Source organism: Thrips palmi, unplaced genomic scaffold, assembly GCF_012932325.1.
Source record: "Thrips palmi isolate BJ-2018 unplaced genomic scaffold, TpBJ-2018v1 HiC_scaffold_18, whole genome shotgun sequence".
Taxonomy (NCBI): domain Eukaryota; kingdom Metazoa; phylum Arthropoda; class Insecta; order Thysanoptera; family Thripidae; genus Thrips; species Thrips palmi.
The window spans coordinates 3742250-3843431 of record NW_023144627.1 but is presented as its reverse complement, the minus strand read 5'-3'; the positions used below and the strand labels follow the sequence as shown (position 1 = coordinate 3843431).

The 101182-nt window shown below is 44.3% G+C and overlaps 6 protein-coding genes across 23 annotated transcripts; 2 read left to right on the top strand and 4 right to left on the bottom strand.

The window, feature by feature from the left end:
* Window positions 1-1300: 1300 nt before the first annotated feature.
* On the bottom strand, window positions 1301-16328 carry LOC117644934 (myrosinase 1-like). 2 transcript variants are annotated; one of them, XM_034384717.1, is made up of 11 exons: window positions 16171-16328; window positions 11732-11854; window positions 9464-9594; window positions 8869-9003; window positions 8475-8600; window positions 7969-8152; window positions 5246-5482; window positions 4308-4465; window positions 3048-3185; window positions 2249-2358; window positions 1301-1593 (listed from the first exon to the last, which is right to left on the bottom strand). In XM_034384717.1, the coding sequence occupies exons 1-11, from the start codon at window positions 16250-16252 to the stop codon at window positions 1377-1379; spliced, it is 1641 nt and encodes a 546-aa protein (XP_034240608.1). In that variant the 5' UTR covers window positions 16253-16328; the 3' UTR covers window positions 1301-1376. The 2 variants fall into 2 exon arrangements, 1 of the variants encoding a protein (XP_034240608.1); XR_004587683.1 differs by having other exon boundaries at window positions 1455-1593; window positions 3064-3185.
* A 1623-nt stretch (window positions 16329-17951) lies between these two features.
* On the bottom strand, window positions 17952-36167 carry LOC117644968 (alpha-tocopherol transfer protein-like). 8 transcript variants are annotated; one of them, XM_034384822.1, is made up of 7 exons: window positions 36013-36167; window positions 25131-25287; window positions 24465-24570; window positions 23405-23551; window positions 20791-20901; window positions 19544-19652; window positions 17952-18283 (listed from the first exon to the last, which is right to left on the bottom strand). In XM_034384822.1, the coding sequence occupies exons 1-7, from the start codon at window positions 36050-36052 to the stop codon at window positions 18210-18212; spliced, it is 744 nt and encodes a 247-aa protein (XP_034240713.1). In that variant the 5' UTR covers window positions 36053-36167; the 3' UTR covers window positions 17952-18209. The 8 variants fall into 8 exon arrangements, with proteins under 8 accessions (XP_034240713.1, XP_034240710.1, XP_034240717.1 ...); XM_034384819.1 differs by lacking the exon at window positions 36013-36167 and adding an exon at window positions 33047-33144; XM_034384826.1 differs by lacking the exon at window positions 36013-36167 and adding an exon at window positions 32729-32756.
* On the top strand, window positions 29313-51926 carry LOC117644926 (tyrosine-protein kinase receptor Tie-1-like). Of its 2 annotated transcripts, none has more exons than XM_034384666.1 (22): window positions 29313-29465; window positions 30083-30176; window positions 30513-30717; window positions 31188-31326; window positions 31660-31689; window positions 32767-32882; window positions 33294-33348; window positions 33610-33696; window positions 35208-35252; window positions 38432-38518; window positions 40631-40777; window positions 41966-42103; window positions 44394-44521; window positions 45206-45395; window positions 45810-45901; window positions 46224-46395; window positions 46879-47014; window positions 47089-47252; window positions 48007-48140; window positions 48950-49115; window positions 49846-49961; window positions 51200-51926. In XM_034384666.1, exons 2-22 carry the CDS (start codon window positions 30154-30156, stop codon window positions 51410-51412), a joined length of 2583 nt encoding a protein of 860 aa, XP_034240557.1. In that variant the 5' UTR covers window positions 29313-29465; window positions 30083-30153; the 3' UTR covers window positions 51413-51926. The 2 variants fall into 2 exon arrangements, with proteins under 2 accessions (XP_034240557.1, XP_034240558.1); XM_034384667.1 differs by having other exon boundaries at window positions 29320-29458.
* Window positions 51927-51953: 27 nt separating this feature from the next.
* Window positions 51954-58797, bottom strand: LOC117644955 (F-box/LRR-repeat protein 20-like). The gene is made up of 6 exons (XM_034384782.1): window positions 58724-58797; window positions 58141-58413; window positions 57594-57891; window positions 56830-56948; window positions 55547-55780; window positions 51954-52499 (listed from the first exon to the last, which is right to left on the bottom strand). The coding sequence occupies exons 1-6, from the start codon at window positions 58745-58747 to the stop codon at window positions 52236-52238; spliced, it is 1212 nt and encodes a 403-aa protein (XP_034240673.1). The 5' UTR covers window positions 58748-58797; the 3' UTR covers window positions 51954-52235.
* A 12001-nt stretch (window positions 58798-70798) lies between these two features.
* On the bottom strand, window positions 70799-82573 carry LOC117644933. 9 transcript variants are annotated; one of them, XM_034384708.1, is made up of 4 exons: window positions 82510-82573; window positions 81481-81556; window positions 75068-75128; window positions 70799-72534 (listed from the first exon to the last, which is right to left on the bottom strand). In XM_034384708.1, the coding sequence occupies exons 3-4, from the start codon at window positions 75077-75079 to the stop codon at window positions 71146-71148; spliced, it is 1401 nt and encodes a 466-aa protein (XP_034240599.1). In that variant the 5' UTR covers window positions 75080-75128; window positions 81481-81556; window positions 82510-82573; the 3' UTR covers window positions 70799-71145. The 9 variants fall into 9 exon arrangements, with proteins under 9 accessions (XP_034240599.1, XP_034240600.1, XP_034240598.1 ...); XM_034384709.1 differs by lacking the exon at window positions 82510-82573 and adding an exon at window positions 82268-82315; XM_034384707.1 differs by lacking the exon at window positions 82510-82573 and adding an exon at window positions 81969-82126.
* LOC117644929 lies at window positions 82352-97094 on the top strand. Its single transcript, XM_034384671.1, has 14 exons — window positions 82352-82368; window positions 82441-82486; window positions 82709-82805; window positions 83439-83560; window positions 84378-84518; window positions 85674-85845; window positions 87654-87787; window positions 88882-89073; window positions 89489-89605; window positions 90039-90225; window positions 92140-92300; window positions 93680-93845; window positions 94596-94747; window positions 96548-97094. The coding sequence occupies exons 2-14, from the start codon at window positions 82445-82447 to the stop codon at window positions 96635-96637; spliced, it is 1773 nt and encodes a 590-aa protein (XP_034240562.1). The 5' UTR covers window positions 82352-82368; window positions 82441-82444; the 3' UTR covers window positions 96638-97094.
* The last annotated feature ends 4088 nt before the right edge of the window (window positions 97095-101182 follow it).

Genomic DNA, 101182 nt, shown 5'->3' with positions numbered 1-101182 from the left:
ACCACATAAACTAGCGCGATGCTTTTGGTTTTTATGTCCGTTTACGCTCTAAATCGACTTGGACGATCAAACCCAGAGAAATAAGCCTACACTTTGAGATCAGGCGTCTTTTTCCCGCGAACGATCAGATAAGATATTTTCCTAGGAGACTGTAAGATAAGATCTCTTTGTGCAGTACTAGACGTCATTCTACCTGACGCTTTTCTTACGTTTAGTACAGTATCCAACGACTATTAACAGCTGCATCTTACTATACTGATCACTGTACTGTAAGGAGTATTAAGCAACTCTACAAACCCAAAAGCGTACAACACTCCAAGTCTTACAGTGAAACTTGACCTATGTTATTCGTATGTTACAGTGAATTCGGTGCAAGCATAATACGAAGCAATATTCCTTCGTAATACGAATCTTTTTAGCTTTTTCATTGTAAGATACGAAGAAAAACCTTCGTAATATGAAGAAAAACCACCTTCGTATTATGCTTGCGCCATTTCCTTCGTATTATGGGAAATTTCTTCGTAAGACATTTAGAGTGTATCTGGAGCATGCCTAAGCACGCCCTAGCTAGCGCATGCCTGCCAAGTATGCACTTACTTGTGGATAAATGGTAGGTAAGCTTACACGCTAACTGAAGCACACATCTAGTGCATAAGGATGGGGAGTTGTCTGCATCAGGAAGCGTGTACATGGCATGCATGCGCTAGTTAGTGCATGCTTGACAGGCATGCGCTAGCTAGGCGTGCTTGCAGGAATGCTCCAGGTAGCGCGTACAATCACTCTCGATGTCTAACGAAGAAATTTCCCATAATACGAAGGAAATGGCGCAAGCATAATACGAAGGTGGTTTTTCTTCGTATTACGAAGGTTTTTCTTTGTATCTTACAATGAAAAAGCTAGAAAGATTCGTATTACGAAGGAATATTGCTTCGTATTATGCTTGCGCCGAATTCACTGTAACTTACGAATAACATAGGTCAAATTTCATTGTAAGACATTTAGAGTGTAGAGCATACAATGTACGCTTTTGGATTCGTAGAGAAAGAACTGCCTTAGCAACTCAAAACGACAAAAAACAGGTTTAAGTAACACAACTAGAAAGCAGACGACGGAAGTTGTCTCTTCTAATCGAGAGGGGAAACAGTACTTCGTGTACAGCAAATAAACTCTTCAATAAACGGAAAATTATGGTGTTCAGTTATTTTCCAAGAGTGTTGACGATGGCAAGTATCAGCTCCGACTGTAAGTTTCGGTACGATGCTATCGTTTCTAAGATTCCTTCCATATGAAAACGGCTGTCTTCAAACATAGATTAGATTATTTTATTCAGCATTATTTGTTACTACTACTAAAAGATCAATCATATGCTCAGGTACTCAAAAATAGGGGAATCTAGAATTAACCACCAAAAAACTAATGGACAACATCAACCAGGAGCAAACATGTTGAACCCCAGATGCTGAGTTTAGGGGTGGCGCAATGTACGGGACTCTGCCGGTGTTGCCAATTTCGACGAAAAATTGAGATGAGTCTTTCAGCGTCCTCTTTAATGAGGCATCCTTGTAATCAACTTGAATCAGTCCAAAAGGGCGCCTGAAAACAAGAAGAAATATGAATTAGCTACTGCAGTTACTAGTTCTAAAAGACGGACGCGGGCCGTCGCACAGTGGGCCAGAAGACAGGTAAAGGTGGCCAAAACTCCAGACGCGGTTTGAGCTCCAGAGTCGCAGAATGGGACTCTATCCGAACGTGCCACACGTTTGCTTTTGACCGCCTCTACCGGTTTTCTGGCCCAATGGCATTGGGAGGTGTCCACTCCAGAGCACTGTGACCCATTTTCATGATTTATAGATCCATAGCATTCCACTCCACTGCATTACAGGCGTTAGGCGTCTATTACCCTTGGAATTCACTGGATTTACGCCAAATTTCTAGCAATACGGATTACTATCCATTTATTGATAGCTAACCAAGTCGTTCTACTCGAGATGTCCACATTTTAATGTACAGCAATATGTCAAGGTCATGGAACTTTTGAGCATGCCAGGAACAAACCAATCAATCAATCATCAATAAAAAAATGCTCCACCCGAGGGGAAAACAAATCAAAATTTTTGACTGTTTGAAATTTTTCAAAATTTGTAATATTTTTTTTTTGCATTTGTCATGAGAATCGTTTCCTTCTGGATTTCTTGTGAAGTGCAATATTTTGCTGCGCGAATCAGTTGACATGAAAACCGATACTCACTCATCGTATCCCGCAGAGAACTCAAAGACGTCGAGAAGTGCCCATACATAATAAGCAATCACTTTCACGTCAAACTGCTTCATAGTCTGAAGGAGTGATCGAAGATTCGACTGAAAATGAAACATTTCATTAGTAAACGTCTTGAAAAACTATAAGGTGGTGTAAGAGGTTAACTACGTAAAATCACAAGATTATCGAGATATCACAGGGATATAAGGAGTTGAACTTTTCATACAATTTTCTGCTAAATTTCTACGGACTTTTTGTCCATAACAGTTACTATTACTATACAATTTCATAATTACTTAAGCAGAACATGAAAATTTTGTCCTATGTATATACATAGTTTCGGTTTCCACAAATATGGCAATAGGTGTTATGGACAATAAAAGTACATAAAAACTTAGTGTGCACCACACGGGTAAAACTAAAGCGTTATTACCCTCTGTTTTCAAGCGTAATCAGTCCAAGATTCCCCCTATCTAAATGCATGGGGGAATTTCAAGTATACGCTTCATTTCAAGCGTAACGTCTTCAAGCACAGTAAATGTCTTACGGTGAAAGGCTGCACCAACTTAATATGGTGGAGATTTTTTTCCATAATACCAACGAAATTCGTCAAACTCTCTATAAGGTACAGTGAATTCTCAATGGTATGTTACGAAGTCAGCTGCACCTCCATAATATGGAACATTTTCACCATAATATGGAGAATCTTCACTGTCGACATTTAGAGTGAGCTTAACTCTATGCTTGAGTCAAGCATAGAGTCACGCTTTAGTTTTACCAGTGTACTTACGCTGTGGTATACAGACCGGGCGCTGTCTCGAAGGCCCACACCGGTCATGTCGCCAAAGCCGTTCTCCGCGATGACGATGGGCACGTGGTAAGCATTCCAAGCCCACAGAAGTGTCGTACGCATCATGGAGGCATCAGTCTGCAGCACAAAAGAACACACTAAATTAGTAGTTTTTTTTTCCCCACTGAGAATCCAAATGCTAAAGCGTCAATGGGCACAATGCGTTCCAAGACGTTGCACCAATTACACCAATTGGTGGAATGCTTTGGCATTGCATATGAAAAGCAATGCTTTCCCATGCTTTCTCAATTGGCAAGCGAGGGCATTGTCAGGGCGCATTTGACGTAGGCGCAATGTGGGTACACTCAGACAAGGTGGTGCCCTGAAACTGACCGACTAAGTCGCCCGCCCCAGTTTTTAGGGCGACTTGAGTCGCCTACTTTCTGGACGACACAGTCGCCTAGTTTTAGGGCATCTTGGTCGCAAATACAGAGCTTACTTATCTATGCTGGCCCAAGGCATTGCACACAAGTTTGCCTGCACATGGATAAACTCAATGATTTCACATTTGGGTGGCGTCAGAGATGCCCCGAATCTAGGCGCAATAGGTGCCCCGAATCTGGGCAGGAGTGGTTTACATGTCGGACCAACCCCAAAGGTGCTCAGGTTGAGGGCGCCTTGGGCCAGCATTCATAAGTAAGCTCTGTATTTACGACCAAGATGCCCTAAAACTAGGCGACTGTGTCGCCCAGAAACTAGGCGACTGTGTCGCCCAGAAAGTAGGCGACTCAAGTCGCCCTAAAAACTGGGGCGGGCGACTTAGTCGGTCAGTTTCAGGGCACCACCTTGTCTCAGTGTATGGATAGCCACATTGCCCCTGGGTCCCAGACACATGGGTGCAATGTAGTGCAATGTCTAAAAGTCATGTTCAGCGTTTGGATTCTCAGTACTATATGTGAGGGGTGAATCACTGGTGTATACTCATGTGGTGTACAAATTAGCCTGTACTCAGTGTACTCACAAGTTTAAACTAAGCAAAAATTTGCTAGTTTGAAGGAAGATTTGGTGTTGCGTATTGTGTAAAACACGAAATAAAGCCTTTAAAACTTTAAAATTGTGAAATTAATGAGTTTTCTAAGGTGTGTTCACCCGTGTACTCATGTGTCCACCAGAACGCGAAGTGATTCAGCTCTCGATTATATGGGTATTTTGTCGATGGTATGCAGCCTTCCACCGTAAGACATTGAGACTGTAACTCACCGTGTTGAAGCTCGCCATTCCACCGGACAGCTTGAGGAACGCCATGTCGTCCATGATGGGCCCAAGAAGGGCGGGCGTTACTTCGCCGCCTGAACCGTCCAGGTCATACGCTGCAACGAAGCTGCTGTAAACGTTGAGTGCGATGAAGTCCGTGGTTCCTGCAACCAACACCATAGAGCTGAGTGAGCACTTTGAAGAGCAATCAGTTAGGGAAACGCTTAAACTCTCCTTGACCCTCTCTGAACACACTTTTTAAAATCCTACAGGAAACGTCCTTTGTAGTACAAAGAATATAAAGAAAACGGCAGCTTCGCAGCCTACGACCGATACAAACAATTCTGTTTGTAATACAAAGAGAAATTCCTTCGCAGGCTGCGGAGTTCTTCTTAGGCTAGGAGGGATATTTCCCTTTGCAAAACCAACTCGTTTACTTTGTAAAGAACGTCGTTTGTGGGAATTTATTGGTGAACATGCTAATGTTGTGAGGGTTCTTACACATCTCTGGAGTAGTCGAATGCGGACTAACAATATCCTGAGAAACATAAATGGCTGAGCTGTACTTAATTTTAATTTTCTGAAGTGAAACATGGTTTGGGGAATTTCACGCGGGGAGTTTCATTCTAGGGCTATCAATTTTATGCTTCCGCGTAAAATTGCCCAAGGACTGTCATTTAATGTAAGGAGGCAAAAAGTGCCAGAAGACCCGACCGGTGGAGGCGGTCAAAATTCAAGATGAGTTTTGAGCTCCAGAGTCGCTAAATGGGCCTCGAACCGAACGTGTGACTCCACCAACGGATTGCTCTCCGACGAGGAATCCATTGGTGGGGTCACAGGCTCGGTTCGAGTCCTATTCAGCGACTCTGGAACGCGTCTGGAGTTTTGGCCGTCGCCGCCGGTCTTCTGGCCCACTGCGCTCTATGGATCCGCCACTGACTCACCAACCAGCTGCTCCTTTTCCTCTGGGGTGAATTCCGGGAGACGAGACTCGGCGAGCCCCAACGCCTTGGACCGGCTGTCGACGATGTAGCGCGTGAGCGGAGGATAGTCGCCGTACACCAGCGGGTGGAGCACGGTCCCGGCGAAGACTGTGTTGAAGGTGTCGGCGGCCACGACGTCCTCGGCGCTGGTGGTCGCGGGAATGGACGGCCACAGCAGCGCGGAGGTGCCCACGAAGCCTGCTCAGGGGAAAGAAACAACTTTGTGTAGCCACTGGAAGCCAACGAATGTGACGTCATATTCGTTGCTGTGTGAATTTTGTCACGTTCGTTTGAATATGACGTCACATTCGTTTGACCGCACACTAAAGTACTATGTAGGTTTTTCTGCGCGCCAATGCACGAAATTAAACATGCACTTTGTACGTAACGCACGAATTTGTGCGCGACAATGCACGATTTTCTGCACGAAATCGTGCATTGTCGCGCACAAATTCGCGCGTTACGAAGTGCATGTTTAATTTCGTGCATTGGCGCGCAGAAAAACCTACTTAGTGCGTGACTCGGCCGTTTAAGTAGGGTGTCACATTCGTCTGAACGTGAATCAACATTCAAACCAATGTGACATCATATTCAAACGAACGTGACAAAATTCACATTCGAGCGAATACGACGTCACATTCGTCGGCTACCAGTGGGGTCATCAAAATCAAAATCGCTGAAATGTCTCTTCGCTTCAGCACACTTAAAACCCTACAAAGAACAAAGCCTTTCGTAGCCTACGAAGAAAACCGTTCGACAGAGCAGTGACCCGTATGGAAAAAATCGTCTGCGAATGCATTGCTTTTTGTCGGCTTAATCGGGTCGTTTGCGGACCGTTCTCAGCTAGACGGCAGACAAATCGCGATCAAGACGCAGTCAACTCTAAGACAGGACGCCAACAGGGGCCACACGGCAAAAGTACCGCCTGGGATTCCCAGGCGCATCATGGGAAAAAGGGCCTATTTTCCAGGCACCGCCTGGGAATCCCAGGCGGTACTTTTGCCGTGCAGACAGGATTCGGACTTGGGCCCGCAGTGCATGCGCAGGCAAATGTTAGGCCGAAAGTAGCGTGTTCGCAGACACGGCGCAGCCCATCCGCCGACCGTCCGCAGACAAAAATGTACCTCAATCGGTCTGCGGAACGTCTGCGGACTGTGGGTGGGGTGTCGGAGCTCGGCTCGGCAAAGCTACGTCACAGCTCGTCTTCAGGTCGTCTACGGAACGTTTGCGGAAGGTGTGGTGAACGTCTGCGAACTAGTGTTCTAAAGGGTAGGAATATTCCCGGGAATTAAGGGAATTCCCGGGAACGTTCCCGGGCACAATCAGACCCAAAAAATGGGAAATTCCCGGGAATTTTTAAAACATGGCTAAAAATAGCTAGTTTTTGCACGAAAAATGTTGATAGTGCAAGGGAACCAATTAATAATTATGAATCACTCTAGTGTATTTGCATTTTTCTTTCAGAAGAGAGCAAGAAAAAATGTTTCGTAATACTAATAAAAAAAATTCGTAAGAAAAAGTTTAATTTTTATCACATGAGATGGGTTTCATTTGAAGCAATGTTCCCGGCCAAATGGGAATATTCCCGGGAATTCCCGGGAAGTCTCGGGAATATTCCCCTGAATGATTGTTCCCGGGAATTTTCGAACACTACTGCGAACCGTCTGCGTTTCGTCGGGAATCAAACATCAACACAAACAAAAACAAGAGCGTGAGTCGCGGCCTGGGCGACTCGAACCCGCAGCCTTTGGCCTGCTGTTCAGAGACGCTACCCACTTGGCCAGAGTGGGAAGTCTGAGAGGAGCGTCGCGAGGCTGCGTCAAGTTCCGCGCAGCCGCCCCGACTTCGGTTACCGGACTCGCAAAACAATGTGAACGATCTACAAATCAAAGTGTTTACTTGTGCGCTGTAACTGGAGCGTACTTGTCTGATGTCCGCTTCAAATATAGTGTACGTACTACGTACTTGCCAAGTACGCTCTAGTTGCAGCGTACATAGACAAGTACGCTCCAGTTACAGCGCACAAGTAAACACTTTGATTTGTAGATCGTTCACATTGTTTTGCAAGTCCGGTAACCGAAGTCGGGGCGGCTGCGCGGAACTTGACGCAGCCTCGCGACGCTCCTCTCAGACTTCCCACTCTGGCCAAGTGGGTAGCGTCTCTGATCAGCAGCCCAAAGGCTGCGGGTTCGAGTCGCCCAGGCCGCGACTCACGCTCTTGTTTTTGTTTGTGTTGATGTTTGATTCCCGACGAAACGCAGACGGTTCGCAGACGTTCACCACACCTTCCGCAAACGTTCCGTAGACGATCTGAAGACGAGCTGTGACGTAGCTTTGCCGAGCCGAGCTCCGACACCCCACAGTCCGCAGACGTTCCGCAGAGCGATTGAGGTACATTTTTGTCTGCGGACGGTCGGCGGATGGGCCGCGCCGTGTCTGCGAACACGCTACTTTCGGCCTAACATTTGCCTGCGCATGCACTGCGGGCCCAAGTCCGAATCCTGTCTGGCCCCTGTTTGCGTCCTGTCTTAGAGTTGACTGCGTCTTGATCGCGATTTGTCTGCCGTCTAGCTGAGAACGGTCCGCAAACGATCCGATTAAGCCGACAAAAAGCAATGCATTCGCAGACGATTTTTTCCATACGGGCGACATACTCTACTCAACGTACTTATGTCGTGCCTTACCTTGCTGGTCCTTGTAGTACTTCTCCTTATACAAGCGGTACGTTTTCATGTGCGCAATGACCATATTGTGCATACACTTGTAAATATTCATATCATCCTTCGGTGCCAGCCCCGACAAGTTCATGACGGTGGGGAAGTAGTTGCAGTACATGTTGGGCTCGTTGACTGTGGTCCAGTATTTCACCTACAGATAGAATCATTTTGAGGGAGTAGGCATCAAGAAAGAAAGGACACAGCTGCCCCCAACACGGTAAAAGCGTCTCCTGGAAATAAACCGATATTCCTGGGAATCCCAGGAAATTTTTCAGGGAATTGACCGATATTTCTGGGAATTCCAGGAGATTTTTCTGGAAATAGACCGATATTCCTGGGAATCCCAGGAGATTTTTCAGGGAATTGACCGATATTCCTGGGAATCCCGGGAGATGGTTTTACCGTGTACCTTCTGATCGCACACAATGACGAGATACTGTCAGTTATGGTTCCGTCTCCCAATTCGGACTTACCTTGCTGCCAAACTCGGCAAAGAGAAAACCGGCGTACTCGACGTATTTATCCACCATCGCTGGCTTGGTCCAACCTCCCGTCTCCACTTCCAGTGTGTACGGCTGATCGAAGTGCAGCATCGTCACCTGAAAATTTAATTGTTGAGGTTTGAAAGACTTTGAACAGCGGCCAGCCGAAAAAAGAAAGCTGACTTTTCTAATTGTTATTCACAAGGTGCTCTCTCTATCTTAGTGATCTATTGTTGTAACGCATTTTTCAGGGGTGAGAAGATGTTCCCTCATTCCTATTTTTTCGCTTAAAAGTGCGTGACAAGGGGATTCATTCGCAAACGCTTCGACTTGGTAAGATTTTGTGCTTTCAACAGAATTGAATTAAGATACCTATTCAACTTACCATTGGCTCCATGCCTAAGCGCTTGATCTCGTCAATGTAGTCATGGTAGAAACGGACACCTTCCTGGTTGACGTGGCTGGTATCTCCCTTGGGAAGCACGCGAGACCAGGAGATGGAGAAACGGTGTGATGTGAACTAGACATAAAATTGAAACAGTCACATTCTGGCAGTTCAGGCAAAATTCCTATGGTCGTCATTGCCCTATTTGAACATATGTAAGTTATGCACAAATTCGTACATGAATTCGGTACTATTTCATAATAAGGAAAAATATGTCCCAAATTTATGTACGCATTAAATTGTACTTAACTTCCGTATGTACAAATATGGCTATAGTTATGGAAAATAAAAGTCCATACACATTTAGTGAGTACGAAGAACGCAATCGGGTCAAGACACTATCCCACTCAGGGACTCAGGGCCATAAATGTTTTCCCTGAAAAGTGATCCCTCCTATACAATATTTTAAAACATAAAACCCATGTCTTAAAAGTAACCTTTTCACCAATGAAACGTGACGGATTTATCTCAAAATTTCAAATAAGAATGAAGTGACGGAAGTTGCAGTTAATATCAAAATAAAATTAGCATTTACCTTCATGTCCTTTGCCATCGCCAAGTCTTCCTTGTAGCGGTGATAATGATTAGACGATACATCAGGGCTACTGTGGAAAACCGGATTGTTCTTGACGTGGGCCATACGATCTAAGACGCTCTCAGCCTTACCTGCAGAATCAAAGCAAAGAATGACCTTCAATCATGGGCCCTTTTTCTGATACACTAAAATACGTTCGCGGACAGGCCAGGCCCAAGAAACAAACACGCTAAAACTTTTATCGAACCTTCGAAGGAATACCGCCGAAAATACGGCATGAATCGCGACAGGGGTTTGCCGTCGAAGCACGGTGCGAGGCGCACGTCACGGCTGACTTAACCTAGCTCTGTTTTGCATATCCGCTTGGAACTGGAACATTGGACAATTTACACAACTGACCCTAAAATAAGATTCTACGTGAAATTTGACGTTGCCTTGCTAGTATATTCCGTGCCCTGTTACATAAAATCCCAATTAGATTTGATTGACGAAGGAGCGTTGAACATGGACGGCAAGCCGTTCGGCGGAAGGCCGCCGAAGCACAACGGGGCCTCATGGGCCCGGGCACTCCCACCGATCGGTGGGAAGCTCGAGCTTCGGCGGACGTCGCGTCGGCGTTCGGCGGCGTTCGGCGGGTGATTCCACCGTGAGAGAAGGGCGCCCTGGAGAAGAAGCGAGAAGCCGCTCGGACGCCGCTCTGGCCAATGGGGGACCAGCTGGAGGGCGCAAATAAAGTGCCACGAACTTGGTACTAGTCTCGTTCGATGCGCAATGAAATTTTCTATGGAATGATACCTGTCGCAAGGCTGTGGACCCAACCGTTTCCGAGCGCGAGCCTCAGAAGACCGCGAAAAAAGCCGCGGCGCACGCGTCAACATGGCCCCATGTTAAAGGATAGGCCGCCGGACGCAAGATTCTGCCGCTTTTGCAGCTTTACATGAACGCCAGAGCCATACTAATAGAGATATCTTAACGCGGTAAAGTTCAGAGCGTAGCTTATACTTCAAACTAAAATTTTGCAAAGTATGGGCAATGCGGTGAGGCTTGCTGGCGGCCTGTCGTCCCGCATGTGTCCATGTTGACGCGTCCGCCGCAGTACGTTTCGCGGCTTTTCGCGGCTTTTCGCGGTCTTCTGAGGCTCGTGCTCGGAAACGGTTGGGTCCACAGCCTTCCGACAAGTATCATTCCATAGAAAATTTCATTGCGCATCGAACGAGACTAGTACCAAGTTCGTGGCACTTAATTTGCGCCCTCCAGCTGGTCCCCCATTGGCCAGAGCGGCGTCCGAGCGGCTTCTCGCTTCTTCTCCAGGGCGCCCTTCTCTCATGATTCCACCGAACTTACACGCGGCGCGACAGTGTCCGCCGAAGAAGGCTATTTACGCCGAATTTTCGGCGGGGCTTTTCGATAAAAGTTTTGGCGTGAACACGTTACTGGAATCAGTGCAAAATGATAGATGCAATGAGACAACACTCAAAAAAATTTCAATACAAAATTCTGTAACGTGGTAACGCAGTAATTTCCATTACAAAGAATTTTGTATCAGCGCTGATACAAAATTTTGTATCACACGTTACGGTAAACTGTTTCCCGGTTACAGAATTCTGCAATGCTAAAATCATAAAAATTTGTCGTTTTAAAAACAAAATTAGAACCTCAACGATCGTTCGTTCCTACCCATTCGCTCCGTCGCTCCTGTCCTCCCGAACACCCAGAGAAATCGAACCGCGTTCTCCGGAACCGAACCCCGGTCTCCCGGATTGCCAGCTCAGCATGCTACCGCTTGCGATGCTGATTTCCAACAATGATTCCGAAGAGGTTTCGGTTACTCTACACCCTAAAAGTCTTTGATGAACATTGTCCATGGTGAAGAGTCCCTATTAAGGTGGTGCAGCTGACTTTGCAATAAATTGGTCCGAGGCAAGCCTCGGAAAACTCATTGCACCTCAAAGTTATTTTGTTGAATTTCTGTTATATTGTCGAGAAAATCTGCACTGAATGTCGATACAGCCTTAACGCAAAACATTTTGTGCGTTAGGTTATGAACTTTCGTTTGTTCAATAAAATAGTTTTCTGGATGCAAGAACAAACACTCTAACCACCTTACGAACGAATTATGCCTCAACAAGTGAAGTTGCTTGATATAACAAACTATTTGGAGCATACTTAAGCTCACAAAGAAAATACTCCGTCATGTACGAACTATTTCTTCGTATTACAAACCAAGTAGTTTGCACTGTACGTACGCTTTAAGCGTCAACAACTTACCGTCCGCGTCCCACGCCCCTTCAGCTTGGCACGCCGACACTCCGGCACCCAGAAGAAATCCTTGTGGAATGGAATAGAGATCTTCATCCTGCAGCGCGGCCCCAACCTTGTCCGATGCGCGACCTCAGTGAAAAGTACAGACACAAACTAAACTTTCTGCTACACTGGTAAAACAAAGGCATAAAAATTACGCCCTTAAAGGCATAAATACTCTTTTACGCCCTTGCAAGGGCATAAATCGTTTATGCCCTTGGCAAGGGCGTAAATGGTATAGGAATTTCAAGCAAAATTTTAATGTCCTTCCCGAAGGCATTAACGATTTATGCTCTTTAAGGGAGTAAATCGTTTACGCCCTTAAAGGACATAATTTTAATGCCTTTGTTTCACCAGTGTACAGTGCATTAAGGGGGGACCCTGGTGAAACTTTCAAGTAGGCTTTAAAATAATCCCAGAAAGTTGAAACTTTGCTTGATTATTAGGTTCATTATGGTGAGTTCATAAAACAAAATTCAATCCAAAATGTTGAACGGTCTCTGAGAAAAGTGGCTTTTTAGTGTTTTTTAGAGCGTTGGGGAAAAATCTTCCTGCGTCTTTCATTGGAACGGAAAGTCTTGAAAATTTTTTTGGGTTATCCTTAAGATGTATAGAAGAGATTTTAGTGACGGAATTTTCAATTTCAACTTCTGTCCTGAGATATCAATTTTCAAATTTTAACATTTAAAAAAAGTGAATTTTTTGCCTTTTTTTGAAACTTTTAGGTGTGTGTTAAAAAAAGTAGGGCTGATATCAAGATTCCGTCACTAAAATTTGTCGATAAGTCATCAATGAATAGAGTCCATGCAATACGACTCATGTAGGTGTCAACCAGGAACGCAAAAAGTCTTTCTACGACAAAATTTTTTGTCGACTGAGCAAAGCTGTGAAGTTGAGCGTATAAGCCAACGACAACTGATCTCAATGTTATTTCTTTCCAAATGATGAAGGAACTACCCACATAGTTTAAAGGTGTTCAACCTGTTGAATCTGAAACCTTCTATGCACATTTTTATCTTTGAACTTTGAAAATACTATTTTTGGCAATTTTGGTCATTTTTTCACCAGGGTCCCCCCTTAAGAGCAAGTGTCTAGAGTCCCTACCAATCGAAGTTTCCCACGAAGGTCACACCTTTTGGTGGCGAGACATGTCTGAGCAATTTTTGACCAGACTTTAAGGTCTAACCAAAACTTGGAAAAAGTTTTTGTTTCGCCACATTTTGGCGCAGTCTTTTCCTTCTGTTTTCAGGGGTACTCGAGTCGAGATCCTCTCTAGATTCCGACGGAGTAAACACTGACGCACTGTTTTACGCGTGGAACACGTAAAGGTACCCGTACGAAAATGTTGGAGTCCGAAAAGCAGCCAAAAACAACCGTTTGCGGACCGTCCGAAACGGCTCCAAAAGTCGGACCGGGACAGTTCCTAAATCCGCCCTCGGACAGTTCCCAAAAACATTGAAAAAGACCAAAGTCAGAAAGATTCCGGACTTGTCCTGAGTACCAACGCTAGTCGAAAAACGGACAGTCCGAACAAATGCACCAGCCTGCTGCCCCTCGCCCCTCCCTTTCCCCCTTCCCCTTTCCCTTCGGACGCAGGTTGCTTGGGCCGGCCGGCCGGCCGGCCGGGGATTTTCCGCGGGAGCGCGCCCTAGCGCCGGCTGGGCTCACCCTACCTGGCTCGGCTGAACGGCCACTACTGCCGTGGCGGCTCGGCTCGACTCGGCTCGGGGCACGGTGGCCGGTCAGACACGGCAAGGGACGCGATTTACAGCCTCTAGTGGAGTATTACACACAAATTTTGATCATGCACTAACTGTAGCATACCTGCAAGTACATGCCTGCACAAGCGAACTCGTTGAAGCTGTTTGCAAATGATGGGAACACTTGGGGACGAGGGTGAAAGAGGAGAGGCGAATAAAATAATACACCTCCCACCCTCTCACCGCCCGTCCTTCAAGTTTGAGACACACACACACTTGCGGTAGCCAGCAGCCAGCGGATAGTTGTTTGTTTGGGACACTTAGTACAGCAACGCACTCAAATTCGATCAATGTTTAGGAAAACGCCGTACAGGACACCTCACCAAAAATTACTTCTAGAACAGTCGCGAATCGCCTGAACATCGCTCCGAGAAAGTAACGAGTGAAAAGTAGGTGTGACTTGTGCGCGTTCCTCTATGTTCACTGATCACAGATGCGCTGCTGTGCGATGTGACTCGCTCAACAGCGCGCCGAAAACTGGCGAAAACTGCATCTCTGCCCGCGTCCGTCAGGCAACCTCGGCGACCCTTCGGGCTTCGGGCCTTCGGCTTGCTTCGGCACGCCGGCGAGCGGCGTTTTCCGCGTACCCAGTTGCCGGGACGTCCGGGCGCCCCGGCTCGGCCCGGGCCCGGGCCAGCTGCACCTAGGCAGGACTCTTTCGGACAGTCCTTGACTTTGAGTGGTTCAGAAACCAAGAAACGGAACTGTCCGGTCCGGACTCCTATTCGGCCCGGACTCGATTCGGGCCAAACCAGAGGGGAAGCGGAACTGTCCGGGGCTGGTGGACAAGTTTGGAATAGTCCTTGGCTAGGTTTCGGAACTCTTCGCTATTGTAAGGGTACTTTTGGGGTACATGTTTAATACTACCGCATTACAACGTAACACCAAGATTCCAAACACTATGAGTATAGCACGTATGGTGTGATATCGCACCATACGTGCAATGCGATAGCCATATCGCACCTTACGTGCGATGCGTCCCGTATGCCCTTATGCTAATGCATGGGAATGGGGAGACATCGCACTTCATGTGCGATGCTTTTGTATCGCACCAATTGACGCTATACTCATCGCGTTTGGATTCTCAGTGAGCACCCAGGAGTCTTTACGCGTTGCCGTCGAAGTGTTCACCCCCCTTCCTGGGAAAAAGATTTTGCGGAAATATCGCAAGTTTCTGTGAGATAGAGCGCGAATTTAAAGAGAACGCGATTCTGCCCGATTCTGATGAACTTTCACTTGACTTCGCCAGATTTCAACAGATTTCAGAGTGTCGCTTGGTTTCAACTGATTTAGGCCTCTTCAATGCAAACGGGATATACTGGAAATACTCCCCAGCATGCCAAAATTTGGCAAGCTTAACCTGGAAATAGCCCCCAGCTTGCCAAAATTTGGCAAGCTTTTGAAGATTTCCGACCATAGCTTGCCAAATTTTGGCATTCAAAACGGCTTGCCAAATTTGTGGCAAGTAAACTTACCACAGGCTTTGCAGTGTTGTTATCAAACGTAATCAACGGTTCGACCCCATCCCCCCCAACGTATGTTTACTTAATCCGCAAAATTTTTAAAAAAATGAGAGGAATCCAGATCCAGCGGTTATGTATGTTCCCAAACACGGTACAAGTGACAAAAAAAAAATTAAGCCTAAACGTTATCGCGAAAAGACGGATGAATTGTCGTGTCACGTTACCGAGAAAGATACGAATCGATTGCCATAGGAAGATAAAGGCTGCTTCGGCGTTGGGAGGAGTGAATCACGTCTTCGGATGAAAGCGTAAAGTAATTAAATTTGGAAAGAAAAACTCTGTGGACTTCGGACGTAACACCGCATGTCATATGGAAACACAGTGTCAGATGACCACCGAAATGCCACCGAAATGTGGCCCGTCATAGCGAGAGTTTGTTCCGCCTTGGAAAAGTGTTCACTGGCAAGTTTAGTAGACTTGCGAATACCTTTGTGGGAGCGGAATTCTACGGACGTTGGAACGTGCACACGTGGAACTCATTTGTCCAGTAATAAGATCGCATTATGTGCTTTTTTAAAAATATGCTGACAATCTAAGAGTCATACTCAGGACTTAAATTTTGGGTGAGTCATTCTTACCCACCCAAATTTCGGTGAGAATAGTTTTCTCGACCATATTTGAATGATCTAGCTATATTGATAGCTGGTACACCCTTTATCGACCAAATTTGGGTAAGGAAGCTTTTTTCAGGAGCATTTTTTTAAAGCATGCAAAGCCATAAGGCATGTCTAATATTATGCATCACTGTGTACATTTTATGTAGGAAGATGCATAAAATGTACACAGTGATGCATAGTATTATAAATATCTAATAAACGTATCTGTGCATGCAAAACTACGGAAAAAAATTGCATAATTATGCATTTAAAAAGTCCATAAGAATTTAGTGTGATGAAGGCATACACTGAGATTCCAAACGCTATGGGTATAGCACGTATGGTATGATATCGCACCATACGTGCAATGCGATAGCCATATCGCACCTTACGAGCGATGCGTCCCGAAAATGCCCTATGCTAATGCATGGGAATGGGGAGGCATCGCACACTTCATGTGCGATGCTTTTGTATCGCACCAATGGACGCTACTCATCGCGTTTGGATTCTCAGTGTACAGCGCTTACCTGGTTCCCCGAGGGTCAGGCCATCGGCCTGTCTCCCCGACGCCAGCACGGCGAGGCAAGTGACCACCACAACCGCCAGCATCTTGGCCTTCCAACTGACTGCGCTGTGCTGCCTACGGCAGTAGCGCTTGTGAGATTGGGCAAGACTGCACTTGAGGAGCGCCCCCACCTGCAGGCTGCTTCCGAGCACTCCTTTCTGTCTCTCTCACACTCATACACTCTCAGACTTATAAGTATTGCCTTTGTTCTCTCCGTTATTGACTTTTTGTTCTTTGCTTACGTAGTTTTTTAAGCAGCAATAATAGTATTTCCTTCGTAACCATGTACAATATTGTTCACTATAAGGACTAAACTGTCCATCAATTATTGATTTTTTTAAAAGTCCATTGCGTATTGACTCTTTGTCAATAGCAAATTGACTTTGAGTCAATATAACGAACGAAATCTGACATAGATATTGAGGAAATATTACCTTTTATTGCTGTGTAAAATACTCTTTAAACAAAGGACAAAAAGTGAATAACAGTCTGAGAGTGTAGGGTGCTCCGCATGGGTGTGGTGGGGGGAGACAGCAACGAAAGCAGTGCCCGGCATTGGTCTGCTGGGGACACTTGAGAGGCTAGTTCACACCTGTTACATGTGGCTTCTCCACAGTATGAACCGCGCAATCCAAACATTCCCTTTGATTAGATACGTATCGTACGTAACGAGACTTAAAGTGAAGGCTCCATATATGCTCTGCAAACTCAAGTGTGTGCCAGGCACACACTTCCTGGTGCATGCCTGCAGGCACACACTTCCTGGTGCATGCCTGGCAGGCACACACTTCTTTTCTGCATGCCTGGCAGGCACACACTTCTTTTCTGCATGCCTGGCAGGCACACACTTCCTGGTGCATGCCTCAGGCACACACTTGCCGTCGCTTCAAGCAAGTGTGTGCCTGAGGCATGCACCAGGAAGTGTGTGCCTGCCAGGCATGCAGAAAAGAAGTGTGTGCCTGCCAGGCATGCACCAGGAAGTGTGTGCCTGCAGGCATGCACCAGGAAGTGTGTGCCTGGCACACACTTGAGTTTGCAGAGTGAGTCTTTCGTAAAATTGTTGTAATCCTAATTTTGACTTCTTTTTTCACTTAAATTGTTAATTTTTAAACACTAACAGTATAAATCGCACAATTTTGCTAGGATCGAGATGCTGCGTGTTTTGTCCTGTTCTGAAGCCTTCTACACAGTCAAAATTTAATTGGATCAGAAATTCTGACGAAGTGTCGGAGATATATCTCCGACACTTAACGTTGAGTAGTGATTTGAAACAGTTTGAAACCTCTTCGCCTTTATTAGGGGAGGGGCGGGGGCTTAAAATGAAATTTCTCGGTTTGTTATGCGTTTTTAGCCTCGTATTCTGTCCCACGTGTAACACTGACTACACAGTTAACATCGTCATTGGATTTTCTGCACCTCTGTGTTACCCCTTTAACATCTATGGATGCATGTTAGATGGTATTTATAAAGTTTTGGCAAATTTTTAAGTTTGGGTCTTAATTTTTGTGCGGTCTTGTGGTTTCTAAGCCAACTATTGTTACCATCAGGCGAGGTTACAGCCTCTTTATATGGTCAAAATATTAAAAAACACAATTTTAGGAGTAATTTAGGAGCTTCTGCTTTCAGAATGCACAAGCGGACGAGGCCCTCCTTGTTAGAGAGCATTTGCATTGCTGTCCTTTGAAACCTTGTTGATTTTGCGGGGAAAGACAGGGATCGTTACAAAATAAGAACATTACACAATTATGATGTAAAAACAGTGTCGTTGAAATTTATTGTACAAATGATCGATATCGATGGTTGTCATGATATGTGAAATAAAAATAAATCATCCGCACAAAAATTAGAGAGATCATAGGTTTTTTTTCTGAGTTGCACGAGTCAACAGCACGTTGTTAAGTGTTTCTATCGGCCAGCAGAATTCAATTTTGTTTCATGAAACTACTGCCTAATCTAATATTCTTTCAGTAGTGTTGCTGCGCGTTATCCCAGCTTTTCTCTTCATTCCGTTTTGACCCCTGGCGAATGCTTCTGGAAGACTTCTTTAAAATCTATTAGTCGTTGAACAGTCAGCTCTGCAAGCAAACACAGCATTTCGAAATAAACACAGGAAAAAGTCCACGAAGCAGCGCTTCGTAAGACATAGAAAACGAAGGCATTGTAAATTCTGCAAAGAATTGCTTCGTATTGCGAAGCCAAATCCCTCGTATTACGAGGCGAAATCCTTCGCAATATATGAAACATTTACTACTGATACAAGCACTGAGCACACACTCAGCCACTCTCACGTGCACTGCTAAAATAATAGCACAATTTTGAAGCCCTTTGGGTGGTACGTGTGAGCATTCTGTCACTCAAAGACGTTTCAGGCCCGTGGTGCATTTAGAGGAAAGAAAGTTGATCATGAATGCGCATGAAGGTTGCGCACTCTGCAAACTCAAGTGTGTGCCAGGCACACACTTCCTGGTGCATGCCTGCAGGCACACACTTCCTGGTGCATGCCTGGCAGGCACACACTTCTTTTCTGCATGCCTGGCAGGCACACACTTCCTGGTGCATGCCTCAGGCACACACTTGCTTGAAGCGACGGCAAGTGTGTGCCTGAGGCATGCACCAGGAAGTGTGTGCCTGCCAGGCATGCAGAAAAGAAGTGTGTGCCTGCCAGGCATGCAGAAAAGAAGTGTGTGCCTGCCAGGCATGCACCAGGAAGTGTGTGCCTGCAGGCATGCACCAGGAAGTGTGTGCCTGGCACACACTTGAGTTTGCAGAGCACTCTAATAAACAAAGTAGTTTTTTGTGCATATTGTGCACAAGCACTGATTTTCTAAGTGCAATAATGAACTTATTTTAAAAGCAATAACATTTTCATTGCATCAGTAGCGCCATCAAAAAAGTTATTGCATTATAAGTGCAATAATTATTGTATTGCATTGGCGCTTTTATCGCATTATTAGAGTAGTTATCATTTTATCACACCAAAACTGTGATAATCTGGGCCCAGACCGGCCAAAACCTAAAGGGACTTATTGCATTTTTAATGTGATGATTTTTTCATTGCTGCCACAGATGCGATAATTTGAAGGAATCACACTAGCCTTTTTATCGCAGCAAATTGTATTAAACTTATTACAATAGAAATACCAGTGAGCTGTGCACAAAAAAACTACGGAGCAATTTAGTGTGTGCTTAGGGCGGATCTTGGCAATAAGTCTGAAGTTCCCCGTTTGGCTGATGAGCAACCTACAAACTCGTCGAGGTGCTCAAAATTGCCCAAATAAGCGGGGCGGTTCTCAGGTTCACCGAAGGAGACTATATCAAGTCAAGAGAACACTTACCGTGGAGTTCTTCTAACGGAGGCAGGTTCCCTCCAACATCACTCGGCAAGCAATCTTTAGGCACAAACTTGTACAATTCAGAATAGTCATCGCCACTGTAAGATTGCATCTGCCGACAAAAACAAAATGATTTAAACAATAATTTATTTGCAATGTGGTTCCAGCCACGCTTATTTAGCACACAGAAAATGATATCACAAGTGGAAAGAGTGGAAATGACCATGAGCGCGCTGGAAGTGGACACGTTTCGGTCAAAATAGGGAACTGCTGTTTTCGACATTTCGTGCACTTCCGGCGTGATCATGGCCATTTTCGGTTCCACTCTGGTCACCTCCTGAGTAGATTGGATGCAAAATGACATTTCAGAATTGGTCTTGAGAGACGGATCGAGTGGGACGTCTTAAACGGCATAACACAATGCACAGTTAAACGGCATAACACAATGCACAGGATGGCGAAAGACATCAAAGTACATGAAAAACGACGATTTTCACGCCGTTTTTGACGAAAACGGCCTCCGCCCGGGCCAAAGACCCTGTCCGACAGCTCTCCGAAAAATTCACAGCATTCGGACATATATTCCGCACCAAAAGCGAGATAGAGCATGTCAAAATTGTACCTGGTCCCAATGTAATGGTCGTAAAAGTGCCAATTTTGACGTTTAGACCCATTTTTGAGGCCTCTGATGGGCAAGAAGGGGGCGGCCCCGGCCAAAACTGTTTTGGCACTGGCCTTACAGTATCCTGAACGACCCACTTCTGTGAAAGAATTTTTGATTTTAGACCCATCGCTCCACCCTAATGCCTATTGCGGGCCTGACCGACCACAACTACTGTATATGTTTTCTTGTGCATACGCAACGTACAAAATTCAACCTGGAATACTTTGCGCATGTGTCCGTTATCCAAATAGGAGCGATGAATTATAGACTGCCCAAAATTAAATCACCACTGAATTGTCACCCAAAACTGGGCGACGGTAAAGAGGGCAATGGTGGTGACTCTTTTATTGTCAGTGCGTGCACAAAACCGTGCATTTTCGCGATCAAATTTGTGCGTTAGAAGGGCAGGTTGTATTTTGTGCGAAGACGGGCATTAAGTCCTGCATGGTAATTCAGCGTGACAGCTATGTCATTAACTTGATGACATGCCATCAGGATAGATAGCCACGAAATTGTCATCAACTGACAACCAAAATTTTCACATTTCACCCATTTTACCAACCTAGAAAAGGCCCCTTCGACTTACCCTGTCCCGGTCTTCTTTTCTTATCATCCGGCCCATGAACTTCAAACCTTTATCGACAATACCAGGGCAGTTGATTAGGTGGACTTTTTCCCGTTTCAAAGGAACCCCGTCCTGGAAATAAACACCAAAAGAACGTAAATACAAACAATAACTCCAATTCATTTAAAACATAGTGAGGTTATCAGAGAGGATGGTTTTAAGGAGAACATTTAGAAGGACCGTGTAATGACTGATACTTTGAGTGTAATGGTATCTGTGGCAGCACAAATGCAAACACCGAAGTCGCACGGTACAGTACACTGTCAATGTCTTACGAAGAAATTTCGCATTATACGGAGAAAATGACGCAAGCTTAGTACGAAGGTAGCTTTTTAGGAGCACGCTGCTACTGGTATTTCTAATGTGATAAGTTTCATACAATTTGCTGCGATAAAAGGCTAGTGCAATTCCTTCAATTTATCGCATCTGTGGCAGCAATAAAAAAATCATCACATTAAAAATGCAATAAGTCCCTTATGTTTAGGCCGGTCTGGGCCCAGATTATCACAGTTTTGGTGCGATAAAATGATAACTACGCTAATAATGCGATAAATGCGCTAATGCAATACAATAATTATTGCACTTATAATGCAATAACTTTTTCGTGGCACTACTAAAGCAATAAAAATGTTATTGCTTTTTAAAAGAGTTCATTATTACACTTAGAAAATCAGTGTGTAGACCACGCCAGCCAGCGCACAAGGCCAGTGTCACTGGAATTCATCGTCCAATGCCTCAGAATGGAAAGCCGGCCGGGGCCGGCAAAATCACACAAGTTTTAAACTAAAGAAAAATTGCCTGTCTGAATATCTCCAGAACAGTCGTTCGAAAAAATATGGGGCTGTGATTTTTTGGATTCAACGGACCTTTCTGTGCCAAAATAACACCGGTGTCGAAAAAAAATCTTAAATTGGAAAATCCCAAGATTTAGGACTCCTTGGGAAATTGTTATCGCGAAAAAATTAATTTCTGTACGAAAAAAATCTGACGCACGATCGTGTTTCCCGTTCACACTACAAAATCAAATGTGTGCTTAGTACACAGCTGTGGGACTACCGTAGAACGGGGTAATATGAGACAAATTTCGAGGTTTTATTGTGAATTTCCCCCTTTTTATTTCAATTTGAGGTACTGAGGTGTTCATCACTTGTTCATTGACCCTTTGGCTACACTCCCACCAAATTTCAGATTTTTGGGTGCAGCAGGGACCTTGCAATAAGCCTCGGAATGCCGTCCCATATTTCCCTGCAATGTGGGGTAATATGAGACAAAAGAAAGAAATGTTAAAGAAGTATGGAGAATTTAATCATTTAGGCGGGTTTGGAGCTTTTTAAGTTCTTTTCATTCTTTTTAAAGATGATTGGAAACTATGTGGGGACGATATCAAATCTGGAGGGGAGAAAAATGGGTGCCACTAAAGAGAGATGAAAAATGTGTAAGAAGTCATGAGTTGTGCCTGTCACATTAAAATACTAAACGAAGAGCATAGATGCCGGTCAGATAGTAAAACAAATTTGTGTTAAAATCATTGTTACTTGAAATTATTAACAGTGGAGTATGTTTGGCCTCATGTTTCAAGCGAAAAGAGGTGTCTCTATTTTCCCTGCAAGGTAACAAAATAGTATTCCATCGGGAACAGGCAGCCCGGGAGTAGACATAACGGAACCAAATTTTGTCCTGATTATGTTGACATAATTGCCTACTGATTAAAACCTCGTTCGAACGAGAACCCGAGTTCTAACCGAGGTTTCTGGGGAGGTTTTTACTAACTTCATAAAACTTGTTAGAATTTAGAGGTTTTTCCTTTGGTTCTAAATAATCCTGGTGAGTCTCTGATAGCCTTCGTGCGTTTCTTGTGAGCTGCCACGGCCTCCTAGATCACGAAAAAAAAAATCACGGTGGTCTTCTGAACAACCGCTAGATAGCAACACGACAAAAACCGAAAAAAGTGCGCTTTGTCTCGATTTTCCTTCATGTCTCATATTACCCCGTTCTACGGTATGCTTGGAAGCATACATCTAGAGGAGTGGGCTTGTCAAGCATACGTCTATAGAAGTGTACTTGGGCAAGCATGCATCTATGGCTGTGTACTTGGGCAAGCATGCATCTATGGCTGTGTGCTTTTAAATGGGTGATGAATGCATGCTTCTGCAAGTACACAGCTATAGATGCATGCTTGCCCAAGTACACATCTATAGATGTATGCTTGTCAAGCACACTTCTATAGATGTATGCTTACCCAAGCATACTCCTATAGCTGTGTGCTTACAAGTAACTTACAATTTTGAAGTTAGAAACTTAATCTGAACCCAAACTGACAAAAAGTACTTGAACCATAAGAAATACCCAAATACACAAATAAAATACTTAACATCCCCACATCTCCCAGAGTATTTGGAGCTATAAAATTTTGCCCATGAGCTCCCACTTTAGAGGACTACTAACTATCAAAAAATCAGCGAAATCCAAAGGGGTCATTGTAAGGTCCTGTTTTTCTTACATAAACCTGCTATGAACGTGGCGTCAAATTCGTTAAAAGACTCGTGTTCTAACGTAGATTGGCAGCATTTCTTACCTCAAAATAGACTTGGATTTTTCTCGGCAGCGACCAAACGTACTTGACGAAGTGGCTGAAAGTTGCCTTCTCCAAATCTTGAATTATCACAATACCACTGACTGTAGGCTCCGTCAGGAAAATGGACTCAACCACCATGAGTGTCACCTGAAAGTCAAGTTTCGCTTGTGAATTCTTTAACACCTGACCCACTTGGACGTAAATGGCGCTGGATTCAGATGAAACCTCTTCGAACAAAAAAGGGGGAGGGGGCGCACTGGTAAGACTAAAGCGTAACTCTATGCCTGAGTCAAGCACAAAGTTACGTTTTAAGACGTTACGCTTGAAATGAAGCAGACTAGAGATTTCCCCATGCATTTAGATAGGAGGAATCTTGACAGATCAGCCTGTTGCGCTTGATTTCAAGAGTAATCTTACTATGCCTGAAAACAGAGGGTAATACTGCGCTTTAGTTTTACCAGTGCGTAGGTTCAATATAGCTCACTTTCAGCAGAAGAAAGATAATGAATCTAAAAGGGTCTAGAAGTGCACGTTTTTTTTTCGCAATCCACAGGACAGCGTGAACCCATATCTGCTGTATCGGTTACAACCGAGGGGCAATTAACTTCGTCAAAATTCGAACACCGTTATTTCAATTTTACGTTATTTCATTCTTATTTCAACGGTATTTCACGTTAATTCCGCGTTATTTCAACGTTATTTCACCGTTATTTCACGTTATTTCAAATGAAATGGACACACTCTCAAAACCTTGCGAAGAATGTGTTCGCATTACAAACAATTTGGTTTGCAGCTTGGGAAGAGTTTGGCTTGATTTTTTTACGAACTGATAGTCCGCAATTTTGCGAACAGTGTTTTTGCCAAGGGTTCGCAATACAAACAGGTTGTTCGCAAATTGCGAAGCAGTTGTTCGCAAGCTGCGAACTACTAATTTGCAATACGGATGCGTTCTTTGCATTGCGAACAAGTCAGGTTCTTCGCAAGCTTACAAACACATCGGTTCGCAAGGTTTTAAAAGTGCACCAAAATTCAAGTTTTTTGCCCCTCGGTTGTAACGTACCTTGGTTATGTCGACAATCACGTAATTCGTTGTGTCCGAAGTCTTTAGAGAGTTGAATATCACGCGGAAGTTGTCTGGGGTCCGCCTGGGCATGATGGCATACGTTCTACAACAGCAAAACAGACAATTCATTGTAAAAGAACATACGTACGCGCGTTCTTTCGATATCTTTCTCCCACGGCAGGGGATTGTGTTCCTCTCAGCGTTGTGCGTTGGGTCACTTGGGGTAATTGAAGGACTCGGGGTAAAAATGGGACAGCTGTTTCCTTGTCAAAATTTGACATTTTTCCTACGATATTTCCACATCACATCACATTTGCTATGGCATGAGGCCTAAAATGTCAAATCTTGACCAAGAAAAAGCTGTGTGAGTTTTATCCCGTGTCCCAAAATCACCCACTTCCCATTTGTCTTACACATTAAATTACTGCGTTTTTTGTGCACAGCCTACACTGAATTAAGCTTGGGACGAGTTCATGCTCTGCAGCGCAAAAATTCGTGCATTTAAACTCATGCACAATTTGGAGCAAAAGCTTATGCACATAAAACTACACTGTAACTTAGCGTGTCACAACGAAATGGGATCACTGTATGTTCTCGTGTGCTTAATGTTTCGACATTGAAATTGTCAAATGTCTCGAGATACCACATAACCGTAATACATACACTGTGTCAAAAACGCTTTGGAAATGGGGTAAAGTTGCGTCCCACCCGGAGAATAACTCCGGAACCGCGTCTCGGGACCAGTAGAAATCCTTGGCACACTTCTTCGCTTTCTCGAGATCATATTCACAGCTGTGGACGAATTTGACGAGGTCAGGGTCTGTGACAGAAACAGATAGGTTCAGGCGCGTATTTGGAAGAGGTCACGAAGATTATGACGTATTTCCGGTGGGCTGCCTTGACATGACGTCACGTACACGTGTGTGTGTCTGTGTGCACACACACACACGAGTGCACCTAGACGAGTTCATACACACGCACACGTGCGCACATACACGCACTAACACACGCACACACACCTACACACACTGCGGCGCCACGGACAAGGCCACGCGCGCGTCCACCAAGGCCATCGATAAGATACGGCTGACTGCATGCAGGCTGAACGGGTCATTCGGCTTCTCTAGACGAATATTTCGGCAGAAACGAGATAAGGAACGCTGAGAGTAGAGTCTAGGTTAGGGCTGCGAATTCGGACGACAAGTCGCAGGACAAAGGTTCGACACCAATGCAAGGTGTTTCTACTTTTCACAGAGTAAACAGTACGTGAGATAACAGATCCCAGGAAAGTGGAAGTGTAGGCCAGGGAATCCTGGATTCTGATTTTGCTGCGTTCACTATAACGAAATTAACTTTGCATGAACACAATGGACTGTCTTTGGCGCAACTCCAATGAGATAGTGAACGCGGAGTGTACGACTTGTCACAACCAGGTGTTCGAAACGAAACCTTCCGAAATATTTAGAGCATGATCGTACAAATAAATTGCGTTGAGCTCTTTAGGCAGCAAGTGGATGAATCCAAAAATTAATTGTCAAGGATTTTCTTTGCAAGTCTGTAACATGGTCAAGGTCAAAGGTTATTGTAAACGGAAAAAACAAAACAAATGCGACTTTTTCCCAAGGCTATTTGAGTCACGATGACACGAAGAACAAGTGCCGTCGAGCTGCGCTGTCGTGGCGTCTCTACACCGTAATGTCACGTCCACGTTTCGAACGGTCTGGCCTTAAAAGAGGGCAAAAAAGTTGCTGTAAACACACCAGTTCGCGGCGGGTCGTACGTCGTCCTGCCCACTAAGTAGCCAAGTTGGCACGTCACTCACTGCAGTCGAGAAGCTGCATCGCAGGCACGAAGCCCGCCTCACATCGGTGCATTTTTAGAGTTTTTGTTTTACCTAATTCTCTGGCAACACTGATCCACACAGTAGGCCTAAGTGACAGTAGCTTTTTTGTGCACACCATTTACACGAAAATGAGCAATGCACTTCTTAACACCTGTGACCCGACTGTTACGCTACTACGCTCTATTACACTCTCATTCCAGGAACGTGACATCACGTTGAAACGAACGTGGCAAACTGTCACGTTCGGTTGAGCATTGTGTCATCGTTTGGTGTGAATTGGCCGAAAACCAGCTCGTTCACATTCAAACGAACGTAACACAATGCTCAAACGAACGTGACACTTTGTCACGTTCGTTTCAACGTGACGTCACGTTCCTGGAATGAGAGTGTACACCACAAAATTGTAGGGATTTGGCTCCAAACAGCTCAAAACAACCCGAAAATCGGTCAAATACGGAGAATTTCGGGTAGTACGTCACTATGACTCATACTATTAAGCATGCTATTACGGACGAAGTGGTCTACTAATTACGCGAGCGCATAGCTGGTTTGTCTCGGCAACACCAAAAAAAGCCTACAAAGCTTTTGCTTCATAACTACGAAGAAACTGAAGGCATTGTAGAACTGCTTCTTACTGAAGAAATGCTTCATATTACGAAGGACTATGCTCCGCAAAACGAAGAAATTCTTCGTCGAATTTATAATGCCTTCGTTTTCTCCGTTTTACGAAACGAACCCGGAGTCTCGGGCAGGCCCTCGGATCGCACCCACTCCGCAAACTCCTGGAGGAGTGCCGCCCTGGAGCCCGTCAGCTCCAGGTCCCAGCGTGGAGCGAAGTCAGCGCCCGGCACGGCGGGCAGGTCCCAGTCGGCGCGGGCATCGACGGGTGCTGCCATGGCCGCGGCGCGGGGTGGACTGGCGTGGCTACGGACACTGAAGCAACAACAACGCAGCGCGACTCGCCTGGGAGGAGTACCGAGGGTAGGGAGAGACAGAGAAGGAGAGAGAGCGAGAGAGGGAGAGAGAGACAGACAGGAGACAGAGAGAAAGGGGGGAGGGAGAGGGAAAGAGAGAGCGACAAAGACACTGAGCGACAGAGAGAGAGAGAGAGAGAGAGAGAGCAGAGAGAGAGAGAGAGCGACAGACACGAGAGAGAGAGAGAGCGACAGACACGAGAGAGAGAGAGCGACAAAGACACTGAGCAAAGAGAGAGAGAGAGAGAGGAAGAGAAGAGCGACAGACTCAGAGAGAGAGAGAGGGAGAGAGAGAGAGAGAGAAGGAGAGAGAAAGGGAGAGACAGAAGGATAGCTCCATCCACATGTAGTGTGTTTGATTACTTCGGACACAGATCTCGTGTTCTTAGCCGAAATCATACCTAGCACTCATATTATTGATATCGTCGAAACTGAAGTCGTGGCGTGACACACGGGCGTGAAAAAAAGGCATTTTCTCGGGGACTGATGCTCGCGGACTTTGCACTTTGAGACTATCAGTCCACAAAATAATGTCTTGAGGGACTATGTTAAAAAAGCGTTTCAAAACTGATCAAAACTAGATAGTACTCCAGAGACATATTTTTCGGTCCAAAACCACTTAAATCTCATATTTTACACACCGTAAGAGATAGAGCAAAACTTCATGAGAACAACGTGTCAGGAATCATATTTTGAACAAAATTGTCCTTATGCAAATTGCTGTCACACGCACTGATCAATGAGATCTCATTGGATTGAACATTCAGCAGGTGTCAATGTTGCGAGCACTGCGGCGAGCAAACCATACCCATACCCTCGGTAACTCGATCCGCTTGTTTTTACGTAGTTGTCTGAGGAATGATTTCCCGCCTAAGACGGGTCCAGTTTGGATTCCGGGACAGGTAGAAAATAATTGAAGGTTGTAAAACACTAAACAAAGTTTTTTCTTTTTACTGCGAGTGCATTTTTGTCAACGACGCACTGGTCTGGGGTCGGTTCTGCGTGCAGATACGGATTCACCACTCAATTTTACGTTTGGTTACCAACTTTCATACCTCAGGACCGAAAAGAAAAGAATTCCGGAGCATTTCAGGAAAAAAAGTGCAATTTGGTCAAAAACGACTAAAGCAAAATAGCCAAAAACTTTGATAGCTCACAGTTCCCATTTAAGTTGACCTAGAGGGCTGCAATTTTGTGGGGTAGTTGACCTATGGGTAGGTAAAAAATCGTCAAATTTCGACCACTGTCAATCGGCTCTGGAATGCGCCCGTGTAAGTGTTCGGGACTTTCTTTTTGCCTCACGTATGATGCAACTTGAAGCTCGTCCGTCGGGGACAACTCTTTGTCGACCAAGTGGTATAACTTGTCAGATTTCGTTCGATTTGCTAAGTCATTGGACAATCTGATGGAAACTAATCTGCAGATTGGATAACCAACGGTTTTGCTTGACATTGCTTCATTTATGGGACACAAAATTCCCCACTGAGAATCCAAACGCTATGAGTATAGCGTCAATTGGTGCAATGGAAAAGCATTGCACATGAAGTGCAATGCCTCCCCATTCCCATGCATAAGCATAGGGCCTTTTCGGGATGCATTGCACGTAAGGTGCAATATGGCTATCGCATTGCACGTATGGTGCGATGTCTCAGCTGCATTGCACCATACGTGCTATACTCATAGCGTTTGGAATCTCAGTGTCATGACATTAAGTTTGCAGGTAGGCTTCCGTTTAAAGCAAATGATACAACGGAACGAACGGGCCGTGATGCGTCGTGAACAGCACGGAACGTTAAATTTTCCATCAATAATATTATCCTTGAAGCTCTTGGAAGAAGCGAGGGAAGAAGTCATTATCCGGGGAGGTGGGGAAGAGACTCGTATTTTTGCTCTCTGAAAACAGGCAACTTTTGCCAGTCCCCCCGTGCCTCCGCCCGTCCCTAGTCGGCCCCTGGCTGCTAGCATCGGTCGGCGGGAGGGGAGCGCTGCCAGTGTGATAGCAGCTTGCGTCTGCGGCCACGATACGCAGCATCGCAGTCTGGAGAAAGCCGCGTGCCTGCGACGGCAAGGTCCATGCTCACGAAGATAAACAGGCTCTGTACAGTGGCCAGTGTGGTGAGGATTGTTGGTGTGTTTGGCACGCACACGCGTCGCCTGGAGGTTGATGTCAATTGGTGATTGGTGAGTGCTCAATGTCATCACTTGCATTCAAGGAACGTGACATCACATTGAAACGAATGTGGCAATAAGCTTACCCTCATTCAAGCGAATGTAACACAACGTTGACATTTTGTCACATTCGTTTCAACATATGATGTACGTTCCTGGGATGAGAGTAATTGGACTTACTATGTCCTATGGACCACGCAACTTGAAGCACATCCGGTGGTGATGCAATTTTGTGATCGGCAGGCAGGACAAATTGTCAGATGAAAGTACACTTGGGAGTAGGCGTTGGACTATTTGTGTCAATAGGCGGCATCGAAATTGTATCACTGTCGGATGTGCTTAAATTTGCATGACTCCTAGGTCAAAAAATGTCCCTTGACTTTTTGTGTGGGAAATAAAAAAAAAATCCGTTTCGGCCCGTTGTGTTCCTTTTCTAAAGCACCGGAAGAAGCGCGGTAAACAAAGACAATGTCTTGTTTGGATTAACATTGAACTTCCTCGAGCCGCTTGGGCCTGATGAAGTATGAGCTTTGCTCTGTCTTTCATCAAGTAAGGAAAGGCTATGATTGTGACCTGGTATTGCCTCCTGCTTCAAAGGTTTTCACATATATAGACTGTTTGTTTTACAGGATCGTTTATACGCATATGAAATATCTCACCGCAGAAGGGCCCTAGCTGCGATTCACTGGCCGTTGTTACGATGGGTTCGGTACAGTTCTTAAGGTAAAAGCAACATGTTCTCTGATTGTCTCTCGAAGAACGTGTCAAGCGCGGTTTTTTTTAGAAAAAAGTTTTGTTTTTAATCAAAATGGATAACTGTAAAAATGTGATCAAAACATTGAAACGGAAATTGAGAATAAATCAAGAAGACCGAAGTATGCGAAATTTATGAGGTCGTTTTGCGCCTTCCGCAGAGCTGCATTCTCATACTTCGTCTCGCTTTTGTTTTTCTAGATTTCTTATCAACCTTCGTCCCAGCTCTTCTCCAAAGCGCCCTGGTTTTGAAATAAACAAAACAAAATCTGATGATTGATGTTCAATTATTTTATTTATTTACAGATGCAGCTGTTTGTTAGCCCTCTTGACCAGCTTGTGGACGCTAGCACACACCGAATGCATTCTCCTGTATGAACACGTTGCGTTTTCTGGGAACGGGGGAGATTTGTGCTGGCAGAGGCATCAATGCAAAACTGTGCCTGACAACTGGAGGGGAAAGATCAGTTCAGTTAACACATTAGGACATATAGTGCATGCCTTCAAATCGGTGAGACTTCACGAAATTACTGCAACCGTATGAACGAAATTGTGCTTTAAGCCGGGTTCCCCTCACAACTTCAGTAAAATTTGCAACATTGAAACAGAGAGAGGGTTAAAGACGCTATCAGAAAATCGATGTGAACGGGACTCATTTCGAGTTCCAGCAGAGGCTTAGGACACTTTCTTAGAATTATCCGCTTTTCTAAAATTCCTAGCTGTGTACGAACTTGACGACCTTCACACTTAAATTTGAGTTTTTGCGCGTTAGTAGGTGGCAGCACGGAACAAATATTAAAGTGGAAGTTGTTAGCTGCCGTCGCCAGCTTCTGGTCAAATAAGAGGAACTGGTCGCCAACATACTCTCTTGTCTCAACTTATCAGTTATACTATAACTTATATACTCTGGTTTAAAGCACCGTTTCGTTCCCCAGCTTTGACTAATTTTGATTATTGGAGTGCTTATTTTTGTTATTTTAGGACGATTGCACGGGTGGAGACTTGATAATGGGGTTGAAAACTGATGGCTACGAAAAGATGATCAGGATGCCAGATTATTTCAACGACGCCATTGCCTCTTTCGCATTTTCTACCGACGATACATTTGCCATCGCGACAAGTTCGTACGAATCTTCATTATTCTAGTACGTGGGATGAGGCTAGCAGCAACTTCGTGTGAGAAATCAATGATGTGCTGTAGAGAAATATGAGATAGAGCTTAAAGTGGAGACTCAGTCAGAGTTTTCACTATCCAATGAACATCACAAAACAAGTTCACAATTAAGGTATTTTTTGTAGATATCGCTTGCTCTCATGCATCTAAAAAATCTTCGCTGCTGGCCTGAACCTCAATGGGCGCAAAGTTGTTCTAAAGCTGAAGTAAAACGGGGGCAGCATTGATATATTGCCAAGGGATGCAAAGATTAACAGATCTCCCCTTGTTTTGCGCCAGGTGGAGCCCCTGGCCCTCCCGGTCCACCAGGTAAGTACAGAACTTAATGTAAATTGTTTGCATTTCAGTTCAGGTCAGTTGGGAGGAAACCGGTTAAATATGGTGCAGCTTTTTCTTGGTCAAGAATTTACATTTTTTCCGCATGTGAACAACATATGGTAAGGTTTAGCGCGGTTCTAAATTGTCAAATCTTATTGACGAAAACGCTGTTTTATTTTTTGGCTGAGCGATAGCGAAGCCTGTTACTCCAGTGGGATTGAAAAGTTTTGTCTGTCTGTCTGTGTGTCCGCACTACTCCTCCTGAACGGCTCGGCCGATCTCGGTGAGATTTTGCACACTTCTTGGGTATGTCCTTGGCTCGGCACACGCGAAATTTCACCATCCTAGCTCAACTGGTTCAGTTTTTATAGGCGAAAAACACCTAAAAAACGGCGAAAAATAGAGATTTCTGCAGATAGACCACTTCTGTCTTGGAGAGAGGGGGGTCTGGGGGGCGGAGCCCCCCAGCTACGACAAGTTGAAAAGTGACAAGGGTCAAGATCGTGTTATTTGTAGATAAAACAACTCTATTTAGAATGCAGGGGGGTCTGGGGGGCGGAGCCCCCCAGCATTCAACAAGTTAAAAAATAACCGACAACGGACAAGCCATTGCCTGCCGCAGGCAGGCTAGCGCCGCAGGCCAAGGTAGGTACGCCAGGCGTGGATTGGAGGAGCAGGCAGCGAGACATCGCGAAGCCTGTTACGACAAGACGCGGTCTGGCGTAAACCTACCTTGTACCACGTATCCCAAAACTACACCAACTGACTCTAAAAGAAGCACCGAAGACCTTCCACTAGCAAAGGGCTACGTAGTTTGCAAACCAGGTTGAAGAATGTGTCACCTGTTTGTCAACCTCTTAACTGCCAAGAACTCCAGGGACGTCCCTTTTCGGCGCAGGCCCTTAATTGAATGGTTCACGCGCTCAAGGATAAAAATAGGTTATCTTCCGGTCAGTGGAGTTCAATGCCCAGCGAAAACAAAGAAACGCGGATATCTTCGCTCTGATTTCATCAGCTCAAGTCACGGTACCGTTGTTTAACATCACTTTCTTTACATCATTCTCTTAGGACCGAAAGGGCCTGCTGGAGCTCAGGGTCCACAGGGCCCCCCCGGTATCAGAGGACAGCCAGGCCCGCCAGGTGTTCAGGGTGCAGACGGACCCCCGGGCACTCAAGGCCCTCAGGTAATACGCTTTCATGCCGTGTCACTGCCACTACAACGCCGGTAGCAAGTTTGCTTGGCAAAACATTGGCATCACCCACCACGGTAAAAGCTGTTCCTGGTTTTCCCAGGAACTCACTGGAAATCGCCTGCACGCACTTAAGGCCATGTCTGCACTTAGCATACAGTTAAGTTTTCGGTGAAGCAGCCAGCTGGCCCCGAAATACTTCCCACATCCCAGCTTGCCTAAATGTGGCATCGGCGGCCAAAGCGCCGAACATTGGCAAGCTGACGAAAACTTCAGGGCAAGGCCTGCGATTTTCTGGCATCCGAAATGGCTTGCCTGTTTTGTGACAAGCAAACTTGCCACCGGATTTGCGACGATTGTCCTCACGCTCGAAAGTGTTGACTTCTCATGAGATTGTCATTGTAGGGTCCACCTTATCCAGAGGTGCATATTGAGAAGATGATACTAACGAAACAAGAAGGTACGTCTATCCTCCACTCGCGTCAGCGGTACTTCCCGATAAAAAGTCGAAATTCAAAGAAAACCTTGAAGTAACTTTGTAATTCAAATCAAAATTCGTCCGTGGAAATCTGAAACGTGTACTCTGACTTCCAAAGATATTTCCCCTTGGGTCAGACTCTGAGAAAAATTATATGGACGTGTCAATTTCATGCATTTTCTTGATGTGGTGGCAAACACGAATGATTCGTGTTCCGTTCTTAATTTTTTCGTGACGTTTCAGAACTCATGCCAGCGTTCCGCGCTCGTCTGCTCGATCCTCCAGGGCCCAAGCCGCCTCCTGGAACTCCCTTTCATTCCGTAACGAAGCGTAAGTGAAACGACTCGCACAGCGAAAAGTCAACGAACCCGGGTGGAAAAATCTGTAATTTTTTCTGTACTTGTAAAGTGCAACTTAACTCAGTTTAAGACTGCAGGACAACTATTGAACGTCTCGAGATAAAGTGAAGTAAATCTATTCTTTCTAAGTTTAAACTGTTTGCAAAACAATGGTAGTCAGACTGCAGATGGATCAATGCAGTTTCAGTGCAGTTAAACTACAGTAAACTACACTTAGAGTGTAGTTTTTTTTTAGTGAAACTACAGTTTGACTGCAGTTTGAATACAGATATTCTGGTAGTATTTTCGAACACTGCAGTTTCGGTTGCAGTTTCGACCCTAATTAAAAGTAGGGTCGCAAGTGTATGCGACAATTATAATGGTAGCTGTAGTTGCGAGTATAGTGTTCAAATTTCAATCGCAAAATTAAAAAAATATTTTTTTTCCTTTTTTGGGAAGCTTTTTTGAACCCCGTCGCCTACATTAAACGAAGAAAACGAAGGCATTGTAAAGTTCTTCGTACTATGAAGCAAAATCGTCCGTAATATGAAGCAATTCTACAATGCCTGCATTTCAGCTTCGTAGTTAGGAAGCAACTACATCCTAGACTTTTCTGAGTGCACGCACCACTGGCACTGATGTGTTGTTCGTATTCATCGGCGTATGCACCCAGAAAAACGTCTTACTAGCCAAATAAAAAAGATAAACAAAAGTAAAAACTTGCACCACAGGTGTAAATGGGATCAGGATTTTCTGATCACCTAGCGCTGATCACTTTCTGGATCAGAAAATTGAAGATCAGGAAAAAACCTGATGCTTTTTCGAACACCTTTTCTGATGTTTTTTTTCCTGATTCCTGATCACGTTTCTGATCAGCGTGGCTCTGATCACCTCGGGTCTGATCACCACTGGAGTAGAATCAGAAATTGTATTATCAGAAATGTAACGATATCTGACTCAGGATATTTTCACGGTCATGAAAGGTACGGAGATGAGGCAAACGGCTCTAGGGGGTCGAAACTGAGTCCGATCCAATTCTGCAATCCGTTTCACGCTAGCTCGCCATCAGCTCTCAAAATGCCAGAAGATATGGTCTAAATTTCATGACCTTGAAAATGCCCTAGCCAAATGTCGCGAACATACCGCTCACCAAATTTGAAACCAAAATTACGAAAACTTTATGTTTTACAGGCATCTAGATTTTTGAGACATCACGATTTTCTGATAGTTTTGCATGTTATCAGAATGTCTATGTTTTCTGATGACTCTATTCTGATCACTGTCTGATCACTTTTCGGATCAGAAATTTTCCCTGATCAATAATTAGCGATCAGACTTTTTCTCTGATCATTTCACAGTTATCAGAAATTCTTGCAATTCTGATGCCAATTTTTCTGATAGTACGCCAATGATCAGAAAATCCCAAATTTTATCAGAAAAATGGGTAAATGATCAGAAAATCCTGATCCCATTTACACCTGTGACGCTTTTGTCTTGTTTCAGAAAACGCATGGCAGCCCACGGTCATCGACGTCAACGCGGCTGATGGTAAAAAAAAAAAATGGTAGCAAACCTGTCTGACAACCAAAACTTTGGCGTTCTTGCAAACTAAGGGGTATTGAAATGCACGATTTTTTGAATTCCATACCGGCACACCCGGAAAAGGGTTCATTCCTACCTAAAACCACCGCAAACCAAATTTGAGACCGATCGAAAAATATTTAGGGGTCGCTACAATGGCTGAAAGTTGTAAATTTGACGTAATTTGAAACAAAAAACAACTTCGGAGTATTTGAAGCCCTGCGCAACCGGTGTTGGTCCTAGCTTGTTGCCCCCGGGGACTTTTTTTTCTCGGGATCCAGGCCGACGGAAAGAATCCTACGGGATGCGTTTTTAGCGAATAGTAACGGAACTGGGTCCATTCTACGCTGAAAAAAGCGTTTTTTTCTCCGCTTTTAGTGTTTCAGAGGCCTGCCAAAGTTTTGCCTTGTGTCACAAAAAATCTAAACCCATGTATTTTGATAGAAAAAAGGTTGCTCTTTCAAATGGCGGTCACGGAAACAGTCTACGATTTTTGGTTTAGGCTCCAGAGCCGTTTTAAGTTACAAAATGGATTTTATTTTTGTGAAAATGAGAGCAAATGTTCACCCTTAGTCACGTGCGACGTATGGTTTGGCCACAAGTGCTACCCAGCGAAGTGCAGGCGGTGCGCTGTGGTGGGAGAAGTTTCCCGGGTAGAAATGGACGGCTTTTATACGGCTGCTTAATATTTTGTGACCAAAGTAACGCGCTGGCGTTCGAAAAATACCTGGATTATGATTAGACTGTGTCAGCCTCTTTGCTCCCATTCGTTCACAGCAGGTCGCAGCAGCTCCACGCTATGGACTAGCTGTTATTGCCGCGCGTGATCAACAGAGTTCGCTGGATCGTGACATCATAGGCTTGACATGGGGCAGGGACCGGCTGAGTCCACACGGTCGTGGATACGTAGACGGACCGCTCAGCTGCAATTGTTTTTCAGCGATGACGCTCTGGCCCAGCGCCCAGCAGATCCGCTCTTGTCTCGCAAGCGGCAGGTTTGTGGATCGACGCCAGTGGTCTCTCTTTTGCTGCTGCGGCCAGCGATGCGGCAGCTCTTTGCCGATATTTTGTCTTTGCCGATATTTTGTCTTTGCCTTCTGGGCATCTTTTTAAAGTCGTTTAAAACGACGTCGGCTGGCCAGAGACTGGCAAAACGTCCACAAAATATCCGAATATTTTGTCGACATCTTGCTGACACAGTCCAAACATAATCCAGGTATTTTTCAAACGCCTGCGCGTTACTTCGGTCACAAAATATTTAGCAGCTGTATAAAAGCTGTCCATTTCTACCCGGACAGCTTCTCCCATCACAGCGCACCGCCTGCACTTCGCCGGGTAGCGCTAGTAGCCAAACCATACGTCGCACGTGACTAAGGGTAAACATTTGCTCTCATTTTCACTAAAATAAAATCCATTTTTCAACTTAAAACGGCTCTGGAGCCTAAACCAAAAATCGTAGACTGTTTCCGTGACCGCCATTTGAAAGAGCAACTTATTTTCTATCAAAATACATGGGTTTAGATTTTTTGTGACGCAAGGCAAAAGTTTGGCAGGCCTCTAAAACACTAAAAGCGGAGAAAAAAACACTTTTTTGAGCGTAGAATGGACCCAGTTCCGTTACCATTCGCTAAAAACGCATCCCGTAGGGTTCTTTCGGTCGGCCTGGATCCCGAGAAAAAAAAAGGCTCCGGGGGCAACAAGCTAGGACCAACACCGGATGCGCAGGGCTTCAAATACTCCGAAGTTGTATTTTGTTTCAAATTACGCCAAATTTACAACATTCAGCCATTGTAGCGACCCCTAAATATTTTTCGATCGGTCTCAAATTTGGTTTGCGGTGGTTTTAGGTAGGAATGAACCCTTTTCCGGGTGTGCCGGTATGGAATTAAAAAAAAACGTGCATTTCAATACCCCTTATTGCAAACAAATACCAACGCCTTCTTCGCGGCAAAAACGGTCCCTGGTTTTCCCGGGTAGCCCACAAGAAAAGCAAAGGCCATTTCCAGGCAGTTCCTGGGAAAACCAGACAGCGTTTCTGCTGGATTAGACGAGTACGACCAAAACAAGGGTGCACTAGGTGGACATAAGGGAGAGTGGGGTAATTCCGGACGCTTTTTTTCTTTTTGGTCTTTGAGCTTGAATATGCTTCTTGGGTCAAGGAGAGGTCTTACAGGAGATTAAAGTATGGACCTTTACCTTCAAAATGATATACATGAAAGCCAAATCTCAGCAACGGTTAGGGAGATATAGGCGCCAAGCCCTGCACGTGTCCGGAATTGCCCCAGCCTGGGGTAATTCCGGACGACCTGTGGGGCAATTCCGGACGACCTTAAAATTTGACACTACTCGAGCTTACTTTCGCTTGTTTTGGTGTGAGGCATGCTTTTAGAAGGCGTACAAGGACATTTGCTGCGAATTGAAGTGTTTTATTATTACTCAAAGCATATTATAAGGAATAGTTTCTATCAAACCCCTAAATTGACAACACTGTCTTGAACATAGCTGCAATGCTATTTTTCGTTCTTTCTTTATCCTTCTTAACGGTGGAGATGCATGTCCACAATTTTGAACCCACTACCTAAACATTATACGGGAAATTGAAGAAAATAACCCTTCTTGTCCGGATTTACCCCACAGGTAGTGAAAACCTTTGATGTTCAATTGGAAGAAAATGGCGAGCCATACGAGCACTCCCGAAACGCCAAAGTAAAGCCCAATGACCATATAATATGATAAAATTTTAGTCATGGGACTGAACTTGACGGTAAGGTACGATAAGTACATCGAAATACGAGGGAAAGATGCAGCTTTTGCCTATTTTTGATGGTACTCAAATTTCGTGAAGCGACCACAGCCAAACGGTTTGACCTCCGACCTTAGCGATTTGGAATTATCATTTTTAACTGATTATCTTCCTCTGTTAGGCGGGCTTTTGAGTTATCTTCACTCAAACCCAGTGAAAATCGAAGTGTCCGGAATTACCCCGTGTCCGGAATTACCCCACTCTCCCTTACGTGTTTGGAGTTTGATCTTGTTTCGAAAAGAGAGCCGAAACATGTTTGAAGTCTTTCGTGCATTAACCATTTACGTCGTCATACTTCACAATTTAATATGCAGGCCGTAGTTTTTATTTTTCTTGTATTCAGCAACACCCACATGCGTGAATGGAGGTTTGCCTGTCAACGGAGTATGCATCTGTAGACCAGGGTTCAGCGGCCAGTCTTGTGAAATCGGTAGGTTTTTGACGGCACATACCACTGTAATTCAAAGGGTGAGACATCTCACCAATATTCGGCAATACAGAATGTATCACCGAAAAAAAGGTCGTACACAAATGTATCACCGAAATAAAGGTGAGACATCAGCGAGATTGGCCCTAGTTTTCCTGGGGAAGTATCACCCTTTTTTCGAATACATTTGTGTACGACCTTTTTTCCGGTGATACATTCGTGTACGACCTTTTTTTCGGTGGTACATGCGTGTACGACCATTTTTTTTTCGATGATACATTTTAGTATCACCCCCCGTGTAAAAACGAATTGTTCCGAAATCCTGCCGCCAGCCGTCCGAAAGAGCCCCCGCCACCTCGGGCTGTCCCCAGAAGCGTCCGAATGCCTTCGGACGATTCCGTGGTTAGTCCGCGAAGGGGCCGCTGTTCGGACGGGCCAGACCGATATGTGTCCGGGACTCGCTGGAAAGTCCGGGTCGGTCCGCCGGGAGTCCGGGACAGCGAACTTACCCGGAATACGTCCGAGGAAAGTCTCCCCTCCGGACTGTTTTCGGAACTCTGTACCGTTTCCCCCTCGCTTTAGGACTTAGACAAATATTCCTCTAGCAAAGCTACAGTTGAGGTGTGTCCAAGTGATTCCGCAATGTTCAATCTCAAACATTCGCCTTTCGTAAGGAAATTTAGAATAAAAAATTTATTTGAAATACAGCAATTGTTTGTCGTTACTGAGTATGTGCCGAAACAAATACCACAAAACGTGGTTTAAATTGCAAGAATGCATTCAGTCAATTAATTTAAAGTGCTTCGTACAACCGGAGAAACATGAAACTTTAAATACAGGTATGCATAAGAAAACGTGTAGGACGTAAAATATTTTAAATTCGAGGTCCCCTTGAGAAATCCCCACTCTTCTATCTTGAAAATCGCGCCTCCTAGCGCCCAGAGGAAGAAGCGGAGCGGAGAGCGCAGTGCAGAGTCAGTGAAGACGCTCACCGGAGCCCCCAGTCCTCATCTGTCGGGTTAGCTCAGTTGGCTCCGACGTCAGCACTGGTGTGCAAAGGAAGGTAAGAAGTGAGGGTTCGAATACGGCTTGCCTCTGGCTCAGCGCCGTCGGATTTTTTTCGGAACCGAGACTCGGACAGTCCGAAACCAGCCCGCATTTCGGTTCTCGGACACATCCGTAAAGTTGCCGATTTGGGAACATTCTGGAGCTTCGTCGGACTAGCCCGACGGACCTCTTTCGGGCTGGAACCCCGCTCGGACAGATCTCGGAGCAAATAATTTTTATAAGGGCTTTTTTCAGTGAGACTGTTATGTCTCACTCCTCAGAGAGTGAGATGTATCACTATTTGATTTTCAATGTGTTAAAAGACGCGGTAACATTTTGGCTGAAACGCCGGTTTTAGCTTAAGCAATGAAAATGAGCATGGGTTCGTTCAGATATTACGTACTTCTGTTTCTCTGGCGCTCAATGGTGGTCTATTAGAAGCAACAAAGACAGCGCTATGGAAAATCGTTACGAAAGAAGTGGACGAGCCCTAAATACGAAGCAGACGCTAAAACGGTCCACTTAGAAACTAACTAAGTTCCGGATGCAGTATACTATCAGACTCATATTTAATTTTTATCTCATGCCAAAATGTTTTTTGTGCAAGCGTAACATGGACTATTTCCTCTTAAGCTTTGCACTTTTTGTTCATTTTGTTGTCAAGATGGGATTCTCAAGGAAGTGAGCGAGTCAAGACGCAAACGTGAACTGCTTTATTCTGTGTTCGGTTGGTACAAAGAAGGCTCTGGTTACATGGCTGCCAACATGACTATGACTACTCAACACATTTTATAGGGTATTAAGTCCCTTAAACCATACTTTCTGTCAATTGCAATGTATCTTTTGATTTCTACATGATCTATTGACTATTTTATCTCAAAAACGATCAAAATGTCTGAAAATTTCGAGTTCTTTTTAACAGTGTATGCATAGTTAAAGAGAAAATAAGTACAATTTTACGTGTGCTAAAAACAGAAAAACTTTATAGGCAAGAGAATAAAAATTCCACATGAGACTGAGAGTGAAACTAGCGCTGTGCGCGCTGAGGGAATGCCATCCGTTTTCCAGCGTGTGGGCCTGGCCTCTACGGGGAGGCTTGCACTCAGCGCTGTTCCGACTTGAAGGGATCGAGTCATGACTGCAGTCGCGTCATGTTCTGCAATGGCGGCGTGTGTTCGTGCGCGGCAGGGCTGCGAGGGCAGCATTGCGATCAAGGTGAGGATCCGTGGACAACACTGAATTTTCCACGAATTAAACTCAAAACAAATTGTCTTCAGCACATCATTAAGATGCATTTTCGAAAAGTAGATATACTATGTGGAGATGATCACCACAAGATCAAATACATGCTTATAAGCACACCTGTGGGAGTGTACTTAGAAGCACACATCTGTAGTTTTGAGCTTTCGAATGAGATAACACTGCGAGAAAAGATCACGGTAAATCCTGTACTGATTACTCCAGACTTCACCGTACTTTTTTTAACAGGCAATGCCGTCGTTTTTTTTTACAGGCAATACCGTACTTTTTTTACAGGAAACGCCGTACTTTTTTACAGGGAATCCCGTACATTTTCCCCCGGCAATCCCGTACTTTTAATACCTATCAAAAACTGCTATAATTTTGTTCAGTCGATTGACCCTCTTTTTCCAAGTTCCTGATGTACGCAACTGCTGAAGTCGGACTCCTGGACCCCTCTTCCGACCACTAGTTGGAAAGGTCTTGACGAGACCTATTGAAAGGTGCAATAAAATTTTTCAGTCGGTCGACCCTCTTTTTTTAAGATCCTGATGTGGACACTTCTTGGAAGCGGCCTTTGTTGGGACCAGATCTGGTCTTTCCTACGGCATGGACTGTACGGAAGAACGGTAACTACTGTTAAAAGACTACGGAATATTTTGTAAAACAAGTACGGTAAATACTGTAGACTGTACGGAGGATACTGGTTTTTGAAGTACGGTAAAGTTTGGCAAAAAAATTATCCAGGATTTACTGTTATTTTTTCTCAGAGTGAAATGTGTGCTTGAGAAAGCACACTCACTCCTATTGAGGCGCTTGTCTAGACACACTCCCACAGCGGCGTAGTGAGCATACACTTTTGATCGTGTAGTGTCATGGAGAGCTTACTACTTGTAATTTTTGTAATTAGCAAAAATCTACGAAATATTATAAATCTGTGAAAATTAAACTACTTCTATGAGAGTTTGAACGCAAACTTGAGCCAGTTTTAATGTGTTCAGCTCTCACACAAGTCCATGCCACTAAAACTGTGGGCTGTAAAGCGGGAGACAATAATATTCACCGACATTCATACAAGAACCAAGTTCATACGGTACATTTTTATCTCATTCTTTCCACGTCAGTCTGTTAGTTCGTGTTTCAGTCGGCATTGTAACTTTGCAGTGTGCGCACCGCGTCGCTACGGCGCTGGTTGCAATGTCGAGTGTGGACAGTGCGGTGGCTCTGGTGACTGCGACCCTTACACGGGACACTGCTACAGCGGCTGTCAAAGTGGGTATAATGGTCCAACATGTCATCAGGGTAAGTTGCTATCAACATGTAAAGCAGAAGGATAAGTATACAGTATCATCCGTATGGATGGATAAGTTCTTAATTATGACAAGCAGTGAATAACTGTACGAAAAATGTCTGCGAATCTTCATCGGGATGGCACAATTAGAAAATGCACACTTGAATTTTGGCGAACAAACACATTTGAAAAGTTGTGAAGCATGTAACTGAAAGAGTTCATTTTGCGAAGAATCAGATCATGTTACTGACTAATTCTTTGCACTTCTTTGTGAGTTTTGTGAACTGCTGGCTAGCATGATGAAAAATACAGTTCGCAATTTTGACCTTATTCAGCCCCAAGATCCTATTGAGCTTTTTCTTTGTAATTCGAACCAAAAACCTAAGAATTATGAGAGCGCAGCGAAAGGTAGTGAACAATGGTGAAGAATTCTCAGTAACTTGTGACCACTTTCTTATTATTATCTCGGCATTATGTTAAATTTGAATTGTTGGCTGAGCGATAGCGAAGCCTGTTACTCCAGTGCGGTTGAAAAGTTTTGTCTGTCTGTCTGTGTGTGTGTCTGTGTGTGTGTGTGTGTGTGTACACTACTCCTCCTGAACGGCTCGGCCGATCTGGCTGAGATTTTGCAGGGTTATTAGGTATGTTCTTGGCTCGGCACACGCGAAATTTCACCATCCTAGCTCAACTGGTTCAGTTTTTATAGCCGAAAAACACCTAAAAAACGGCGAAAAATCGGTTTTCTGTAGGTAGACTTCTCCTGTCCGGTTGAAAGGGGGGTGTGGGGGGCGGAGCCCCCCAGCCTCGACAAGTTGAAAAGTTACGAGGGTCAAGATCGTGTAATTTGTAGATGAAGCACCTCTACCTAGAATGAAGGGGGGTCTGGGGGGCGGAGCCCCCCAGTATGCAACAGTTTAGAAGTAACTGATGATGGACAAGCATTGTCTGCCGAAGGCAGCCTAGCGCCGCAGGCCAAGGTAGGTACGCCAGGCGCGGATTGGAGGAACAGGCAGCGAGACATCGCGAAGCCTGTTACGACAAGACGCGGTCTGGCGTAAACCTACCTTGTAATGTACTGAGAAGTATCCGAGCTCAGCATTTTTCATCAGGAAATTGAGAGTGTTGTTCGCAAAGCTCCTATCACCTAGTGCAGCACATTATTAAGAAGCTCCAAACTTTAACGGAATTAGGGGTAGGTTGGGTAAGAAAAGTACATCTGGAGGCTCGGGTAAGAAAAGTACACCCGTTATATCTCCGAACTGAAACTACACTGAACCATCCACGTTAGTGGTTTTAGAAAGATTGGTCATCCCACTGACAAAAAATAAAGTTAGCCCAGTTCTACATATAATATTTAGAATCAAACTGCACATTTGAAAAACACATTAAAAATAACTATGAAAATCTTTTTTTTTAAATGTTTGTACTTTGAAGTACAGCTTCCTGCGGAATCAGCCGACAGTCCAATGTAAGGTACCACCTTATAGCTTAGACCATCATCTTTGAAAAACAGTACCGTTCGATGCTCTTAGGCTTCAACACATTTTTTGATAAGTGTAAAAATGAAATGGGGAAGAAAAGTACAGTCGGCTGGGGAAGAAAAGTACAGGCATTGGGGAAGAAAAAAACACCCTCTAAGAAACTAAAAGCGGGATGAAAATTGAATTGATCACGGAAATAGATTTGATTAGGCGAGACAAGCAAAAAATGTCAACACAAGTTATAGAATTAGACTAGAAATAAACAAGTTATTGGGCATTTACGTGAAAAGGGGAAGAAAAGCACAAAAATGCTGTACCCACTTATCTCTGAGAAAAGGCTTTTTGGACCGTCTGTGATGAGTCCATGTAGAATCAGAACCAATTGACCGATTTTGACGAAACTTGAACTAATGGCAAGTGAAAGCTCTCCACTTTATGGGTAAACGTGTATTGAGCCATGATTGGCGGTCTCCTGGTTCGAAATCGCAATTCTTTTCGTTGTACTTTTCTTTCCCGATGGTGTACTTTTCTTACCCTTTTCGAGGAGTTCCGAAATCACATACATTTTGGCATGTTGTACGTAATGTAGGGAACTATAATCAATGAACAGTGATCCATTTCATTAGGAAGGCATTGGATTACAAGTTCACGAGAGCAGAATAGTTGAATCCTCATTTGAAACTTCTGTACAGTGCAAAGTACGCGTTTTGTACTTTTCTTCCCCAACCTACCCCTAAAAGAGTTTCAAGTCGTTAAGGCGTTGAACCTACGGACTTTCTGTACCAATATGGCCAACTGACACTTTTTCTCGCAATTTTAGAACTGACGCATTTGATAGAGGCACCCGACGTCATTGTAGGGGCAAATCGTTCTCTCATTGGGACAGTGAAACTTGCTGGCAACACTGCGGGTAGCGGAGACGTGCAGTACATCAACATTCAACATCGGGTGAGAAGACAGTTGGCATGACCTCATGGTTTAAATTATCGGACAACATAAGCAGTTCCTGAACTAAGAGTGCCCTGTGGCTCAAGAACGAGGGGGCAACCACCTTGGATGGTTGGGGACATAAGATTTCTTTAGGCTAAAGATTTCGTCGGATTTTGCAAGATTTTAACCGTTATTCCGCCCAAAATTAGCCTATTTTTGGCCTTTCGAGGGGCAAGATTTCAGATTTCCAAGAGATTTCTAGCGCTAAGGGGACACAAGATTTTCAGAGTGGTTGCCCCCTCGCACACTAAATGCTTATGGACTTTATGTCCCTTTATGTCCATAACTATGGCCGTATTTGTGCATACTGAAGTTATGTACAAATTTGTACATAAATTAGGTACAATGTTTTACATACTTAAGCACAATATGGAAATATTGTTCCTAATTTATGTACAAATTTGTACATAAGTTCTGTATGTACAAAAACGGCCATAGCTATGGACAATAAACTACATAAGACATTTAGTGTGCGCTCAAGAATCGTTCTGCGTAACATTTTGGAACCTGGATTGGTTTGAAGAATTTGCGCGAAGGGCTCTTTGGTTTGTTACCTCTTGATAGACAGAAACCGTTTTAAAAAAAGCCTTCTTTGGAGTGATGCGTTATGCGTAATCAAAACTTGACGCATTGTCCGCACAGGCAGCCCTGCCCGGAAACGAGTGGTTCTCGGCTTCAACGCTGGTTTTGGATGAGAAGGCCGAGAACCTCACCTTCAGAGTGGATGGCTTGCCGGCCGACACCGAGGTGGATGTACGAGCGGTTTTGATCGACGGAGCCCAAAACGCACTGCAGAGCGTGGCACAGACTCGTGTGCGCACGCCCGGCACGCGTGAGTATCAATTTTCCTGACAAAAAATGTTACTTACTGAAGAAAAAAAATTCTACAAACGCTCATGATGCAAACTGTTAGAAGTGTGTGCCCAGGGGCACTTTACAGCAGCGTGCCTGAACAAGATTGCATGCGTCGTAGGCAAAAACAGTTAACTTAGTTAACGGAAAATGAGACAAATTTCATTTTTTTTTGTGAGTTTCCTCCTTTTAATTTTAATTTGAGGTGCTCAGGTGATCATCACTTGCTCATTAACCCTGCTCAATCTTAAGATTACTGACTTTTTTTTATCCATTGAAGTAATAAAAACCAACAGAGTCGCGTAACCGTGCAGTAGTCTTCCGGAGTCTGTAATTTTGTCAGCAATGAGGAACTATTCTCGGTTATGTCCATATGCTCGTACACATGTTGCAGGTCTTCTCACAAGTGTGACCGCTGAGAGTTTGAGTCCAACCAACCTCCGATTATCTTGGGTCAATGTGCTTGACGTCACGGTGGGGTACTTGGTACGAATTCTGAATTCTAAACTAACCTTCTGAAACTCACTTGAGCAAGGTGGGCTAGAAGACCAGTGGAGGTGACCGAAACTCCAGACACGATTTGAGCTCCAGAGTCGTTAACCAGGACTCGAACGGAACGTCTGTCCCTGTCAGTCGATTGCTCTCCGAACGAGGAACCCACTGGTGGGGTCACATGTTCTGTTAGAGTCCTGTTTAGAGACTCTGGAGCTCAAAACGCGTCTCGAGTTTTGGCCGCCTCCGCCGGTCTTCTGGCCCACTGTGTGTTGATAACTGCAATTAATTGACGAGTATTGTGTTCAATTTGCAGTGCGTCTCGCTGCTGGACTGCTCGGTACCCTGTGGCAACTCGGCCAAGGTGTTGCGCGTGAGTAGGAGCAGCAGCGTGGACATTGAGGACCTGGAACCAGGGGCGCTGTACCGTCTCACCGTCTGGACCGAAGACGAGGCCGAAACCGTCATGGCCGTGACCGACCAAAGCGGTGAGCACTGACTGAGCATTCGGAGGGAAAGTGTGCTAATGCCTATGTACCTTTTAAGGTACATTCCGACCTAAACACAGTTGCCACATTATGGAAACCTTAATGGTACAGTAACAGTATACTTATTGCAAAGTGGAGAAAGAGGTTAAGTTTAGTTGAACTGTCCCTTCCGCACCGACAGTAACTTACCCAGATCTTATCATCGAAAAAAAAAATTCATCATGTAAGACGGCCTGTCTCTCAGAAAAAAATGCTTTAGATCGAGTTTGCACGTACGTATCTGAACTCGAGTAACAAATTGGAACTTGAGGGTCCCTTGCAGCGTAAAACTCGTAAAGCTTAGCATTTATGAAAAATGCCTTTCATGATTAATGAAAGGCTTTTAAGGCTTCTGCTTCGAAAAATATGTTGTCACATGCAAGTAGGCACCTATGATTTCTCTGTTAACTCGGTTAAGAATCTGTTAGTTCCTGGTTGCTACAGCTGCGGACATAACAGTGAATTTCCTGGAGCCTTCTGTTAGCAACATCTCCGCAATCGTACAGTGGCGTCAGGCTGACAACTGTCAGAATCTTCATGGATTTTTCAAGTTTTATCAGTGGAAACTCGAAAAACCAGAGTAAGCAAACAAGGCACCCGATACATTGACATTGCTGCAACGTTTCAACGTTTAAGACATTTTTACTCCTCCAGGAACGTCGTGTTGAGTGCAGGGAGCACAACTTTAACCAGGCTGACCTTGAACGATCTGGAGCCCGGCCAGGAGTACCAATTTAGCGTTGGCGTCGTTAATACAGCCTGGACAGAGGCGAAACCAATTATCTGGTCACATCTCATCATCACAACACTTAATTCAGGTACTAGAAAAGGGCCTACATTTCGAAACCCTCAATATTTGCGATGGAAATTTCAGATGTGTGAGCGAGCTTCCTTCCGGCCAATGTTTCATACTGTAGGAAATGAAGAGGGGTTGGCGACGGTAAAAAAATATTCCGAAGGTCCCTTTGGGAATTAATGAAGATTCATCGTAAATTTGCGAAGAATCTGCGTGAGTTCACAAAGTTTCTTCGAGAATTCACGAAAAAATCTTCGAGAATTAAGCATGAATCTTAGTAAATTACCAAGATTCGTCGTGGATTTACGAAGGTTCCTTCGACATCATTTCCAGAGGAACCGTCGTAAATTCTGGTAATTTATTTCTACAGTGAAAATTGAGGGTTTTTTTTCGCAGTACAGGGTCTTTAAAAACCCATGCACTACGGAAAGTGGGACAATGTGTTACATGCTGCCTGTCCCACAGTGTCTCAAACTTGGATTTGCAGTGCCTTCACACTCATTCCAGGAACGTGGCACCACGTTGAAACGAACGTGACAAAATGTCACGTTCGTTTGACCGTTGTGTCACATTCGTTTGGGTGTGAATTGGCCAAGAATCAGCTTGTTCACATTCAAACGAACGTGACACAATGCTCAAACGAACGTGACACGTTCGTTTCAACGTGATGTCACGTTCCTGGAATGAGAGTGTTTTCAATGAATGACAAACTTTCGTGTAGCTTCTTGCTTCCACGTCATTGCTTTCATTTGTTCCGTTTCCTCGTATTCCGGAAGCACCCTCCGCTCCCCTGGATTTGACGGCATACCGTTGGAACGCCACTTCGTTGTGGCTGCGCTGGTGTCCGCCAGCGGTACCGGGAGGCACTCTGGACCACTACACTGTACGCGTCGACAACCTAAACCCTCTGGTAAGGGTAAGAGAAGTAAACACTGTGCTTTGAAACAAAATAAGCCACTATCTTTAAGATGCATGGCAGAATGGCACTCCTCCAAATCTTTCTTTGAGGAGTGCCACTTCTTGTGTTTCAGTGAGTTTATTTCAGTTGAATAACAACATCAAGTAACCAATGCCCAGATTTGTTTATCATACGAATAATTTTGCGAAGATGCCAAAATGACTAACTTGACCACTTGGTTCCACCGCAAATTCTTGAAAAAAAAAACTCATTATTTGCATTGTTGAAGGGGTGTTCCTCGCATAATATTGGAATAACAAATACAGCGTCACCTAAAGATGGACACTGGTTAAAAGGCGCAGTTTTACGTCTTGCGTGACGAGTACAGTCTGCACTGCAGAAAATAACCACAACAAAAGTACACAAATTTCTGGCAAATTTTTTATCAGGGATTTAGTGTACTTTTCAAGTACAACAATTGTTGTACAAAGTACAATGGAACCGGCATGACGAGTGCTGGGCAGTCTAGGGCTGGTTGTGGTTTGTACAATTCTCGTTGTACTTTCTACAATCCCTGTTGTACTTTTATTGTACAGTTTTTGTTGTACTTTTGTTGTACTTTTCACACTTTTTCTTGCAGTGTGTACGCCCTTTCCTGCCAAGAGCTCGTGCCCTCCGCTCCTGCTATCTAAACGCATGGGGGCATGACCTTGAAGCGTATTTCTCAGCGTATTTCTTCGCTTCAGTTTTACCAGTGGAGCTGACTTCCAGAAACAACAGCGCCTATCCACGGAACCGAATTCCGGCCTGTCGTTTTCCAGATCGTGAAGGCGAACGACACCTGTCCGCTGTGGCCTGACCACATGTGTTGCGTCGTCCATCGACTGAGAATTTCCGCAACGCGCGCTGTGCGCATCAGTGCCACCAACTTGGAGAGGGATGAGCGCGGAGAGGAAGTACTGGCGACCATCAGCACTGAAGACGGGCGTAAGCATCTTGTAACCATTCATACTAAATGTTTATGTACAATTGTGTGTGTGATGCATAATTTTAAACCTGTGTACCGTCGTGCACAAAACTCTGCGTGAATTTGCATAAATTTAGGCATCTTTACGCATGATACACTGGTAGAAAAAAGTACGGGAAAAGTACGGAACGTGTCTGATCAATTTTTTACCTGGACCGTCCGTACCTTGCCAACGACGGAAGTTCTGTGTATGTTTTCCGTACCAGTTTACATGAGATCATTATAAGTTTACATGAGATCATTATAGAGACCACAGAGAACCAGTACGGAAGGTCCGTACCTTTTCTGTACCCCATTTTCCGTACATTTTCCGTACCAAACCACGCATTTTTCGCAGTGTATGATGCAAATTCCACGTATGCACAAAATCGTTCAAGTTTCACGTACAAAACTCTACCTAAACATTCAGTGTGTTGGGCAATCCATGCATTGTGCAGAGGCGGGGAGGGGTCTACTACTGACCAATATAAAGTGCACTGCAAAGTTCATAGCTTATTGATTCTTCGCAATCCGAACAAAACGAGTTACTAACGAAAATAGTTTGCGCCATATGCTCGAAACACTTCGTAAGGGTATATGCATGCATTCATTGCCAATTTCGCTGCGCTGTTTAAATACTAGGCTCTTTATTCGTATTACGAAAAAAAGCTCTGTAAGATCCTGGGAGTATAAGAGAAATTCCCTCTTCAGCTCCGGAAGAGGTGGCGAACCTGCATGCAGAACCTGGACCGCACGCAGTGCTGATTCGCTGGCAACTGCCGAGCCTCCTCCACGGCGACCTGCTGGGCTTCATGGTGACGGCCAAGGTGTGAACTCGTCCAAGAATGAATCTGCAGATGTTTACTGGCGAGGGGGAAATCACTCTTAAAAACTGTGACCCGACTACTCCCTATTACGTTCTATTACGCTATTACAGAAGGCTTATTACGCTCGAAATTATCCATATTTGGGCTAAAATCAGACCTTAAATAGGGAAAATTTTAAAAAATTTGGCTATTACGCTATTACTATTACGCGTAATACTAGGAATCGGTGACCCGACTATTACGCGAGTGATTTCCCCCTCGTTTACTGGTGTACTGAGCTGTCTGCATCTGAAGATGTGTACCCGGCCAAGTATTAATCCATTAGATGTGTACTCAGTCAAGTGTGCATCTGTAGCTGTGTACTCAGCTAAGTCTGCATCTGAAGACGTGTACTCAACCATTTATGCATCTGTAAATGTTTACTGAGCCAACTGCATACAGCAAACACTGCATAGCCAGTGGTAAGTTTGCTTGCCACAAAATTGGCAAGGCGTTTCGAATGCAAACAATAGACACTTCTGGCCAGGCCTCAAGTGAAGAACAAGAAGAAGATCATAAGCCGGAAGTAGCTGGCAGGCGTATTTATTGATGACGAGTGTTTATTCTCAATCCAAAAATTCAAGAAAGCTGAATTTAAAAATAGAATGTGATTTAAACCTGCCAAAACCCCCGTAAACGGCCGAATTCTTCTTGTACTGTTTCCGGTCTATGTTCTGCCTCTTGTTCTTCACTTCAGACCCTGCTAGAAGTGTCTATTGGCAAGCTAGGCCCGGAAATACTCCCTAGCTTGCCAAAATTTGGCAAGCTTGAGAAGATGTCCGATGAAAGCTTGCCAAATTTTGGCATTCAAAACGGCTTGCCAACTTTGTGGCGAGCAAACTTACCACCGGCTTTGACGCGAGGTTTCCATCTGTAGATGTGTAATCAGCTTAGTCTGCAGCTAAAGAAGTGTACTCTGCCAACGAAGTATGCATCTATAGTTGCAGTGGCGCCCACAGAATTTCATTTAGGGGGAGCGACTGATATCCAGCCCCCTACAACCCCCTTTTTTCCCTTCTCTTCTTTTTCCTCTCCTTCTTTCCTTTTCTTCTCCTCCTTTCCTTTTTCTCCCCTTTCCCTTTCTCTTTTCCCCTTCCCCCACCCACCACAGCAACCACCCACCCACCCCAAATCACCCTGCACCCACGTGTTGGCGCCACTGTATTGTTGTGTACTCAGGCAAGTATATGCCTCTGCAGGTGGTCCGCGACTCTGCAAGCGAGAGCGGGGAGCAGCTCCACGTCCCGGACCCCTTGGGGCACTCCCTGCCGACGAGGGAGGAGCGGCCCCACTACGAGGTGACCCTCGCCGACCTGCACCCGTCCACCACGTACAACGTGTCGGTGCGTTGCCTCGGCAGTGGCGGCCCGGGCAGCTCCGTGCCCATACTCGCCACAACCCTGGGGGAATGACCAAAAACTTCCAATTGTCGTGTCCAAGTCCAAATTGATCATTTCCGGAGGAATTTCGGGTGGATTTTAAAATCAATTGCAGCCCAATTTACATGAATTTTGATAAGTTCCTCTGGGTTTTTTTAGGTTTTTTTTTTTAGAATTTCTTTGAATTTTGACCTTACTTCATGAATTTTGTAGCACGGTAAACACGGTTCCTGGTTTTCCAAGGAACTTACTGGAAATCACCTATGTCTCTACCATGGGCTTCCTGGGAAAAACTGCTACCGTTTTTACCGTGAGAAATTTGCAGTCTTCGTGTTGCGAAGCATTTCATCGCAGATTTTAAAATGCCTTCGATTTATTCGTACTACGAAGCGACGCTTCGTAGACTTTTTTTGTATACTCAAATGAGAATGAGAACACGTAAGTGGGAGTGTACTCGTAATTACATGCCGAAGAGAGTGTTCTGAGTACATTGCTGAGTATGTCGAACAATGAAGTGTCCTGCGTTTTCTGTTGTTTTAGATGAAATAAACTCATTAAAATGAACAAATCATCATTATCGCTTTTGTTACCTACCACTTTCTTTACTTGTTACCACGGGTCGGGGCAATGCGAAACAGTTACACACTTCTCCGGCTCGGGGCAGTGAGTATTACACACTGTGTCACATCATCGTGTAACAAATGCAGCGTTACGGACATTCAACTCTTACGCTATACAATAAGATCTGTCCATGACTCTGCTCAAGACCACACATTTTTTGATATGAGAGTTCACAGTCTTCGGTAAAACATATTTGGATCGAATACAGGGATCCTTAATTTAACATAACACTTAACTAACACTGCTTGCTGGTGGTGAAGGTCAGCTCGGCGATGGAGGGCATGACGGACAACACGGCCTCCTCGACGGCTTTGTTTGGCTCGCTGAAGATGTTCAACCGCGTCCTAGCCGTGCCGGCGGCCTCCAGCAGGTTTCGCAGCCTTCCGAGGGTGACCTGGACGTCCTGGGCGATGTACACGAAACCCTCGATATCCAGGTCCAGGGACTGCAGTCGTGGGCAGAGCCTCATGAGCGCGGTGGCGTAGTCGGCGTCCTCCCACTGGTGAATCAAAGGTAAAAAATTATCATTTAATGATGCCCTATGAATGCGTAAACTATTAACGCCCCTGAAGCGTCTGTGATGCCAATTAGGGCGAAGATTTTGGCCCATCCCGTCCCAGCCCTGGTCCGTTCGTCGGTCCGTCCGTTCGCGGACTTCCGATGGTGTGATCTTCGCCTAATTTGGTATGCAGCCTCCTATGGTGATCCTCAGAACCGCCCGGTGCAGCAAATTGGTCCACGGGTCAAGAAGGATTTCGGCAACCGATACAGCTAGGAGGGCATGAAGGGTAGGGTGGTCCACTTTTTTTAAAAGTTTCAAAAATTGAGGAGCGCCGTCCAGATTCTGCAAGTAGGTGTAAAATCATGAACTTTGATACAAATATGATAAGATTTGGACCATTCTTAGGGGTCCATCAACGCGCCTGAACTTTAAAGAAAAATTGAAAATGTACCGGTTTACTAAAATCGATGCTGTAACGAGAGTCCTTGTCCGATTTTCAATTGCAAAACGGCAATCTTTTCAGAAAAGTGCGCTCTACTTGACGATGTACATAACACGACGATCCGACGCATTGCCTACTTTCCAGGGGCTTATAATCTCGTTTTTAGCCCTTAAATCCAACATGTTCCTGCGTTTCGAAGGTGTTTGAGTCGTCCGATCGGATTTTTTGGGTCGTCATTCGACGCGCCTGATCGAAACCTTTCGAAATATGTCTCAGGCGTCAAAATCGGTTGGTTTGCCTACTGTACAGGAGCAAAAAACCATTGAAATTCGCTTAAGGGGAGGTTCTGGTGAAAATGCTATTTTCTCCTAAATAGGTCCCACTGTGAAAATTTGTTAAAAATTTGATGTCTTATCAAGTATTTATTAAAAATTTTCATTGGGGAGGCACATTCCATGCCCTGAACCCAGTCACAGAGCCTTTTTCTCCCATTTAGGCTATAACTTTAAAAATCTTCTTGCGCATACTATTTTGTCGTAAAAGGTTGGCTTAGACATTTTTCACTTCTTCGATTCATTTTTTAAAAATGCCGGCATGCACATCTCAAAGTGTCAATTGCATTTTTATTCGCAAGCTTTCTTACCAAGCATTTCACTATAATTGATCAAAAATGTACAAAATAGTCAAATTTTAGGGACTTTTCAGCTTTAAAAGCTAATAACTAATAATATAATGGAAGTTTTGAGCTCTGCATGCCGGTATCTTCTGAAAATGAGTCGAAGAAGTGAAAAATGTCAAGGTCAACCTTTTACGACAAAATAGTATGCGCAAGGAGATTTTTTAAGATACAGCCAAAATAGGCTCAAAAAGACTCTTCGACTGGGTTTACAGCCTGGCATGTGCCTTCAAAAGTCAAATTTTAGTCTCCTCAATGAAAAATTTTATATTCCAAACAAATTATGACTGTAGGATCCATTTGGAAAATGGCAAGATTTTCACCAGAACCTCCCCTTAAAAATTGCTTTTTCGGGATACAAAATATCTTGTTTGGCATCGGGTCGGATTTCTTGTGGTGCCATTTGACGCGCCTGGTCGAAAACTTTCGATTACCGTCCTGGGTGTATAATTTCGGTGGGTTGCCGACCCTACAAGCAAAAAAATGTCGAATGTCGAAAAATTCGTCTGTAGGATACGCAACCCTCCGGATTCGGGCGCCCGAAACGGTAATCGAAAGTTTTTGACCAGGCTCGTCAAATGGCACCGCAAGAAATTCAACCCGATGCCAAACAAGATATTTTGTATCCCAAAAAATAAATTTTTAAGCGAATTTCAATGGTTTTTTGCTCCTGTACAGTAGGCAAACCAACCGATTTTGACGCCTGAGACATTTTTCGAAAGGTTTCGATCAGGCGCGTCGAATGGCGACCCAAAAAATCCGATCGGACGACTCAAACACCTTCGAAACGCAGGAACATGTTGGATTTAAGGGCTAAAAACGGGATTATAAGCCCCTGGAAAATAGGCAATGCGTCGGATCGTCATGTTATGTACATCATCCAGTAGAGCGCACTTTTCTGAAAAGATTGCCGTTTTGCAATTGAAAATCGGACAAAGACTCTTGTTACAGCATCGATTTTAGTAAACCGGTACATTTTCAATTTTTCTTTAAAGTTCAGGCGCGTTGATGGACCCCTAAGAATGGTCCAAATCTTATCATATTTGTATCAAAATTCATGATTTTACACCTACTTGCAGAATCTGGACGGCGCTCCTCAATTTTTGAAACTTTTAAAAAAAGTGGACCACCCTAATGAAGGGGCATTTTTGGAATCGAGGCGACTGGACTAAGCCAACAGTGCTTGTTCCGAGCAAATCAGAGGAGTGTGGACCCGGGTTCAAATCCCGGTGGGTACCATATTTGTTATTCCAAGTTTGCATTGCTTGACATCTTTTTGAGGGTGTTGATGGATGACGAAATTAACATCTATTTTGACCCAAAACTACACGAAATATGCGGATTTTAAACCACACGGAACGGGCCGATTGATTTCGCCACACTCTAAATGTTCTACAGTTAAGATTCTCCATGTAATGGTGATAACGTTCCATATTATGGTGGTGCAGCTGACCTCATAACATACCATTTGACCATAATATACCATACCATAACATACCATTGACGAATTTCGTTGGTATTATGGCGAAAATCTACACCATATGTTTGGTGCAGCCTATCACAGTAAGACATTTCAAGTGCACTTTCCCTTGTTGCTATAACAACTCTCAGTCTCCTATTGACTTTTTATCTCTTGCCATAAAGGTTTTTGTGCAAACGTAATGTGTACTATTTTCCCTTTGGCTATGCACGATTTTGTTCACTTTATGATATATTTAGTCCATTAAACCTGACTTTTTGTCATTTGCTATGTACTTTTCAATTTCTACATGATCTATTGACAATTTTATCTTCACAACGATCAAAATTGTGCATAGTTAAAGAGAAAATAGTACATTTTATGTTTGCTCAAAAAACGTCATAAGCAAGAGAGAAAATAGTCTATATAGGTCTGAGAGGTCTGAGAGGCATATGCCTTTGATTTACCTGGTACGCCACGTAGTATAATTGCAGGGCCAGGTGCTCCACTCGTGCTAAGGGTACGGCGTCCCCTACGCCGAGGCGCACCACCTGCTGCAAGTCCTCGATGTACTCCCTGGTCGCCGTCTGCTCCGACGACACCAGCCGCAGACTGCGCAGGCGCGGCAGGCACTGGATGAGACGGTTAGCGTAGCGGAATTCAGCCCCCAGCGACTCGAGCAGCACACATTTCCTCACCACCTGCAGGTGTACCAGAAAAAGATGAAAAAAGGTCTCAAACAGCTGCAAATTCATATTCCCACAAGGAACGTTATTTGTAGCTACAAAGAAAACGGTGACTTCGCAGTATAAGGAAGGCACTGTAGTTTGAAAGATTGTAACGATTTGTTGGAAAAGCGAAGGCAAAATCATTCGTAGTCTACATAGAACTTCTTCGCAGCCTGTCAAGAACTTTCTTAGTACTAGATGATAATTTTACAGCACTCTAAATGTCTGATAAATTCGTGTGACCAACTGGAAACAATTAGTGCATTCAAACACAGACTTGTCAATAGCGAGTTACGATTGCGTCACCTTTTGGTAATGTACACATACTTGTTTCGAGATGGTGACGAAAATATCCCGAGAGATTAAGTGTGACGTGAGCAGATACATTCACTCTCAGCACGTTTCTGAATTTTCCTCATTATGTACGTATTCGTTGAAGCAATGACAATGCGTAGTATTTTTAAGTAAGTGTGACTAATTCCTTTGTAAAATTGTTTACAAAAACAGTCAGTACACAGTTTAATAATTCAAAGGTAGTTCCTTGAGAAACGAAAAGCACGCATTGCACAAATTACTCGCACTGTCATATATAGTGTAGCACAGTAGTATAGCAGTAAATATGTTGCTAATTTTCTGACGAAAGTTGTTGATGGCTTACGTCGTTCGTCAACAAGATGTTTGTAAACCAGTAGACAGCCTTAAGAGCATCAATTTTGATTGCCGATTGAGTCAGAGACCTAGTTGAGTCCCGGTGACCCGCAGTAGTCACTAGTTGGATTATCCGGACTGTTTGTACGCAGCAAAAGATTGTTTTAGAACAGCACAAGTCAATAAAATAATTAGCAACAAATTCGTAGCTTTTAAACAAGGAAATTTGTTCATGAGCAACAGCGTTGTCACCGGTTGTTAATTGTGCTGTTGTCATTTTTAACAAACTTTTTTAACAGTGCATAACTGACTGACAAGTTCAACAAAGTTCAATAACGTGCTGGAAGTGTTGTGACAGAAACTGTGACCCTTGCCTCGTCCAGCACGTCGTCCTCGATGCCCCAGAAGCTGGCGGGCAGATTGAGGCTGCGCAGTGTGCTCCCCGTGGCCCCGACGAACTCCCGGACCACCTCGCTGGGCTCGACTGTGCTATCTGACGAGTAAAGTCAGTCTTAACGACTCTTCTCAAACAGCTCTACGAAGCATCTGTATAGTACGAAGGGAATGATGACATTCACTGCAAAGCCAGTGGTAAGTTTGCTTGCCACAAATTTGGCAAGCCGTTTTGAATGCCAAAATTTGGCAAGCTTTGTTTGGCAATCTTCATTAGCTTGCCACATTTTGGCAAGCTGGGGAGTATTTCCGGGCCAAACTTGCCAATTTTTGGCATTCAAAATGGCTTGCCAAATTTGTGGCAAGTTAACTTACCATTGGCATTGCAGTGTTGTAGAACACGTTCATTTTGAAGTCCCAGAACAATCTCTACGTTTTGATTCCACACAAATGAGCTTTGGATAATCGTTCTCTAATAGGTTCGAAACCTGCAAACTATTACTTGAGTTGGATGTCTGTTGCGAGAATCACAAGATAAAGCGGTGAATGCAGAAACGGCCGAAATGGAGATCGGTCTTTGTTCGAGCGACCCGAAGGATATCGACTTTTGTTCGACCGACGCAAAAGACATCGATCCTTGTTCATAGGACCCATCGTGGTATTTTGTTTGTAAGCTTATGTATGCTCAAAATACTTTGTTCTAACAAACTGCATTGAAATAGTTTGCAAGGTGTTCTCAGTGTACCATCTTGCTCCGCGTACTCGCACATCCTTTCCAAGTCCAGGTCCTCGATGGCTCCGCAGGTCTGGACAGCCGCCCTCAGCGCCGACACGGTGACCGACTCGCGAAGAGGGCTGACGATTTTGAGCTTGCGGAGACGCCGCGCCGCCGCCAGGGCGTGGAGTATCTCCGCGTCCAACGCCCCCAACTCGAGTGTCTCTACGGTCGGGGAGTAGCGACGCAGCAAGGCCAGCGCGGAGTCGTAGTGGGGTGACTCATCGTCCTTCAAACCGACACGGAGCGCGCGTACCGTGTCGCACACCTAAAAGAAGGAGGCAATGCACTGCAAGAAAATGTGTTATGTGAATAGTATAACGAAAGTACAACCAAAAAAATGTACAGTAAAAGAACAACAGAGACTGTATGAAGTACAACGAGATTCGTGCAAACCACAACAACGACCGGACTGCACGGCACTCGTCATGCCGGTTCCATTGTAACTTTGTACAACAACTGTTGTACTTCGAAAGTACAATTTTCTGGTAAACAAAATTGCGGACTTTCTCCTAACCATCGATCCAGGCTCCAAGGGTTCAATGTCCGAGAAACCCGGTACACTATTTTCTTCAACCGTGATGCTGGCCAGTTCAGGGGCGTTCTTCATGATCTTCAGGAAGAGGAAACCGTCCTCGGCACAGTCGAGATCTACGTGACGGTGCCTCCAGAGCGACGCGCACCGCGAAAGATCTCGCCACTTTCGGCAGACGTCCGCCACCGCGCAGAGGTTCGTCATGTCCAGGAACGAGAAGACATGCTGCAGCAACTCCGGGGGCAGCGTGGCCACCTAGAACCGTCCGTAACAGGGGCGTCTTTGGCGTCGTCGAGATGACGTGGCTTGCGCACGTACGACCGGTGGAGGCGACCAAAACTTTAGACGCGTTTTGAGCTCCAGTGTCAGGGCTCGAACCGAACGTGTGACGCCACCAGACTGCTCTCCGAAAGAGAAATCCATTGGTCGGGCCACACGTTCGGTTCGAGTTCCATGTGGCGACTCTGGAGCTCAAAAGGCGTTCGGGATTTTGGCCGCCTCCACCGGTCTTCTGGCCCACTGTGCGTCGTCGAGATGACTCCCGTCGCGGGCCTGGTGGACTCACAGGAGAGTCCTCTTCGTCCTCCATGTCGCGAGGCCGTCGAGCACCGACTAGCCGCGCGGGTCTACCTCAACTCGATCGTCCGCGATTCGCGGTTTCAGGACGCCAGTCAGATAAACGAAACGCCGTCATGGAAATAATCTTATCAGTTCCGCCCGCTATCGTCCGGGAAAATATTGGAAGTTTCATGTGCATTACCTTTTTGCACAAAATTGTACATGCGTTTTTAAAATACACGAATTAGTTCGTAAATAACGTAAGCACGAAAGAGCCGAGGGGGCCGCGACTCCCGCAATCATGTGTTCACCGAGTCGCAATCAGGCCGCAATCCTTGCAATCTTCCGAAATCCATACAATCATCAGAAATCTTTGAAATCCTCTGCAATCTGCCGCAATCCCGCGAAATCCTCTGCAATCTCGCGAAATCCTTCCAAAATCTTCCGCAATCCTGCGCAATCTTAGCGAAAACATTGTAATCTTGCAATAGACCCTTTCAGTCATCGCCTGGAGAAGGACAAAAGTAATCAAAAAGACAGGAACCAGTAGCGCGCCACCTAGCGGCCGTTACTGTGCACTGTCAAAAGCTGAACCCTCATTGGTCACAAGCGTAAGTCTGGACGAAGTCCGTAGCAGTGGCCGCTAGGTGGCGCGCATCTGGTTCCTAATTTTTGATTACTTATGTTCTTCACTGACGACTGACAGGGTCTATCGGCCAATAATTCCTCCTCACTCGCTCCTTTCCTTCGTTATTAGTTGGCCCGTGCTGACCTCACTGAATAGCCGCCCCTGCCCCACTCAAACGGTTTCCGCTTGCAGGCGCGGGGACATCGGACAGGATATTAGGTCAAAAAAAAAAGCAAACAATAAATACGTAAGAAACGGAGCGGTCTCGCAATAATTTTAAGGTTACTGTAAAGTGAAAAAATCTGAAATATCATTATTCAAAATAATTGTGGCATCATGTTTGTGTTTTGGTTTCTAGTTGCTTACTATAAGATGGACTTAAACCCAAAGTTGAGGCACCCAACTCCCATAAGTTTCTGAGTTATTGAAGTTTACGTAACAAATTTGGTCTTTCTCCCAAATTCCCATTGCGAAGAATCAAAAGTTGTCGAGACTTCATTTTTGTTTTACAAGTTGTTTATTTATTTGCCTATCGCGAGGCAAAGCCGAATTTCCAAATTTCCAACATATAACAGGAATTTTTCTCAAAAAAAAATCCAAATTTTTTTCAATTTTCGTAAAATAAGGAAAAAAAACATTTTTCAAAATAAGATTCCGGCTGCCCTTTGCATATACAGTCAAATCTGACCTTGCTAGTCTGTTTGCACGTCTATTGGGCTCTAATTTTAAAAATTACACTTCCGTAAACTTTTTGGTTCATCGCAAGGAGAATTTTTAACAAACGACTAAATTAACACTAAAACCCTCATAACTTTGGAACTAATAGGAGTTGGGAGTTCAGCCTGTGGCTGGCTGTCAAAGTTTTTCATAGTAAGCAACTAAATCACCAAACACCAAAGCACTGCCACCTATACTTTAAAAGACCCCCTGTCTGTAAAAAATAAAAGAAAATAGACACAATGACAACCCACGAAAATAAACGGTATTTCTCGCGTGTTCCAACAGAATTATCTTGCATTCAGCGCTAGTGCAATCTTGTGAAATCCATCGCAATCTTATTGCAATCTTGTGAAATCCATCGCAATCTTATGAAATCCGACCACAATCATTGAAATCGCCTGTAATCTAAAGACATCCGGCGCAATCTACGCAATCCTTGAAATCCGGCGCAATCCTGCGAAATCCATGAAATCCCACGAAATCCCGCCTCTTTGCAATCATGTGTTCACCAAAAGGGGAAGTTATTCCCCCCTCGGAAAGAGCACTCTCAGACCTAAATGGATTTTTTTCTCTCTTGCTTACAAAGTTTATTAAGCATACGTAAAATGCACTATTTTCTCTTTAACTATGCACAATTTTGATCATTTAAAGGATAAAATTGTCAATAGATCATGTAGAAATTGAAAAGTACATTGCAAATGACAAAAAGTCAGGTTTAATGGACTAAATACATTATACAATGATCAAAATAGTGCATATCTAAAGAGAAAATAGTACATATTACGTTTGCACAAAGAACTTTGTAGCAAGAGATAAAGAGTCAATACGAGACTGTGTGTGTGTGTGTGTGTGTGTGTGCTGTTGAGTATGAATTCGTGTGTTTCAGGTGCATGCTTTATTATGCACAAAAAAACTATGTAGTAATTTAGTGTAAAGCTTATCATGGAACGAGAAATGCTACATAAAATACCGGAACAACTGTATGAGAGACTTGGTGCGCCTTGGCCGACATTTGTACTTCTAACCCGTAGTTCTTGATATCTCCATCAGTTGGGCCGATCACTCGAATATCCGTTTTTGTTTAGTTTGTAAACAACATTCGTGAAGTTATCAGTTACGTAAATGTTTGCATGTAATTTTAACCCAGCTGAGATACGAAAAAATGTCTTGTGTGTTTTGTGGTATGTTAGTTTGTCTCGGAGAAACGTTACACTGAGCGCGGATTTTAACAGAGAAGAAAACCTGTGGGTGGATTAGTTCAAAATTTTCAAACAGTTTAATTTCACGGGACGGGCCAGTGTTCATTCTCATTCCAGGAACGTGACATCACGTTGAAACGAACAAGACAACATGTCACGTTCGTTTGAGCATTGTGTCACATTCGTTTGGGTGTGAATTGGCCAAAAACCAGCTTGTTTACATTCAAAGGAATGTGAAAGGGGGAAGAAAAGTACAAAAATGCTGTGCCCACTTATCTCTGAGAAAAGGCTTCTTGGACCTTTTATAATGAGTCCATGTAGAAAGAGAACCAATGGACCGATTTTGACGAAACTTGAACTAGTGGCAAGTGAAAACTCTCCACTTTAGGGGTAAACCTGTAGAGCCAAGATTGGGGGTCTTCTGGTTCGACATCGCAATTCTTTTCGTTGTACTTTTCTTTCCCGGTGGTGTACTTTTCTTACCCTTTTCGAGAAGTGCCCAAATCACATATATTTTGGCATCTTGTACGTAATGTGAGGAACTACAAGCATTGAATAGTGATCCATTTCATCAGGAAGGGACTGGATTATAAGTTCACGAGAGCAGAATAGTTGAATCGTCATTTGGAACTGCTGTACAGTGCAAAGTACACGTTTTGTACTTTTCTTCCCCGACCTACCCCTACTGCCACTTGTTCTCTCATTTTTACACACTAACTTACTATGTATATAGTGTTTTACTAAAAGACTATACGTAGTAATTTAGCGTATTACTGCTTCCGAGCTAAGTTTGTTCTAGAACAGCCCGGACCAGTGCGTTAGGCTCGACTAACTAAGCGACCACATAAGCCGATGCCTATCTTCATTCATTGTGCTGTCATCCTGTTTCGTGTATGCGTCCGTAACCTCCGCACCGTGCTTTCACAGTGATTCCACAGTAATTTAGCTTGTTGACGCTCACTCTGACTCCGCACGACTGTTTCACCAGTGAGTTCGCTGCTAACATTTCTTCTCTGCAAAGTAAACAGAGTACACTCTCGTAAGCCCTTACTCACGAATACACTCCCAATGAAGAGTGTGTGCTGAGATGAGTGCGCACCTTCAGCTGCATGTAATGCTACACTCCCACTGAGCTTTTTCTTCGATACGAACAAAAAGCTTGGTGTTATGACGGCACAGCAAAGGAAGTAACATATGGTGATGGAACTAACGATCAATTTCTTTACATTACGAACAAATTTCTCTGCATATTGATAAATTTGTGTCGTAGACAGCTGAGAATTTGCTTTGTTGGCTGAGCTACAGCGAAGCCGGTTCACTCTTTACTTACAAAGATATTTCCCATAATACGAAGGAAATGGCGCAAGCATAAAATGAAGGTGATTTTTCTTCGTATTACGAAAGTTTTTCTTTGTGTCTTACAATAATAACGCTACAAAGATTCGTATTACAAAGGTATATTGCTTCGTATTATGCTTGCGCTGGATTCACTGCAACATACGAATGACATAAGTCAAATTTCATTGTCAGACATTTAGAGTGTTACTAGGGTGGGGTTGAAAAGTATTGTATGTGTGTCCGCACTTCTCCTCCTGAAGGTAGATTGGGAGTGTAGGTGTGCTGTACTCATCGGAGTCACACTGAGTAACTCCACCCCAAGGTGGACCGAAATCTGGGATTGGGTCACGGATTCGGTTCAAACTTTGTGGGTTCAATAGGTACCACTAGGACCTATCAACCCTAAAAGGAAAGTTGGCTAGCTCAAATAGAACCTGAGATATTTGCATTTTTCTAAATTTGACTAATGTAGCGTAAAAATGTCGCTTTCTGATTTTTTCATGGTAAAAGTTGTTCGCTTAGTTCTGGCTTGCATTTCTTCTTTCTAGTCATAAAAAAAGGAGAAAAATGGTGGTAGGCCAAGTTTTGTACGTTGCTTGGTTTGGCCTACTCGAGCAATTTTGTCGAATTCATCGAAACTCTCATACCCAAAATACTCCACCTTGGATTTGACCCTGGTACGTCTCATTTCACTTCTTTTACTCTAATAAACAATTGCTATATAGTCCCTAGCACCAACAATTCCATATAAGCCAGAAAAATCCAAAACACAATTTTTCAATTTTCTACTTATTTTCTACCTATTTTGGGCGCTTTTGTCAAGATTAGGGCTTCTACATGATCTTGGGTGGCAGGAAAGATCCTTCCTGCCCTCAATTTAGATAGTATCAACACAAACAAAGAGACCCAAACTCAAGGTGCACTAAAAATTTATAAGGAAACTGTTTTGAGCAAATTTTGCAAGTTTACGAGGGGTGTGAGGAATTTAAATCGGAGGAAAATGTAATGCTTCAGCCAAAAGTGGATTTGTGGTTCATTAGTAAGCTTTCTCAAGTAGGTTTGGTGCTCTTTTAACCCTGAGAATGTTCCTCCTTGATAATCAGTGTTAAAACCCTGTTTTGGTATAGGGTTGTTGGACTTACAATTTCAACGCATTAACAAAGTAATGATCCATTTATTTAGGTTGTTTGCAACGTGTAAGCTGAACCCCTTAGTCTTAAGTCATCTGGCTGGTCTAAAAAATTTCCAAACCAAATGAAACCAGTCTCAGTCATTGAGACTAAGCGGTTGAACTTATACGTTGCAAACAACCTAAATAAATGGATCATTACTTTGTCAATGCGTTGAAATCGTAAGTCCAACAACCCTATACCAAAACAGGGTTTTAACACTGATTACAGTGCTCCCTCCCTCCAACCTGAGGATTCGGGGGACAAGTCCAGGTTGGAGAGAACAGAAGAAACAGTTGAACACGTGTTGCAAGGGACGGCGAGGGTCGAGCTCGCGCACCGAGAGGCCAATAAAAGCGATCGCGTTGAGGCCCGATGCCGACCACGCATTCTGCCGGGCTCGCCGTGCTACCTGCTTCCTATTGTGGAGGCACCTTTCGGTCCATACCATGGTCCGACGTTTTGGCGACCGTCCGGGTTTATGGCTGCACTCGTCAGACCCCTGTCAGACGGCGAGCTCGCCGAGGGTCGAGGGTACACAGCGAAAATAAAAAAATCAGGCTGGAGGGAGGCAGCTTACAAGGAGGGAGCACTGTATCAAGGAGGAACATTCTCAGGGTTAAAAGGGCACCAAACCTACTTGAGAAAGCTTACTAATGAACCACAAATCCACTTTTGGCTGAAGCATTACATTTTCCTCCGATTTAAATTCCTCACACCCCTCGTAAACTTGCAAAATTTGCTCAAAACAGTTTCCTTATAAATTTTTAGTGCACCTTGAGTTTGGGTCTCTTTGTTTGTGTTGATACTATCTAAATTGAGGGCAGGAAGGATCTTTCCTGCCACCCAAGATCATGTAGAAGCCCTAATCTTGACAAAAGCGCCCAAAATAGGTAGAAAATAAGTAGAAAATTGAAAAATTGTGTTTTGGATTTTTCTGGCTTATATGGAATTGTTGGTGCTAGGGACTATATAGCAATTGTTTATTAGAGTAAAAGAAGTGAAATGAGACGTACCAGGGTCAAATCCAAGGTGGAGTATTTTGGGTATGAGAGTTTCGATGAATTCGACAAAATTGCTCGAGTAGGCCAAACCAAGCAACGTACAAAACTTGGCCTACCACCATTTTTCTCCTTTTTTTATGACTAGAAAGAAGAAATGCAAGCCAGAACTAAGCGAACAACTTTTACCATGAAAAAATCAGAAAGCGACATTTTTACGCTACATTAGTCAAATTTAGAAAAATGCAAATATCTCAGGTTCTATTTGAGCTAGCCAACTTTCCTTTTAGGGTTGATAGGTCCTAGTGGTACCTATTGAACCCACAAAGTTTGAACCGAATCCGTGACCCAATCCCAGATTTCGGTCCACCTTGGGGTGGAGTTACTCCACTGCTAATCTAAGTGTCGGAGTGTACTTGCGAGTACATGTCGATTAGGTAGAGTGTACTGCGTAAGTTTGCAGAGTCTCGCAAAGTTATCTCGTGCGGCAATTACACGTAAGGACTACAATCTAAACGTCTTACAATGAAATTTGACCTATGCTATTTGTATGTTGCAGTGAATTCGGCGCAAGCATAATACGAAGCAATATACCTTCGTTATGCGAATCTTTTTAGCTTTTTCATTAACATACAAAGAAAAACCTTCGTAATACGTAGAAAAACCACCTTCGTATTATGCTTGCGCCATTTCCTTCGTATTATGGGAAATTTCTGCGTAAGACATTTGGAGTGTAGCAGCAGGGACTGAATGTTCCACCGTATTTTTTAAGACCTAAACCTGCCCCCAATGTTAGAAGACCGATGGAGGCAGCAAAAATTCATGACGCGTTTTGAGCTCCAGAGCCGCTAATCAGAACTCGAACCGAGCGTGTGACCCCACCAATGCATTCATTGCTGGGGTCACAAGCCCAGTTCGAGTCCTGTTTACCGACTCAGCTGGACACACGTGTAGAGTATTGGCCGCCTCCACCGGTCTTCTGACCCACTGGGCAATCCTAGAAATTACACTTGTCAGAAACTCCGCTCTTGATGACCATACTGTATCTTGCTTCCTTGACCGCAGTGTGGATCATGCGGATTCCGCCCAGCCTCCTCGCGGCCGTTCTGCTTGGGTCCTCCGATGGGCAGCTGTTAGCGGTGAGGACGACGACAAGGTCGAAAAGTACACCGTGCCAGTGCACCGTGTACACTCTCAGACTGTTATTGACTTTTTATCTTTAGTTAAAGAGTGTTTTACACGGCAATAAAAAGTACTATTCCCTGAATTTTTATGTAAGATTTTGTTCGTTAAATTGAGACTTAAAGTCAGTTTGCTATTGACAAAAATAGTTGACAATTTAGTCTTTATAGTGAACAGTATTGCACATGGTTACAAAGGAAATACTACATATTGCTGCTTTAAAAACTACGTGAGCAAAGGATAAAAAGTGAATAATGGAGAGAAAAAAGTCAAACGAGTCTGAGAGTGAACAGTGTTCTGGTGTGCCACACAGTAGGCGAGGCGGCCTAGTAGTTCTTATCAAATACCCGCATACCAAACCCACTTGTTTCCCCAAATCTAGACAGTGTGTCCCAAAATACTATAACATGTTATTTTACACAACATTTTGGACTAATGAGCACCGTGTCTATTGCTGGAGCAGTAGAGCAGCCAGGTCAACTCTTTTTTACTGAATCAAGTTTACTTTTTTACTACTCGTGAAGGATGAATTGTTTTTATCAAAACAGACAGGAGCTTTCACCCTGAGAAAACCTTACAAACTATTTTGGGCCTTACAAAGAAAAGCAGTTTGTATAACAAAGTATTTTGAGCATACGTAAGCTTACAAAGAAAATACTTTGTAATTTACGAACTATTTCTTCGTATAACAAAGTATTTTAGTTTGTTATACGTATGCTCAAATTACTTCGTAAGGTTTTAAGAGTGCAGTGACAAATAGGGAAATCAATAAAGAACTTTCAAAAAAATATTCAGGTCTCGACAACTTTTGATTCTTTACAAGGGGAATATAGGCCAACGACTTAATTTGTTACATAAACATCAATTACTCAAAAACTACAGGGAGTTGGGTGTCTTACCTTTGGGCTTAAATTCGTCTTATAGTAAGCAACTAGAATACAAAATACAATCATGATGCTACAATTATTTTAGAAAATTATATTTCACATGTTTTTTACTATACGGTAACCTTAAATGGCCTGTCATGATATTTTGGGACACACTGTAAATTTGGGAAACCAAATAGTGTACTTGGTACGCAAGGAGGTTCACAAAGTATAGTATCTTCAGTTTGACTCTGAGGAGAAGCCAGGAGTCCTAAAGGCCCTAAAGGGGCGAACCGCGTCTTGACTTCTGACCGATTTCGGTGCTCATACTAACGACCAAAATGTCCGCCATGCGCTTCCGCTTTCGGCTTGCGTTTTTAAGATTCGTCAGGCAGAGCTTGAAAACGTCTAAACAGTTTGCATCTGACGTTCAAGAACTTTTCAGTTGACTATTTTAGAGAAATGAGGAGCTTTTTAAGGCCTGTTCCAAGCGCCATCAAGTCCCTTGACCTCAAGATGCCCCAAGCAGACGACACAACATCAAAACAAAGCGTCGCTGACGAACAAAATGTCTGCCATGCGTTTTCGCTTCCGGCGTGGCTTTCTAAAATTCTGCAATGAGCTTAGAAACGTCTAAACTGTATACATGCGACATTGAAGCGATCTTCAATCAACTATCATAGAGAACCGAAAAGGTTTATAGAACTTGTTCGAAGTGCTACCAGCGCTCTAGGCTTAACGAGGCCTTCAGCAGACGACACAAAATGAAAACAAACTATGAGGAATTACGCATAAGCATGTGTGTACCAAGTACTAGTCGGTGGTGTCATGGTGGTGTCCACAACGTGAAAGAAATCCAAGCCTTAAAATAATTGGTGTGTGTGCAGGGACCGTACGTTATCGACGTAGAACACGCGGAACCATGCCCGTCCAAGTTGCTTGACCGTCCATTTCCGTTGACAGTAGGTGTCACCAGGTATCGCCACAACCCCCTCGAGAAATATTTTGGCGGAGACTTCACTACGAGTGACACTTTCGACGACAGCGTAAATGTGAGTCTCTGCGCCCTCGCTAACGCTATTTTCCCTGCATTTCTTCCCTCGCCCAGAAACAAGTCTGAATAGGAGGAAAGCGAAGGCACATAGATATAAAGTCAACAACTGCCTGAGAGTGTAGTAAGCATTTCTTCATGAAAATGCGCAATGTTGAGCAGCTCCTTGAGTGTTGTCGCGCACAATTCATTCAATTCCGTGCAATGTCAAGCAAAAAGAAAGAAGTGTGTTCTCTTGCTTCTTCGCAGGGCTCCATGGAGCTCGCGTCCTGGAGCTCTCGCGGGGGCTGGAAGGAAAATGCCTTGGTGATGAAGTTCAAACGGGTGTGCGCGTCGTTCAACACCTACCTCCCGGACGTATGGAACCATGTTCGCAGCCACCTGTATGGGCCCAGCGGCCTCGTTACAGACTGCCCCATACCACCGGTGAGAAAAACAAACCAGCACAGCAGAATGGGCCCTGTTTGGGTTTTTAATCAGGGAATAGAACTGAAAGAACGTCAGAAAAATCTGTGCCCACTCTAAATGTTGTACAGTAAAGATTCTCCATATTATGGTGAAAATGTTCCATATTACGTTTAAAAGAATGTGACAAAATGTCACGTTCGTTTGAGTATTGTGTCACATTCGTTTGGGGTGTGAAGTGGCCAAAAGTCAGCTTGTTCACATTTAAACGGACGTGAGACAATGCTCAAACGAACGTGACATTTTGTCACGTTCGTTTCAACGCGATGTCACGTTCCTGGAATGAGAGTGAACTTCTGTACATGCAAAATACCAGAAAATTTTACACTCAGGGGAAAGGTCTGTATCTGAAATTGTAGGCCGGGCGGGCGCATCAGCGTGTACTATCTGGATCGATCTGGATGATCAACATGTCACCGCGATGTTTGCGCGAGAAAGTAAACATCCTATACGATCCAAATATTTTAAAGCAGCACGAGAACAAAAGTTTACGTTGGTTGTCTGTTGAATTTGAATGTTTAGCTAGTAAGATGATGCTAAATGTTAAAAATTATTTCAATGTGTATTATCCGCTCGCACGTTACGTGTAACAGAACCTTTTCAAAAAAGCGCTACTTCATAGTTTTCCTGCAAATTTTGGTGATAAAGGGCTGACATTCTAAATTTTCTTCATAAGAATATTTGAAGGCTATTAGGTTGTACAGATCAAACAACCTACACTGCAAGAAAAAAACACAACAGAAGTACACAAAATCCTCGCAAAATTTTTATCGGGTATTGATTGTACTTTCAAAGTACAATAATGGTTGTACAAAGTACAATGTACAATGGAATCGGCATGACGAGTGCTCTGCAGTCTAGACCTCGTTGTACTTCCTACAGTCCCTGTACTTTTGTTGTAGTATTCACACTTTTTCTTGCAGTGAACGCGGCAAAGACGGTCCTTGCGTTTTGCCAGGATCTCCCTGGAAATCACCTGTGTGTTCACTTCACCGTAGGATATACGGGAGAACGAGGAAACGTTTCAGGTGTGGGGCCGAACCCGAGACAGTTTAAAGCGTCATGGTATGCACGGCAAAAAAGCTTCCTGCTTTTCCCATGATCTCCCTGGAAAGCGTCTGTCTTTACGAGGGGCTATCTGGGAAAACCAGGAACAGTCTTTGCTGTGAGTGCATGCAACACCATCTTTCCTCAGCGCAGATTGTCGTACTTTTGCAGGGCTCGTACAGCCTTCATAACCTGTCGACCAGTATGCAGTCTATGCCGATCCCAGCGCTGTTCTACGGGCGATGGCGCTTGGATGCTAGAGCCTTCCACAAAGATAAATGCTTCATGTGTGTGCGTGCCATTGGACGAGTCAACCCCAAAGTACCTCCTAGCTCCCAGGGCTAAGCAAGCGTGCTACTGGCAGCCATTGAATCACACTAAATTACTATGTAGGCGTGCCAATGCATGAAATTACACATGCACTTCGTAACGCACAAATTCGTGCGTTCCGAAGTGCATGCTTAATTTCATGCATTAGCGCGCAGAAAAACCTACAAAGTAATTTAGTGTGAATGCGACGGCGAAGTTAGTTTGAGAGTGACAAACGGTGAAAATTTACATTCAAACACCGCACCGCTTTGTCGAATTACTTAGGGTGTGACAAGCAATCAGCAGGCGAACTGCACTCTCAGACTCGTATTGTCTTTTCTCTCTCTATTATTGACATTTAGTCCTTTGCTTACGTAGTTTTTTAAGCACCAATAATATGTAGTATTTCCTTTGTAACCATGTACAATATTGTCCACTATAAAGACTAAATTGTCATCAGTTATTGACTATTTTTTAAGTCAATTGCGTATTTGACTCTTTGTCAATAGCAAATTGACTTTATGTCAATATAACGAACGAAATCCTACATATATATTGAGGAAATAGTACTTTTTATTGCTGTGTAAAATACTCTTTAACAAAGGACAAAAAGTCAATAACAGTCTGAGAGTGTCACATTAAAACGAATGTGACACAGGTACCGATCGTCATATTTCGTGTCACATCCAAGCGAATGGACACCCATGTACTGCCACGCCACATTCCTTTGAATGTGACGTGCCCAATTTGTCACGTTCGCTTAAATGAGATACGCCAAGATATTCAGATTGAGGGGTGTTACGTTCTTTTTAATGTGACAATTCGGCCGTCCTGTTTAGCGACTCTGGAGCTCAATACGCCTGAGATTCTGGCCGCCTCCACTGGTCTTCATGCCCACTGTACGTACAGAGCCACCTTATAAGTTAAAGCTCCTGTGGGTGGAAAAGCAGCACCTGGGGCCTCCGGTAATACGAATTTCACAATAAAACGTGGTCTTTGTATTGTTATAGTTCCAATCCACACCCTTTGTCTATGACTTAGCGCAACGTTTTTCATATTTAACTTCAATCTGTAACGTTACAAGATAAAAATAAAAGGCGGCATGAGTAGAACAAGGTATTAGTTTTTATTTACTTCAGCACATAGTTTTGAATCGTGAAATCCTTACAATAAAGCGCATCACATAGATCTCACACGACAAAAAACGTTTGATTCTGCATTCATGATGTAGACACAAATTAAAGGCAATTTCCCTCTAAAAATCGTTAGACACACACAAGAGAAGTTTAATCCTAATACCGTAAATCACAATCAGAACAAATTCAGACTACGTAACAACGTTGCGAGGGACAGTGCATAATGTAACCGGCGCAAGTTATTAATTAAGCCAACATTTAAGGAAAGTGTATGCAACTCCCAGTTTAACTGCACGCATTTTGGAAACCATTCGGTCCTCAGATGGCTGGAGAGCTAAGGTCGCAAGACGGGCAAGCTGATCTGGCCACTTGTACGCAGTCACGAGGGCAGGCAGCTCTCCTGGCGTGGGCTGAGGCGGCCACTTTATTCCAAGATACTTTCATCAGCGATCCGTGGCAACCCCAGTGGCACCACATACAGCTGCCGTCTTCGCCGCCACAGTACGAGGAGTACCCAGAGTACCGGTTCTCGGAGGTGTAGTAGTATATGCTGCGTCGAAGGTGCAGTCGAGGGTTCCTCACGAGAACGTCCTGAATGGCGGGCCGGTGGAACCAAGCGTGGAGGCAGGATCCTTTGCTGAAGGCCACAAGCAATGACGTGAGGCAGGGCACCGATGTAGGGCTAACAGCCCGCAAGAACACGTCGGAAGGCTCACAGCCCATGTCCAGGGACTGGAGGGAGTGGAAGTTGGACAGGGCGGGTGCCACGCAGAGGTCCCAGAGATCCGCTGAAGCGCAGACGTCTAGCTGTACGAGAAACTGAGCAGAGCGTGACCCAACCAGTGACCGAAGGAGAGCTTCGGGGTTCGTGCAGGGGGGATAGAGCAACAAGGTTCGCAGATGCGGCGCCTGAGAAAGGAAGTCCAATGCACCAGCCGGGATGAGGTTGCCGGCTGTCCACGACGGTGCGAACGACTCGAGCTTCGGCAATGATGCCAGCTGCGACAAGTCTTCACTGGGGTAGCATTCTAAGGAGCGCAACTCATTAAGCTTGGCCAATGATGACACAGGGACGTCAGTCAAAATATCAAGTTGCACGGCCTGAAGAGTTGCCGCGTGGGTCTTAAGCAAAAGCAGGAGGAAGGAGTCTGCATCACGTGCGTGGTAGGTGAGCCGAGTTAAGGAGGGCCTCACGTCCAGGTCTCCTGTTAGAGCCGGCAGTGGCTTTAAGACAGAGTTGGCGAAATGGAGCTCCTGTAGACCCTCGATGCAGTAAGCCGCCTTCATAAGCGTCATCATTACCATAGGGCACTCTCGAGGGTCGTATCTTATGCGTAGATCCAGCTTTCTTAAACCACCAAGGGCAGTGAGCTTGCAAATTACTGCCGTCGCCGAAGCAGCCTCGCTAACGCTCTCCACAATCAACATAAGCTTGGTGACAACGCAGGCGGTGCCCACCACAAAGTAGCCCAGGGTGGCAATGGACGAATTACCACCGCACTGCAACGAGGAAATGCACGGCGCGACACCGAACGCAGCATGCAGCAAGTTCCTGTCCCAGTCAGTCAGTTTGACTTTCCGCCACAGGACCCGGTGCAGGCAGAGCTCTCGGAGCCGACGACACACCAGGCGGCAGCGCAGCAGCTCTTCGGGCCTCAGGTAGGCCAGCACGGTCAGCAGCACGTCTTCCGACAGCGACAGGAGCATCTGCGGCACAACCAACATTGGATTCAATTACACTGGTAAAACTAAAGCGAAACTCTATGCTTGAATCAAGCATAGACTAGAAATTCCCACTGGTGAAAGAAAGGCATTAAAATTACGCCCTTAAAGGGCGTAAACGATTTACGCCCTTAAAGGGCATAAATCTTTAATGCCTTTGGGAAGGGCATTAAAATTTTGCTTGAAATTCCTATACCATTTACGCCCTTCCCAAGGGCATAAACGATTTATGCCCTTGCAAGGGCGTAAAAGAGTATTTATGCCCTTAAGGGCGTAATTTTTATGCCTTTGTTTTACCAGTGCCCCCATGCATTTAGATAGGGGGAATCTTGGCGGATGAGCCTGTTACGCTTGATTTCAAGCGTAAACTGATTACGCTTGAAAACAATGGGTAATACTACGCTTTAGTTTTACCAGTGTAGGACGCAGATATGTCATGCTCTCATGTCGAGGAACTTAAGAGTACTATGATCCAGGAAGTGGCATAAGGGGGGCGCGGGCACTTTAATTACCTTCAACTTCAGATTTTATTCTATAATTGTGCCTTTGAATGGTTTACATCATTGCAACAAATTATTCGACTCAATTCCTTGCAGTTAAACGGAGACGATTCGGATGGAAAAACACTCTAAATGTTGTACTACAGTGAAGATTCTCCAAATTATGGTGAAAATGTTCCATATAATGGTGGTGCAGCTGACTTCGTAACATACAATTGAAAATTCACTGTACCTTATAGAGAATTTGACGAATTTCGTTGGTATTATGGAGAAAATCTCTACCATATTATGTTGGTGCAGCCTATCACCGTAAGACATTTTACTGTGAAGGATACAACGAAACTAAACCCCTTTACGCTTTTTCGCGGATTTTTTTTACTCAGGAGTGTACTCAGGGAAATTTAATGGAAAATGCATGGCAACGACTTAACCAGTCGACATGACTGCGTTGAAAATATATTGTCGACTTTAAGGGAAGAGAGTTGAGTTTTCACAATTAACGGTTTCCTTAAAATGCCATATCGTAGAACGGCGTAATATGAGACAAATTTCGAGGTTTTTTGTGAATTTCCCCTTTTCAATTTCAATTTGGGGTACTGAGGAGTTCATCACTTGTTCATTGACCCTTTGGCTACACTCTCACCAAATTTCAGATTTTTAGGTGCAGTAGGGACCTTTCAATAACCCTCGGAATGCCGTCCCATATTTCCCTGCAATGTGGGGTAATATATGGGACAAAAGAAAGAAACGTTAAAGAAGTAAAATCGGGAGGGGAGAAAAATGGGTGCCACTAAAGAGAGCTGGAAAATGTAGGAGAAGTCATGAGTTTGCCTGTCACATGAAAACACTAAACGAAGAGCAAAGATGCCGGTCAGATACTAAAACAAATTCGAGTTATAATCATTATTAATTGAAATTATTAACAGTGGATTATGTTTGGCTCCATGTTTCAAGCGAAAAGAGGTGTCTCTATTTTCCCTGCAAGGTAACAAAATTGTGTTCCATCTGGAACAGGCAGCCCGGGAGTTGACATAACGGAACCAAATTTTATCCTGGTTATGTTGACATAATTGTCTACAGATTAAAACCTCGTTAGGACGAGAACCTGAGTCCTAACCGAGATTTCTGGGGAGGTTTATACTAACTTTAGAAAACTTGTTAGAATTTAGAGATTTTTCCGGTGGTTCTAAACAATCCTGGCGAGTCTCTGATAGCCTTCGTGCGCTTCCTGTGAGCTGCCACGGCCTCCTAGATCGCGAAAAAAAATTCACGGTGGTCTTCCGAACAACCGCTAGAGAGCAACGCGACAAAAACCGAAAAAAGTGCGCTTTGTCTCAATTTTCCTTCATGTCTCATATTACCCCGTTCGACGGTAAGCACTAAAAGTTTCTTCTCGTAACAAGCCAGGAACCAAATTGAGATGAGTATGAATGAAAAAAGTCAATACGAGTCTGAGAGTGTAAACAGAGTGTACTGAGTACACTGTTGAGTTTGCAGAGTAAGACCACTCCATATATGGTTTCTGTGATTAAAATCTTAAGAACCACGGAACCATGTCACTTAGTTCTCCAAATGAGGTGAAATTCGGACACAATTCAATTGGTCTGCGTAGAGTCTCTTATGCTCTGGTACATTTCAAGAGTATTCTCTTTTACCCGTCTACTGTTCTAAAATGCAAGGGGAGTTAATTTCAGTCGGCTCCTTCAACACTAGATTCATAATTATTCATAATTACATTTCAAGTCATCTCCTTTGGCCATTTTGCGCAAGAAAGACATGCATGAAAACTGCGGACTTGGGTTGAGTTTCTTCCGATGAAATGTAGAAAGTAAAAGGGGTCAAGTTAAGTGCCATTTTTCAAGTGAATTTTCTTCCAAACTGCTGGGAATAGAGGCAAATAACTGGGTGCAATGATGCAAACCATCCTAAGGCATTATCATAAAATAAAATCTCAATCTGAAGGTATGTCTTATTATTCCCTTCTTCCGCTTCTGAACCACTATAATTCGTTTACTCACCGATTCCTCCATAGCGGGGGCAAGGGACTCCGACGAAATACTGCGCTTGGACGTCCCGGAGCTGCAAACCGACAGTCACATTTCATTTCGACGCTCGTGGATAGCACAGCACGCACGAAATTTCTAGCAGTAATAAGGCGGTGGTGCACGAAAGCAAACATAATACGAACTAAATTTGTTTATATTACACCCTCAGACTCTTATTCTCTCCATTATTGAATTTTTGTCCGTTGCTTACGCAGTTTTTTAAGCAATAATATGTAGTATTTCCTTTGTAACCATGTACAATATTGTTCACTATAAAGACTAATTTGTCATCAATTATTGACTATATTTTAAGTCAATTAGGTTCTGTTGTGGTTGGAACCTGCTGTGGAAGCCTATGGTGGAGACAAGCACATTGACTTCAAGACGATATAAGGAACAAAATCTTACATAGATATTGAGGAAATAGTACTTTTTATTGCTGTGTAAAATACTCTTTAACAAAGGACAAACAGTCAATAACAGTCTAAGAGTGTACGAATCTTTTGGGGCGTTTCTTTGTAAGGTACAAGGAGAAAGCTTCATAGTCCGAAGGAAAAATGGCTTCATAATATGTTTGCACAAAATTCTTTCTATTAAAAAGAAATGGTATGTTAGTTTTCTTCGTCAGACTTTGAGAGTGTATGTCTTTTAGACTAACTTTAGGGGGGCCTTATTAGGGGGCAGGCAGAAGCCCCTTCGCCCCACCCCAGTATCCACGCCTCCTCAAACTACACTCTCAGCCGTTTACTGACAATTTCTCATTAGCAGACGTATTTCTGTAAGCAACCATAATACTTAGTATTAAGTTCTTAAATACTTAAAAATTTCTTTGTAATTTACTAAGAAAACGGTAATATCAGTACAGTAATTAGCAATTGCTAAGTAATACTGACAAAAAAAAACTAAGTATTATAGTTGCTTACAGAAATGCGTAAGCTAATGAGAAAAGTACGATTTCAAGAAATCCTAGGAGTCACGAAGTCAATGTCAATATAGTTATTGTGTAGGAGTGTGGAGAAAGGAAAAAAGTTGTGTAAAAGGGATAGGGGGTGGTTTAGGTACGAATGGCAAGGGTACCAATGTGGTCGATGTGCCACCCGTCAAAATTTAAACTTGGCAACAAAAAGAAATCAAAATGCCGTAAAATTTGAAAAATTCCAATGCTAATGTATTCCACACTGGAACATCAAGGCGGTTCTCTAGTCATGTTTTCTTCAATTCTGTGTAATAGTTCTCATTCACAACGTAATAACACTACGACGGTTGGTTTGACAAACTTTATAAACTCAGGAGGGATAGTTTCGAATCGCAGGTGAGTCTTGTTGGAGGAACATGAGCACTGAAAGTCGCGAGGTGGAGCGATGTGGTCATTAGGGGTGGTCGAATGTACACTTTTTTCGAAATCTCAAAAGTTAGATGGCGCATTTTGTAGTATTTTTTCTGCTGATTCCGAATATGTACTTGGTTTTGAGAAAGGAGTGAAACTGAGGGCGCTACCAGCCTTTTAAGTTTTGAAAAATTGCTTAAAATGCGAATTTTTAAAATTTTACTTTTTCTCCGTTTGAAAATCACAGTACATCTTCGGAATCGGCAGAGAGAATGCAACAAAATGCACCATCTAATTTTTGCATAATTTTTGCAAAATGGATATTTTGACGAAAATATTGTTTTTGACCACCCTTAAGAGCGTACTTTTCTCAAAATGTCAATTTTGCAAAAATTATGCAAAAATTAGATGGCGCATTTTGTTGCATTCTTTCTGCCGATTCCCAAAATGTACTGTGATTTTCAAACGGAGAAAAAGTAAAATTTTAAAAATTCGCATTTTAAGCAATTTTTCAAAACTTAACACTAGAAGCGCCGGGTTTTCGGATTACCGTAAAGCGCCGAGCGGGCCAATTTGACCCAAGGGCATTTTCGTCGTACAAGTCAACTCTTGAACCGTCATTTTGACTCAAAGGGAACCTAAAACGGATTTGTAGACCCTTAGCAAGTCAAAGGATAAAATTTGGTGCACAGGGGTCACAGGGGACAAGGTAGGCAACCCGCAAACCATGATTTGCTGTTCTTAGTGTTTTCTACAGTGCCTCGATGCCGAAACGTTTTTGATGATAATAGATGGCAGAATTCTAATCGCCTTGTGATCGAGATAGTGATTTTTAATAAATTACTGAACCGTCGACCATTAAGACCTGGCCAAACCATCAAAGCATAGCTGCAAGGCATGCCCGGAAACCAGGATTCATAGCAACGGAGAAGCTCATTGTAAGGAGGATTGAGTGCTCGATTGAGTGTGTGCTAAAAAGGCTGGAATGTAAGAGACATGTGTAAACACTCTCGGGTCAATAAACTCGCCATAACCAGCAAGGCGCGTAGTGGATTCTAATTTGCGTCCGTTCGTCAACTAGCATCTGTCCCAACCAGGTTTGCTCCTGCTGTATCCCTGAGATGGGTTTCCGTGTCGCCCATCGTCCTGACCGGCTTGTTCAGACATCTAGGGAATGAATAGTTGCCGAACTGGTTAAAATTTATTGAGGCAAGTGAATTACCTTGAAACACTAGACACGAGAGCAACAAAGTGGACATCGGCATTTTATTCATCTCTTTACGCATGAGTAAGTGCTGTAGTCCTTTGACCCAAGGATTCGGGCTGAGCGTGCGATGAGTGCCACTGAAGGTAGACTAGTGGCTCGGTGTTCGAGAGACACCTTAGGGCGTTTAGAAGTCAATCGGGTCACCCAAAATGCCCAAGACATTGGCAGTTTACGTCAAAGGAAGCTGCACGATGTCTCCAGCCAGGAAATGTATTGCGGGTTGCCTACTTCGTTATATACGCGGACCTAACGCATTCCTCATATGACGTAAGTCATATTTAGTGGTGAAGAGTCAGTTTATAGCTCGTTACGTTGTGCAGAAACGCGAAAATGTGGTCAAAATGCCGTGTGGGTCAATTTGGCCCGCTTGGCGCTTTACGGTAAAAGTCAATTTATCTCGGTCAAATATGGTCCGAGAACGTCCAGATTTCGAATTTAGACGCATTTCATCATTCTAGGAAAAGTCAGAAATTAGGGGGCTGCCACTTTCATTTTCAAAAGTGGAAATTTCAGTTCAAAACTCAAAATGGGTCAAATTGGCCCGTTCGGCGCTTCTAGTGTTAAAAGGCTGGTAGCGCCCTCAGTTTCACTCCTTTCTCAAAACCAAGTACATATTCGGAATCAGCAGAAAAAATACTACAAAATGCGCCATCTAACTTTTGAGATTTCGAAAAAAGTGTACATTCGACCACCCCTAGTGGTCATCGTGCTAACTGAATGAAAAGAAACATCAAACAAAAACTAGAGCTAAGACAGAGCTAAGAAATATAATTTCGTTTTATTGATTCAGTAAAGAGTTGATAAATGAAAAAATTGTTCTATTTTTTCAATATTTTAAAATCTTTTCTTCAACATGTGTCCTCAAAACATATTCAGATATAATGTCATAATTTAAACAGATTAATTTTGCGGTAGAAAATACACATTGAAAATGAAACAAACACAAAACTCACAATGAGTGTAGGTTTCCATGTTGGTATGACTGTGTAATGTTCCGCGCATGAGCAAAGACATTCCCATTAAAAATTTTCATCAGGCAGTGCCAATGAAAAGACTGCGTCCAAAAAACCCTCTTGTGCTATTGTTACATCTGTTCTATCACGGTCGCGGAAAGTTTTTTATTCGAACGTCCTTTTTCAAAGAAGCGACCGTTTTGGGGGTAACCTGTACACAAGCGAAAGGAGCCATGCTATTGGTTGGGTTTGGCTCGGCTCCCCCCTCTCTCTTCCCTTTTCGTTGACGAGTCGAGCTTTGCTATGGAAACAGTGATTTTGACGGCAATTTTCTCAAAATTTATCGCTAAGATTTCAACCATATTCCAGAATTGAAATCACGTCTCAGAATTCTACCAGTCTGCAAAATCTCATCAAAATCGTACAGAGAGGTTTCGACTTGCATAAGGGGCCACGCGATCAAATCCCAGCGAGGCTGAATCCTGGGGGATACTATAAGGCTACTTCGTGCCTAAAAAGTCAGTAAAGGTCTGAGAGTGTACTTTGCTATAACAAGTTACCTTTGATTGTAAGACATGAAGTAATTTTCAAGGTCAACAGAGTGAAGTTTCCAACCGTACTCCCTTTATAATATGAGCGCACACGAAACGCGCTCGACCGACTCCCCGGGATGAATGCGCTGACTCAAACCCACACCGCTCCACCATCCCCCCCCCCCCCCCTCGTCTCGGGTGTCCGGCCGCCAAGGACCAAGGACCCGACCCCCACTGCAAGGGGGAAGCAGTTGCTCGCTGAGTCTGGTGGCGAGGCCCTTCCAGTGTGCCAGTGCTCTGCCCGTGCGCCCCGTGGTCGTCTGCGGCACGCGTGCGCGAAACCGTGCGTCGGCGTGCGTCGTCAAAGCCGTTGCAACCTCCCCGCCGGCAGTACATCGCTCACTGGTGGAACCACGGTAAAGCGTTCACTCTCGGCACGCTACTGACTTTTTGCTCATTTTGTCAGTAGATACAGCACATGTGCAACCAAAATACGTACTTTTCCGATTTTGAAAAACTACTTAAGAAATACGGTAATGAATAATGGACTGACAATTCGGTTTGGTACATAATTTTACAAAAGGATTTAGTCATACTTACTTAGAGAGCAGTAAGCATGATTGTTGCTTATACGAATACAATTTAAATGAGGGAAAAGTCAGTACGTAGTTGCAGAGAGTGATTTACTCCTTCAAGCGTAAGGTTAAACAACATCAATTGCGGGTCACGAATCAATTAAGGGCCATTTTTTTTTACGGGTCGCTTCAAATTCATAAATGAGCGGATCTTTTTCAATTCCGGTATGGGTTTTCCCAAAACCTTCCTTTGACACGTGACAAGGCCCGGATGTCTGAGCAACGACCACAACGGAGGTCACCAATAGGGCAGCAAAGAAAGGACTTGATACTCAAAGGAAAATTGGGCCTACCCGAGGGCAAGAAAATGGGAAAAAGAGATGTTATTGGAACATTTTCAGAAAAATCGATTCATGGAATGAACGGGAACGCCCTTGCCGATTTAGATAAATAAAGGGTGAAGGAATGTAAGTCAACCGTAACGTACTCACTGTAAAGTTACACAAGATATTCGCGTACCAAGCCTTACCCCAACGCGGTGTATGCCGCGAGCGCGAGCCGGCCAAGACTGTCAACAAACTCCTGCCGCGTCAGCAGAAAAGGATATGAGCTTGGCCGAGTCCGGCGACAAGGCGTCTCCGACCGCGCGGAGAGCGGCAGAGCCCAATAACTTCCAAGCCAATGCGAAAGAGACAGCTCTAAAACGTCGACATTTTTAATGGGATTATTACTGTTAACAGAACCCCAACGGTTCAAACGGCATTACCCATGTCAGAAACTTGAACCTAACCTAACGCTACAAACTCAGGGTAAGAAGCAGGAAAGACAGCGGGTCTGGAAAGCGCGCATGGCATTTTCGAAGACTCACTCGGCGAAAATCAGCGGAGCCCAGAAAGCGTAGTGTGCGAAGACTACAACTACCGTAACGAGCGTAACTGGGAGCTAAAGTCGAATTTCTGTTGAGTTTCACTTGCCTCTTCTGGTCTTGGAAGAGGTGTCTGTAGCAGTTGACGGACTCGTTACTCGGCAGGCTACGGCTCACATCTTGAATCGTACGCAACGAAGTAGAGAAATGTTACGCAAGGTTTCTTCCTCAAAATGAACGGGGGGGGGGGGCTGAGCGAACAGGTTGGGATTCGGGGGTCCGGGCCTGCGAAACGTTAGTGGGATGGCTCAAAATGTGATCAAAACCGCGTGGCGCTTGGGGGGTGTGGTCGAGGGTGATCAGCAGTAGAGCTTGGGGGATGGATCAGAAAGTGACAAACACTGAGTGACGCCTGGGGGATGAGGCCCAAAGCGACCAAAACTGCGTAACACTGCAGGGATGGGTCTGAAAAGTAACCAATGCTGCGTAACACAAGGGGGATGGGCCAACAAGTGACCCACACTGCGTGACACCAGAGGGATGGGCGAAAAAGTGGCCAAAACTTCGTAACACTGGAGGGATGGGCCTAAAATGTCAACAGAACTGCGTGACGCTTGAGGGGTGTGTCAAAAGTAACTAGAACTGCGTAACGTAAACAATGGCGATCCTCAGTCAGTACCGAGTTGCCAGTAACTGCACTCGCATTCAGACAGAATTCCCTTAATCACTCACAAATTCAAGTTGCGTAGGTGAGAATGTCGACCGTCAAATCTCGTACGAAACCCCGAAGAAATGCGAGGACTATTACAACTACCGGAACAAGCGTATCTTAAGTGAAAGACGAGTTTCTGCTGAGTTTCACTTACCTGGTCTTGCTTACCGAAACTGAATAGATATGGCTGCCTGTTAACTTCCTTGCATCCGATTCGGGAGGAATTTGACCTGCGGAATGAGAGAACTAAATTTAGATGCAAGCGTGATAGTGCGGTCTGCTGCCTACATCTTGCGTAGTATCTAGCGTAGCGCCTCACAACCTCTCACGTCTTACGGTTCCAGTAGCAGTGTAAAGCAGGTATCAAAATCGATACGATTGCGCACGAGTGGTCGCAATGCTTTTCCTGGGTAACAAGATATTTTAGAGTGTATTGGCTCGGAAATTCTTGAAGGAAATAAGAAAGAGCGCAACTTTCGTCCCCTACGGTTGGGTTTCAAGCGGTAGCCCTACTCATCCGCTCGGCAGGCGAGGGAGACTGAAGTTTGTGCAATCACTTGTATTCCTTTAGCTTTTCGCTTCAAGATTCGCCGAAGTGTCCCAATGTTTGAAAAATGCCAACGACAATGGGATAGGGCTTACTTCTGTTGTTCTTGTTCGTCTTACGTGTCAAGATACTTTGCAGTACCGGGTACCCTAGCAGTCGGGACATGTGATTTGAGAGTGCGCCCTGCGCCCTTTGGGACGTTAGTACTGTACGCAATCCAATGATTTTGAACATTGAAGCCAGAGTGACACAAGGTACGGTGATTTGAGGCGGATTGCAATCGACACTTGCGCTTAAACCTATACCGCTGGGAAAGTTTCGGTAGGGGAACAAAAAACGGTGATCGAAACTCTTTTTGAGAGCTTAAGTCCGATTCAAATGGTATGCAACTAACAGTACTGGAAACTTTCAAAGTGGACGAACTCCTTTAACAAATCTATGATGTTCATTTTCCGTTTCCGGTATGTGCCCACTGACAGTACCAGCACGCCCAGTGTATAAGTCATGTATAAGTCACTTTGCTTGACTTGTGTGTGACTTATTATTTAATCTCAATTCTTGATTTAGCTGGATGTCAAAGGATATGTTTTACTTCAATAATCCAAGACTCAAGTTATGTTCAGCTCTTCACGTTACCTTAAACTTTGCCACCCCGTTCCAGTGTCATCGGCTAGTTTCAGTGACTTCCACTCACAGGGCCGCAGCTTTCAAGTATTTTAGAGCGCACGCAGCCGACACCGACAGATGTGCTCAAAGTGGCATCATTCGTGGATAACACAAATGACATTCAGTGCATGCAACTTCCTTCAATTTGCTTTGCCTTGTGTTCCGCTAGATCCAACTGCATCGAGTCGCTGAGGGATTCCTGGTTCATCCACCCGTTTCTTTCTTCATTGCTGAGGCAGCTGGAGTCATGGCGGCGTTAACTTACGGTGAGCACTGGATGAAGAATGAGTGAGTCACCGCCGCCCTTCAGTTGGGTGATGCAACTTGCTTGCCCAATCGTGCGTGAAACATCGTACCCGATTATATGAGTTCTTATGGGACAAGTACGGACGTTCCGTACACTCTCAGACTGTTATTGACTTTTTGTCCTTTGTTAAAGAGTATTTTACACAGCAATAATAAGTACTATTTCGTCAATATCTATGTAAGATTTCATTCGATATATTGACTTAAAGTCAATTTGCTATTGACAAAGAGTCAATACGCAATTGACTTAAAAAATAGTCAATAATTGATGACAATTTAGTCTTTATAGTGAAAAATATTGTACATGGTTACAAAGGAAATAATACATATTATTGCTGCTTAAAAAACTACGTAAGCAAAGGACAAAAAGTCAATAATGGAGAGAAAAAAGTCAATACGAGTCTGAGAGTGTACTTTTTTCCGTACTTCCGTACTATATTTGTCGGTACATTTTCCGTACGAAAGTACGGAATTTTTTACAGTGATAAGAGAGAATAAAGTCTATGTAGGTCATTCTCCGTTTTCACTCTGCTAGTTTGCTGGAGTGGAGTCCTCCACACTTGTTTTCACAGTGTGTTCCGTGTCATTGGCAGGTCCTGATCTGGGCCCGTGTTCCGTGTGCGAGAAACCGTCGTCGCGCGCCTGCAGTCGGTGCCGCGTGGACTTCTACTGCGGCAAGGAACATCAAGTGCTGGACTTCAGTCGGCATCGCAAGGTGAGCAACCTCCATTTTACACCGAATTGCAACGGCAACCTTCAGGGCAAATCCGAGGGGAAATCTCTGGGAGTTTCGGTGTACTATTCAAATGTTTATCAGTTGCATTCTCTGCACTCTCAGACTGTTATTGAATTTTTGTCCTTTGTTAAAGAGTATTTTGGACAGCAATAAAAAGTACTATTTCGTAAGATTTCATTCGTAATATTGGCAAAAAGTCAATACGCAATTGACTTAGTAAATAGTCAATAATTCATGACAATTTAGTCTATAAAGTAAACAATATTGTACATGGTTACAAAGGAAAAAATACATATTATTGCTGCTTAAAAAACTACCTAAGCAAAGGACAAAAAGTCAATAATGGAGAGAAAAAAGCCAATACGAGTCTGAGATTTATAAATCCGAGGGGAAATCTCTGTGAGTTTCGGTGTACTATTCTAATGTGTATCAGTTGCACTCTCTGACTCGTACTGACTTTTTTCTCACCATCATTGACTTTTTGTCCTTTGCTGACGTAGTTTTTAAAACAGCAATAATATGAAGTATTTCCTTTGTAACCATGTACAATATTGTGCACTAATATGACTAAATTGTCATCAATTATTGACTATTTTAGAAGTCAATTGCGTATTGACTCTTTGTCAATAGCAAATTGACATTAAATCAATACAACGAACGAAATCTTACATAGATATTGAGGAAATGGTACTTTTTATTGCTGTGTAAAAAAAAACTCCTTAACAAAGGACAAATCGTCAATAACAGTCTGAGAGTGTATTTAATCTCACCAACGTTGTTCGTTGGTGTGTTCCAGGGGTGCGGCGTTCTGGCCGAACGATGCAACGACGAGGTGGGGCGCCACCTGGTGGCCGTTCGCGACATCCCCGCCGGCACCATCTTGATGCGCGAGGAGCCCATCGTGGCCGTCACGACGCCGGCAACCCTTCCAGATCAAGTGAGTGCTCCGCCAAGACCGAAGAACACTTCACAGTGGGCTAGAAGACCGGTGGAGGCGGCCAACATTCTAGACGCGTTTTGAGCTCCAGATTCGCTAAATGGGACTCGAACCGAACGTGTGACCCCACTAATGGATTGCTCTCCGATCGAGGAGTCCATTGGTGGGGTCATACGTTCGATTCGAGTCCTGTTTAGCGACTCTGGAGCCCTAAACGCGTCTAGAATTTTGGCCACCTCCACCGGTCTTCTGGCCCACTGTGCGCAGGGGTTTCGAAACTAAGGCGTAAAATTTGGCCTTTCTTGATGCAGCGTACGCCTTGAATTTTCACTGAGTAGGAAAGAGTCATACGATAAGGGTGAGGTATTCCTTAGCGCTCAAATTTGGGTGAGGAAACCACCATCCTCACCCAAATAAACCTGTTTCCAGAATCGCACCAATTCTTGTGACATTGCGTTCAAATTTGAACGAAAAGCACGAATGCACAAAATTGTAAGACCACGTAAAACAAAGCATTTGGAAAATACGTAAGTGTGCTCAGGAATTGCTTCCTACTTTACAAACGATGTCTTTGTGAAACGACTTGAAAGGTTCTCTCTCATCACGTTACTGACTTTTTTCTCATTATTTACGCATTCGTTCTAGCATTTAGTATTTAGTACTTAAGATTTTCTAAGTAAGTATGAATTATTTCCTTTGTAAAATTATGCACCAAACCAAATTGTGAGTACAGTATTTAATATTTCCTAAGTAGTTCTTTAAAAAAGAGAAAGTACGCACTATGGTTGCACAAATTACTTGCACAAGTACTGACAGTGTTCTACGTTCTACGTTGCATATGCCCTTAAAACCTCGTAAAGTTTTTGGCACGTACACTGCAGGAAATAACCACAACAAAAGTACACAAATTTCTGGCAAATTGTTTATCAGGAATTTAGTGTACTTTTCAAGTACAACAATTGTTGTACAAAGTACAATGGAACCGGCATGACAAGTGCTGTGCAGTCCAGGGCTCGTTGTGGTTTGTACAATTCTCGTTGTACTTTCTACAATCCCTGTTGTACTTTTATTGTACCGTTTCTGTTGTACTTTTGTTGTACTATCTACACTTTTTATTGCAGTGTAGCTTATCGCCCTTCGACTTGTCTGTTACAGGAGGCGTGCGTGGGGTGCTGCGCAGTGCGGCCTGTGCGGCAAATGAAGGCGTGCCGAGGCTGTGGGTGGCTCGTCTGTGGGGATGCCTGCAGCCTCAAGGACATCCACGTCCCAGAATGCACTGCGTTCAAGCGCGCCAACTTCCGATACAGCAGAGAGTTCAATTTCGGTGGTGAGACGCTTTCGATTTCATCGTTTGTGACTCATCCGGAAAATCACACTCTCAGACACGTATTGACTTTTTAGCAGATGATACCTTCACACTTGAAACATACTTAAAACTACTATACACAAATGAAGGTGTCAGCGTGCTTTTACTCTCGAGTCCAGAAACCAAGCGCGTATCCCAACAATATAATAGGGGCTGGCGGCCGGGGTGGGCTGGTGTGTCTGGCCGGCTGGCGGTGAGGCGCAGCCTGCGCGGAACTCGACAATCCCTCCGCGGTACAGCGCCAGCGGCACCGGGCTTAAACAATGGCACCCCTCCTCACATTGACAATCCCTCCCCGCCTGCCACGCGCAACAACGCCTCCCGTCCCGATTCGGCCCGGCCTGGGGCGCTCGGGCTCGGCGGCGGGCGGTGCAAGCCACAGCTCGGCACGGCCAGTACCAAAGTACCTACACCGGCCAGCTCGCTCGGGTCTATGTATTTTGTTTCATACACAATTTTAAATACTATCTTTGGAATGAGCCTGCACACTACCCCGTATAAGAAAACCAAACGAGTATCATCTGCTTTCATTAACGTTCGTTGAATGAGATTTTTCTCTCCATTATTGACTTTTTGTCCTTTGCTTACGTAGTTTTTTAAGCAGCAATAATATGTATTATTTCCTTTGTAACCATGTACAATATTGTTCACTATAAAGACTAAATTGTCATCAATTATTGACTATTTTTTAAGTCAATTGAGTATTGACTTGATGTCAATGACAAATTGACTTTAAGTCAATATAAAGAATGAAATCTTACATAGATATTGACGAAATAGTACTTTTTATTGCTGTGTAAAATACTCTTTAACAAAGGACAAAAAGTCAATAACAGTCTGAGAGTGCAGTTTTTTTTTTGGCAGTGTCTCTGGGTCATGATAGATCTCATTTCCAATAGAGGTATTGTTCAATAAGGCATGTCGCTGTGTCAGTGCACTGGTCTGCATCTTTCTGAAATCCAAAGGTGGTAGCTTCTGACAGTTTGACTGATTCTCTTTCACTCCCGAACTCTTAAGAGAAATTTCTCTTCCTACCGTCTAACTTTCTAGCTGATTGACTCTTTGCACTCGTGAAGCAAAGCCCTAAGAACTAATTCCTAGAGGGCATAACTATCTGCAGAAAATAACCACAACAAAAGCACACAAATTTCTGGCAAATTTTTTATCAAGAATTTAATGTACTTTTCAAGTACGACAATTGTTGTACAAAGTACAACGGAACCGGCATGACGAGTGCTGGGCAGTCCAGGGCTGGTTGTGGTTTGTACAATTCTCGTTGTACTTACTACAATCCCTGTTGTACTTTTCTTGTGCAGTTTTTGTTGTACTTTTGTTGTACTATCCACACTTTTTCTTGCAGTGTCGAAGGGCGTAATGAAGTGATTGATGCCTTTGGAAGGCCACTAAAACCTTGACCAGGTCTCTCCTCATTCACGCCCCTTGGCGCTCAAACCGATTGACGCTGTTTTAGGAGCGTGAATGGTTCATGCTCTGATGCGGCATTGCGTTTATGCACTGGTAAAACTAAAGCGTAGCATTACCCATTAAAATTCCCGTAGCTAGTTGCTTGGGTCAATTTCTAGTTTATGCTTCATTTCATGCGTAACGTCTTCAAGCGTAACTTAATGTCTGACTCAAGCATAGAGGTGCGCTTTAGTTTTACCAGTGTGCTTGTGCTTGACCATTTAATGTAGCAAAAGGCATTAAATAATTTTGTTTCTTTGTTTTGTATTGCGTTTTGGTTTTCTGATTTTTGTGTTTCGTCTCAGGTGGCAAGAGCGCCCTACACTGGGACGGGTTGGCTGCGCTGCGGATATGCCTGGCTTCGCAGCAACCAACACTGCGACCACGCCTAGCGAAACTGACGTCCAATCTTGACTTCCATTGCCCTCCGGATGTCCCGGTCAGTGCACTCAACATTTGTTGTATCGAAGATTTAGTGTTACGCAGTTCAAAATATATGTGAAGGCATGTAGAGTGTTTGTAGCCGCGCTCTTATGCTTCGGACAGTCAAGAACGTCTGGATTTCAATTTTATTCGCACGGTTTGCCAAATTTTGTTCAATTGTTATGAATGAGTTTCATAAGGAAGTAACGAAGGTAACCTCTAGTTAAGATGCTGCCGCTCGTGAATGTGCGGAGAATCGAATACCTGCGACGGATATTCGTGAATTATCGAGAATTTTCGTGAATTTACGCATGTTCTGGCTCACTGAAGACCGGTGGAGGTGGCTTTAACTCCAGACGCGTTTTGACCTCCAGAGTTGCTCAGTGGGACTCAAACCGAACGCGTTGGATTGCTCTCCGAGCGAGGAATCTATTGGTGGGGCCACACGTTCGGTTCGAGTCCTGCCAAGCGACTGTGGAGCTCAAAACGCGTCTAGACTTTTTGGCCTCTTAAACTCTAAATGTCTTACGGTGAACGGCTGCACCAACATATTGCGGTGGAGATTTTGTCCATTATTCCAACGAAATTCGTCTAAATATCTATGAGGTACAGTGAATTCTCAATGGTATGTTATGAAGACAGCCGCATCACCATATTATAGAACATTTTCGCCATAATATGGAGAATCATCACTGTACAGGATTTAGGGTGTATGGCCCGCTGTGCGGCGGCAACATTTTTCCAAAGGCGCCTTTGTTGAGCCCGAAATAAACCCCAGCATTGCAAGAGGACTCGACCTTGAACTGACCTCTGTGACCTTGAACTGACCTCTGTGACCTTGGACTGACCTCTGTGACCTTGAACTGACCTCTGTGACCTTGAACTGACCTCTGTGACCTTGAACTGACCTCTGTGACCTTGAACTGACCTCTGTGACCTTGGACTGACGTCTGTGACCTTGGACTGACCTCGATGACCTTGAGCTGACCTCTGTGACCTTGGACTGACCTCTGTGGCCTTGGACTGACCTCGATGACCTTGAGCTGACCTCTGTGACCTTGGACTGACCTCTGTGACCTTGAACTGACCTCTGTGACACATCTGTTGCAGGAGCCGTACGCCTCGCGTCTCCGCGGGGGCTCCCGCGTCCTCCCCTGCAGGCGGGACGAGGCAGTGTCGTGGCTGCGAAACAGGGTCGGCATCACGTGGATTCCAATCGAAGACTTGCAGCAGGCGCTCGGGGCGTTCTTCATGAACTCGCTGAAGATGGACGGGCACCCCAACGATCCGCTGGAGCGGAAGGTAACGGACTGCTTACATAGTTCTTTCTTGAACCACACCGCCAAAACTAAAGCGTACACGCTAAATGTTTTTGTACTAATTGTGTACGAGACATCACAGTTGTTTGTGCACACGAACTTTGCGTACAAATTTGTAGAAAATTTTGTACAATTTCGTACCAAAATGGTGAAAAATGTGCAGTTTTTCGTACAAAAATTGTACTAAAATTTCGTGTGCACCTAAAACTGTGATGTCTCGTACAAAATTGTACATTACATTTAGTGTGTAGCAGCCTGCATTTGAGGTGTGCAGTCTGAGTTCTGTGTTTGTTGTAGTTGTTTACTCGAACGCTAGAGGTCTGCTGAGGCCTAACAGCGCTGATGATGATGAGTGCTGTGAACAATCTATTTCCAATGCGCTTTGTGTCTGCCCGTAGCTGAGCGGCCTGTTCGCTGGCTACTCCCTGCTGGAGCACGCGTGCGTCCCCAACGCCTTCTTCCTGCCCTGGCGCCTGGACGACTCTGGAGTCGGGCACCGCTACGGCCACGTTCTGGTAAGGCGGTAAGGTGGTAGAGTTGTGCGATATCTACTCGTCGCGATGCGATACTAAGCCGTTGTTATATCCTGATATCGTATCAACCTTTGATATATCTTGATATCGTGTCGGCCTTTGATATTATCGTCATATCGTATCGACCTCGATACATGTATCGTCATTTCGTATCGACCTTTGTTGTAGCTTGATATCGTATTAGGCCCTAACCTTTGATATATCTTGCTATCGTGTCAACCTTTGATATATCTTGATATCGTATTGACCTTGGATGTTGTGATATCGTATCAACTTTTGATATTTCTTGAAATCGTATGGACCTTTGATATTATCGTGATCTCGTATCGACCTCGGAATCGTAATACCGTAACGACCTTTCACAAATCTTGATATCGTATTCACCTTTGATGTTATCGTGATATCGTACCTGCAGGTGGCCGCGAAGAACATCGCCGCCGGCGAGCACGTGGCCATCACCTACCTGCCCGACACGGTGATGGGCACCTCCCAGCGGCGCCTGGACCTGACGTGGTGGCTGTTCTACTGCCGCTGCCCCATGTGCAGCGACGCCTCGGAGCTGGGCCTCCACGTGGACGCGTGGCACTGCGGCCACTGCAACCGTGAGTCCAGAGGGGTTACACAAACGAACGGAGAAATCGCACCTAGTTTAGTTCTCATCGGGTGCTAGCTGAGTCGAAAAAACATGAACTTTAGAAATTAAGTATAAATAAATTTCAGGAGCAAAGTGTTGCTTTTCAGGCGGCCATCTAAGGTAAAAAATCAATTGTGGGTCACGAATCAATTGTGGGTCATTTTTTTCCACGGGTCACCGCAGACCCGACGGAGATTGAATCGATTTGAATTTCGCGGTAGACCTTCCTCCAACCTTTCTTTGTCTTTCCAAATAGCGTGTATGTCCGAGCGACGACTGTAACGGCTCCTATCAGGCTTCAAAGGAAGGCCCTTCATAAAGTCGTGAAAATGGCGCCCATCCAACGAGGCGAAAAATCGTATGTTTTTCAAATTGCCACCGTGAAGCTATTACGAGGTATAACGGGACGCCCTTGCTGATTTTGGTTCAAAGTAGGTCAGGGAACATAAATTTACCATAGTACAGCCGAAATCATTCGATGCCATGGTGCGCGGGTGATGGCAAAGAAGCGTTCGCTTCCATGTCAGACCCATTATTTTAAACGAATTTTCCGGTAGTTTTTCTGCTATTTTTTTGTTTTCTGCGCTTCTGAATGACTGATGTATCCCAGTAAATTCCATTTTTCTGCTCTGTCACATGTAGTATTACGATACGAAGGTTATGTTAAGCTACAGCCCCGAATGACAACGCTAGCTCTTACTTCCAGTCTGCCATCAGGCTTTTTTTTGTTGGGGAGGGGGGGGGCATTTCGGGGCTTACATAGCTCCCGGAAGGGAACCGCTCTCCAACTGCGGGCTAGGCACCCGAGGCCAGTCCGGCCCTGTTATAAGGAGTCAAATCAATCCCTACAGACTGAAATAGATAATAAACTGTAGCAATACCTCATGATGACAGGGTGTTGTGTTGGATTGTCTACCACACCGACGGCCCTACAATATGCACTATAAAAGTTTCGTCTCTAATCCAGGACGTTAAACTCACATCTGTCTCACAGTGAAATTAGCCTGTTTATGTATTTTTCCTTTTTGAGTGAAAAACGTGTCTGCTTGGTTTATTGAGAACCAGGGACCTTTAATTAATGAAAATAAGAAAATATCTTGCAAAAGTGGTCAATTTACAAGCAAAAAGACGAAATGGCCCACAATTGATGTGACCCACAATTGATTCATTGTGCTACAGATCCTGCAGTTTTCACGATTCCGAAAAATAAATTCAGAAGTAAATTTCTCTCGTATTTAAGCAAATCATATCCAAATTTGAGCTTCCTACAATGCTGACCCACAACTGGTTCCAAAAATCAATTGTGGGCCAAAACAGACTGTTTTTAAAACAGCCACAGCTTAGTAAATAAGGATGATAGACAGGGCTACTATGCTGCAAAACTTAGTCCAAGGACCATAGTTAAAGGCCGCACATGCACTTTTGTCACCAGGTCAGAATTAAAGGCCTTAATTTGGAATTTTCAAAAATGTGACCCACAATTGATTTTTTACCTTAGGTTAGAAAAGAGGGTTTTTTTTTGGGGGGGGGGGAGGGGGACAGTAGTGCTTTTCCAGAGGGAAGTCTTAAATGCATCACTCGGGTAGTCTTGGAATAATCGTCCTCTTTTTTTTCAACCAATGCGTGAACTTGAAACTTGACAGCTTTCATCGGGTCCTACACCCTTTAAACCTTACGAAGTATTTTGATCATACATATGTACTAACTAGTTTACTTTGTTATACGAAGAAATAGTTCGTGAATTACGAAATATTTTCCTTGTCAGCTCATGTATGCTCGAAATACTTTGTTCTAACAGACTGCTTTGCTTTGTAAGGTCTGAAATAGTTTGGATAGTTTGGAAGGTTTTCTCAGTATATTTTCGTACCTCCCCGTGTTGCAGGCCAGGGCAGACGCTGCTTGGTGACTCGCCCCGCCGGGCAGTGGCAGTGCGATGGGTGCGGCAAGGGCGGCTCGCTGTACGACGACCCCGAGGGAAGTGGCTGGGCAGAAGTGTCGCGCCTCGAGCGCCGCCTGGACGAGATGCAAGAACGGGAAGCGGAGGTAATGTGACGCGACACCCGCCCTTTGCTCAACTTATACACTGTGGCAAAAAGGTACGGAAAATCCTGTTAATTTTTTTGCCAGGATTCTCCGTAGCCCTCTTATCAATATTCTCCGTAGGCTCTTACAGTATTCTCCGTCGGGCCGCACAGTATTCTCTGTAAATCCGCACAGTCTTCTCCGTAGGACCTCGAAGACTGTATAGTCCTACGGAGATCACTGTGCGGTCCTACGGAGAATACTGTGTGGTCCTACAGAAAATACTGTAAGAGCCTACGGAGAATATTGATAAGGGGCCTACGGAGAATTACCACAAGCTGTTTACAGAATTTTCCGTAGCTTTTTGCCACAGTGTAGAATGTTGTATTAGTTTTCTTGCAGGGGATTCGTAGTATTGAAATGTCCCGAATTGACTGTAATAGTGATTTTAATGCTTTAAAGCTTCAAAAGTTCGTGGAAGGCTTCAGATTCACGGGTTTTATTATATCAGTGAATTCGTCATTGCTTAATTTCGTGGTCATTTGGAGGGAATTAACTTAATGTTCAGGGTGTAAGTGGTACTTTTCACTGTAAAGGCATATTTAATTCCCAAAAATATTTGTGGCTGAAAGTCGTCTTGCGTTCCTGGTTCAGACAATCAGGAGTCGTCCTGCTTGGAATTTGCTCTTTGATGATGTTGACCAATTTTAGTGAGGATCCCTCAATTTCATGCCTTCTTTTCTTTAGTAGCAGAGTTTGAGATCAGGGCAAAAATTCATCTGTTTTAATTTTGGAAATTCAAAAATTCATAACCTGAAGCAGAAGCTGAATTTTAGTATTTCCTTACTGTGAGCTTATCGAACATCTTAAGATTTACTATAAAACTATTTCGAGTCCTTTTCAAAACACTTAAATGTAACGCACTTTTCTCAGAAGCAAATATGTACCCTGCGAGAAAAAAGTACGGAATATGCCTGGTCAATAATTTGCCTGGACCGTCCGTACCTGCCCTACTACAGAACTTCTGTCGACGTCCCGTATTTTTTTCCGTACTTCCGTACCATTTTCGTCCGTACATTTTTCGAATAAAAGTACGGAATTTTCGGCAGTGTCTTCAATCAAGCGTACAACTACGCTTCAAGACTGTACGCCCTTCTTGAAGCGTACAACTACGCTTCAAGGCAATTCCCCCATGCATTTAGATAGGAAGAAAGGAGCGCATGAACTCTTGTACGCTTGAAGAAGGGCGTACTGGCTGTACGCTTCACGAAGTGCACCGTCCGGCCAGAGTTTCAATCTTGCGGGAGTTTTTTTCAGCCTTCTTGCAAGGTTCTCTCACAAGGCTCTCTCTCTGAAAGATTTCATGAGAACAGTGTGCTCACTTGGAATTTCCTCGACAGGTGCGGGTGCAGGAGTGGCTGTCCTTCATTGCAGACGCGCAGGGTCCACGCGGCCTCCTGCACGCCACCCACCGCATCGTGTTCACGGCCAAGTTCGAGATGGTGTACCAGTACCTGGCGGACTTCAACAACTCGCAGGGCCGCGGTCTGAAGAAAGTACAAGCAGGTGAGCCAACCGGGAACATACACTCTCAGCACGTTGCTGACTTTTTCCTCATTAATTACGTATTCGTATGAACAGCTTTAATACTTAGTAAGTGTGACTAATTCCTTTGTAAAATTATGTACAAATCAAAATGCTTAGTACATTATTGAATATTTTCTAAGTAGTTTTTTAAGAAAGGAAAAGTATGTATTGTGGTTGCACAAATTACTTGCGTAAGTACTGACAAAATGAGTGCTGACAGTGTAGCGGAACGAAGTACTATCATTCACTTCTGAAACTTCGCGCTCTGAAAACTTAAGGAAGAAGTCCTATTTGTGTTAAGCACAGAAAAAACAGTCATCTTAGATTTAGTGATGTACTCTGAACGCTTCTGAACGGCATTTTCTGTGAATTCATAACGTCCTCCGAAGCAAATTGACTTTAATTCTTCATGGTTTGAATACTTTTGTATCTGCTCCTCCACACTGGTATGCGTGCTGCTCAGTGGACCAGAAGACCGGTGACTGGTGGAGGCGGCCAAAGTTCCAGACACGTTATGAGCTCTTGAGTCGACAAATTGGACTAAAACCGAAAATGTGACCCCACCAATGGATTGCTCTCCGAACGAGGAATCCATCGGTGGGGTCACACGCTCGGTTCGAGTCCCATTTAGCCACTCTGGAGCTCAAAGCGCGTCTAGAGTTTTGGCCGCCTCCACCGGTCTTCTGGCCCACTGAGTGCATACGGTTGAGAGTTGTCTTGTTCGTGCAGTGGGGTTGCGGAACGCGCTGGGCCACCTTCGCGACGTGCTTCGCGTCGCGGACGTCTACCGCCCCGGCCTCAATCCACTGCGACGAGAAGTTGAGAGGGCCCGGTTTGATCTCCTGCAGGCCATCCTCAGTCTCAAGCAGCCTCAAGACAAGGTACGTGCGGCTCCAGAGTCGATCACTGAATTCACAATGCATAGAATTCACAATGCATTCACAGGCATAGAATTTTGCGGAATTTTGTCATGACGCTCTACAAATCCAAGCACGCTATAGCTAAAACGCATGCCTGCCAAGCATGCACTTACATGGCATGCATGCCATGCCATGTACACGCTTCCCGATGCAGGCAACGCCCTATCCTGTATGCACCAGATGCATGCTTCAGTAAGGGTATACTTGGCATGTATGCACTTATAGTGCATGCTTGGCAGGCATGCGCTAGGTAGAGCTTGCTTGCAGGCATGCTCCAGGTAGAACATACAATGTACGCTCTTATTTGTAGAGCGGGCGTGAACGATGTATTTACGTTCTTGAACGACGTCAGTCGGCATATGCCGAGGGATGTTCTTTAAATTGCCTGCAGAACTTGTGGGACGCCAAATGTCACATGACGTTTAGTGTGTGGTTTTAGTGGTGTTCGTAATAGCAGGAAAGTTCCCTACACTGCAATAAAAAAACCACAGCAAAAGTACACAAATTTCTGGCAAATTTTGTTATCGGGAATTTCTTGTACTTTCAAAGTACATCAATTATTGTACAAAGTACAATGGGACCTGCATGCCGAGTGCAGTCCAGGCCTCGTTATGGTTTTTACTATTCTCGTTGTACTTTCTACAATCCCTGTTGTACCGTAGAACGGGGTAATATGAGACAAATTTCGAGGTTTTATGTGAATTTCCCCCTTGTAATTTCAACTTGAGGTGCTGAGGTGTTCATCACTTGTTCATTGACCCTTTGGCTACACTCCCTCCAAATTTCAGATTTTTAGGTGCAGTAGGGACCTTTCAATAACCCTCGGAATGCCGTCCCATATTTCCCTGCAATGTGGGGTAATATGAGACAAAAGAGAAAAATGGTAAAGAAGTATGGAAAATAAACTCATTAGGCGGGTTTGGAGCTGTTTAAGTTCTTTTCATTCATTTTAAAGATGATTGGGGACTATAATGAAGAAGCGATAAAGTCTGGAGGGAAGAAAAATGGGTGTCACTGGAAAGGGCTGAAAAATGTCCAAGAAGTCATGAGTTGTGCCTGTCACATGAAAATACTAAACGAAGAGCATGGATGCCGGTCAGGTAGTAAAACAAATTAGTGTTAAAATCATTATTACTTGAAATCAAGAACAGTGGAGTATATTTGGCCTCATGTTTCGAACGAAAAGAGGTGTCTCTATTTTCCCTGCAAGGTAACAAAATTGTATTCCATCTAGAACAGGCGGCCCGGGAGTAGACATAACAGAACCAAATTTTGTCCTGATTATGTTGACATGATTGTCTACAGATTTAAACCTCGTTCGGACGAGAACCAGAGTTCCAGCCGAGGTTTCTGGGGAGGTTTTTACGAACTTTATAAAACTTGTCAGAATTTAGAGGATTTTCGTTTGGTTCTTAATAATCCTGGCGAGTCTCTGATTGCCTTCGTGCGTTTCCCGTGATCTGCCAAGGCCTCTTAGATCACTAAAAAAAATTCCCGATGGTGTTCCGAACAACCGCTTGGGAGCAACACGACAAAAACAAAATAAAGTGCGCTTTGTCTCGATTTTCCTTCATGTCTCATATTACCCCGTTCTACGGTACTTTTGGAGTACAATTTTTGTTACACTTTCTGTGTACTATTTACACTCTTTCCTTCAGTGTAACCGAGCAAAGAAGAGTGAACGATTTCGATTTTCGTTAATTCAAGTTCTGTGAAACGACAGTGTTCTGCTCTTAATGTTACTTCTTTTCTTTGTTCCAGGTCCTGGTTGCGGAGTACCTGGATCTCCGCGCTACGATCAGGTCCTTTTTGATCGACCCATGGCGGAAAAGTACTTTTCCTCCCTGCTGAATGTGATTGCCATGATGATCCTGTGCTTGCTTTTCGCATCTTTCAGGACAAAAACTTGTGAACAATTGTCCCTTGTAATTTAACTTATTGTACAATCATTACCATTTCCTTTTTTTTTGTACGCCACCGTTACTTGCGGTGAATCAATTTTTATGGTCAAGTTCTTAGTGTTCTACATCAAAACCATATTAATCGACCAATTTTAATCGGCAGAAAATAACTTTTCCTGCCTGCTTGTTGTGATTACATTGTTGTTGGTTCATGTTTGCTTTTCGTATCTCTCTGCACGAAAACTTGCCAACAATGAGCCCCGAGCCGATTTTACTTCTTTTACTGTACTTACCCATTGCCTTATTAGCGCCATCCATTAATTGTGGTATGTTACATTGATGTTAATGTAATCAGTATTGTGTAATCAATAAATGTGGTGAATCTGTTAATCACTGCAAAGACTCAACTGCGATGATTTATTTAGCGTGAGCACTCCATTCCTGTCTGAAACGAATTTCAGAACTCCACTCTGTTTCCACATTTGCGTTGTTGACCTACGGGACTGGCCATGAGGTCCTCCCACAATAAGTGTCAAGAAAGCTATAGCCTCTTGCCCCTGACTGAATCATGATCTAGAGATTTGTAGGGATATCATTCAAAGTTGAAAAGGCTGTTGACGTTGGGTTGCCTATCTACACGGCGCATGCTCACAAAACCCTCCCGTTTTTCGCCAGAAGAAGACCGTTTAGGGGCCTTATGGCACTCGGAATAGTGTCAGGAGTCGGCTGTCTCCCGCTGCGAGTAGGATCTGGGTTCGAATCCCAGACACGGCGGGGCGCCAGAGAGACGCAGCGATCACTGAGAACGAAAGAGTCACCACCATCGCCCTTTCATTGGGTAACGCACGCATCGTTGCCCAAATTTGGGTGACGAGCTCGCGGTGACCAAATTTTGGGCAGTCATAAAATCGTCGCCCAAATTTGGGTAACGTCGTCGGCGACGCCGTGAGGTCCCCGATGACGCTCTTCCGGGGCCACCACGATGACCCATTGTGGCGTTGAGGCCTCCGGTCATCGTGGTGGCCCCGGATGGACGTCATCGGGAACCTCACGGCGTCGCCGACGGCGTTACCCAAATTTGGGCGACCTAACGCCTGTTTCCAAATTTCGGGTGATGAATTTTTCGTCACCAAAATTTGGGCAACGAAGTTGCATCACCCATTAAAAGGGTGATGGTGGTGACCAATTCATTCTCAGTGATGGCTCGGACTGCGAGAAGAAAGAGAGGAAGCAGCTCCTGGAGGCGTCGTTAGGTTGAAGTGTGTTCGGCCAACGACTGACCCTGGCTCTGTATCTTTTCACCAGTTTACCACTTGAATCTGGTATCATCAGTGCAAGTTTCGGGGCAGTGTTTTCCAAGGGAGTTGGTGGCTGAGTGGGCCAAGGAGTCGGCGGCCATGGAAAATGCTCGGGTTCGAGTCCCGGTGGTTTGACAATTTTTCTGAGTTTGGTTTCCAAACTCTCGGTTCGCTTCTCTAACCCGAAGAGTCGGTTAACCATCAGTCTGTGTTTGGGTGATGACAATCAGTGTGATTCGGTGGCTCAGGGCGCAGAGGTAGCGGCCGCCCCGAGAGAAGTACCTGGTTCAACTCCCAGGTGTGGAGATGTTTTCCTCAGTTGAACCTTGACTCCCGTACCACCAGTATCAATATCGGTGGAATTATCACCAACGTCTCGGTGGCTGTGAGCGCAGAGGAAGTGGTCATCACGAGGCAGCACTGGGGTTCGAATCCCAGGTGCAGGAACATTTTTCTCAGTTGACTGCTTGAATGCAGTACCATCACTTTAAGATTAGACAGGCATCGACCCGCATCGACCTATAGGAGCCTCGGTGGCTCAGTGGCCTGATGTGTCGTCGGCTGTGGTTAGAGGTAGCTGGGTTCAAATCCCGGCGGGGTATGGCTTTTATTTTGCACCACGGGGCTGCTCTTGCAGCAGCGTGTCAAATGGGTGGCCTACCTTGACGGCGCGGCTGAGACAAATCCTGGCTATACTAAAATAAGAGACGCGTCTAAGAGACGAGTAAAAGACGCGACTTCCTCTTCCTCCCTTGTCCGTGCCCCAACCCACGCGTGTCTAATGGGTGGCCTACCTCGGTGGCGCACCCCTCTCTCCCTGTGTACTAAGAGCTCTCGGATGCAAAAGAGTTCCCGCCGTCGGCCCCTCCCCCCCCCCTCCCCGAAGGAGAGTGGAGTAGGGCAATCATAAAGGGTTAGCAACCTGACCTGGCTGGTAGCGAACCAGGTCCAACGGGAATCGTGTGCTGCCGCATGGCCTCCAACCAGCCTCCACGGCCCATCGCTCTGCCACCTGAGCTACGACAACACATCTGGCTGTCACGGGCTATCTTAGAGTGATGGTACCGGGTTTGAGAAGTGAACTGAGGAAAAGATTCGCTCACCTGGGAGTCGAACCCAGGACTACCTCCCGCCGGCCGACTCCTCTACCTTCTCGGCCACCCAGCTACTGACAGTAGTATTGGTCAATCTTAGAGTGATGGTACCGGGTTTGAGAAGTGAACAGAGGAAAAGATTCGCTCATCTGGGACTCGAACCCAGGACTTCCTCCCGCCGGCCGACTCTTCTACCCTCCCGGCCACCCAGCCACTGCGAGGTGGCTAGATCATTCTTAGAGTGATGGTACTGGGTTTCAGAAGTAAACCAAGGAAAAGATTCCCTAACCTGGGAGTCGAACCCAGAACGTCCCCGCACCGGCCGACTCCCCAACCATCCCAGCCACCGAGCCACTGCAAGATGACTCGATCAATCTTACACTGTTAAGAGAAGTCGTTATTTTACAACAGTAATCCCAACAATTAGTGTTGTAATTTTACAAATAATAATTCGTAAAATAACTACAAGATTCATGACATGAACAATTGTCATATTTTCGACAAACTTTACTCATAAATTTAGGAATAAATTCGTAATTTTACGATGAAATCTTAATGTTACTGACGAAAGATCATAGTTTTACTGATAAAATCGTTATCTTACGACTATTCTCGTTATAAAACGCGTAAACTTGTTTTCTTACAAATGAAGCTTTATTATTAAGAATAGTTGCCTGTTAAATTTGTACCACGAACTGCACTGTTTTTTTACAAAGAAAATTGTAAATTGACAATCTGTTCATCATTTTACAAACTGCCTCTTAAATTTACAGGTGAAATCGTTAATTTACAAGTATAATTGTAAAAGCAAGTCTGAAAAAGTGCGTTTTCGGCCGTTGTTTCCTTACTAGGAAGAAAAAATGCCTGAAACGACCAAAATTTGAGGATTAAGTTTGTAAGTTTAAGAATATTTTTGTAAATTGACGAAAAAAAGATGGATGATCAGATCGTTTTTGAAATTTACGAGCAGTTCGTGGTACAGATTTAACAGACAATTAATCGTAATTTCACAAAATAATCCCGAACAGTGTAGAGTGATGGTACCGGGTTTGAGATGTCAACAGTCTGTGGCTGAGGAAAATGTTTATTTCGTTGGAATTCCAACCCAAGTCCTTTGAGGCGCGGCAAACACCTCTGTTCACTCAGCCACCTCGGCCTACCCAAACTTGAGACTTACTGCTACCGCATTTAAGCGGCCAACGAAGGAAAATAAGTTCGCCTCTGAGATATGAACCCAAGTCCTCACCCGCAGCGGCCGCTGCCTTGCGCCCTGAGCCACCGAACGACACAGATAGATTTCACCCAAACGTAGATTAATGGTATCGGAATGTTCTGCTCTGGGCTTGATAAGTTAAATGGGGAAAATGTAATCTCACTGGGGAGTCGAACCCAGCCCTCGGCTCGTCCTATACCGGTAATGCCTCGCATTGAGATCGTGTTCTCGATCGACCGACCCATTGAGAGATCTACTAAAGAGATTAGACCATTGCTCGCGGTTCACGAGGCCTGCCGTTTGAATTTGGCGCGTCGACCAATGGCCCTTGACGCATTCCATTTGGCGTGAAAATGATTTTTTCCGGGACGCTGGATGAGTTGAAGAAGCTGTGGGCGGTGGGTTGCCTACACTGGTGAAACAAAGGCATAAAAATTATGGCCCGCGTAAACGATTTACGCCCTTAAAGGGCTTAAATCGTTAATGCCTTTGGGAAGGGCATTAAAATTTTGCTTGAAATTCCTATACCATTTACGCCCTTCCCAAGGGCATAAAACGATTATGCCCTTGCAAAGGCGTAAAAGAGTATTTATGCCCTTAAGGGCGTAATTTTTATGCCTTTGTTTCACCAGTGTACCCCGGCGCACGCATAAAAAATGTTTGTGTTTTAGTTAACTTTCTTCGCTTTCCTTCACTCTCAGCACGTTGCTGACTTTTTTCTCATTAATTACGCATTCGTATGTGCAACAATATTACTTAGTATTTTCTTAGCAAGTATGTCTGCTAAATTTCCTTTGAAAAATTATGTACAAAACCAAATTTTTAGAACATTACTTTTGAGTAGTTCTTTCATAAAGGAACGTATTATGGTTGCACAAATTACTTGCATC

Coding starts and splice junctions, on each gene's coding strand:
- LOC117644968 (XM_034384818.1), bottom strand. CDS start 27,206: ATGGCAGCACCCGTCGATGCCCGCGCCGACTGGGACCTGCCCGCCGTG. Junction 23,552..24,464: donor TGATTGTCGACATAACCAAG/GTACGTTACAAC, acceptor CTTGACTTTCAG/GTGACACTCATGGTGGTTGA. Junction 20,902..23,404: donor AAATCCAAGTCTATTTTGAG/GTAAGAAATGCT, acceptor GTTTATTTCCAG/GACGGGGTTCCTTTGAAACG.
- LOC117644926 (XM_034384666.1), top strand. CDS start 30,154: ATGGGTTCGGTACAGTTCTTAAG. Junction 31,690..32,766: donor TGGCCCTCCCGGTCCACCAG/GTAAGTACAGAA, acceptor TCATTCTCTTAG/GACCGAAAGGGCCTGCTGGA. Junction 48,141..48,949: donor TCGACAACCTAAACCCTCTG/GTAAGGGTAAGA, acceptor GTCGTTTTCCAG/ATCGTGAAGGCGAACGACAC.
- LOC117644955 (XM_034384782.1), bottom strand. CDS start 58,747: ATGGAGGACGAAGAGGACTCTCCT. Junction 56,949..57,593: donor CGAGTACGCGGAGCAAGATG/GTACACTGAGAA, acceptor TTTACTCGTCAG/ATAGCACAGTCGAGCCCAGC. Junction 55,781..56,829: donor AGGACGACGTGCTGGACGAG/GCAAGGGTCACA, acceptor GTACACCTGCAG/GTGGTGAGGAAATGTGTGCT.
- LOC117644933 (XM_034384707.1), bottom strand. CDS start 82,107: ATGTTCAAAATCATTGGATTGCGTACAGTACTAACGTCCCAAAGGGCG. Junction 75,129..81,480: donor GTTTCGGTAAGCAAGACCAG/GTAAGTGAAACT, acceptor GTCGGTTTGCAG/CTCCGGGACGTCCAAGCGCA. Junction 72,535..75,067: donor CCCCCGCTATGGAGGAATCG/GTGAGTAAACGA, acceptor GTTGTGCCGCAG/ATGCTCCTGTCGCTGTCGGA.
- LOC117644934 (XM_034384717.1), bottom strand. CDS start 16,252: ATGCTGGCGGTTGTGGTGGTCACTTGCCTCGCCGTGCTGGCGTCGGGG. Junction 8,601..8,868: donor GCTTAGGCATGGAGCCAATG/GTAAGTTGAATA, acceptor TTAAATTTTCAG/GTGACGATGCTGCACTTCGA. Junction 5,483..7,968: donor GTACTACAAGGACCAGCAAG/GTAAGGCACGAC, acceptor TCCCCTGAGCAG/GCTTCGTGGGCACCTCCGCG.
- LOC117644929 (XM_034384671.1), top strand. CDS start 82,445: ATGTCAAAGGATATGTTTTACTTCAATAATCCAAGACTCAAG. Junction 85,846..87,653: donor CAGAGAGTTCAATTTCGGTG/GTGAGACGCTTT, acceptor GTTTCGTCTCAG/GTGGCAAGAGCGCCCTACAC. Junction 92,301..93,679: donor TGCAAGAACGGGAAGCGGAG/GTAATGTGACGC, acceptor TTTCCTCGACAG/GTGCGGGTGCAGGAGTGGCT.